The 144179-nt window shown below is 45.0% G+C and overlaps 1 protein-coding gene across 1 annotated transcript; it reads right to left on the bottom strand.

The window, feature by feature from the left end:
• Positions 1–86987: 86987 nt before the first annotated feature.
• Positions 86988–140574, bottom strand: PAN3 (poly(A) specific ribonuclease subunit PAN3). The gene is made up of 18 exons (XM_073662477.1): positions 139916–140574; positions 130490–130608; positions 127578–127644; positions 114216–114286; positions 112376–112526; positions 106201–106448; positions 105998–106102; positions 105317–105374; positions 104866–105027; positions 104211–104327; positions 102218–102319; positions 101429–101594; positions 101067–101154; positions 99333–99472; positions 92086–92215; positions 91883–91947; positions 90815–90953; positions 86988–90147 (listed from the first exon to the last, which is right to left on the bottom strand). Exons 1-18 carry the CDS (start codon positions 140187–140189, stop codon positions 90007–90009), a joined length of 2343 nt encoding a protein of 780 aa, XP_073518578.1. The 5' UTR covers positions 140190–140574; the 3' UTR covers positions 86988–90006.
• Positions 140575–144179: the final 3605 nt, after the last annotated feature.

The following is a 144179-nucleotide window of genomic DNA, read 5'->3' as shown; positions in this document are numbered from 1 at the left end:
GGCACAGCTTCTCTCTATAGATGAACAGCCAGCTTCTCTCATTCCACAGTTGCTTGGCTTATGGAGAAGCGTCCTTCTCCAGGGAGGAACCTTCCTGGGTTATCAGTTCTTTGATACGGCTGACAACTGGGTCGCTGTCCTGGGTCTCCTTCCAACTGTGGTGAGGTAAAGGGTTTAGTGTCTTACCACGATACCTCCTAGAGGTGCGCTGCTCGTGGACAATCCCATTTCTGTGGAAGGCAGGTAGCTCAATCTCCTCCAGGTCATCCACTTCTTCTTCAGTATCCGACTGGTGAGGCATTCTGGATAGGGCATCGGCGTTGGCGTTCTTGTGGCCTGCCCGGTACTTGATGGTGAACTGATAGTTTGACAGTCGGGCCATCCAACGCTGTTCCATGGCTCCCATCTTGGCTGTCTCTAGATGTGTCAGGGGGTTGTTGTCAGTATAGGCTGTGAACTTTGTGGAGGCCAGGTAGTGCTTGAATCGTTCAGTGATGGCCCAGACCAAGGCCAGGAGCTCCAACTTGAAGGAGCTATAGTTTTCTGGATTCCTCTCGGTAGGACGAAGCTTCCTGCTGGCATAGGCAATCACCTTCTCTTTGCCATACTGCTTCTGACTCAACACAGCTCCTAGTCCCTTGTTGCTGGCATCAGTGTACAGCAGGAAAGGTTGGCTGTAGTCAGGGTAGGCCAGGATTTCTTCGCCAGTCATGATCTCTTTCATCACTGCAAAGGACTCAGCCTGCTCTTTACCCCACTGGAAGGAGGGGGTTTTGCCTCTGTTGGACTGCCCTACCAGGAGATCTTGCAAAGGCGCTGCCTTCTTGGTGTAGTCCTTTACAAATCTCCGGTAATACCCGACCAGTCCCAGGAACTGACGTACCTCCTTGAGATTCTTCGGTTCCGGCCATTTCTGGATGGCAGTGACCTTCTCCGGGTCTGGTGCTACTCCTTCTGGACTTACGATGTGCCCCAGGTACTGGACCTTCTGTTTGAGCAGGTGGCACTTGGAAGGCTTCAATTTCATCCCATACCGGGACAATGCTTCAAATACCTCCGCCAGGTGCTTCAAATCGTCCTCATACGTCTTGGAGTACACTATCACGTCATCCAGGTATAGCAGCATGGTCTCAAAGTTACGGTGTCCCAAACAGCACTCCATCAATCTCTGGAAAGTTCCAGGGGCGTTGCAGAGTCCGAACGGCAGACTGTTGAACTCGCAGAGTCCCATCGGGGTAGTGAAGGCCGTCTTCTCCCGGTCCTCCTCAGCAACTGCTACTTGCCAGTACCCACTAGTGAGGTCAAGGGTAGAAAAGTAATTTGCAGACTTTAGTGCAGCCAGGGATTCCTCTATATGGGGCAAAAGGTATGCATCTTTATGTGTTATGCGGTTTACCTGTCTGTAATCTACACACATCCTCATGCTTCCATCCTTTTTCCTGACCAGGACCAGGGGAGCTGCCCAGGGGCTACAGCTATCTCTTATTACCCCTGCTTTCTTCATGTCATGCAACAATTCCTTCGCTTTCTGGTAGTGTGCTGGTGGTATGGGCCTGTAACGTTCTTTGATGGGTGGATGGTCACCTGTGGGTATATGGTGTTGTACCCCTTTAATCCTCCCAAAATCAAGTGGGTGTTTGCAGAATACCTGTTCGTATTCCTGGACCACCCTGTGTACACCTTGTTTTTGATGGACAGGAGTGGCATCAGTCCCAACATGGAGCTGTTGACACCAATCCTCCAGCTGATCTTCGGAGCCATTATCCTCCACTGGATCCGGTGGGGTCAAGGATTCCACTGTGTGTATGGCATCATCATTCACAGTATACAACCTGGCAACAGTGGCGTATCTTGGTAATTTAACTTCATCCTCCCCACAATTTAGGAGACGTATGGGTACCCTCCCATTGCATACATCAACTACCCCTCTAGCAGTTAAGAGTGTAGGTCTGTGCTCTGAGCTAATGGGCTCCACTACCGCCTGGTAGTTCTGTCCCTTGAGACCTATTGCTGCCCTACACCAAATCAGCATCTCACTCATTGGGGGAATCACAATGGGTATCGGGTCTGTCACCCGTACATTACCAATCTCACCACCTGTTAGCTTTACCTGTTGCTGGTACAGGAGGGCTTGTATTTCTCTCTGGAGCACTTTCCTCTGCCCTGGTTTGGCAGTGTCAACAATCTGTTGGAGCAAAAACAACACTTCTCCCAAACAGTTACGAACAATATTTGTACCAAGTATCATAATCAAGTCTGTATCACCAGGGTTAGACTCCACTACAATCAGTCCTTGGTCCTTTAGTTCCGCTCTCCCCACCTTCACTGTCACGTCCTTAACCCCTACTAGGTTAAGAGGAAGGCCGTTGGAGGCATACACAGAGAGGTTCGGGGCTGGCGGCCGGAGTTCCAGTACCTTTTGTAGAGGACATCAGGTATGATGGTTACCTGTGAGCCGGTGTCCAGTAATGCAGGTGTGGCTATACCGTCCAGCACGATGGACAGGAAAGGCCTTCCTCCTACAAACCGATGGTACCAGCTTGATGGGCCTGGCTGATTTACTCCTGGGTGTCGGCCCTCGGCCCCAGGGTTTACTTGTTTAAAGGACAGTTCCGCGCTGTGTGGCCTGCCTGGTGGCAGCGGTAGCAGATGAAGTCTCCTGGAGGGCGACGTTGGTCGTTGGTCCTCCCATGGGGTGGCATTGTCCTCCTACGGGGTGGCGTTGTCCTCCTACGGGGTGGCATTGTCCTCCTTCTTCTCCTCACCCAGGGGACATCCTCAGGATTGTCGGCGAATAGGATCCTTCCTTCCGGCTCAGGCTCCGTCTGTAGCTGCAGGGTGCTCAGGACAGTGGCCAGGGTTTTACTTAGCTGGCGCACTTCAGAGCGCAGGCTGTCCAGCTCGCTAGGGGGCACTGTTTGCGTCTTTGTTTCAGCCGTTAATGAAGGAGCAGTGGGTGCTGCGGGCACTGTGGTGGCCCCACCCTGGTAACGCTGGATAGCAGTCCCTGATGTTTCCAGGGGCTGTAGACCCTTAATAGCCGTGTCCTTCAGGGTGTCAAAGGTGGCGTCTGGATGATCTAAAGCCCACCACTGTACAGTTTTGCTCTCCTCCTGGGACCTTGACCCCCAGATGAACTGTTCCATCAGCATTTTATTCTCATCTTGTATGCTGGCTGGACTAACCTGTTTCAGGGCCCGCAGGGCTTCCTGCAAGTGCCAGGCGTAGTCCCGGATACTGTCCTCAGGTTTCTGGACACAGTGATAGAACCTCATCCGGAGATCTGTCTCAGTGCGGTTTTCAAACACAGTTTGCAGTCTCTTAAAGATAATGGATACTGATTCCTGGTCTGCGGCTGGCCAGGTTTCAACTTCCCGCTCTGCGCACCAGTCAATTGTCCCAGAACAACAGCGGCTCTCTGCTTACCAGTCATAGAATACATGTCCAGTACACCGCATATTTTCCTCTTGAATCCAGACAGGGTGTCTGGTTTGCCATCATACTGGGGAAGCCATTTCGCTCCAGGGATATACGGCAGGGCCATGGGTATCAACGGGGTCACAACCCCTGCTGGCGGGGCGGCCGCTCCGGCCTGTGCCGCGCCGGGCGCAAGTTGGACATCAGGAGCGTTAACCGGTGCTCCGGCGGCTTGCTGGTCGTCGGCCATGGATGCACCCCCCCTAGTAAACCGTAGCCTACCTTCTTCACTTCTTATCAGGTAGGTCGCAGCTCTGCGGGTGATGGTCTTCTTCCAGGACCTTGCGTCGCTCGCGTCTGACGTCAGAGCGTCCTCTGGACTCCTTCCGGGACCTGACGCTTCCTGGGCTTCATGCGCTTCCAGCGGTTACGCCTCTCCGATTCCCGCAGTTACGCCCCTCTTCTTCCTGCGCAGCGACAGGAAAATGGCGGACAATGGCAGGAAACAGCGGCAATTGGCGGGAAAACTTCACCACAGTGAGTATTACAGTCTTTTAAGGCGCACAGTACCCGGTGGCAACGGGCACGGAATCCTGTTCGTCACGCCAGAGAGATGGCTCGCCCCCAGGGCCGTGAGGTACTCAGCAGCCGGGCCTCTGGATGCCGGTGGGGGATATCACGGTGGCTGGCCCGGTCCATGGCCCAGGGCGGTCACCCAAAAGGGGAATTATTTATAGGGGATTTGTAAAGTGCTCGTGACGCCACCTGTGGAATGCGGCTAAAGGGAGCCGCCCCTGCGGAGCAGTCCTCTGAGGCGGGTGGTGGGGCAGCTTGTGATGGAACGGCTCCCCACAGGTGGAGCGGGCCTCAGGGCAGCGTGGGGTAATGGATGGTGGTACAGGAGAGAGACGGCCAGGAAGGTTCAGGAGGAAATGACGGACACTCACGCGGGGGTTCGCTTCGGTACCTTTACTGGTGATGATGCAGGTATGGTCCAGGGTACTCGGTAGGCAGGGTGCACTTCTGGACTCTCCCCAGTGAGCGGGTATAGGGCCTCCTGATCCGTTGCTTCCACTTGCTAAGCTTCTGACCTGCCTGGAGCTAGGCCTGGCTTAATTACTGTCTCTCTCTTGCACCTGCTGACCTGGTGGTAGGGCCTTCTCTTGGAGATCACTCTCCCTGGATGCTGGGGCCTCCGTGACTCCTAGCCCTGGTACAGTAGTCAGCGTTGGTCGACCTGGGACTTGTAGTCCTCCAGGTGTCCGGTGGTCCCTACTGGGTGTAAAGGACCCTGTAGGCGCGGACCCGGTGTCTGGTGTATATTTCGGGATGAGCCTGGTACGCTCCTCTGCCCCCTCAACTCCTCTCTCCTTTCCTCCTTGCCGTCGGCCACACTCAGGGCCCTCACTACGGCAGCCGCAGATGAGCTGCGTCTTCGTTGCTCTCAGCGTCAGCACGCTCTCTACTCAACTAACCTCTGACTAAACACTCAACTAACTGACAGACTAAACTGAGCTGCCTTGCTCGACCCTCACTATATATATCCCCAATGGGCTCCCTCTGCTGGTCTGAGGTGGTAGGGTGGAGGTGTGTGAATGTAATAAGGGCCTCTTGTGGAGAAGTCCATCCATGCACCCTACTGGGTTCTGTGGCACCTGTGCGTAGCAGGGCGCCACAATAGCACACAGCCTAGTAAGTAATACATCACTGGAATTAGGGTCTCAGCCCCTACATCATACTACCCTCAGTTTACATAGCAAAAATCTGCTGACAGATTCCCTTTAAATGCCACCGACCTGTCCAGATTAATGTCATGTGTACGGGTTAATTCACACGTCAGTGATTTTTAACAGACTCAAAAACTGCCCAATTTTCTTCAGTGTTTTGGTTCAGATTTTCATCAGCGTTTTCTCCATGCGTTAGTTTTTACCATCAGAGTTTCATCAGTTTTTTAAATATTAAAAAAAATAAAAACTGACAGAGGTTTCTCAAGTTTCTCCTATCAGTCGTTGAAAAACAGACAAGCTCATGGATGGAACAAGGATGGCATCCGAGTGCTGTCTGATTTTTTCACTGACCCATAGTCTTGCATTGAAATGTTGATTCATAAATCTGATGAAAAATCACACGTTTCCGTGCAAACCACTTGGTGATAACGGACGTGTGAACAGTTCCACAGACTATAATAGGTGCGAGTCCTATCCTTAAAACACAAGGATCAAACTTGTATCTGAAAAACTGGCATCGGAATGAGGCCTAATTCATTTTTAGTGGGTGGTTCCACTTCATAAGTTTTGCTCCAGCACTGTAGGTGTTGGAACTTTCTTTCGCTCACTTCCCAACATGCATTGCTCCTGTCATTATCCAATGGTATGCCTGTACTGACCCGAAGATGAATTTCTCTTATGTCGATTGAGAGAAGGGAGAGAGACAGACATAAAAGGGAACCTATCATAACAATTACCCTACTAAACTGTGGGGCGTGAAGTGGGGGGCAGAATAAATCACAGGTTCAATTTAAGACCCAACCCAACTCCCTGGGTGTTTCAGCTGCTAGAGACGGATTACACTTGAGAATAGTCAGTGGACGGCAAGTTACACTAAAGCGAGACACCTAGTAGAAGGGCCGGCTTCAGGTTTTTGTGGGCCCTGGGCGAAAGAGTCTCAGTGGGCCCCTATAACACATACCATGATTCATAATACACAGATACCGTAGAGAAATATATATATAGTACAAGGCCAAAGATTTCACTTCTTACATTACATGAGTGATATCTATTGTAAATTCCACAATAGCTCAGAAACCGGCGAATCCTCTCAGCCTAGAGTACTGTCCTGGGGGCTTCAAAAGTTTTCATTTTAGACAGTATAGTCTTTATACAGTATTATGGACATCACATAGTCCTCTATACAGAATAATGGCCCCCGTATAATGCTCCATACAGAATAATGAACCCCATATAATGCTCCATACAGAATAATGGGCCCCATATAATGCTCCATACAGAATAATGGACCCCATATATTGCTCCATACAGTATAATGGTCCCCATATATTGCTCCATACAGTATAATGGGCCCCATATAATGCTCTATACAGAATAATGGACCCCATATAATGCTCCATACAGAATAATGGGCCCCATATAATGGTCCTTACAGTATGGACCTTATACAGTTATATGAAAAAGTTTGGGCACCCCTATTAATCTTAAGCTTATTGTTTTATAAAAATTGGTGTTTTTGCAACAGCTATTTCAGTTTGATATATGTAATAACTGTTGGACACAGTAATGTTTCTGCCTTGAAATGAGGTTTATTGTACTAACAGAAAATGTGCAATCTGCATTCAAACAAAATTTGACAGGTGCATAAGTATGGGCACCTCACCAGAAAAGTGATATTAATATTTAGTAGATCCTCCTTTTGCAAAAATAACAGCCTCTAGTCGCTTCCTGTAGCTTTTAATGAGTTCCTGGATCCTGGATGAAGGTATTTTTGACCATTCCTCTTTACAAAACAATTCCAGTTCAGTTAAGTTTGATGGTCGCCGAGCATGGACAGCCCAAACAACATGATTTTTAAATAAAGCAGCTTATTTATCACATTATGTATTAAATGAGATCAATATGCCTAATATTTTGGTTTTGATAATTTCTGTAAAAGTAGCCAGGGAGAATATTTCCCTTCTGACTTGGCTTCTCTGTAACTTGTCACATCAAACTTTGGCTGCTGCTGTGACTTTTGATTTGGGTGAGTAATACGTTTTCTATGGAAATCCTCTTACGTGCCACCATACACTGCACAGCTCTAACGCTGATTATATCAATAATATATATAGAAGCTATAATAGGTATTAAAGTGTTTTCATAAGTTAACTCAGACAATGGTTAATATTTTGCCTTTTCCATTAGTAAAACATAAGCTCTTCATTGTCTGACCACGAAAACTACGTCTGAAGAACACTCCCATTAGATTGTATTATTCACACATTCATTCAGCCAGTCACTCAGCATGGCACTAAGACATAGCACTTTCCTCTTTTGTTACATCTGTACGTGCTGCTATATCAGCAAACAATGGGGGCATGAATGGTTCAGTGTTCTAGACATCCAAAAATGGATCAGTTGACATCAGTAGTGCGACAGCCATCGTATGCGTACGTGACTTGTATAAGGTAGGCCGTTCGTTAGATGGAATAATCTACATTAATATTAGAGTAATTAGAGGCAGGACAAGCTCTCATGGGGCCCAAGGTGGGGTGTTCATAATGCACCCCCTTACATCACTGAAGGCTGCAGGTCATATCTGAGCATTGCTCTTTCCTAATAATCCAAAATTGTAATTTTACTTTCTCCAATATCCTCAAAGCTGTTACTTCATTTACTCTCATTAATATGGTCCTGTCGCTCATATTCCAGTTGAGGTTGTCATCTTTCATAAATCAATTTAAATGTTTAAATTGTGCCCCCACTCTTACAAAAGACCACCTTCCCGCCGGGATCTGTGTGCTTATTAGACTTTCTATTGTACCCCAGAAAGTTAAAATTAATTTTCTAAGTGCAGAATATTTATGGCCTATCTAAATAGTGAGGGTCTGACTTGGTGAGCCCAGATTGCACTTCCGGTCTGTTACCTCCCTGCTGTATGTATAGTAACTGTGGATGTTGCAGGATTGAGCTCTCGCCAAGTGCTTGCCAGGCACTGAGCCCCATTCAGACAACTGATTGGTTGGTGTTGCTTAAAGTCATATCCACAGCAAAGTTGGCTACACTATTCAAACCCCTGTTTTGATAGAAAAGTCTCCCAAAAATAAGATGATCTCCAATGATTCCACTGTCCTCCAGGAAATATTGGGTCCTGTTGCATGACGCATGTTAGGTGGGCTGCACTGCTGGAGTAAATCAATTCTTCAACAATGATGATAATAAGGTTTTTTATTCATAACACATTTCAACGCTGTATTGACATCTTTATCAAGTGAAAAAAACTAGATCATTTGGTTTGTGAAACGCTTTGTGAATAAAAAACCTTATTCTCATCATCATTCTCTCCTGGTTCTCCTTCTATCTCTCCGGCTGCTCCTTCACGGTATCTTTTGCTGGCTCTTCTTCCTCTAATCTTCCCCTTACTATCGGGGTTCCACAAGGCTCAGTCCTAGGTCCCCTCCTCTTCTCCTTGTATACTGCCCCTATTGGTCAAACCTATTGGTCAAACCATCAGCAGATTTGGTTTCCAGTATCATCTCTATGCGGATGACAAACAACTATACACCTCTTCACCTGACATCACACCCACTCTAATACAAAATACACCGCGTGCAGAATTATTAGGCAAATGAGTATTTTGATCACACGAAACTTTTTATACATGTTGTCCTACTCCAAGCTGCATAGGCTTGAGAGCCAACTACCAATTAAGTAAATCTGGTGATGTGCATCTCTGTAATGAGGAGGGGTGTTGTCTAATGACATTAACACCCTATATAAGGTGTGCTTAATTATTAGGCAACTTCCTTTCCGTTGGCAAAATGGGTCAGAAGAGAGATTTGACGGGCTCTGAAAAGTCCAAAATTGTGAGATGTCTTGCAGAGGGATGCAGCAGTCTTGAAATTTCCAAACTTTTGAAGCGTGATCACCGAACAATCAAGCGTTTCATGGCAAATAGCCAATAGGGTCGCAAGAAGCGTGTTGGCCAAAAAAGGCGCAAAATAACTGCCCATGATTTGAGGAAAATCAAGCATGAAGCTGCCAAGATGGCATTCGCCACCAGTTTTGCCATATTTCAGAGCTGCAACGTTACTGGAGTATCAAAAGGACAAGGTGTGCGATACTCAGGGACATGGCCAAGGTAAGGAAGGCTGAAAAACGACCACCTTTGAACAAGAAACATAAGATAAAACGTCAAGAATGGGCCAAGAAATATCTTAAGACTGATTTTTCAAAGGTTTTATGGACTGATGAAATGAGAGTGACTCTTGATGGGCCAGATGGATGGGCCAGAGGCTGGATCTGTAAAGGGCAGAAAGCTCCACTCCGACTCAGACGCCAGCAAGGTGGAGGTGGGGTACTGGTATGGGCTGGTATCATCAAAGATGAACTTGTGGGACCTTTTCGGGTTGAGGATGGAGTGAAGCTCAACTCCCAGACCTACTGCCAGTTTCTTGAAGACAACTTCTTCAAGCAGTGGTACAGGAAGAAGTCGGTATCGTTCAAGAAAAACATGATTTTCATGCAGGACAATGCTCCATCACATGCATCCAACTACTCCACAGCGTGGCTGGCCAGTAAAGGTCTAAAAGAAGAAAAAATAATGACATGGCCCCCTTGTTCACTTGATCTGAACCCCATAGAGACCTGTGGTCCATCATAAAATGTGAGATCTACAGGGAGGGAAAACAGTACACCTCTCGGAACAGTGTCTGGGAGGCTGTGGTGGCTGCTGCACGCAATGGTGATCGAAAACAGATCAAGCAACTGACAGACTCTATGGATGAAAGGCTGTTGAGTGTCATCATAAAGAAAGGTGGCTATATTGATCACAAATTTTTTTGTTTTTTGTTTTAGCATGTCAGAAATGTTTATTTATAAATTTTGTGCACTGATATTGGTTTACCTGGTGAAAATAAACAAGTGAGATGGGATTATATTTGGTTTTTATTAAGTTGCCTAATAATTCTGCACAGTAATAGTTACCTGCACAAACAGATATCCTCCTAAGATAGCCAAATCTAAAAAAAAAACTTCCAAAAATATTAAGCTTGGATATTTATGAGTCTTTTGGGTTGATTGAGAACATAGTTGTTGATCAATAATAAAAATAGTCCTCTAAAATGCAACTTGCCTAATAATTCTGCACACAGTGTACCAGTCTGTCCGCTGTCTCTAACATTATGTCCTCTCTCTATCTAAAACTAAATCTCTCCTAAACTGAACTCCTTGTTTTTCCTCCCTCTACTAACCTACCTATACCTGACTTTTCGATTTCCTTGGGTTGTGCCACCATAATTCCCAAGCAGCAAGCTCGCTGTCTTGGAGTCATATTTGACACACAACTTTCCTTTATTCCCCATATACAATCACTCATGTCACCTGCATCTTAAAAACATCTCCAAAAATCCGACCTTTTCTCACCTTTGATACTGCAAAAACTCTAACTGTCGCTCTTATACACTCTAGTCTGGACTACTGCAACTCTCTTCTAATCTTTCTTCCTCTAAACAAACTGTCTCCTCTCCAATCCATTCTGAATGCAGCAGCCAGGGTCGTATTTCTATTTAGCCGCTTCACCGACGCCTCTACCCTGTGCCAGTCATTGCACTGGTTACCCATTCACCACAGAATACAATACAAACTCATCTCTCTCACCCACAAAGCTCTCCACAATTCTGCACCGCCCTATATCTCATCCCTCATTTCTATCACCCCTCCCGCGCCCTCCGTTCTGCAACTGATCTAAGACTAACATTCTCCATAATCTGATCCTTACACCTCCTCTCGAGACTTCTCTCGTGCCACGCCAGTTTTCTGGAATCCACTACCCCAGACGATCCAACTAATATCTAGCCCCCATGTTTTTAAGTGTGCTATAAAAACACATCTGTTTTGACAAGCCTATCACCTTAACTCACCAACCTAACTCTCCCTTGTTCCCTCCTAAATATTAATCTTAATCTGGTCCCTCCTATTCATCTGTCTCCACATCCTCCATGCACCAAATACAGTGGTGGCCAAAAGTATTGCCACCCTTGCAATTCTGTCAGATAATACTCAGTTTCTTCCTGAAAATGATTGCAATCACAAATTCTTTGGCATTATTATCTTCATTTAATTTGCTTGCAAGGAAGAAACACAAAAAGAATTGTCCTAAAGCCAAATTGGATATAATTCCACACCAAACCTAAAAAAGGGGGTGGACAAAAGTATTGGCACTGTTTGAAAAATCATGTGATGCTTCTCTAAGTCGTGTAATCAACAGCACCTGTAACTTACCTGTTGGATCTAACAGGTGTTGGCAATAACTAAATCACACTTGCAGCCAGTTAACATGGATTAAAGTTGACTCAACCTCTGTCCTGTGTCCTTGTGTGTACCACATTGAGCATGGAGAAAAGAAAGAAGACCAAAGAACTGTCTGAGGACTTGAGAAACCAAATTGTTCGGAAGCATGAGCAATCTCAAGGCTACAAGTCCATCTCCAAAGACCTGAATGTTCCTGTGTCTTCAGTGCGCAGAGTCATCAAGAAGTTTAAAGCCCATGGCACTGTGGCTAACCCTACCTAGTTGTGGACGAAAAAGAAAAATTGACGAGAGATTTCAACGCAAGATTGTGCGGATCGTGGATAAAGAACCTCGACTAACATCCGAACAAGTTCAAGCTGCCCTGCAGTCCGAGGGTACAACAGTGTCAACCCGTACTATCCATCGGCGTCTGAATAAAAAGGGACTGTATGGTAGGATACCCAGGAAGACCCTACTTATTACCCCGAGACATAAAAAAGCCAGGCTGGAGTTTGCCAAAATGTACCTGAGAAAGCCTAAAATGTTTTGAAGAATGTTCTCTGATAAGATGAGTCAAAAGTCATGCTTTTTGGGAAAAAGCATCAACATAGAGTGTACCAGAAAAAAAATGAGGCATTCAAAGAAAAGAACACGGTCCCTACAGTCAAACATGGCGGAGGTTCCCTGATGTTTTGGGGTTGCTTTGCTGCCTCTGGCACTGGACTGCTTGACCGTGTGCATAGCATTATGAAGTCTGCAGACTACCAACAAATTTTGCAGCATAATGTAGGGCCCAGTGTGAGAAAGCTGGGTCTCCCTCAGAGGTCATGGGTCTTCCAGCAGGACAATGGCCCAAAACACACTTCCAAAAGCACTATAAAATGGTTTGAGAGAAAGCACTGGAGACTTCTAAGATGGCCATCAATGAGTCCAGACCTGAATCCCATAGAACACCTGTAGAGAGATCTCAAAATGGCAGTTTGGAGAAGGCACCATTCAAATATCAGGGACCTGGAGCAGTATGCCAAAGAAGAATGGTCTACAATTCCAGCAGTGCATTGTAAGAGACTCATTGATGGTTACCGGAAGCGGTTGTTCGCAGTTATTTTGGTAAAGGTTGTGCAACCATGTATTAGGCTGAGGGTGCCAATACTTTTGTCTGGCCCATTTTTTGAGTTTTGCGTGAAATGATCAATGATTTGATTTTTGCTTCATTCTATTTTGTGTTTTTTCCTTGCAAGCAAATTAAATAAAGATAATAATAGCAAAGAATTTGTGATTGCAATAATTTTCAGGAAGAAACTGAGCATTATCTGACAGAATTGCAGGGGTGCCAATACTTTTGGCCACCACTGTAGCACACGGTGACTGCACTTAGACAGATACTGGCTGATGACCATGTTCTACCTATTGTGTTCCCCCATTTCTAAATAGATTGTAAGCTTGTGAGCCCTCACTCCTCCTGTAACTGTTGAAATGTGATACATTGTATTGTTTTTATTGTCTGTACATGTCCCTACTTAATTGGAAAGTGCTGCGGAATATGTTGGCGCTATATAAATAAAAAATATTATTATCATTGTTGAGGTCATTGTTGGGGTCATACTTGATTCAGATCTTTCCTTCTCTCCCCAGATCCAATCACTCGCCCGCTCATGTCATCTACACCTCAAAAACATTTCCAGAATTCGACTTTTTCTTACCTTTGACTCTGCAAAAACTCTTACTGTAGCTCTTCTTCCTTCTCGTCTGGACTACTGCAACTTTCTACTAATCGGTCTCCCTCTTACTAAACTCTCCCCTCTCCAATCTGTCCTGAATGCAGCAGCCAGGATCATATTCCTCACCAACTAATACACTCCCTGACAGAAGTTATGTCGCTTATCCATGTTATGTAAATAAAAGCTTATAACCTGACGTTAAATTCATCCATTGGTTTTATAAATTACTCTTTTAAAAGCTGAAACCCTCCCAAGTTTGGTTTAGGTTAAGAAAATAAATTGGCATCAATGCTGAAATATTGATCATTTAATGAACACAGAATGGTCAGATTTTGGCAAGACAAAAGTTTTGTCGCCTGGTCATATAATGCACCCAATCCTAGTTTACATCCTCACCAGTGCTCAGTAAATGATCGGTTAATTAGTGGGTGTGTATAAAAAGAAACCCAACACCCCAGACCTTCACTTGAACTCAGGGGCGGAACTACCGCCTGTGCAGCCGGTTCATTGAACGGGGGCCCCGAGGGAGAGGGGGCCCCTCCAGGAGGGCCGCCATCAGGGCATGACTGCCCTGACTCCAGTATGGGGCCCGGCAGGTAGGGGCCCCCCTCAGAGCCCCGTTGGGGGCCCCCCTCTTGTGCGTCTCTCTCCTCATGGGGCCCTCGGCCCCATGCTAAGCGCCAGGTCCGGGACATCTCAGCTCTGCGCTGCGCTCCTGCAGCAGCGCCTTCATGATTCCCCTGACTTCCGGTCATGTGACGGCGCCGTCACATGGCCGGAAGTCAGGAGAACCTGGTGTCAGCGATTTGGACGAGCGCCAGGATTCTGCAGGGATCGCATGGGGGTAAGTATAACAAGTTTTATTTTTTTTTAAAATACAATTAACTAGGAGTGGGGGGAATGGGAGATGCACATGTGGTGGAGGGGGATGAGAGAGGTGCACATGTGGGGGAGGGGGATGAGAGAGGTGCACATGTGGGGGAGGGGGATGAGATATGTGCACATGTGGTGGAAGGGGATGAGAGAGGTGCACATGTGGGGGAGGGGGATGAGAGCGGTGCACATGTGGGGGAGGGGGATGAGAGAGGTGCACATGTGGTGGAGGGGGATGAGAGAGGTGCACATGTGGTGGAGGGGGATGAGAGAGGTGCACATGTGGTGGAGGGGGATGAGAGAGGTGCACATGTTGGGGAGGGGGATGAGAGATGTGCACATGGTAGTGATGAGAGAGGGGCACATGTGGGGGAGGGGGATGAGAGATGTGCACATGGGGGGTGGTGAGAGCTGCACATGGGGGGGTGAGAGATGCACATGGGGGGGTGAGAGATGCACATGGGGGGGTGGGAGATGCACATGGGGGGGATGAGAGATGCACATGGGGGGGATGAGAGATGCACATGGGGGGGATGAGAGATGCACGGGGGGGTGAGCTGCACGGAGGGGGATGAGCTGCACATGGGGGGATGAGAGCTGCACATGGGGGGATGAGAGATGCACGGGGGGTGAGCTGCACATGGGGGGTGAGAGATGCACATGGGGGGGTTATGTTTACATAACTTTGTTGCCTTATGAAGGGCAGGGGGGGGCCCCAAAAATTTCTTGCACAGGGGCCCACTACAGTCTGTGTCCGCCCCTGCTTGAACTGCACCTTGAGCTCTGACAACATGCCAAAATTCCACCCTGCGACCAAAGCCTTGATTATCAAGAGGCTGAAGACCAGATCCACTGCAGAGGTGGCTGGCACTTTTAATGTGTCTCAGCGTCAAGTACAAATAATTAAAAAAAGATTTGAAGAGACTGGAGATGTGTTTGACAAGCCTAGGTCCAGCAGACCCCACAAGACAACTGCTCAGGAGGAACGTTTGTTGGTTAGAAAATCCAAAGCAAGCCCCTCTTCCACTACAGCAGAGCTCCAACAGGCCTGGTCACCTTAAGTCCCTGTGTCAACTAGAACAGTTTGTAGGATTCTGTCTCGAAATGGCCTCCATGGTCGAATCAGTGCCCAGAAGCCAGCACTAAACAAAAGGCAAATAAAAATCTCTGTGGCATTAGCAAAGTCCCACAGACTACTAAACAGATGGACACTGGAAAAGTGGCAGAAGGTGGATTTCTCTGACGAATCTTCAGTAGAATTACACCACAGCCGCCGCAAATACTGCAGGAGACCTACTGGTGCCTGTATGGATCCAAAATACACAGAGATTATGGTTTGGGGTTACACTCAGTATGGGGGTGTGCGAAACATTTGCAAGGTGGAAGGCAATATCAATAGCCTAAAATATCAAGAAGTATTAGCTACCTCTTACATTCCAAATCATAAAAGGGTAAAAGGGGTCAAATTCTGCAGCAGGATGGTGCTCCATCTCATACATCCATCTCTACAACAAAGTTCCTCCAGGCAAAAAAGATGAAGGTGCTCAAGGACTGGCCAGCCCAGTCACCAGACATGAACATCACTGAGCATGTTTGGGGTAGAATGAAAGAGGAAGCTTGGAAGACAAAACCAAAGAATCTAGATGAACTCTGGGAGACATGTAAGACTGCATTCTTTGCTATTCCTGATGACTTCATTAATAAATTGTATGAATAATTGTTGAACCGCATGGATGCAGTCCTTCAAGCTCATGGAAGTCACACAAAATATTAAATATGACTCTAATAGCACCACAACTTCATTCACCAATGTTATGCAACATATAATTGTATTTTAAGATAATTATTTGTTTGAGCATCACATTACTTTCTGTGGGCGACAAAACTTTTGTCTAGGCAAAATCTGACCATTCTGTGTTCATTAAATGATCAATATTTCAGCATTGATGCCAATTTATTTTCTTAACCTAAACCTAAACCAAATTTGGGAGGGTCAAAAGAGTAATTTATAAAACCAATGGATGAATTTAACGTCAGGTTAGAAGCTTTTATTTACATAACATGGATAAGCGACATAACTTCTGTCAGGGAGTGTACACTGATGCCTCCACCCTGTGCTAGTCGATGCACTAGTTACCATCCGCTATAGAGTTCAACATAAACTCAACACTCTCACCCACACAGCGCTCCATGCTTCAGCACCGCCCTACATCTCCTCTCTCGTCTCAGTCTACCACCCTACTCGTGCCCTCCGTTCCGCTAATGACCTAAGATTAACATCCTCAATAATCCGGATGTCCCATTCCAGTCTTCAAAACTTCTCACGTGCTGCGCCAGTTCTTTGGAATGCACTACCCAGGACTCTTCAATTAATCACCAATACTCACAGTTTTAAGCGTGCCCTAAAAACGCATTTCTTTAGACTGGCCTATAGCCTCATCTCACTTATCTAACTACCCCTTTTTTTTTCCCTCCACATACAAAATTTCCTTCCAAATCAGGATCCTCATATCATTTATTCACACACCCCCATGTACTTAATACACCTCTGTGTCTGTACTTGTTCACATACCGGCTGGTGACTGGTTCATTCAGCATTATGTGATTACACTATTTATTACATTGATGGTTGACTGTACAATACAAACCATTGTTAGGCTGTGTGCCCACGATGCGTATTTTAAGCGTTTGCGCAGAGGCAAAGACGCTGCAGAAACGCTTAAAAAACGCTTGGTAGAAGGCCTGCCATGGTCCCCAATAATAATCCGCATGTGCTGTGCACATGCTGTGGAAATTTCCGCTGCGGGTTATCATTGCGGAAAAAAACGCAGCACTACCAGTTATTTTGCGGAAGCGCTGCGTTTTTGCCGCCATTGACTTTCATTGGAACACATGTAATCCGCATCACTGCATCTGTACATGTAGAATCCATGCGTTTCAATGTGCGGATGGTACCCGGGTGTGGAGGACAGGAGACTCTCCTCTGGACCCGGGTACCATAGAACCTGTAAAAAAAGAAAAAAAGAAAAAATAAATATTATATTTACCTTCTGATGGCCCGCGGTGTGCTTGTCTCCGCTTGCTGGCAGATCGCGGTGGACTGAAGGACCTGCGCTGATGTCATAGTCATGTGACGGCAGGTCCTTCAGTGTAGTGTACCGCGAGCTGCCAGCAAGCCAGGATGGATCGAATAAAGACTGCGGGGGCCATCGGAAGGTAAGTATACAGTACAGACCAAAAGTTTGGACACACCTTCTCATTTAAAGATTTTTCTGTATTTTTATGACTATGAAAATTGTACATTCACACTGAAGGCATCAAAACTATGAATTAACACATGTGGAATTATATACATAACAAAAAAGTGTGAAACAACTGAAAATATGTCTTATATTCTAGGTTCTTCAAAGTAGCCACCATTTGCTTTGATGACTGCTTTGCACACTCTTGGCATTCTCTTGATGAGCTTCAAGAGGTAGTCACCGGAAATGGTCTTCCAACAATCTTGAAGAAGTTCCCAGACATGCTTAGTACTTGTTGGCCCTTTTGCCTTCACTCTGCGGTCCAGCTCACCCCAAACCATCTCGATTGGGTTCAGGTCTGGTGACTGTGGAGGCCAGGTCATCTGGCTTAGCACCCCATCACTCTCCTTCTTGGTCAAATAGCCCTTACACAGCCTGGAGGTGTGCTTGGGGTCATTGCTCTGTTGAAAAATAAAAGGATGGTCCAACTAAACGCAAACCGGATGGAATAGCATGCCGCTGCAAGATGCTGTGGTAGCCATGCTGGTTCAGTATGCCTTCAATTTTTAATAAATCCCCAACAGTGTCACCAGCAAAGCACCCTCACACCATCACACCTCCTCCTCCATGCTTCACGGTGGGAACCATTCATGTAGAGTCCATCCGTTCACCTTTTCTGAGTCGCACAAAGACTTGGTGGTTGGAACCAAAGATCTCAAATTTGGACTCATCAGACCAAAGCACAGATTTCCACTGGTCTAAAGTCCATTCCTTGTGTTCTTTAGCCCAAACAAGTCTCTTCTGCTTGTTGCCTGTCCTTAGCAGTGGTTTCCTAGCTGATATTTTATCATGAAGGCCTGCTGCACAAAGTCTCCTCTTAACAGTTGTTGAAGAGATGTGTCTGCTGCTAGAACTTTGTGTGGCATTGACCTGGTCTCTAATCTGAGCTGCTGTTAACCTGCGATTTCTGAGGCTGGTGACTCGGATAAACTTATCCTCAGAAGCAGAGGTGACTCTTGGTCTTCCTTTCCTGGGGCGGTCCTCATGTGAGCCAGTTTCTTTGTAGCGCTTGATGGTTTTTGAAACTGCACTTGGGGACACTTTCAAAGTTTGCCTAATTTTTCGGACTGACTGACTTCATTTCTTAAAGTAATGATGGCCACTCGTTTTTCTTTACTTATCTGCTTTTTTCTTGCCATAATACAAATTCTAACAGTCTATTCAGTAGGACTATCAGCTGTGTATCCACCTGACTTCAGCACAACACAACTGATGGTCCCAACCCCATTTATAAGGCAAGAAATCCCACTTATTAAACCTGACAGGGCACACCTGTGAAGTGAAAACCATTTCCGGTGACTACCTCTTGAAGCTCATCAAGAGAATGCCAAGAGTGTGCAAAGCAGTCATCAAAGCAAAAGGTGGCTACTTTGAAGAACCTAGAATATAAGACATATTTTCAGTTGTTTCACACTTTTTTGCTAAGTATATAATTCCACATGTGTTAATTCATAGTTTTGATGCCTTCAGTGTGAATGTACAATTTTCAAAGTCATGAAAATACAGAAAAAATCTTTAAATGAGAAGGTGTGTCCAAACTTTTGGTCTGTACTGTATATGTATTTTTTATTTTTTGACATTCTCTCGGGTCACACTATATAAATCCATGCCGGTTGCATGGGTTTATATAGTGTGACCAAGTTGTCAAGCATTTTCCAAGTGATGCTAAAATCGCTTGGAAAGCGCTTGTCAACCCGCATGCAGAAATGCATGTGAAGAACGCTTCACTTCCGCATGTCCCTGGCAGGAAAACGCATGTACAATCCGCATGTACAATCCGCATGCGTTTTTTCTGCCAGGGAGATGCAGAAACGCTCAGGAAAAAATCCGGAGCATTTCTGCATCGTGGGCACATAGCCTTACCATCCACCTTTCATGTCTCTCCCATTTCCTCATAGATTGTAAGCTTGCGAGCAGGGTCCTCTCTGCTCCTGGTATCTGTTGATTTATGTGATTATTGTTATTCTGTAATGTCTTTTATTGTCTGTACAAGTCCCCTCTGAATTGTAAAGTGCTGCGGAATATGTTGGCGCTATAGAAATAAAAAATACTTATTATTGTTGAAGAATTGATGTACTCCAGCAGCGCAGCCCACCTTACGTGTTCATCCAACTGGATCCAAGAATAAATTTGGTGCATTTTTTTACACTCACCAAATCCATGCTCCCTTTTCCAGATCATTTGAAAAGTGACTAGTAAGGTGCTAAAATCTTTTCTTTTTGGCACAAATGATTAATAAATTGATTTGCACCAAAAGAAAGTGCAATTTATTCCGGATTACTGGCACAACACTAATAGTAAATGTGGGCCAGTGTTCTTGGATAGATTGTAATATAATTCACCATGAAATGTTGACCACAAATCTGTCAGATTCTTATTATTATTGTACATAAATAGACATGTGCAGGCTGCAAAATGGGCTACCTCTAGTGGTCAAAAATAATAAGACTGCACAGAAATTCTAAAGAACCCCCTGAAGGAGAACAGGCTCAAACCTGACATATATTAAATACATTTTATTATGTTATCTTCTTTCAATGAATAACTGTGCTATGACACTGAGATGTGCCCAATCAATGCGAATAGTTGAGTTATGTTCATGTTCCAATGAGAGACTAATTTGGGCTTGATAAGGAAGTGACCAGAAGAGTCAATGTTAATCTGGTTGTGTACTGTTCTTACTTTGGGTTCACACTGTATGCTGTATTTATGCTGTGTTCCCATGCACCTGGTGTAGTATTAACTGTGGACACTAGGTGTCACTGTTAGGGCTCATTCAGACATCCGTGATTTTTCTCGGATGCAAAAACCATCAGTTTCATCGGTGCTTTTTTTCAGATTGTCATCAGTCAGTGTCAGTTTTTGCCATAAGAAGTTGGTCAGAGTTTTATTTTATCAGTTTTTCAAGCTCCTCATATCTACATAGCATCCGAGTGCTGTCCGATTTTTTCTCGGAATCATTGACTTGCATTTGGGAGTTTGATCCGAACCTCGGATCAATGTCAGAAAAGTCTCAGTGCTTTTGTGTGGAGCACTCGGTCCAAAGAAAAAAAAAATCGGCACTTAAAAAACCCCATAGACTATCATAGGTATAAGTGCTATATGTGAAAAGCATGGATAGTGCTCCAACGAAAAAAACTGATGTCTGGATAAGGCCATGTGGAAGTTAGAACTGACTTGCAGCAGGCAGTGAAGGAATGTGGCTGATGGAAGTGCATCATTGCAGAGTCAGCAGCTGCTTGGAGATCGGCTTAAGGAATGTGAGGTTGGCTGTCAGAAACAGCAGGACTACCCTCATAGAAGGCAGAGATGGTTTATTACCAACTCTGCCTTTCCTGATCGCTGAATACAGAATGCTGATATACAGCTAAGCAAGAACTAGACGTTTCCTTTCCTCCTCCTATCCTAATAATTATGTGATTGTTGGGTGTCAGGAGGGAGTAAGGGCTGCTGGGTCTTAGAAATAATTCTGCCCCCTGCCTGCACGGTAGAGCTGATTTGGGTTTATTATGGGGGCTAAAATGTCATCTCCGGCTACAAGGAAAATCAGCAGTATAAAAAAAAAAACTGTATTTCAATGTTGAAAACCTGCACAAAGGTCTTTCATGACCTAATAAGATGTTGAAAACCTGCACAAAGGGTGAAATAAATTACAAAAAAAATAAAGCAGGAATAAATACAAAAAAAATCAAGTCACTGGCACTGCCAGTCTGAATCACTGTTAAAAAGGCCCATCCCTGATGAACGCCCCCCTTCTCCCATATGTCTGATATATAAAAATAATTGTTAGTGCACCTTTCGGAACTTAAAGCACCATTGTAGCATTTTTTTATTTTATTTTACAGCTGAAGTCAAAAGGTTTGGTCACAAGATGGTGGATCAGGACCGGAGCGGCGCTGATAATGACTCGCCCAGAGGTATGGGGACGACTCGGTACCCGGGCTTTTGCCTGGCCTTGAGGATGTCGCGGTGGTCGGCTCCCGGGCCCGTACCCTGGGGTCAGCTTTTAAAAGCGGATTATTTGTTAACTCTATGAAAGTTCGTGACGCCACCTGTGGTTTCTGGTGAGAATCACCAGCGCTGCGGAAGTCCACTGAGGCCGGTGATAAGGCAGCTCGATGGTATAGCTCCCCACAGGTGGAGCTAGGCCTCAGGGCAGCGTACGGAGAGGGGGATGCAGGACAGGCGAGACCCAGCCAGGTCAGAGCAAGAACGGGGACGGACACGGTAGTCACTTCGGTACCTTTTACTGGTGGTAATTCAGGCACATCCCGGAGCACTGTAGGGTGAAAGTTGTATATCAGGATCCTCCCCAATGAGCGGGTGTAGGGCCTCCTGTTTCTTGCCTCTGCGTAGTAAGTTTCTGACCTGCCTGAAGCTAGGCCTAACTTTATCTCTGTCCTGCACCGGCTGATATTGTGGTAGGGCCTTCTCTTGGAGTGCACGCTCCCAGCTTACGGGGCCTATGTGTCTCCTGGCTCTGTTACGTATCAGCTCTCTGGTGAACCTGGGACCTGTAGTTCTCCAGGGATTCCGGCTATGCCTTACTGGGTCATAGAGATCCCGGTAAGCTCGGACCCGCTGTCCGGTATATGTTTCGGGGTGAGCTGGGTAAGCTCCTCTGCCCCCACTGCTACTCACTTTCCACTCGCCTTCGGCCACGCTCGGGCCCTCACTAGGCTACTCACACTAACGGCAGCTTGCCGCTCTTATAGGCGTCGGCACACCTTGGGCTCACTTACTTGAGCTGCTTGACTCTAGCTTGGCCTACCTCTGCAGACAGACTTCTGCAGGAACCAAACTGAGAACTCTGTCCCTCTCTGGCTGTGAGCAGGAACTCTGTTCTGGCTAGACTGACTTGCCTAGCTCCACCTTCCCTATTTATATCCCTAACGGGCTCCCTCTGCTGGTCTGAGGTGGAAGGTGGAGATGTGTGAATGTTTATGGGGGCCTCTTGTGGAGGATTCCAGTAATACACCCTTCTAGGATCTGTGGCTCCAAGCGTAGCTGGGCGCCACATTCCCCCCTAGCAAAGCTCAGCACTCCCGGGCAGAAGTACATTTTAAAACAACAATAGTAAACATTAACAATGCAATAACTCTTCCCTTTATGGGAGGCACATTTCTTAAACGTTGCATAACAACATAAACAGGTACAAAGCATCCTCAGAATTCAAGTCTCTTATGGTGAGGTTCCCAGACAGGATGTCCATCTCACAGGGTAGAGTACTTGGTGGTTTGAGGGACCTGTCCCAAACCCTCAACGTAGGCCCTGGGGTGGCTGCAGGGCATGGAGATCCTGAGTTGGACTTCCGTTAGAGCCACTCCAGACAGGTTTTACTTCTGAGGTCACCTAAAAGGGGCACTCCAGGGAGCGCAATTATATACAATAAATAGTTTTTGGGCTGCACACAGTCCTCAGCCACGGAGTTCTTAGATAAATAAGGAAGTCATTAGGCAAAGTGTCCATATAACTTGAACTGTTCATCAATAAGGCAAAACACAAAGTAATATACATATGCATGAAAACACATAGTAATACAGTTTAATACCCGAGGGGTAACTATCTACACTTGTCAGAGTTTAGCTATCTTACTGATTATACCTGACAGGGGGTTGACCTTTAGTACTACGCGTGGACCTGCGTGGTACTGGAATGCGTGAGGCACTAATAGGTGCTCTACCTCCCAATGTGTCAGTACTAGGTGTGGAGGGGCTACAAGGCTGCATTGACCTCTCTACAGGACTGACAAGTTCGCTATTGGCTGGGCCTTCTTGCTCTTCTTCTACCGGGGATCCTTCGTCCGGGGATTCTTCTTGAGCTGGCTCCTCTTCAGCACTTACAGGCTCTTCTTGCTTTGGGTAGAAGGTGATTACAGGGATGATTACTGCTCCTCCTAGTTGGGGCCAATCTGCCGGGAAATCTGCTAAGTCAGTGTGTATTACTGCTTCTTTAGGCTCCTCCGGGATAATGAAAGGCACTTCCTCTTGGGGTTTTAGCAGATCTGGACACAACTTTAGGTGATCCCTGGATACTGTTGCAGTTGTCCTTCCTCCGTCTCTACTAATTATGCAGGTCTTCTTATTATCAAATCTTGAATTCAACACAGTGTAGGGTTCCCTCTCCCACTGGTCATCAAGTTTGTGGTTCCTTCTTTTCCTTTTTAGTACCACTTCACCAGGTGTGAAGGGTTCTGCTTGGGCACTTCTGTTGTATTGAGCTTCCTGCTTGTCCCTCACTCGAGTGAGACTATCTTCAACACAGGCTTGTACTCTTCTATACTGCTCCTGTCTGGCCGTGTCCCAGTCCTCAGTGGTCACATCCGCTTCTGGTTCTACAACACCAAGCTCCAGGTCCATGGGCAGCTTTCCTGGCCTTGTTCGCATGAGATATGCTGGAGTGCAATTGGTGGAACTTACTGGTATGTGATTGTACAGATCTACTAGGTCAGGTAGTAGGTCTGGCCACTGATTTCTCTCCTCAAGTGGTATGGTCTTTAGCAGGTCGATGATGATGTTATTCATCTTCTCACAGAGACCATTGGTTTGTGGGTGGTACGGTGTAGTTCTTATCTTCTTACACCCGTAGAGATGACAGAACTCCTTGAACAACTCAGCCTCAAAGGCCGGGCCTTGGTCCGTCAGCACCTGCTCAGGATAACCATGGGGTCTACAGAAATACGCTTGGAACGTCTTTGCTGCTGTCTCTGCCGTCAGGTCTTTGACGGGGGGCTACCACCAGGAAACGTGAGTAGTGATCCACCATGGTCAGAGCATAAGAGTACCCTGACCTGCTGGGGGACAGCTTGACATGGTCCAGGACCACGATCTCCAGGGGTCGAGTCGTCTTGATGGGTTGCAGGGGTGCCTTCTGGCTGCTGTAGTCTTTTCTTCTGTGGCCACAGGGTCCACAGTCCTGGCACCACCGCTCAATGGAGCTGCGCATTCCTACCCAGTAGAATCGACATTTCAGCAGGGTCTCTAGCTTTTTCCAGCCAAAGTGCCCCGCCTGATCGTGGTAGGCCTCCAACACCATTTGGATGTCTGTCTTGGGGACCACTATCTGCCATACCATCTCATGAGTTTTTGGATTGACGTACCTTCGGCACAGCTTCTCACGGTAGATAAACAGCCAGCTTCTCTCGTTCCACAGCTGCTTTGCTTGCAGAGACACTTCTTTTTCCAGGGAGGAACCTTCTTGGGTTATCAGCTCCTTAATGCGGCTTACAACAAGGTCACTGTCCTGGGTCTCTTTCCAGCTGTGGTGAGGCAGGGGGTTTAACGTCTTCCCACGCTGTCTCCTGGAGGCTCGTTGCTCGTGGATCATCCCATTCCGGTGAAAGGCAGGTAGCTCAATCTCTTCCAGGTCATCCACTTCTTCTTCTGTGTTTGACTGGTGAGGCATCCTGGACAGGGCATCGGCGTTGGCGTTATTGCGGCCCGCCCGGTATTTAATTGTGAATTGATAATTTGACAGCCGAGCCATCCATCGTTGTTCCAGTGCTCCTAGCTTAGCTGTTTCAAGATGGGTCAAGGGGTTGTTATCAGTGAAGGCAGTGAACTTACTGGAGGCTAGGTAGTGCTTGAACCTTTCAGTGATGGCCCAGACCAAGGCCAGGAACTCTAACCTAAAGCTGCTATAGTTCTCTGGGTTCCTCTCGGTCGGGCGGAGCTTCCTGCTTGCGTATGCGATCACTTTCTCTTGGCCATTTTGCTTCTGACTTAGGACAGCTCCCAGTCCTTCATTGCTGGCATCAGTATACAGCAGGAATGGTTGGCTGTAGTCAGAGTAGGCTAGGATCTCATCGCCTGTCAGGATCTCCTTCATCTCCTGAAATGACTCGGCTTGCTCCTTACCCCAGTGGAATGGGGGATTTCTGCCTTTGGGGGACTGTCCTACCAGGAGGTCTTGCAGAGGGGCTGCTTTCTTAGTGTAGTCTTTTACAAACCTCCGGTAGTATCCTACTAGTCCCAAGAACTGACGCACCTCTTTGAGGTTCTTCGGCTCCGGCCACTTCTGGATGGCAGTGACCTTCTCCCGGTCTGGTGCTACCCCTTCCGGACTGACAATGTGCCCCAGGTACTGTACCTTTCTCTTGAGCAGGTGGCACTTTGAGGGCTTCAATTTCATCCCGTACCGGAACAGTGACTCAAATACCTCTGCCAGGTGCTTCAAGTGGTCCTCATACGTTTTGGAGTACACTATCACGTCATCCAGGTATAGTAACAGTCTCGAAGTTGCGGTGTCCCAGGCAGCACTCCATCAATCTCTGGAATGTTCCAGGTGCATTGCAGAGTCCAAAAGGCATACTGTTGAACTCGCAGAGTCCCATCGGGGTAGTGAAGGCCGTCTTCTCCCGATCCTCCTCAGCCACAGCTACTTGCTAGTACCCGCTAGTGAGGTCAAGGGTGGAAAAGTAATTTGCAGACTTTAAGGCAGCTAGCGACTCCTCTATGCGTGGTAAAGTGTATGCATCTTTATGTGTAATACGATTTACTTGTTGGTAATCTACACACATTCTCATGCTCCCGTCCTTTTTCCTAACTAGCACTAGGGGAGCTGCCCAGGGACTACAACTATCCCTTACTACCCCTGCCTTTCTCATGTCGTGCAACATTTCCTTAGCCTTCTGGTAGTGTGCTGGTGGTATAGGCCTGTAACGTTCTTTGATGGGTGGATGGTCACCTGTGGGGATATGGTGTTGAACCCCCTTAATCCTCCCGAAGTCAAGTGGATGTTTACTGAACACCTGTGTGTATTGTTGAACTACCCGTTGTACACCCTGTTTCTGATGGGCAGGAGTGGTGTCTGTCCCAACATGGAGCTGTTGACACCAATCCTCCACCTGGGTTGCAGGGTCATCATCCTCCACTTCGTCTGGTGAGGTTAAGGACTCCGCCTTGTGAATGCAGTTGTTATTTACAGCATGTAATTTGGCAACAGTGGCATAACGTAGCAATCTGACCTCATCTTCCCCACAGTTGAGAAGACGGACGGGCACCCTCCCATTGCGTACATCCACCACTCCTCTGGCGGTTAAGAGCGTGGGTCTGTGCTCGGAGCAAAGGGGTTCTACTACCGCCTGGTAGCTCTGTCCTCTAAGACCTATGGCAGCTCTACACCAGATAAGCATTTCACTCATTGGGGGGATCACAATGGGTATGGGGTCTGTCACCCGCACATTACCGATTTCACCGTCTGTTAACCTTACTTGCTGTTGGTACATCAGGACTCGGATCTCCTTCTGCAGCGCCCTCCTCTGTCCTGGTCTGGCAGTGTCAGCTATCTGTTGGAGCAAGAACACAACTTCTCCCAAACAGTTACCAACAATGTTAGTGCCTAGTACCATATACGAATTGGTATCATCAGGATTAGTCTCTACTACAATTAGTCCCTGGTCCTTCAGCTCCACTCTCCCCACTTTTACTGTCACATTCTTAACCCCGATTAGGTTAAGGGGGAGTCCATTTGAGGCATAAACAGAAAGATTTGGAGCTGGCAGGCTTAGGTCGTCCATGGACCAGAACCTCTTGTAGAGGACATCAGGCATTATGGTTACCTGAGATCCTGTGTCCAGCAGAGCGTGCATCGGGATGCCGTCCAGCACAATGGACAGGAAAGGTCTTCCTCCGACGAACCTGTTGTACCAGTCTGAAGGGCCTGGGGAGTTTACTCCTGGGTGTCGGCCCTCGGCCCCAGGGTTTTCTCATTTAAAGGACAATTCTGGGCGGTGTGTCCGGTCTTGCGGCAGCGGTAGCAGGTAGGGTCCTTCTGTGGACGGCGCTGGTCACTGATCCTCATAGAGGGTGGTGTTGTCCTCCTCCTCCTTCGCATCCAGGGGACATCCTCAGGGCTATCGGCTAACAGGATTTTCCCTCCTTCCTCGGGCTCCGTCCGCAGCTGCAGAGCACTCAGTACAGTGGTCAGGGTTTTACTCAACTGGCGCACTTCAGAGCGCAGACTGTCCAGCTCTCTAGGGGACGTTGCTGGAACCTTGGCTTCAGCAGCCACTGGAGAAAAGGTGGGTGTAGCAGGCACTGGGCTAGCCCCACCCTGGTAACATTGGATGGCATTTGTTTTCAGGGGCTACAGTCCTTTTATAGCCATGTCCTTAAGATTGTCAAAAGTAGCATCTGGATGATCTAAGGACCACCAACGCACAGTCCTGCTCTCCTCTGGAGACCTCAGTCCCCGGACAAACTGTTCCTTCAGCATTTTGTTTTCATTTTCGATGCTGGTCGGACTAACCTGTTTCAGAGCCCGCAGGGCCCCTTGTAGATGCCAGGCATAGTCCCTAACATTGTCCTCCGGCTGTTGAGAACTGTTGTAGAACCTCATCCGGAGGTCCGCCTCAGTATGATCCTCAAAAACAGTCTGTAGCTTTTTAAAGATTGCGGACACTGACTCCTGGTCTGCGGCTGACCATGTTTCCACTTCCCGTTCCGCAGCACCAGTCAGTTGTCCTAATACAACAGCGGCCCTCTGCTTGCCTGTCATAGAGTACATGTCCAAGATACCGCATATCTTCCGTTTGAATCCAGACAGGGTATCTGGTTTGCCGTTGTACTGGGGGAGCCACTTTGCTCCAGGAATGTACTGTAGAGTTATGGGGATGACGAGAGTTACAGGCGCTGCTGGTAGAGCGGCCGCCTCGGCCTGCCCGGCGTCGGGTGCGGGTTGAACATCAGGGCCGTTAACCAGTATTCCGGCGTCGTGCTGTTCCTCGGACATTCTGGCGCACCCCTAGCGAACCGTGGCCTACCTTCTTTTCTTCCGGTAGGCCGTAGCTCCGCAGGTGATGGTCTTCTTCAGGACCTTGCGTCGCTTGCATCCTACGTCAGAGCGTTCAGCGACGCTCCTTCCAGGACCTGGCGCTTCCTGGTTTGACGTCGAGGCGTGGGGCGTGTCCGGCTTTTGCAGGTACGCCCCTCAGTTTCCCGCGGTTACGCCCTTCTTCTCGCTCGGCGGCCCAACAATGGCGGCAATCTTCACCACAGGTTAACGTACACAGTTTTTAATTAAAGGCGCACAGTACCCTGTGGCAACGGGCATAACACTCCGTCGTTGCAGCGGGCACGCGATCCTGTTCGTGACGCCAGGAAAGATGACACGCCCAGAGGGATGGGGACGGCTCGGTACCTGGGCCTTTGCCTGGCCTTGAGGATGTCGCGGTGGTCGGTTCCCGGGCCCGTACCCTGGGGTCAGCTTTTAAAAAGGGATTATTTGTTATCTCTATGAAAGTTCGTGACGCCACCTATGGTTTCTGGTGAGAATCACCAGCGCTGCGGCAGTCCACTGAGGCCGGTGATAAGGCAGCTCGATGGTATAGCTCCCCACAGGTGGAGCTAGGCCTCAGGGCAGCGTATGGAGAGGGGGATGCAGGACAGGCGAGACCCAGCCGGGTCAGAGCAAGAACGGGGATGGACACGGTAGTCACTTCGGTACCTTTTACTGGTGGTAATTCAGGCACATCCCGGAGCACTGTAGGGTGAAGGGTGCATATCAGGATCCTCCCCAATGAGCGGGTGTAGGGCCTCCTGTTTCTTGCCTCCGCGTAGTAAATTTGTGAACTGCCTGAAGCTAGGCCTAACTCTATCTCTGTCCTGCACCGGCTGACGTTGTGGTAGGGCCTTCTCTTGGAGTGCACGCTCCCAGCTTACGGGGCCTATGTGTCTCCTGGCTCTGTTACGTATCAGCTCTCTGGTAAATCTGGGACCTGTAGTTCTCCAGGGATTCCAGTTATGCCTTACTGGGTCATAGAGATCCCGGTAAGCTCGGACCCGGTGTCCGGTATATGTTTCGGAGTGAGCTGGGTAAGCTCCTCTGCCCCCACTGCTACTCACTTTCCACTCGCCTTCAGCCACGCTTGGGCCCTCACTAGGCTACTCACACTAACGGCAGCTTGCCGCTCTTCACCGCTCTTACAGGCGTCGGCACACCTTGGGCTCACTTACTTGAGCTGCTTGAGTCTAGCTTGGCCTACCTCTGCAGACAGACTTCTGCAGGAACCGAACTGGCTGTGAGCAGGAACTCTGTTCTGGCTAGACTGACTTGCCTAGCTCCACCTTCCCTATTTATATCCCTAACGGGCTCCCTCTGCTGGTCTGAGGTGGAAGGTGGAGATGTGTGAATGTTTATGGGGGCCTCTTGTGGAGGATTCCAGTAATACACCCTTCTAAGATCTGTGGCACCAAGCGCAGCTGGGCACCACAATAACAGATGAAGATGGCGGCTTGTAAGTATAGTACTAAGGATAGGGAACTTACATTAGTGGCACTACTCCAGTGCTGAAATAATAAAAAGGCTGGAGTGGTGCTTTAAAAAAACAAATAAACATTAGTGATGAGTGCAACTGCTTGTTACTCCAGTTTTCCTAGGGTGCTCGGGTATGCACCGAATATCGTGGGTGCTTGAGTGACATGTTCGCATCCCTGACAACCACAAAACATGCGGGGATTGCTTGACAATCACGGGTAACTCCTGCATGTTTTGTGGGTGTCTAACAGCCACAAAACATGCGAACAGAAAAAAATGACCGGCACATCCAAAATAAGAAATAGGTGTACAGGAGCTTACTAGGAACAGCTCCCTCCATATACAACTAACAATTAAAGCAGCACTCTGCAACGCTAAGTATGCGAACATGAAATATATGAAATCTGAATAGCATTACTGCTCTAGAAAATAGAAATAACTGAGAAATCTTAGGGCATAAATTGGCCAATTCATGTGTATCTGGTAGCAACAGTAAGGCATTTTTCGTCATACCAGGACCCTGCCAATGTGAACTCCTCTCTAAGAGACAAAAGTCTGAAAGTGTATGGGTAAGTAAGATCCTGCTGCAATTAAAACCGCCTCTGGCCTAGAGTCGCAGTGCTCAGTCAAAGCCTATACATATGAACAGAAAAAAAAAAGGTACACATGAATTGGCCAATTTATGCGCTAAGATTTCTCATTTATTTATATTTTTTAGAGCAGTAATGCTATTCAGATTTCATATATTTTATGTCCACATACTTAGCGTTGCAGAGTGCTGCTATATTTGTTAGTTGTATATGGAGGTAGCTGCTCCTAGTAAGCACCTGTACACACCTATTTCTTGTTTTGGATGTGTTGGCATATGCAACAGATTAGGACTTATTATAAGTGAAAGTAGGACTTATACTAACCAGACAGCAGATGGCGATAGTGTGTAAAGTTATATGCTTGCTGTAATGTGGGGAGGGAAGCTCTCAATTGTTGGTTGTTTTTACTTCCTGTGTGTTTTTTTTCACTGTATGTGTTAAGTCAGCAGCACACGGACTGTGTGACACTGAATTGCATCTCATGTTTATCCAGTATGAAGTAAATACTGTTTACTCAAGATATCTTGCTGATTGAAGCTCTCGTAAGTACAGCGGTGACTGTAAGAAGATGCACTCTGCGACAGGTTATGGGCCCAGACACTACAGGCCCGCACTACAAGCCCAGGCAGCAGGATCCCGGTTTATAACCCCAGATAATGGAGCACACAGATAAGCTCTGTAAACAGAAGGAAATAAATCCAGATACAGAGTGACAAAGGAATTCAGGATCCCAGGAGCTGGATATAATAACAGAGAATTCAACACAGGCAGGACATACAGGGACTATCAGCAAGAAAAAAAACAGGAGAATATCTTCAGTACAACTCTCTAAACAATTAAGACTATATAAAGATGATGAGTAACACAGAACTGAAATTCACAGTAGCTAAACTGAATAGTGAAAATTATCAGTTATGGAAATTCAAAGTAGAGCTGTTGTTATCTAAGGATGATTTATGGGAAGTAATTGTTACAGAAAGACCAGATCAAGATAATCAGACATGGGATAAGAAGAATAGACAAGCGAGAGCCACCATTAGCTTATTAGTGGATGATGCTCAATTAATACATATAAGAAATGAAGAAACGAAGAAACAGCGAAAGGAATGTGGGAAGCATTAAGAAAACTGTATGAAAGACCTAGCTTGAATCACAAGTTATTTTTATTAAGAAAGCTTTACAGTATGAGATTGAGTGCAAATGACGACATGCAGAAGCATATATTCTCAATGATGGAAGTGATATCACAGCTGAAAGATACCGAGCAAGACTCGTAGCTAAAGGGTATTCTCAAAAATATGGAGAAGACTATGATGAGACATTTGCTCCAGTTGTCAAACACATTACAATAAGAACTTTACTTACAGTTGCAGCAATGAAACAGATGGAACTGAGACATCTGGATGTAAAGACAGCTTTTTGAATGGAGACTTAACAGAAGACATTTACATGGAACAACCTCCAGGATTCAAAGATGAAAGAAATCCAAACAAAGTTTGCAAACTACAGAAAAGCATATATGGTTTAAAGCAAGCAGCTAAAGCGTGGAATGACAAAATCACGGAAGTACTTACAAATGAAAAATTTCAAAGAAGCAAAGCTGATCCATGCTTGTACACAAAAAGGCTGATTAATAGATGGATTTATGTACTCATATATGTAGACGACATTTTGATTTGTTTTAAACAAGAAAGGGATAAAGAAAACATTCTAAAAATCCTGAAGCAACATTTCAAAATCAAAGACTTGGGAAATGTGAAACAGTACCTAGGAATACAGGTAGAAAGAGAAGAAGACGGAAGTTTCCTACTGAATCAAAATCACATGATTCAAGCCATAACAGAAGAATTTGGATTAAAGGATGCAAAACAGTAAAGTCTCCAATGGAAACTAATTATCTCAAAGAGATGAACACTGAAAAAAATATGCTACCAAATAATGAAGAATACAGAACAGCAATAGGAAAACTACTGTATCTAGCGACCGTTACAAGACCAGATATCGCAGCAGCAGTAGGAATCCTGAGTAGAATGGTATCAAAACCAAATAAAGCTGATTGGAATGTCGTGAAGAGAGTAATGCGTTATTTGAAAGGAACTAGCAATGTTAAGCTGAAATTAACCACAAGTGATAATTGCATTTTAACAGGATATGTTGATGCAGATTGGGCTGGAGATCCAACTGACAGAAGATCTACCAGTGGACATATTTTTTTTCTCTCAGGTGGACCAATAAGTTGGACAAGTTAGAAACAGTCAATTGTGATACTGTCTTCAACAGAAGCAGAATATGTTGCCGCAGCACATGCGAGTCAAGAAGTACTGTGGTTAAGACAATTGTTGACAGAATTAGGACAACCACAGTTGGAACCAACAAAACTGAAAGAGGACAATCAAGGATGTCTTGTTCTTGCTCAGATGGAAAGAGTCAATCCAAGAACCAAGCATATTGATGTGAAATATAATTTCTTGAGAGATCATCAGGAACAAGGAGTCTTGAAGTTAGAGTATTGTCCTACTGAAGAAATGACAGCAGACATCTTCACGAAGGCGTTGAATGCTGATAAACACCAGAGACTAGTAAAAAAGTTGGGTTTGATTGAATAAGTCCTTACTGTTGAGAAAGGGTGTTGGCATATGCAACAGAGTAGAGGTAGCTGCTCCTAGTAAGCACCTGTACACACATATTTCTTGTTTTGGATGTGTTGGCATATGCAACAGATTAGGACTTATTATAAGTGAAAGGAGGACTTTATACTAACCAGACAGCAGATAGCGATAGTGTGTAAAGTTATATGCTTGCTGTAATGTGGGGAGGGAAGCTCTCAATTGTTGGTTGTTTTTACTTCTGTGTGTTTTTTTTCTCTGTATGTGTTATGTCAGCAGCACACGGACTGTGTGACACTGAATTGTATCTCATTTTTATCCAGTATGAAGTAAATACTGTTTACTCAAGATATCTTGCTGATTGAAGCTCTCATAAGTACAGCGGTGACTGTAAGAAGATGCACTCTGCGACAGGATGTGCCGGTCTTTTTTATCTGTTCATATATATAGGCTTTGACTGAGCACTCTGCCTCTAGGCCACAGGCAATTTTAATTGTAGCAGGATCTTGCTTTCCCACACACAGGCAGACTTTTGTCTCTTAGAGAGGCGTTCACATTGGCAGTGTCTTAGTATATCGTGGCTACCAGGTACCCATGAATTGGCCAATTTATGCGCTAAGCTTTCTCATTTATTCAGATTTCATATATTTCATGTTCACATACTTAGCGTTGCAGAGTGCTGCTTTATTTGTTAGCAACGAAACATGCAGCCGCGGGGACTCGGACATGTCACTCGAGCACCCGCGATACTCTGTGCATACCCAAGCAATGAGCACTTGCGCTCATCACTAATAAACATGTGAAAAACAAAAAAGTATTTCCTTTACCTCTTCAAATTTTCCCCTAATATTGGCAAAAAAAGAAAAAATACTAGTGTGAAAATTACATAAAAATTAAGTCCTATGTATCACATACAAAAAATAATTTGAATACCTGAAAGAAAAAATAACTTTGGAGCTCGTTAAATTGAAAATGCAAAAATGTGAAGAATGGGGCAAAATGACCTGGTCTTAAACTGGATGAATGCACAGTGGGCAGGAGTCTTCATGAAATCACATTTACTTGGCTTGAACTTGGCCTCGTTCAGACATCCGCCCTTGACATGTGATGTTTTCTTTAACTGTTTTCATATATAGAACGTGTACCAATTATAGTCTATTGGGATGTTCATATTTTAGTGTTTTTTTCGTTGACACGGTGTCCGCAACTAAACAAAAAACAGAGAACAGTCCATATTTGATCACCCACTCATGTCTATAGCTAGGTCAATACCTTGGACCCATGTTTTCAGGATTTCCTTAGTATTGATCAAGTGATTGAATTATTATTAAGGCATCAGACATTGCCCCAGGGGAAATCCTGAAAACATAATGTGTTGGGGGCCATGAGCATGGGGTTTGGAAAACACTGTTACAAAATTGGATGCCACACTAATGGTGAAAACAGACAAACCAAATAAAAACATCTAAAAAAACTGATCAAAATCTGCAAAATCCTGAAGCATGAAAGGGATCCAGCAACGAGTGCAACACTGACAGCAGAGGAGGTGAAGCACAGAGTGTGTTGCATTTCCTCTCAGTTGTGATATTTGTGCAGCTGCCAGTCTTTACTTACTATAAGGGAAGAGTCAGATGGCTGTCGGCTCTCCCGACTTAAAAGTGACAGCTGCATAGAAATACATGATGTCACGCTCAGGTCGGGAGAGTCAACCGCAAGTCCGTGCATTGCGTTGAAATCCTCGTCCGAGTTAGAAGGTCATTTGACCCTTCCCTAATAGTGCATTGATATATTCAGGCAGGTTTATCATATTTTTATAAATATGGTAAAAACGTGTCGTGACGAATGCCATGACTACGAAAAAGCTTTGGAAAAATTAAGCAAAGCATTTGAGTTGCACCAAGATCGATGCATTTATCAGTTTCCTGCTTTCATATTATTTCTTACAATGGTTGTTTCATCATTAGGTTATACAACAAGTTTTGCATATGACTCGCCCAGGGGGATATGGGAGACTCGGTACCCAGGCCTTTACCTTCTTGGGATGTCACGGCGGTCGGCTCCCAGGCCCGTACCCTGGGGTCACTCTTAAAAGGGGGTTGTTGCTCGAAGGGATGAATAACAGTTTTGTCTCGTGACGCCACCTGTGGTTCCTGGTAATGAGTACCAGCGCTGCTGCAGACCTCTGGAGCAGATGTTAGGGCAGCTGGGTTGGTGCGGCTCCCCACAGGCAGAGCTCAGCTCCAGGGCAGTGTAAGTGCAGATGGTGATGCTGGGCGTTGTAGTGCAGGAGCGGTAACGTAGCAGCAATAACCGACAGACAGTGGGGTGCAGTCGTCCGAGTTTACTCACAGTTATCAAGTTCCTCAGGTTGCCTGAACAGGTGACAGCCTCCCACGTCGCGCTGCGTTTATCAGGCAGGGGTTCAGTACTCCCTCCAGTATCTCAAGAGCACTTAGCGGGACCCCCTTTCTGTATGTTCCTTTCTTAGCCAACTTCCCGCGCTGGGTCTCTCCCTCCTGCCCTGCGCCCCGCCACACAAAGTCCCGATCAGGTACCTTGGGATCCCTCTGGGCAACTTGGAGTTCCCGGACCTTACTTGGTGCCCTTTTCGGCGACTTAGGCGCGGATGTGGCAACTGCACCCTGAAAGTGCAGAAGCCTCCGGTTTTCTAGCTGAGACTTAAAGTAACTCGGCCAGTCCAGGGACCAGTTCTCTTCTTGCGGCCTGATCCCTCTACCGCCTGGCAGATTCGGGCGTACGGGTGCCGTCCTGCACTCACCGTACCCTCTGGGACCCCTTTAGTTCCTGGAGCCTTCCTCCTGCTCCCACTCCTCTCTCAGTCCTGGGTATGACAGGCCAAGCCTGCCTCCCGAGAGGAGCTCCTGAAGAGACTCCGCTCCCTACGTCCTCACACTCTCTCTCTCTCCGTTCGACTCCCTAAAAAAGATGGCTTCCCTATATATATATGTATCTTCTTCAAGTGCTCCTCTGGTCTGCGTCCTCCACCCACACCCACTACATGGTTCCCCCTTACTTTGGTTCCCCCCACTCTAGCCAGGGACGGGGCAGCATAAAGCAGTGCATATTGCCCTTCCAGCCGGCCTGGAGTAGTGTTGTGTTGGGTGCAGGTGTTAGGGTCCTGGGCAGCACTCCATCCTTACCTGAGATGAGATGCCACACCTCTGTGGCGACTGAACCCTCAGGGGCGCCACATATACAGTGGGTACGGAAAGTATTCAGACCCCTTTAAATTTTTTACTCTGTTTCATTGCATCCATTTGGTAAATTCTAAAAAGTTATTTTTTGTTCTCATTAAAGTACACTCTGCACCCCATCTTGACTGAAAAAAACAGAAATGTACAGTGGTGGCCAGAAGTATTGGCACCCCTGCAATTCTGTCAGATAATACTCAGTTTCTTCCTGAAAATGATTGCAATCACAAATTCTTTGGTATTATTATCTTCATTTAATTTGCTTGCAAGGAAAAAACACAAAACAGAATGAAGCAAAAATCAAATCATTGATCATTTCACACAAAACTCCAAAAATGGGCCAGACAAAAGTATTGGCACCCTCAGCCTAATACTTGGTTGCACAACCTTCAGCCAAAATAACTGCGAACAACCGCTTCCGCTAACCATCAATGAGTTTCTTACAATGCTCTGCTGGAATTGTAGACCATTCTTCTTTGGCAAACTGCTCCAGGTCCCTGATATTTGAAGGGTGCCTTCTCCAAACTGCCATTTTGAGATCTCTCCACAGGTGTTCTATGGGATTCAGGTCTGGACTCATTGCTGGCCACCTTAGAAGTCTCCAGTGCTTTCTCTCAAACCATTTTATAGTGCTTTTGGAAGTGTGTTTTGGGTCATTGTCCTGCTGGAAGACCCATGACCTCTGAGGGAGACCCAGCTTTCTCACACTGGGCCCTACATTATGCTGCAAAATTTGTTGGTAGTCTTCAGACTTCAAAATGCCATGCACACGGTCAAGCAGTCCAGTGCCAGAGGCAGCAAAGCAACCCCAAAACATCAGGGAACCTCTGCCATGTTTGACTGTAGGGACCGTGTTCTTTTCTTTGAATGCCTCTTTTTTTTTCCTGTACACTCTATGTTGATGCTTTTTCCCAAAAAGCTCTACTTTTGTCTCATCTGACCAGAGAACATTGTTCCAAAACGTTTTAGGCTTTCTCAGGTAAGTTTTGGCAAACTCCAGCCTGGCATTTTATGTCTCGGGGTAAGAAGTGGGGTCTTCCTGGGTATCCTACCATACAGTCCCTTTTCATTCAGACGCCGACGGATAGTACGGGTTGACACTGTTGTACCCTCGGACTGCAGGGCAGCTTGAACTTGTTTGGATGTTAGTCGAGGTTCTTTATCCACCATCCGCACAATCTTGCATTGAAATCTCTCAATTTTTCTTTTCCGTCCACATCTAGGGAGGTTAGCCACAGTGCCATGGGCTTTAAACTTCTTGATGACACTGCGCACGGAAGACACAGGAACATTCAGGTCTTTGGAGATGGACTTGTAGCCTTGAGATTGCTCATGCTTCCTCACAATTTGGTTTCTCAAGTCCTCAGACAGTTCTTTGGTCTTCTTTCTTTTCTCCATGCTCAATGTGGTACACACAAGGACACAGGACAGAGGTTGAGTCAACTTTAATCCATGTTAACTGGCTGCAAGTGTGATTTAGTTATTGCCAACACCTGTTAGGTGCCACAGGTAAGTTACAGGTGCTGTTAATTACATGAATTAGAGAAGCATCACATGATTTTTCAAACAATGCCAATACTTTTGTCCACCCCCTTTTTTAGGTTTGGTGTGGAATTATATCCAATTTGGCTTTAGGACAATTATTTTTGTGTTTTTTCATTGAAGACAAATTAAATGAAGATAATAATACCAAAGAATTTGTGATTGCAATCATTTGAGTATTATCTGACAGAATTGCAGGGGTGCCAATACTTTTGGCCACCACTGTAGAAATTTTTGCAAATTTTTAAAAAAAGAAAAACTGAAATATCACATGGTCATAAGTATTCAGACCCTCTGCTCAGACACTCATATTTAAGTCACATGCTGTCCATTTCCTTGTGATCCTCCTTGAGATGGTTCTACTCCTTCATTGGAGTCCAGCTGTGTCCAGCTGATAGGACTTGATTTGGAAAGGCACACACCTGTCTATATAAGACCTCACAGCTCACAGTGCATGTCAGACCAAATGAGAATCATGAGCTCAAAGGAACTTCCCAAGGAGCTCAGAGACAGAATTGCGGCAAGGCACAGATCTGGTCAAGGTTCTAAAAGAATTTCTGCATTACTCAAGGTTCCTAAGAGCACAGTGGCCTCCATAATCCTTAAATGGAAGAAGTTTGGAGCCACCAGAAGTCTTCCTAGACCTGGCCGTCCAGCCAAACTGAGCAATCGTGGGAGAAGAGCATTGGTGAGAGAGGTAAAGAAGAACCCCAAGATCATTGTGGCTGAGCTCCAGAGATGCAGTAGGGAGATGGGACAAAGTTCCACCATGTCAACTATCACTGCAGCCCTCCACCAGTCGGGCCTTTATGGCAGAGTGGCAAGACATATGAAAGGCCGCATAGAGTTTGCTCAAAAACACATGGACTCCTAGACTATGAGAAATAAGATTCTCTGGTCTGATGAGACGAAGATAGAACTTTTTGGTGATAATTCTAAGCTGTATGTGTGGAGAAAACCAAGCATTGCTCATCACCTGCCCAATACAATCCCAACAGGGAAGCATGGCGGTGGCAACATCATGTTATGGGGGTGTTTTTCAGCTGCGGGGACAGGACAACTGGTTGCAATTGAAGGAAACATGAATGCGGCCAAGTACAGAGATATCCTGGGTAAAAACCTCTTAGAGAGTGCTCTGGACCTCCGACTTGGCCGATGGTTCACCTTCCAATAAGACAATGACCCTAAGCACACAGCTAAAATAACAAAGGAGTGGCTTCAGAACAACTCTGTGACCATTCTTGATTGGCCCAGCTAGAGCCCTGACCTAAACCCAATTGAGCATCTCTGGAGAGACCTGAAATTGGCTGTCCACCAACGTTCACCATCCAAACTGACGGAACTGGAGAGGATCTGCAAGGAAGAATGGCAGAGGATCCCCAAATCCAGGTGTGAAAAACTTGTTGCATCATTCCCAAGAAGACTCATGGCTGTACTAGCTCAAAAGGGTGCTTCTACTCAATACTAAGCAAAGGGTCTGAATACTTATGACCATGTGATAGTTCAGTTTTTCTTTAATAAATTTGCAAAAATTTCTACATTTTTTTGTTTTTTTTTAGTCAAGATGAGGTGCAGAGTGTACTTTAATGAGAAAAAAAATGAACTTTTTAGAATTTACCAAATGGCTGCAATGAAACAAAGAGTGAAAAATTTAAAAGGGGTCTGAATACTTTCCATACCCATATAGCTTTTCACGGGCAGGTGTCTGAACTGTCAGGACCCAGGTCCTACTCTGCCCTTATCTATTATGACGTCTGCTGACACACAGTGAGGTGAACTACAAAAGTTATAGTTGAAACCAGAAGTTTACATACACTTTATAAAAAGACATATATGCACGTTTTCTCAATATCTGACATGAAATCAGAATAAACCTTTCTCGTTTTAGGTCAATTAGGATTACCATAATTTTTAATATTTGCCAAATGCCAGAATAATGAGAGAGAGAGAATGTTTTAAGGCATTTTTGTTACTTACTGCAAAGTCAAAAGTTTACATACATTTCATTGGTATTTGGTACCATTGCCCTTAAACTGAATGACTTGGGTCAAACGTTTAGGATATCCTTCCACAAGCTTCTCACAATAGTTGGTCGGAATTTGGGCCCATTCCTCCTGACAAAACCGGTGTAACTGATCCAGGTTTGTAGGTCGCCTTGCTCGCACCTGCCTTTTCAGCTTTGTCCATAAATTTTCAATAGGACTGAGATCAGGGCTTTGTGATGGCCACTCCGAAACATTGACTTTGTTATCCGTAAGCCACTTTGTTACCACCTTGGCAGTATGCTTTGGGTCATTGTCTATTTGGAAGACCCATTTCTGCCCAAGCTTTAACTTCCTGGCTGATGTCTTTAGATATTGCTTCAGTATAGCCATATAATCTCCTTTTCTCATGATGTCATCTATGTTGTGAAGTACACCAGTCCCTCCTGCAGCGAAACAACCCCACATGATGCTGCCACCCCCGTGTTTCACAGCTGGGGTGGTGTTCTTAGGCTTCCAAGCTTCTCCATTTTTCCCCCCCAAGCATAATGATGGTCATTATGCCCAAAAAGTTACATTTTAGTTTCATCAGACCACCGGACATGTTTCCAAAAATTAAGGTCTTTGTTCCTGTGTGCATTTGCAAACATTAATCTGGCTTTTTTGTTTATTTTGGAGTAATGGCTTCTTCTTGCAGAGTGGCCTTTCAGCCCATGTTGATACAGTACTCGTTTCACTGTGGTTATTGACACAATCTTACCAGCTTCCGGTATCATCTTCACAAGGTCTTTAGCTTTTGTCCTTGGGTTGATATGCACATGTCGGACCAAAGCACATTCATCTCTGGGACACAGAACCCGTCTCCTTGCTGAGCGGTATGATGGCTGGACATTTCCATCTTGTTTGTACTTGCGTATAATTGTTTGTACAGATGAACAAGATACCTTCAGGTATCTTGAAATTATACCCAAGGATGAGCCAGACTTGTGCAAGTACAAAATTCTCTTCCTGATATCTTGGCTGATTTCTTTAGACTTTCCCATGATGCTACACAAAGAAGCAGTGTGTTTCAGGTGTGCATTAAAATACATCCACAGGTGTGTCTCTCATTAACTCAGATGTTGCCAAAAGACCTAACAGAAGCTTCCATACACATTACATCATCATATGGGCAGTCCAGAATTGACATAGTAATCTTAGTGTATGTAAACTTTTGACTTTGCAGTAAGTAATAAAAATGCCTTAAAACATTCTCTCCCTCACATTATTCTGGCATTTGGCAAATATTAAAAATTATGGTAATCCTAAGTGACCTAAAACGGGAAAGGTCAGATATTGAGAAAAACATGCATATGTCTTTTTATATAGTGTATGTAAACTTCTTGTTTCAACTGTAGGTACCGTCCCGATTGGTGTACACCTTGTCGTGGTGGGATGGATTTTACACTTTTTGATCAAGGCAGTGTTAACTAGGTATCCTATGTAATTTACTTTACTGTTCTTATTTATTCATTTACTTACTACAGAGTTTTTGATCACTTTGTTTTTGTCTTGGATTCGGTCTTTTGGATGGCCACAGTGTCAATGCACACTTAAGAATTGCACTATACGAACATATGATTCTGGCCAATTTTTGGGGTTTTGTTTTAATTACAATCAACTAATGCCACCACAAAAAGTCAGAAGGTAGCCCAGACCCTAATCTGGTGCATGTTCCTACTGAGAAAAGACTATAGATGTTCCACAAGTATTAAGCAGGAAAGCTGGTGAGCCAAAAGCGCAAATAGGGTGCTATCCAACACATTTGATTTGTTTAAAAAAAAGGATGTGCTCACTTGATGTAGTGGAAAGATGGATTTTGGTAAGAACTTACCTGTAAAATCCTTTTCAGCGAAGGAAGGAAGGGAGACACAGATTCTCTACTTCGTGGGTAGGCGGAGCCCCATAGGATAGTCACCTCAGATTGGAAAATGACGACCGGCCCCTCCAGTATATAGGCTCCTCCTACTCCCATGTTCATCAGTCCGTACACAAGCTAAGGAAGAGCAGACCAACCAGCAGAACAACATATCCCCTTCTGAAATTTCAGAAATGAGAGAAAACAGGTTATGTAATAGAAACACACAGTCTTAGGCATACCCCATTGGACCTGACAACTGTGTAGAGCTGGCGAAACTGGAAGGAGAGCCGTAGAGCGCTAAACCCAGTCCAGAAGATCGACATCAGGAAGGAGACGCGCTGCATCTAGAAACACAACACACTTCTGCCCTGGGAGGGTGCTGTGTCTCCCTTCCTTCCTTCGCTGAAAAGGATTTTACAGGTAAGTTCTTACCAAAATCCGTCTTTCAGCAGCAGAAGGGAAGGAAGGGAGACACAGATTCTCTACTTCGTGGGACGTCCTAAAGCAGTACCTACTTAAGGGTGGGAAATAGAGGCAGAAGCTTCCATACCCCAAAACTTAGGCAAGAGCGCAAACCGCGCTAAATAAATGGAAAACTAAATAAAGGGATAACTTAAATTACCGCCGCCTGCAGGACCCTGCGTCCCAGGGCCACATCGGCTGAAGCACTTACGTCCACCTTATAAAACTTAGTAAAGGTGTGAACGGAGCACCAGGTGGCCGCCCGGCAGAGCTGCGCTGCCGAGGCTCCCTGACGAAAAGCCCACGATGAGCCAATGGCTCTCGTGGAATGAGCTTTAACTTTAACCGGACAAGGCTCGCCCTTGAGCCGGTACGCTTCCAGGATAGCTGAACGGATCCACCGAGCTATCGTGTCTTTGGAAGCACGTTGACCACGCCGACGACCTTCCGGAATTACAAAAAGAGAGTCCGACTTCCGAAAACCTTGAGTGATCGTAAGATAGAACTTCAATGCCCGCACTAAGTCCAACGAGTGCAAGGCCCGCTCCCTTGGATTCTTAGGTCCTGGACAAAGCGAAGGCAACACAATGTCCTGATTAATGTGGAATTGTGACACTACCTTAGGCAAAAAATCTTCACGAGTACGAAGCACCACGCGATCCGGAAAAAATTCCAGAAAAGGAGGTAAGCAAGAAAGTGCTGCCAATTCCGATACCCTTCTCAAAGAGGTGACTGCCACCAAGAAGGCCACCTTCCAAGAAAGTAGTAGAAGTTTAGCAGAATCCATAGGCTCAAAAGGCCTATGCTGAAGGGCTTCCAGGACTAGATTAAGCCGCCATGGAGCCACAACTGCCCTCCGTGGCGGAAACTGACGTGCGACTCCGCGAAAAAAAGAACAAACATCCCTGCGAGAGGCAATAGCCTTCCTAAAAAGTGCGGAAAGAGCAGAAGCCTGTCCCCGCACTGTACTTACTGCCAAACCCCTGGCCAGACTAGATTGCAGAAAGGCCAAGAAGTTGGGGATGGAAAAAACCCTCGGGTTTCTTGAGGATCCAGAACACCATGAATAGAAAGACTCCCAAGTTCTGTGATAAATCCTGGACGTAGCTGGACTCCGGGACGCCCGCAAGGCAGCAATGACCTCGGGCGAAAAACCGCGACGGGTCAAGATCTCGGTCTCAAGAGCCACGCCGTCAAACGAAGAGACCTCAGGTCCGGATGACGAATGGGCCCCTGAGTGAGCAAGTCCAGGCGAAGGGGCAGCGGAAACGGAGGTGCCGCCTGAAGAGACACCAGCGTCGAATACCATGTCCTCCGCGGCCAGTCTGGTGCTATCAGAATTATTGATACCCCTTCGAGTTTGATCCGTCGGATCACCAGAGGCAGTAAGGATATCGGTGGAAACGCATAGATCAGCTTGAACTGACCCCACGGGGCCACTAAAGCATCCACCGCCACCGCCTCCGGGTCTCTGTACCTGGACATGAACGTCGGAACCCTGGCGTTCAGCCTGGATGCCATCAAGTCCACCTGAGGAGTCCCCCAACGGGAACACAGCAGAGAAAACACTTCTGGATGGAGACTCCATTCCCCAGGGTCCACTTGCTCGCGACTGAGGAAGTCCGCCGAGATATTCAACACCCCTGGAATGTGAATTGCAGAAATTGCTGGAACTTTGGACTCGGCCCAGACCAGGATCCGAGAGACCTCCGACATGAGACTGGAACTCCTCGTCCCGCCTTGGTGGTTGATGTACAGTATAGACCAAAAGTTTGGACACACCTTCTCATTTAAAGATTTTTCCGTATTTTCATGACTTTGAAAATTGTACATTCACACTGAAGGCATCAAAACTATGAATTAACACATGTGGAATTATATACTTAACAAAAAAGTGTGAAACAACTGAAAATATGTCTTATATTTTAGGTTCTTCAAAGTAGCCACCTTTTGCTTTGATGACTGCTTTGCACACTCTTGGCATTCTCTTGATGAGGTAGTCACCGGAAATGGTCTTCCAACAATCTTGAAGGAGTTCCCAGAGATGTTTAGCACTTGTTGGCCCTTTTGCCTTCACTCTGCGGTCTAGCTCACCCCAAACCATCTTGATTGGGTTCAGATCTGGTGACTGGGGAGGCCAGGTCATCTGGCGTAGCACCCCATCACTCTCCTTCTTGGTCAAATAGCCCTTACACAGCCTAGAGGTGTGTTTGGGGTCATTGTCCTGTTGAAAAATAAATGATGGTCCAACTGAACGCAAACCGGATGGAATAGCATGCCGCTGCAAGATGCTGTGGTAGCCATGCTGGTTCAGTATGCCTTCAATTTGGAATAAATCCCAACAGTGTCACCAGCAAAGCACCCCCACACCATCACACCTCCTCCTCCATGCTTCACTGTGGGAACCAGGCATGTAGAGTCCATCCGTTCACCTTTTCTGCGGCGCACAAGGACACGGTGGTTGGAACCAAAGATCTCAAATTTGGACTCATCAGACCAAAGCATAGATTTCCACTGGTCTAATGTCCATTCCTTGTGTTCTTTAGCCCAAACAAGTCTCTTCTGCTTGTTGCCTTACTTAGCAGTGGTTTCCTAGCAGCTATTTTACCATGAAGGCCTGCTGCACAAAGTCTCCTCTTAACAGTTGTTGAAGAGATGTGTCTGCTGCTAGAACTTTGTGTGGCAATGACCTGGTCTCTAATCTGAGCTGCTGTTAACCTGCGATTTCTGAGGCTGGTGACTCAGAAACTAATCCTCAGAAGCAGAGGTGACTCTTGGTCTTCCTTTCCTGGGGCGGTCCTCATGTGATCCAGTTTCTTTGTAGCGCACAGTGATGGTTTTTGCAACTGCACTTGGGGACACTTTCAAAGTTTTCCCAATTTTTCGCACTGACTGACCTTCATTTCTTAAATTAATGATGGCCACTTGTTTTTCTTTACTTAGAATTTGTATTATGGCAAGAAAAAAGCAGCTAACAGTCTATTCAGTAGGACTATCAGCTGTGTATCCACCTGACTTCTGCACAACACAAGTGATGGTCCCAACCCCATTTACAAGGCAAGAAATCCCACTTATTAAACCTGACAGGGCACACCTGTGAAGTGAAAACCATTTCTGATGACTACCTCTTGAAGCTCATCAAGAGAATGCCAAGAGTGTGCAAAGCAGTCATCAAAGCAAAAGGTGGCTACTTTGAAGAACCTAGAATATAAGACATATTTTCAGTTGTTTCACACTTTTTTGTTAAGTATATAATTCCACATGTGTTAATTCATAGTTTTGATGCCTTCAGTGTGAATGTACAATTTTCATAGTCGTGAAAATACAGAAAAATCTTTAAATGAGAAGGTGTGTCCAAACTTTTGGTCTGTACTGTACGCGACAGCCGTAGCGTTGTCCGACTGGATCCGGACCGGTAGACCGCTTAATAAGACCGTCCAATGTTGGAGGCAGAGAAATATTGCTCTCAACTCCAAAATGTTGATCGGGAGAGACGACTCCTTTGGCGACCAGACCCCCTGAATCCAGAGGTCGTTCCAAACTCCCCCCCAGCCTGTCCGGATGGCATCGGTTGTCACCACCGACCATCTCGGGGGAAGGAAGGATTTCCCCACGGATAGAGTCTCCGGACGTAACCACCATCCAAGAGACTCTCGCACCCTGCGGGAGATAATGACCGAGCGATCCAGAGAAGTTAGCGATCGATCCCAATGGGTCAGAATAAGGTTTTGGAGATCCCGGGAATGAAATTGTGCAAACGGTACTGCTCCCATAGTTGCCACCATTTGACCCAGAAGGCGCATGCATTCCCGAAGGGACATTGACAGCGCCGATCTCATAGCCTGGACCAGAAGACGAAGGTTCGTCTGTTTGACAGGAGGCAGGGACACAACTGCCCGAACTGTATCGAACTGCATCCCCAGGAAATGAATGGACTGTGCTGGCTCCAATGACGATTTCTTCCAATTGATCAGCCACCCGAAGTCCATCAGGTACTGAAGGGAGAGATCGCGAGCCGTTATTGCCTCCTCTGCTGTGGGTGACACTATGAACAGGTCATCCAGGTAGGGGAGGATCGTAACCCCCTGTCTTCGAAGAAGCGCCATGAGAGGAGCCAGAATTTTTGTAAAAACCCTGGGAGCTGAGGCCAACCCGAAGGGTAGGGCCACAAACTGGTAATAGGCTTGACCTATAGCGAAACGCAAGAAATGCTGGTGAGCCCTGCCAATAGGGATATGCAAATAGGCGTCGAGGATGTCTATTGACACCAAGAAATCGTACTGCGACAGGGTCGCTATCACCGATCGGAGAGACTCCATGCGGAACTTCCGTGTCTGGACGTAAATATTCAAATCCCTGAGATCCAGCACCGGACGAAACTTGTCCTCCTTTTTGGGGACCACAAAAAGGTTGGAATAAAAACCCTTTCCCTGGTCTTCCGGAGGAACCTGAACCACCACACCCTGCTGTAGGAGAGAGTCGACCTCCTGAAACAGTGCGGCAGCCAGTCTTGGCACGGACGGAATGCCCGTCAGACGAAACCTGTCTGGAGGTAGAGAATGAAACTCTATGAAATAGCCTGCCGACATAACCCGTGTCACCCAGGCATCTGCTATGTGGGATGCCCAGATCGACCCGAATTGTAGCAGACGACCTCCCACCCGAGAGCCCTCGGGGGGATCCCTGGCGTCAGTCAGCCTTAGCGGACTTTATCAACCTCCCGTCTGTCCTGACGGGACCGTTGCTTCCAGGGAGTACGAGATTTCTGGGCGGATCTGCCGGAGGATGAGGGACGACCCAATCTCCAAGAAGGCTGACTGAATCGTCCCCTGGCCCGAAAGGACCGAAGACCTCTGCCGGGCGCTGTCCTGCTGGCTGTGGATGCCACTGCCTTTTTCCCAGGCAGAGTAACATCCTTAGCTTTAGCTTTGGCAATTAGTTCCGAAAGATCTGAACCAAAGAGCAGACCGCCCTTATATACCAGACTAAGCAATCCCTGTTTAGATACCGCATCTCCGGTCCACTGTTTAAGCCACAGAGCTCTTCTAATAGTGACTGCCGAAGCCTGAGCCCTGGATAGAATTGAAGCAGTGTCCAGTACTGCATCTCTGCCATAACACATAGCTTCTTCCATTCGCTGAAAAAGCTTTTCCATTTCTGAACGCGAAATCCCATCCTGCCACGCCGCACGCAGCTGATCCAACCACCGCAGAGAGGCCTCACCGGCCCACATGGCCCCCAAGGCCGCTTGGAAACCATGACCTGCGGCTTCATAGATGGATTTCGCCGCTGACTCCAATCTTCTGTCCAAAGGATCCTGAAGATTGGCTCTCCCTTTAACAGGAAGCAGGGAAGACTTGGTCAGCTGAGACAGAGATATATCCACCTCAGGAGAGGGAACCCAATTAATAACCATCTCCTTGGCACAGGGATATAGGGCATCAAAAAAACGCGTTCCTCGGAAGCGTTTATCCGGACACTGACGCTCCTTCTCCACCGCTTCGTTAAGTTCCTCATGCGCAGGTAATGTAGAACGAACACGGCGCGTCTTCTGATACAGACGGGCCGACCTAGACGGTCTTGTCGGCTCTTCAGACAGCTCTAATACTTCCCGCATGTCCTTAATAAGCCCATCTACACGACCCGAAAGAGAAACAGAGCGATCCTGTTGATCCTCCTCTTCGGACTCAGAAATTTCATCAACCGAATCTGTTGGTGAATCCGAAGCCTCTGATGCGCTCTGCGAGGGAGACAACGCCACCATAGTCTTGTGGTGCTTTTTACCTCGTGGCATTGGGTGTGATCTAGCTGACACCCACTGTCCCAGGAGACTAGAGAGACCATCAATGGAGCGAGTGAGCGCCTCCACTTTAACATCACTGAGCGTTGAACTTGATGTAGTAGAAGGCCTGAGTGTATCAGAGGCGTGCGACTGAACCTGAAACGGATCAGGAGACCGATCCGCACTCCCAGGCCCCTGATCCGACATGCCACCCACACCAGATGCCAGGATGTACAACAAGGATGGCAAAAAAAAGTGTAAAAGCTGCACAGCCTGTTTTCAAAACTCACTCTTTTTTTTTTTTTTTTTATATATGCGTCAGGCTCTGAGGGGTTAAAGCTCACCCTTAGAAAAGAGCTACCCCAGAAAGCCGAGCAAAAATCAATAGGGGGAAACTCCCTTAAACACCATGTGTTTCCCCTAAAGTTCCACTTTTTCAGAAGGGGTTAACATCACAGCAACTATAATACTACGCTGCCTAAAAGGTCAGTGAAGTAAATAGCTTTAGGAGAGAAAGCGGCAGTGCTCACGAGGACTCCTAATAGGTAGCCGAAGTGACAGCACTGACAAAGAACCCCTGCCAGAGGCAGAGGGGGTACTGCGGCGACCGCTCCTCCTGAGTGTGTCGCTTCACTTTTTTTTTTTTTTTTTTTTTTATATATATATATATGCGTCAGGCTCTGAAGGGTTAAAGCTCACTCTTAGAAAAGAGCTACCCCAGAAATGCCGAGCAAAAAATCAAAGGGAGAAATTCCCTTAAACACCATGTGTTTCCCCTAAAGCTCCACTTGTTCAGAAGGGGTTAACATCACAGCAACTATAATACTACGCTGCCTAAAAAGGTCAGTGGAGTAAATAGCTTTAGGAGGGAAAGCGGCAGTGCTCACGAGGACTCCTAATAGGTAGCCGAAGTGACAGCACTGACAACGAACCTCTGCCAGAGGCAGAGGGGACTCACCGGTACTGCGGCGACCGCTCCTCCTGAGTGTGTGGACGCACGGACGGGGAGCAGAGAGCAGGAGATGCCGCTGGACGCCGGAGGGAGAAGCAGGGACTGCCAGCACGTGCTCAACCAAGCACTTCCTGTCTAAGTAATGACGGCAGGAAGCCAGGAGACGCTAAGCCACGCCCCACTAGGCCACACCCTCGCTAGGCCACACACCTTGCCAAAGCCCGCGCTTATTCAAAAAACGAGGGCAGAAAACTTCCTACCTCTATGAAGGCAGGAAGCAAGTCAATAAAAGCAAGGAAACGCACGCAAATACAGGGAGCTTCCTGCCTAAATGAAGGCAGGAAGCAAAAACGAAAAAGCATGCGCAAATAAAAAATAAAAAATTACTGGCTTCCGTCTCTGCTCCCCAGTCAAGGCAGCGTCTGAAATAGACAAGAAACACACAGGCAGTACACTTGCCGTAGCCGTCAAAGATACTCTTTAGACCAAAGAGCACTTACCCGGCTGAACGCCACAGGGATGTGTGGCGCCATGGCCCTTTGCTCCCCCCTATGGCGGAGCACGCAGGGACCCTCTCAGATGTGTGGTGTGTGCCTCCGCCAGGGAGCGCCCTGTATCCCCCGGGGCCGGCAGGCATAAGTGGGAACCTCCTGAAGGGGTACACAGAGCTGCCAGGGGAGGGTCAGGGGTCTCAGCAGCGCCGAGACCCCTAGAGACCTCTAGACCACGGGGGGTCCAGGACTCGCTGGATATAAAATAAACTCTTCTGAGGAGCTGCCGAAGCAGCGACTATCCTCTGAGACCTCAGATAAAAAGACTGATGAACATGGGAGTAGGAGGAGCCTATATACTGGAGGGGCCGGTCATCATTTTCCAATCTGAGGTGACTATCCTATGGGGCTCCGCCTACCCACGAAGTAGAGAATCTGTGTCTCCCTTCCTTCCCTTCTGCTGCTGAAAACATGCATTTAAATATGTATTCAGCTGCTGCAGATCCACAGGTCACCAGACCAATTGCAGATTGAGAAGAAAAAGTTTGTGGAATTTTTTTGCGCTGCTGAAGATTGAAGAAAATCCGGTGCCAAGAGATTGTATTAATGCGCTTTTTATTAACGCATTTCGAAGTATATCACACTTCCTCTTCAGAAAATAACCACATAAGGACACGTTGACATAGAGGGGTCCTTATGTGGTTACTTCCTGAAGAAGAAGTGTGATATATTTCAAAATGCGTTGAATAAAAACCAAATTAATACAAACTTTTGACAAAGGATTTTCTTCATTCTTTAGCAGCCCGAAAAAACTCCACAAAATTTTCCTTCTCAATCCGCAAGTATTAAGGAAGATGGACACCTTTGGGGACATTTTTTTTTTTTTTTTTTTTTTTTTTTTTTTTACTGTCTCTTGGGCTAAACTAATTTTTGCAATTGGGTTTAATTACAAATTTTAAACAATTGCATTTTATAGCCTCTGTATTGCACGTATTTTTGCTGACTGCAGAAAAAGCTTTTCAAGAATCTGTCAGCGTATTCTGACATTCTAACAGAAAGAATTTGCAACAATTACTTGTCTTTTAGGCTATGTCTCCGCTAAGAGTTTTTGGTGATTTCTTGGTGCTGCATATATTTGCTGAGTAAAAAACGCAGCATCTTACAGTTAGACCAAAGTTACATGTAAAAAAACACACTCAAATACACAATGAAAAAAACACAAGTAACCTAATTAACATAATAGGTGCAGAAATGATGCAACATCAAAAACAAAAAGCTCATGGTGAGAACGTAGCCTTATTCAGTGCTTCTGTGTGAACTTATGATCATATCAAAGTTTAGCTCTCTATTTATTATTATTTATATTTCAAGCACCATTGATTCCAAGGTGCTGCACATGAGAAAGGATTACATACAAAATACAACTAGGAGAAGGTGCTGCCCTTGCGGGCTTACATTCTGTAGGATAATGGGGACGGTTGGAGGGTTGCAGTGTGGCCATTGCTGGCTCTAAGCTTTCTCGAAAAGATGGGCTTTCAAGTTCTGTCTGAAAGTTCGGAATGTGGCAGGTAATCAAACATGTTGGGGTACAGAATTCCAGAGGATGGGGGATAATCTAGATAAGTCTTGGAGGTGATTGGGTGAGGAGCATATAAGTATGGAGGAGAGAAGGAGGTGTTGGGAGGACTGGAGGTTACATGTTGGAAGGTAACAGGATATTAGTTCACAGATATATGGAGGAGACAGATTATGAATGGCTTTGTAGGTCAATGTTAGTAGTCTGAACTGGATGTTAGGGAATTAGGAGCCAATAAAGGGATTTGCAGTGGAGTAGCGAGAAAAAAAGTGGATTAGATGGGCAACCCAGTTGAGGACGGACTGGAGAGATGCGAGAGTGTTAGCAGGGAAGCCACAGAGGAGGATATTGCAGTAGTCGAGACTGGAGATGATGAGGTCATGCACTAACATTTTAGTAGTTTTAAGTTTAAAGAAAGGACAGATTCTGGAAATATTTTTGAGTTGGAGGCAGCAAGAGGTGGCGAGAGCTTGGAAGTGCGGTTTGAAGGACGAGGGTTACTCCAAGGCAGCGGACTTCTGGTACTGTGGAAAGCATGATGTCATTTATTTGGGTAGGGGAGTTAGGTGAGATGGAGGAAAGATGATGAGTTCAGTTTTATCCACATTGACCTTAAGGAAGCATGAGGAGAAGAAGGAGGATATGGCTGATAGACATACTGGATTCTGGACAGCAGAGAGGTAGCATCAGAACCACAGAGATAGTTCTGAGTGTCATCAGTGTATAGCTGGTACTGGAAACCATGGAACTTTGAGTTGTCCCAGGCGAAAGGTATAGGTTGAGAAGACTAGGGGTCCCAGGACAGAGCCTTGAGCGAAACCAACAGGGAAGAGGCAAGATGAGGAGGTAGTGTGGGATTGGGAGACGTAAATGTGTGGTTGGAAAGGTATGAGGAGATTCAAGAGAGGGCAGGGTCTTTGACGACAAGAGAAGATCTGTGGTAGTAGGGATTGGTTGACTGAGTCAAAGGCAGAGGACAGGTTTAGAAGTCGGAGTATAGAGAATTGTCTGTTAGCTTTGGCAATAAGTCATTAGTAATTTTGGTGAAGGAAGTTTTGGTGGAATCGTGGGGATGGAAGCTTGGTTGTAGGTTCTCAAAGAGTTAGTTAGATGAGAGATGGGATGAAAGTTCAGCATGAACAAGCTGTTTGAGGAGTTCAGAGACGAACGGGAGCAGCGATATGGGGCGATAGCTGGACGCAGAGGTCGGGTCAAGAAATGGCTTTTTCAGGGTAGGGGTGATCGTGGTACGTTTGAAAGCAGAAGGAAAAGTACCAGAAGTTAACAATAGACAAACTGAACATGAAGAGGAATCCAGAGCAGCAGCTGATCCTGGACTTCCTTTTCATGTTCAGTTTGTCTGAAGGCGGAGACAGGGACGCCAGCCCTGATTGGGCAGCGGGCATCACTTGTCATTCCACCGCATCACAGACCTGGAACTGTGAGTGCTGACACCGCTGGAACGGAGCCAACACGGGAGGTGATTTTAGGTTTTTTTATTTTACCGGGGGCCGAACATTTAGTTTAAGAAGGGGTTGTCCTCGTAGTGGACAACCCGATAATTCTGTAGCCTGCAATGTGCAAGGAAACAAGCAGCCCTAAAAGCTAAATGTTCCAAAATTTTAATACAACTTAATAAAAATATATTTTTAGCCCACATCATCTGTACAAAAAAAATTCTGTGAATTGATTTTTTACCTAATTGCAGTAAAGTACAAAAAAGGGAGAGTGAGGAGCTGAAATGCTGCAGGGTCATCAGTAGTAGGTTTATGATGTGTGCTCCTCCTTCTGTCCCAGTGTAAAACTAGGTTTTATGTGTATCACACAAAAAAATAAAAATGTGAAGAAAAATAATAAATCATGCAAAAAAATGCATCTTTTTACAGTTATTTATTTGTGGGGAGAAAAAACATGCAATGACAAATAACTATACATTTGTAAATCATAAACAGTGAACCGAACTATATGGTATAACATTAGTAGCATATTAAATGCTAAGGATACTCCCAACTAGACATATCCTACAAATAAATGGAGTATAAATCCCACAGAACAACATGACTATTAAAATATCAAATTTTATTAAATTCCAATATAAAAGACACACACAATTTGCTTAAGACAGTAAATAGGTCCCTTGGGGTAGGAATCACACAACATCAGTTTGGCAAATAAGTCTAGGTTCAGATGGTGTCATTCAGAGAATATGGAAAGTATAAAGACTGGCACTTAAAATATATATCGAGTCATCAGTCCACAGCAACAGAATCTATGAGTATAGGAATGCCAAGATCCAAACATGTGAGTCTTAGTCTACATAATTGAACTAGGTAAAAGTAAACCACAATGTGCTAGTTCTATAGTCAGAGACACAATATAAATATACATGGCTAAAAAAACATCATCCTTCAGACGAAATAAGAGATAATGTTAGCTGTATGTATTGGACTAACCCATTAAGTTATGTGCCATAAAATTGATACAAGTCATATAATGCAAGCTCCCAAATGACTCACCCATCTGTGCAGTAACCCCTATGCCGCGCTGAAGCCCCACATATTTGTAAATGCCACGTCCGTAACAAGCTGAACTATAAAACTAGCATATGACTTACAGTGCCTTGAAAAAATATTATGCAAACTTAAATGTATTTTATTGGGATTTTAAGTGATATACCAACACACAGTAGCATGTATTCATGAAATGTAAAGAAATTATACATGATTTTCTAAATACCGTATTTTTCGGATTATAAGATGCACCCCCATTTCCCCCCCCAAATTTGGGCAAAAAAAAAGTGCGTCTTATAATCTGAATGTAGCTTGCCAGCTTTGTGGAGGTCCCTGGTTCGCTGCTGCAGGAAGCTTCTGGCAGCAGCGGCAGCAGTGGGGCAGTGGTGTGGAACCCAGGCTGGTAGGAAGAAGGGGGGCTCTGCGACATTTGGTGAAAGCCCGGAGCCCCCGTACTTTCAATGATTTTCAATGCGGTGGACTCCAGGAAAATGACTGCCAGAGGTGGCGCATGCATAGATTGAGATCTCAGCACAGTCTTGTTTTATCTCCCAAGATTCTAAGACGCATCACCTTTTTATTAAAAAAATGTAACTATTTTAAAGGGACATGTGCCTCTGTAGCAGAGACACTTGAAATAGAGATTGGAAAGAGACTTTACAAGGAGAATCAAAGATCAGAGACTCTCTCAGACCATCAGCTTGGAAGCATGGCTTTAACCAAAGACACAGATTTGAATTCTATATGATTCCGGCCTAAGGGTATATGGCCCTAACTGGAAAAATAGGAATCTGCTCCATTGACCATCAGAGAGCCCATGGATACATTTAGGGAGACCAGGTTGGGACGATGAAGTCACCTGGGTTCATGGATATGTTGTTTGGGGTTGCCAGGTGGCACCCTCTGGTTGCCTGGAACCCATGGAAACATTCGGAGAAGCCAGATTGGGACCAGCCGGTCATCTGGCCCCATGGAAACTCGGAGAGGCCAGGGTGGGACCCTTGGGTCTCCTGGCCTTGTACCTCGATAGACTGCTAGCTTCCTAAGCTTGCTGCTAGCTCCTCTCTGTGGGGGCCCGCCAGAAGCGGGGGACCACTGGTTGAGGTAGTTGACTCTGGAAGCCCCAAAGTCACAGTTGTTCTATCCCAGGCGGGCCAGCGGAAGGGTGAGGACTGTGTAATGTTGTACCATGTTGGGTATTTGTTGGGACTGTTCTTTGTGTTTACTGCCTGTTTTGTGGGTCAATAAAGTATTGCCATGCTGTTTTACCCTCACCTTGTGTTGTCTGAGTGGTATTACGCCCACGGAAGACCCCGGGTCTTCACTGCCATCATACAATCCAGTCCCCGTAAAAATTTAAAAAAGCTATGGCTCTTAGAATACAGCTACACAGTTTTCTTTTAAATGGGATTTTATTGTGAGAAAGTAATGAAGTACAAATGAACTATATATATTTGGTATTGCGGTGTCCATAGCAACCCAAGCTATAAAATGAGAATGTTATTTATCATACCCAGTAAACACAATAAAAAACAAAGCTAGAATTACAGTTTTATGATCATTTCACAGAAAAAAATAAAACATAAGAATAAAAGGCTACGTGCCCACGATGCAGAAATGAAGCAGAAAATTTCTGCAGCATTTCTGCATCTCCCTGGCAGAAAAAACGCATGCGGATTCACATGTGTACCCACATGCGTTAACGCATGTGTTTCCGCATGCGGACTGACAAGCACTTTCCAGGCGATCGCATCACTTGGAAAGTGCTTGACAACTAGGTCACACTGTATAAATCCATGCAACCGGCATGGATTTATATAGTGTGACCGTAAAAATAAAAAAATAAAGCTATACTTACCCCGATGCCGCCGCATGTGCTGTCGCGCTCGTCCTGGCTTCTTTCTGGCTTGCCGGCATCTCGCGAGACAGCCTGCGGTCACATGACCACGACGTCATCTCAGGTCCTGGAAGATAAGCGCTGCAGGGGCCGCCGGACAGGAGAATATAAACTTTTTTATTATTTTATTCTTTTTTCAACAGGTACAATTGTACCCAGGTCTGGATGAGAGTCTCCTCTCCTTCAGACTTGGGTACCATCCGCACATTGAATTGCATATAATCCGCATGTACAAATATACAGACACGGATTCTATGCGTCTCAATGCAAGTCAATGGCGGCGCTTCCGCTGCGCTTCTGCAAAATTAATGAACATGCTGCGGATTTATGAGCGCTGCAGAAACGCTGCGGAAAAATCCGCAGCATGTGCATTGACATTGCGGAATGCCATTGGTGACCATGGGGTGCGGATTACCATGCGTTTTTGATGCGTTTCCGCTGCGGAAATTCCGCAGCGGAAACGCATGAAAAACGCATCGTGGGCATGCAGCCTAAAGCTATAAAAAAAAAATCTCATGAACCCTGATGTTGGTACCAATAAATACTACAGCTTGTCATGCAAAAAGTAAGCCCTCTCAGAGCTCTGCATATGAAAAATTATAAAAGTAACTGCTTTTACAAGTCAGCATAATATAAAATTACTTTTTTTTACAATAAAATCCAATTTTTCAAAAAATGTACAAAGAAATTATACAAAGAAATTATATAGATTTGGCATCACAGTGTCCATGATGACCCAAACTATAAGACGAGCATGTTATTTATCCTGCCCAGTCAACACTATGAAAAAAAAAAACAATGCCAGAATCGCTATTTTTATGTCATCTTGTCTCTCATAATATTTTATTTATTAACGGCCTTTAGCTCGATCTTGAGCCATGGCGACTTGATGGATAAACGCTCTGTAAGAAGATCGATCTTGTGCAAGCCTAGATAGGTCCACCAGAGTATTCTCCACTGTTACCTTGATTCATTCAAACCATCGGGTTGCTGGTCTTCCTCTTCTCCTCGTTCCTTCTATTCTTCAGACAATGATGTCCTTCTCCAGTTGATTGCTCTCTTCATATGATGTGTCCAAAGTAGGCAGGTTGTAGCTTGGTGATCCTTGCTTCGAGTGACATGTCTGGCTTGATTTGTCATGGTCTTGATAGCATCCTTCTCCAGCACCACATTTCAAAGGCATTGATTTTTCTTCTGTCTAAAAAAATACACTTTATCCTGCCAATTATAAGTCCCCTCTGTAACACCGCTGCCAGTGTCCCCGCATAGCTCCCCTTTACCCTCCATACAGGGACGCTGACAGGCTCACCGCCGCGGCCGTATTGTTACCTCCCTGTCACTTGGCATGTTCCTCGGCGTGCTCCCTCCTTCCAGGTCTAGTTCCTGGCAGTGTACCTAGAGCTCACGCCGAACTGGTCTTAAAGGGCCAGCATGCGTACCTGCAAGATGGCCCCCAGCCAATAGCTGGGGGGCATCCTGTATAAAAGTCACCCTCCCCAATAGGGAGGTGCTGAAGCAACAAGCTTTATTAGTGTGCTAGTGGTGCAACGAGTGAGTTGTTAGGTCCCTTGGTCCTGGTGTGGCCAGTGTCCTGAACCAGAGTCCCTGGTGCTTGAGTGGCCAGTCCTTAACCCAAAGTCCCTGGTCCTTGTATGGGCAGTCCTGAACCTGTAGTCCCTGGTCCTAGTGTGGCCAGTGCCTGAACCTCATACCCTGGTCTGTGTGCAGCCAGTGCCTAAAAACCGAACCATTGGTCCCTGTACGGTCAGCGCCTGCACCTTATCCCCCGGTCCGAGTGTGGCCAATACCTGAATCAGTATCTGAGACCCGTGTATCCAGACTGTCCTATCAGTTTCCGAATCAGCTGTCTGAGACTTTGTCAGTAACCGTTCTAAACATGGATCCTGAACCTAGTAGTCTGAAAAGAGCTTGTGTCCTTTCTGTGTTTAAGTACTTCAGCAGCTGCAGTACCGAGGATTGCCTGGGCGTGGTACCTGGCGGCTACCTGCATTTCAAGACTGACTCCACCATCAGGAGCTCCAGTGAACACCAGGTAGTCGCTTAGCTATGCCACTCCTAGGTAAACCCAGCCCCGTGGCACAGTGGGTCCACGAACCACATACGCCAACTGCGTGCGTAAAATCCTCATATTGATCCATCAAGAGAAAAAAAATGTTCATGCCTCCCAAAATTTGAAGATGCAAAAATATTTTGGTTTTCAAATAGTAAAACAAACAAAATTATATAAATTTGGTATCTTGAACCACGGAAAAAAGTTAATATATCACTTATACCAGAAAAAAATAAGTCCTCATTGGGAAAAAATATTGAAATTTTCACATATTTTCCCTCTGCCGCACATTAACTTCTTAAAGGGGTTGTCCAGTACTATTAATAATGTGCCAATCTATTTTTATGAATAATAGAAGTTTCTTTGTAATTACCTTACGTTGCCGTTACTGCCTGTGAGCACGCCATCCTTGGCTGCTCACAGGCATCACGTGACCCCCGGCTGCAGCCAGCTCTGACATCCACTGATGTCACGTCATAGTTCTGGATGCAGCCGGGGGTGACTCACTTCTGCGTTCCACGGTGGATGCTGCGCTGTGGGCGGGGTTTCCCCGCACGTCATACTCAGCATCCACAGTGCGCTCTCCCTCTCCCCATTCATTGGGAAAGCGCACAGTGGATGCTGGGTGTGACGCGCAGGGTAACCCCGCCCACAGCCCAGCATCCACCGCGGGGACCGCGTCACTGATGTCACGCCTCACGTGGTAGCGCCGCTCACAGGCAGTAACGGCAACATAAAAGGTAATTACAAAGAAGCTTCTTTTCACCATAAAAATAGATTGGCACATTATTAATAGTAATGGACAACACCTTTAACCCCTTACCAACATATGACCTACAGTTACTTCATATGTCGGCTCCCTCACTTTGGTACTGAGCCCGCCTTTTTGTTTGCAGATGATGGCCGTGTTATTCAACAATCATTTGCCTCTAACAGCTGCATGTAGAGCGGAGTTCCCCCCACAGCTGTTAACCTATTAAATGCTGGGATAAATCTCTGACAGCGGCATTTACAGCTCTCGTACCGGGGGTGCACTATTTTAACTGCCCATGGGCACAGTCATGACGGTATCGTGGTGTTCTGATGAGTTGCCATGACAGACATGGGACTGCTGAAGACGCCCATTCTGGTCATCACAGTATGTGTTTATAGGAAACCGTGATTTTTGATATATACAGCAATACTTCTCCTGGTCCATCTTCAATTCGGGGTTCGTGACGATATGTCCTTAAGTGGGTGAGGATTCTGGAAACAGGCCAATGGACCCAGATTTCTCTTGGAAGAGGAATTCTCTCCAGACCTTCTCCAGGTCCATTTTCAATTTAGTGTCCAAGATGATACATGCTTGAGGAGGTGAGAATCCCAGAAGCAGGTCAATAGAATCAACATACGATGTGTGCGGAGGCAACAACTCCACCTCCTTCTCATTGTAGATCTGTTTAAAGAAAATAATTGAAGATACCTTTTCTTGGTCCATCTTCAATTCGGTGTCGAGGATCCCGGAGGCAGGTCAATGGAACCATCGTGCGGTCTGTGTGGAGGCAACATCTTCACTTCCTAACCATTAAAGACATTGGCACATGACCAACAAGCGGATGGCAGACCTGGCGGAGAAGTTGGCATCACCAGCGGCCGGACTGGACATACAGTGACCAGACATCTCTCTTGACTGTCCCCAATGAAGCAACTCACTGGATCTCCAGTCTAGGACGGGCTCATGAGTACGCAGCCACGGAAGACCCAGGAGTAGTAGGCGCAACAGCGAGGCAGCTCATAAAAAGCAATCTTTTCTATATGCAGTATTCCTACCCGAAGCTTCACCTGCTCAGTAACAACTCAAACAACTTCGGATAGGGCCTTTCCCTTGACGGAGGACACCATTAAAAGACTTTGGAGGCATCGGACAGGAATCTGATACCGATCCACTGCGGTTTGCTGCAACAAATTTCCCGCCAAACCGGGGTCAAGGTAAGCCGTTTCAACGAAAAAGGGTGCCGCCAAAGGATACATTCAGAGTCAAAAGTGGAGAGGTATTACTCTCACCCAGGGTAGACTCTCCTATAGACCCTAGGCTTTGGAGTTTCTCCGACTTCTCAGCACAAGAATGGATAATATGTTCAATGCAACCACAGTAATAGCACAATTCCTTGATAGGACTGTGTTCCTGCTGCTGCTTAGCCAGCTTTACATGGTCGGCTTGCATAGGTTCAGAGAAGACTGCTGTCTCAGAAGGCTGGAGAACGAGAGGAAGGACTGAGCCAGATGCGACGGTTTCCTTTCACATGTCACCTTTCTGGACTGTTCCTGAAACCTGAGGTCGATCTGGGTTGCCAGGGAAATCAGGTCATCTAGGGCAGCAGGGATGTCTCATTCAGCCAGTTCATCCTTAATCCTTCTGGCAATCTCTCCCAGAAGGCGGGTATTAGAGCCTAGTTTGTAAGACAAGGTGCGGAACCGGACAGCATACTGGCTTACAGACAGACCACCCTGATTCAGTCTGAGAAGGGAAGATGCAGCAGAAGACATACGACCCAGCTCAGCCAAGACCTTTCGGAAGGCCACTAGGATGGCCTGCATAACTGAGGTCACAGAATTTCCTTTCTCCCACAAGGGGTTGAGCCACTCTAGGGCCTCTCCTGTTAGGTGGGACATCAGAAATCCCACTATATCCTGATCAAAAGGAAATTGATGGGCCAACATTTCATAGCGTAGCGTGCACTGATTTAGGAACCCATGGCACCTGCTGGGGGTCCCTGTCGTAACGTGTCGGAGCAGACAGATGAGGATTAGCTTCAGATGCATAAGGTGCAGGCTGAGTATTCACTGCCAAAGTTGCTGCAACTTGGGTTGGAGCGGATGAAGCAGCTGTCATCAGGGCTTCCAAATGGGTATTCATAGTCCGCAGATAGAACAACATTTTATTCTGCTGATCTCACTGACGGATCAACTCTTAGTACAACTCCAAGGACGGAGGGGTCTTGGAATCAGCGGGGTGCATGGTTAGTACAAACTGCCACGCACGCGGATCATGGACCCACTGCGCCAAGGACCGGATTACCTTTGGAGGGGTGTGGCTAAACGGCCATCTGGTTTTTGCTAGAGCTCCTGATGGTGGAGTTAGGCTTGCTTGAGCAGCAAGTGGCCGCAAGGTACCACTACAAGGGCAGTCACTGGTACTCTGGCAGCTGACTCCAAGGGTCAGGATCGCAGACTTGAACTCGGAGTCAAGGCAGGACTGGATATACATGCAGGTTCAGACAGTGCGGATCCTGGAACACTTGACAGGACAGACACTGGTACTGGTTCAGGTACCGCCAGAGCAGCTGCAGGCTCAGGTACTGCCAGAGCGGTTTCATGTTTGGCTACCAACAGGGCGGTTTCAGGCTAGAAAATTGGCTATATTTTCCTTTTTTTAAAATTTCAATGCTCTAAAAGTGATCAGTTACCTTAATAGGAAATGTAATAAATGAGAATACACATAATCAGGTGGAAAAAAAATGTTTACTAACCAGAAAAGTAACACTAACCAGACAAACCACTGAAAAAAGAGAAATGAAACTAAGTGAGCTGCGCCTGTCAGATCAGTTGCCCCTGACGGAGGGTTAAGGACATTACATCAAAGTTGGATCAGCCTGTAGTATGTTTTTCCACTTTAATTTTGGGGGCGACTCCAAATCCAGGCCTCCATTGGTTAATAAATTTGATTTCCATTGATGATTTTTGTGTGATTTTGTTAAATATTTTTACTTTTTTTTTTTTTTTACTTAGTCCCTCTATGGGACTTTCACTTTCAGCAGTCTGATCGCAGTTCTAATGCATTAGAACTGACAGTCTGCTCTCACACAAACTTGTTAAATCATGTACTGCGCATGATCGAACAAGTTTGCTAGTCTGGTGACCCGGATGTCGTCATGATGACATCGAGTTACAATGGCAACGATCAAGCCCCCGTGATGATGTCACGTGGACGCTGATCGGAGGGCAAAGGGGGCTCTCTCCCTCTGCCTGCCTTCTAAATGCTGCGATCACTAGCAATCCCAGCATTTAGGGGGTTAAACTGCCAGGTGCGGTGCTGTCACCGCTCCTGGCAGTGAGTGCTGGGTGTCAACTGTCAGATCAGCCCCTGTGCACGCAAAATCGCTTGGTTGTATCCATACGTCCAAGATCGGTAAGTACTTAACAAGTTTTAGGCTCTGTACACATTGTATTTTAGCCTTCCATTTGCAGAATACTTTGTGCTACTCACCTGTCCTGGTTCCAGCGCAGAGTGCTGCATTGCGCCTCTCTTCTATCCCATTTTTTCCCATGCATGTCAAGTTGCCATGTTCGATGATATCATGCTTTTCAGGTCATTTAAACTGTTCCTGCCAGATCTCAACTACTCAAATTCTGCTCCATCCAAGTCTGTTACTCCAACTCTGCTCCTTCAGATATTAAATCCAGGTCACCACCACTCCAGATCAGCTGCTGAATTCTGTTACATCCAGGTCTCTACTCAACATCCATTACATCCGGGTTGCTACTTACTCCAGTTCTGCTGCTCAGCTCTTGTTTATCCCAGCTCTGTCATATCCAGGACCACCTACTCCAGTTTCACTGCTCAACTTTGCTACATGTGTTCGTCTTCGCTGCACCAACTCAGCTATATATCCAGTATCGCTGCATTACTCACTTTTCTGCACTGCTGCACCAGCGCCAATTGCCAATGCTGCACCAGCCCAACTTGTCCATGTTGATTAAGACCTGCTCTTCTGGTCCAGCAGCTTTCAGGATCCATCTCATCAAGTGAGACATAGCACTTTGAGAGTATTTCCCAACATATTCCACTGTATAGGTATATAGTAGAATATATAGACTAATTGTAAATAAAAAAATAAAAAAACATACTGCCTCATAAGTTCTTTGCTGAGGATCAATGCATAGGATGAAGCACTTGTTATACATTTCTATATAGCTTTAAAAAAAAATTGCTGACACGTAGCACCCCGAAAAAAACAGCAGGATACTCTTTTTGTGAATGGATGCCTATGAGATCTTTGACATATACAGAAAATGGAAGGTCAGAAGCAGGGTGCACAGAGATAACCCAGTTGGTGGGAAATGTGAACATGCATAACTTTTTGCACAACTAGAGTTGCTCTAGGAGTTTCTCACCATTTGCTGAAAATGGAAAAAGTGAATCCCGTCCCAATGGTTGTCACATACAACCCACATCTAGTTAGCTATGGCACGTCGAGAAAGAACTACGGCCTCTCTAACAAGGGGATGAAACACTGTTATCGTAGACGTGCAGATAAATGGTGAATAGCAATCCAATGAAATCATTGATAAAAATGCTTAAGAGCAACAAACCGCACTCCTGACCTGAACTGGATGACTTCATAAGGCTCAATTATAACTTGCTGATAACGGAAATGTAAAGAAGTAAAATATTGTAGTTATATATAGTCAATTCCTGCCTTAAGATCTCCTAGGGTTGCTGCATTTTCTGGATCACGGCGTGGGATCGGAAGCTTTATGAAGTCATGAGAAATCCTTGCAATGTAGAATTCATGCTGAGGCAGGAAGGTTCATTCACAGTTGGATGCATGTGATGCTCCTCACGCAGGGCTTTGTTTTCTATATGTGCCTAATGTAACATTGCACTGGATCTAACATCCAGCCTATGCAGGACACAAGGTAGCGATACATGTATGTGCAGAGTCCAGCTCCTCCACACACGAGCTCTAACAATACCATCTTACTGTTGTGGTAGAACAGTCGGCAATAATTTGTCCTTCAGAAGTCATTACAAAATGTTTATCTCTCTTTGTGGTTTCTGTCCTCTTCCTTCTTCTTTGCTTGTTCTGCTCCTGGATGTGGTTTGGCTCTCAAATCATGAGCATCTGATATCTGACCTCAACATCTGAGGTAGCTTGCTTCTACTCCTGAGGCTTTATTCACATGCGCTTACGAAGGCTCCATATGCGAGCCATATGTTTGTTATTAAAATTTCATACAAGAAAGGAAATACATCTTAAAATTAAGGCTATGGACATTTATTTTTACCTGTAGCACCACTGTGGCTTTTATTTTGCCGCTGGAGTGGAGTCACTAATGTAAGTTCCCTGCCCCTAGTACTATACTTGTCAGCCGCCGTCTTCTTCTGTTCTCAGTGCTGCGGTTGTTACCTGCCAAATCACTCCAGTGCTTTCTGGGCAATCCTGGAGTCACAATTCAATGCAAGTCTATGAGATTTAGGCCAGAAGAAGACTCTCAGACTTACATTGAGAGCTTGTGACCATTACCGCTGACTTTTGGTTAGTCAGATGTTGTGGTCAGAAGATGGTGGATCAGGATCAGAGCAGCTCTGGGAAGAGCTAAAGACAGCAGCTAGTAAGTATAAGACTAGGTCAGGGAAATAAGATTAGCGGCACTACTCCAGGGATGAAAAAAAAAATAGCATTTCATTAAGAATGCTGGACATTTGGCTTCTACAGCCTCCATGTATACACTACATAGCACAATGCAGGAGTTATCAGAATCAGTCATTGAACGCATTCTGACAGAAGAATCTGTAACCCTGAGTCCTCAAGGATATGGACATAAATCTGATGAGCATATTACATGGACATGTGCTGTCCATGTAAAAGTCGGACATCATATACAATATGAACACATAGCTGAAAAATATGCTGGTCGATATTTCAATTGCTCATCTGACCCCGGCCTTAAAAGATTATAGACACCTTTGACATGTTTCAGTCTGCAATCTTCATTCCTTTTGAGACCCCCAAATGTTCTGTTTGCAGCACGATCGGAAGTGTGGAAGTATCTCTCTTAGTAAGCCCACGTTCACATGGCAGTATTGGTCAGTATTTCACATCAGTATTTGTAAGCCAAAACAAAGAGTGGGTCAAAATGCATAATTGGTGACATGTTTCCATTATACTTTTCATCTGTTTGTTCCACTCCTGGTTTTGGCTTATAAATACTGATGTGAAATACTGACCAAATTCTGAACGTGTGAACGCGGCCTAACATAGGCTGGATGTGAGATGTCTTGTCTTCACTACCTTTTTTATAACATGTTTTCTCTCCACTCTATTCTGTGCAGATCTGTTTACACCACCCTAACTGATGATTTTTCTAAATACAAATGTGTCACCCCAGGCCTGGATGCCACAAATATTAAAGGCTGTGTCTGAGAGCAGGAGGGAGGTTCCCTGGTCAGGGACAATTAGCATACAGCACCTCCTGTCCCAGGCCAGTAGGGGGAGCAGGCTGCCCCTATAAAAGCTGGTACTGAGGGCAGGGTTAGAGAGAACTGGACGACCTAGCTCAGGACTGAAACTAGTCCCAGAAAAGGAGGGACAGTTTAGCTGTAGCCAAGGAGTCCGTGAGGCAGTGGAGAAGCTGCGAGCCAGGGCAGAGGCGACGAGAGCCGGTCCTGGCTGAGAGAATCACCACCGGACATTGGGGTCCGAGGCTGTCAGGGTTGCAAGCCCTGCAGCAGATAACCAACCCGCAAGGGATTTCAGGTTCCTTGGCCTAAGAAGCCTGGAGGCTCCGCCACACAGAGGGACCAGTACAGCACGGAGAAGTAACAGGTACCTAAGGACCGAGTCGCAAGCCATACAGACGAAGTACACGGCCAGCTCAGGGACGTGGGCTATCATACCACGAAAAGGGGGATAGTCAGCAAGGGCAGAGAGAGAACGGTAGGCCTTCACACTCACCCTGACCAGTGGGGCTCGCCCGAATGTTCTCAGACACCCAGGCCCATTCCTACCCAGTACTCCTGTTGGGTCATTAGAAATACCTGCAATAAAGACCCTGGACTGTTTGAAGCGGTCTCTGAACTCTGATTATTGCGGCCTACACCATCACCCCCAGCATCCACCTACATTGCCCTGAGGCTACACTCTTCCCGTGGGGAGTTATCCTATCCCTGTGCTGCACACCAACACCAGCCTCAGCGGTCTGCCTTGCAGCGGCGGTCATCCCTGACCGCAATCCACGGGTGGCGTAGTCAGACATTCAGAACCCTACAAATAGACTGCCACAGCATTTGGTCTGACCACCCTGAGCCACGGGATCGGGTTGCCACTACTACCCCCATCATTGCACTGAAGCCCGGTTCCGGGTGCCCCACGGCCCAGGGGGCAAGTCAGCTTTTGGCGTAGTCGGCAGGATTGTGACCAACCCGCCACAAACGGGTATTGCGTGTCTGAAAAAGACTGTATACGTACCTTAAAAAGAGGTTTCCCGCCATCCGAAGCCGTTTCCCGCCATCTTCAGCCGTTTCCCCGCCATCAGGCGCCATCTTCAGGACGCCGCGCGGGAAGAAGAGGGGCGTGGCCGTCCAAACCGTGCGAGACCTAAAGCCCCGCCCTACGCACTGACACTGCGCAAGGTCCTGGAAGGAGAGAGAGCGATGCCGACGTCACCAGGACGCGACGCAAGGTCCTCGCCCGGAGCAGCACCAGCGGAGCCGCGGCCTACGGAAGAGGATCAACGGAAGGTAGGCCACGGTTAACTAGGGGGGAGGAAGATGTCGGAAGCGGAGGCCCCCTCTACCACCAGCGTGGCTGCAGCAGCGGTGATGCAGTTATCCATGCCCTACATCCCCGGAGCAGCCTGGCTGCCCCAATACCCATACATTAACTGACTTTAAGGAAAGGCTGCACTATTTAAAGTTTCTCCCCTGACAGAAGAACAGAAAGTGAGCATTCTGACGGGGCAGCTAATTGGTGCAGCCCAGTGGGAAGTGAAATCATGGTCAGATGAGGAGAAAAGTACTGTAAAGGACATTCTGACCTGGCTGCGGGGTACCTTTGACACCCGTACGTCAGCAGAGATCAAAATGCGGTTCTATGGCTGTAAGCAGCGAGCCCAAGATAGTATCAGAGACTATGCCTTAAACCTGCAAGAAGCCCTGGGAGCAATCAAACAAGCTGACCCTGGCAGCGTGCAGGACACCGATAAACTGTTGACTGACCAGTTCATAGAAGGTCTGCTGTCTAGCGCCCACAGAACCCAGCTGCACCTCATGGCCCTACAGAACCCCGATTTGACTTTTGCGCAGTTCAAAGATAGGGCCATCCGGGTGCTCCGAGAACCCGCACCAGGTGGTGCTGTAGTTTCCCGGCGCCCTGCCATCACTTACCACCAGGAGGCGGCGCCCTACCCCGTAGACCTTGTGGGGGCTGATGCGCAGGCCCTAAATCCATCCCAGCCTGCCAACCTGCACCATCAGGTCCAAGAATTAACAAAGAGTGTGGCTGCACTGACCAGGACCGTACAGTCGTTGCAGGTGGAACCGTCAAGACCAATCAAGTTGGCTTCCAGTCCGGAGGATGTCCCATGGCGTCGACAGAGGAGGATCCGGTCGTTCAGAGGGAGGCCCGCCGACCGTTACACCGAGGATGGACAGCCAATTTGCCGCCGTTGCAGCCAGCCAGGACACATAGCCAGGTACTGTACTTTAAATGGGTCCGACCTGGGGTAGAGGGCCAACCCCCAGGCATAAGGTCATCAGGCCCGTCTAATTGGCGCGATAAGTACGTGGGGGGACGCCCGGTCTTACCCGTAGTGCTGGACGGTATCCCCATGAGTGCACTACTGGACACCGGGTCTCAAGTGACTACCATCCCCTACGTACTTTTCAAGCAGTACTGGAGTGACACTGATATAACACGTTATCCAGACGATGACTTAAGCATCATCGCCAGCAATGGCCAACCCGTGCCGCAGGTGGGGTTCAGAGAGATGACTATCAAGATTGGTAAGGTTGAACTGCCGGCACAGGGAGTGATCATTGTGGACATTGACCGTCGAGAAAGTTACCCTAAAATAACCTTGGGTACTAACGTGATTGAAAATGGTCTTTCAGAAGTGATTGTAATTTTGCAGCAGGTGGCGATGAATGCGAGCTCCAGCCAACAGAGGGTCCTCCAGAAGGAGATAAGAGCCCTGATGAGACGGCAACAGGTAGAACTGTCTGGTGGTGAGATCGGTAGCGTGAGGATGAGGGACCCGTTCCCCATTGCCATGTCTCCCAAAAGTGAAATGATGATCTGGTGTCGGACTGCAATCGAGTTAAGAGGGAGAGACTACCAAGCCATGGTAGAACCCGTGTACTCAGACAGCAGGCCCACCATTTTGACAGCCCGGGGGTTGGTTGATGTCCACCATGGAAGGGTGCCCGTCCGGATCTTAAACATCGGGGAAAGGGAAGTACACTTGCCCCGGTACGCTACACTAGCCAAATTGTTTTCCGTCGAACACAATGCTCTCAGGGTCGTGGAACCCTTAGCTCCATCTCCCCCGGTGGAGGGTAATGGCTCCCAGAAACCTAAGGAGGACTGGTGCCAGAAATTCCATGTGGGTGCTGACTCTACTCCCCAGCACCAAAAACAAGGAGTCTACCGGGTGGTTCAGGAGTACGAGAGAATCTTTAGTAAGCACCCGCTAGACTTCGGCAGGGTGAAAGGGGTAGAACACCACATCCCCACGGGAAGCCACCCACCAATAAAAGAGAGACACAGACCTGTACCCCCTGCACATTATCAGAACGCAAAGGGCATGCTGAGAGACATGAAAGAAGCTGGGGTCATTAGAGATAGCTGTAGCCCCTGGGCAGCTCCCTTAGTTTTGGTAAAAAAGAAAGACGGTACCATGAGAATGTGCGTGGACTATAGACAAATCAATCGTATCACCCATAAAGACGCGTACCCGTTACCTAGGATGGAGGAGTCTTTAGCCGCACTAAAATCAGCTAATTTCTTCTGTACTTTGGACCTTACTAGCGGGTACTGGCAGGTTCCTGTGGCAGAGGCTGACAAGGAGAAGACCGCCTTCACCACCCCGATGGGACTAAGTGAATTCAACTGTATGCCATTCGGGCTCTGCAACGCACTCGGGACCTTCCAGAGGTTGATGGAATGCTGTCTAGGGCACCGAAACTTCGAGACGGTCCTACTTTACCTGGACGACGTGATCGTCTATTAGAAGACCTACGAGGACCATCTAAAACACCTGGCAGAGGTGTTCGAAGACCTGGCAGGCTATGGCATGAAGGTGAAACCCTACAAGTGCCATCTATTAAAGCCGAAGGTACAGTACCTGGGGCACGTGGTGAGTGCAGAAGGAGTAGCCCCCGACCAGGTCACAGTAATCAAGAGCTGGCCAAGCCCCTCAAACATCAAAGAAGTGAGGCAGTTCCTCGGGTTAGTAGGCTACTACCGAAGGTTCATCCCCGGGTTCACTAAGATGGCGGCTCCAATGCAGGACCTCCTGATAGGTCAGTCTAAATCCAGAAGTCAAAAGCCACCCTTCAAGTGGGACAAGCCGGAAGAGGAGTCCTTCCGCCATTTGAAGGTGGCCCTCACGGGGGATGAGATCCTGGCCTACCCAGATTATGGCCAGCCTTTTATCCTCCACACAGACGCCAGTAATATGGGGCTGGGAGCCGTACTGTCACAAAATCAACAGGGCAGAGAAAGGGTGATCGCGTACGCCAGCCGGAAGCTGAGGCCAACCGAGAGAAACCCGGAGAATTACAGCTCCTTCAAGCTAGAATTCTTGGCAGTGGTGTGGGCCGTCACAGAACGGTTTAAGCATTACCTGGCCTCCGCAAAGTTCACCGTGTACATACACGGACAACAACCAGTTGACACACCTGGACAATGCAAGACTAGGTGCCCTAGAACAGCGGTGGATGGCCCGGCTATCCAATTATGACTTCACAATCAAATACCGGGCAGGCAGGACCAAAGCCAACGCAGATGCCCTATCAAGAATGCCCCACCTACCTGAAGGAGAAGAAGACTCAGAAGAGCTGGAGGAAGTAGAGCTCCCTGCGTGCCACTGGTATGGGGCCACTCAGTGTTCTCACCAGGTAAGAGACAAAGACCTAACCACCGTCATGTTCAATCCCTTACCCCACCACGGCTGGGCTGAAACGCAAGATAGTGACCCTGCAGTTCGCCTGGTGAAAGACCTGTTAACCCAGGCAGATGCTAGCCCTGGCCCGGACGCTTCAGAGGAAGCCAAGCAGTTATGGAAGGAGAAAAGCAGGCTATTCCTCTACGAAGGTAAGCTGTGCAGAAGGCTTGTCAACCACCGGACGCACGAGCTGACCTGGCAGGTAGTGGTCCCGAGACGGGATGCAGCAATGGTCCTGGAGGCCTACCATGACAGAGCGGGACACTTCGGGTGGAAGAAACTGGAGTTCCTACTGAGAGAGAGGTTCTACTGGATCGGTATGAGAGGGGCCATAGAGAAGTGGAGCAGGGACTGCGGCCCATGTCACCTCAGAAGGAAGGACCGTACCAGCCAGAAGACACCCTTGAGGCCCATCGTCACCAGGCTGCCTCTTGAGCTGGTAGCTCTGGACCATGTGAAGTTGGCTCCAAGCTGGTCCGGTTACATCTATGCCCTCACGATTGTGGACCATTACTCCCGGTTCTTGGTGGTGGTCCCGGTTAAAGACTTAAGACAGCCCAAACAGCGGCCAGAGCCTTCCAACAACACTTCTACCGTCCACACGGGTATCCGGAACAGGTCTTGACAGATCAAGGTCCAGCGTTTGAGGCTGAAGTATTCCAGGAGTTCTGCAACCTCTACGGCTGTAGGAAGATTCGGACAACGCCTTACCACCCGCAAACTAACGGGCTGTGTGAGAAAATGAACAATATCATCATTGATCTCAAGACGTTGCCCCTGGAAGAACGCAGCCTGTGGCCGGAGAAGCTGCCAGACCTAATAGACTTGTACAACCATATCCCGGTGAATGCTACCAACTGCACCCCGGCTTACCTGATGCGAGCAAGACCAGGTAAGCTGCCCATGGACCTGGAGATGGGAGTCCTGGCACCCGAGGACACCTCCCCAGATGTGTACTGGGATACGGAACGGCGGCTACAGTACAAGAAGGTACAGGAGAGTGTGGAGAGGAGTCTGGCTCAAGCGAGAGAAAAGCAGGAGAGGCTCTTCAACCAACACGCCCCTGCTGGTCCCCTGGAACCTGGAGAGCAGGTCCTGAAGCGGAAGAGAAGGCTTCACAAGCTGGACGACCAGTGGGAGAGAGACCCGTACACAGTACTGCAGTCCGACCACAACAACCCGAAGGTATGTGTGATTACCAAGGATGGAGGAGAAACCACTAGCACAGTCTCCAGAGACCACGTAAAACGGTGCCCCGAGCAACTACAGAATGCAAGAGAAGATCAAGATGACCTTGAACCCGCAGAGAACAAGGAAGAAATGGTCAGCACCGTTCTCGGAGAGTTCCCCCGGTCCTGGACTCGGATAAACGATGCAATAGTGGTATCCCTCCTACACTTCCTTCAACCTACCCAGCAGGAGCCTACAGGAGAGCAGGAAGAACAAGAAGAACAAGCAGCCCCAGAGGCAGAAGAACCCTTGCCAGCAGCCCAGGAGAGTCAACCCTCTGCTGACAGTGAGCCTGCCATGCCTGCGGTAAACCAAAGAACCCGCAGACAGCTGCCTGCCCTGCCTGTAAACCCAGCTAGTAGCAATACCCTAAATACTAGTGGGGAAAGCCAAGTTAGACCACCACCACCCAGTGGGTTACGGAGGTCAACCTGGAGCACTAGGAGTCAAATACCAGCTCGCTGGAAGATCTAACATGCACAGTGTATATATTTAATGTTTTATGTTTGTACCCTGGTTATTAATACTGTTTTTCCCAGTTTTTCTAGATATATGGACTAACAGGTTATGAACTTTGAGTAACTGGGACTTCCTTGTCAATATGTTCGGAGCCTAACCAAAGGAATGAATAAAGACTGTCAAGGACTCGGGGCAAGGACAGACCCCCACCTGGTTAAGGCTCCCGTTGTGTTGGTGATATGGACACCCGGTCACAGACCACACTGTGACCTAAAGAACTCAATATGTGATGTTGTTCGTTATTTCCTTCCCTGCTGTGTTTATGGTCATGCATTTATACCCTGTATTTGTGTTTCCTGTTTAGTCCCGGAGTACTAAATTTTACTAGGGGGGAATGTGTCACCCCAGGCCTGGATGCCACAAATATTAAAGGCTGTGTCTGACAGCAGGAGGGAGGTTCCCTGGTCAGGGACAATTAGCATACAGCACCTCCTGTCCCAGGCCAGTAGGGGGAGCAGGCTGCCCCTATAAAAGCTGGTACTGAGGGCAGGGTTAGAGAGAACTGGACGACCTAGCTCAGGACTGAGACTAGTCCCAGAGAAGGAGGGACAGTTGAGCTGTAGCCAAGGAGTCCATGAGGCAGTGGAGAAGCTGCGAGCCAGGGACAGAGGCGACGAGAGCCGGTCCTGGCTGAGAGAATCACCACCGGACATTGGGGTCCGAGGCTGTCAGGGTTGCAAGCCCTGCAGCAGATAACCAACCCGCAAGGGATTTCAGGTTCCTTGGCCTAAGAAGCCTGGAGGCTCCGCCACACAGAGGGACCAGTACAGCACGGAGAAGTAACAGGTACCTAAGGCCCGAGTCGCAAGCCATACAGGCGAAGTACACGGCCAGCTCAGGGACATGGGCTATCATACCACGAAAAGGGGGATAGTCAGCAAGGGCAGAGAGAGAACGGTAGGCCTTCACACTCACCCTGACCAGTGGGGCTCGCCCGAATGTTCTCAGACACCCAGGCCCATTCCTACCCAGTACTCCTGTTGGGTCATTAGAAATACCTGCAATAAAGACCCTGGACTGTTTGAAGCGGTCTCTGAACCCTGATTATTGCGGCCTACACCATCACCCCCAGCATCCACCTACATTGCCCTGAGGCTACACTCTTCCCGTGGGGAGTTATCCTATCCCTGTGCTGCACACCAACACCAGCCTCAGCGGTCTGCCTTGCAGCGGAGGTCATCCCTGACCGCAATCCACGGGTGGCGTAGTCAGACATTCAGAACCCTACAAATAGACTGCCACAGCATTTGGTCTGACCACCCTGAGCCACGGGATTGGGTTGCCACTACTACCCCCACTGAAGCCCAGTTCCGGGTGCCCCACGGCCCAGGGGACGAGTCACAAAGAAGAGGAAGGAGAGCAAAGAATGTCAGAACTGAGCAGATTTGTAAGATAGGTGAAGGACTTCCAGACACTCTTCAGAAGTAAAATTGAAGTAAATTTTAACGAAGACTATTTAGAAAGTTGCTTGACTTTGCATTTAGGAAGCAAATACAGTTGCAATCAAAATTAGGCAACCCCTGTTGCAAATTAGGTTTTTAAGCAAAATTTACAAACTTTACAGTAAATCAAAGAAGAACAATTTAAATAGCTCAATAATGCTATAAATGGTTTCTTAATTTAATGGCCTTTGGCTCAATCTAAAGCCATGGCGACTTGATGGATGAACGCTCTGTAGAAAGAGCGATCTTATACAAGCCTAGGTCCACCAGGGTCTTCTCTGCCAATATCTTGATAGTTTCAAGGCATTGGGTTGCTTGTCTTCCTCTTTCCCTTATTCCTTCTATTCTTCTGGCCTTGATGTCCTTCTCCAGTGATTGCTCTCTTAGTATAATGTTTCCAAAGTAGGACACATTATACGAAGAGAGCAATTGAAAACCTAGCTGACTAGTTATCAGACAATGACATGTTAGCTTAAACTATCATTTGTTAGTGAATATAAATTTGTTGTGAAAATCAACAGTTTTGTTAGACTTTAGACTATGGTGTCTCAACCTGTTGAGAAAATCAGATACAACATGGGGCCTAATTATTAGAACAATCTTAGGACTAGACAGTCTCTAAATGCATTTTATCAAAGTACTTCATGCAGTTTTATAAATATGGCACATCTTCAGACTGCCTAGTCGAAGATTAGACCAACTTAAGTTGGCTTATTTAGTGCAACAAATCAGTGCCAATATTTTTGACACACTGTTGCATGCAAGGCCACGCCATCTTTCCTATAAGTCATGGCATTTTCAATGAAGCCACACATTGTCAGACAAGACAAAGTATTTTGACAAAATAAATATGAAACACAGTTATCAAGTTAAAACCTATAGGATTATGTTATAGTTTGTAACAAAAAAATAAAATCTCACCTTACAGTGGTACAAAGTTTTTGAACCCTTCAGAATTTTCCATATTTTTGCATGAATAGGACCTAAAACAACATCAGATTTTAACACTAGTTCTAAAAGTAGATAAAGAGAACCAAAATCAAATGAGTCAAAAATATTGGATCTGTGAATAGTAAAAGTATGTGAACTTTTGTTTTACATATCTGGTGTGACTCCCTTATGCAGTAATGACTGCATCTAACCATTTATGGCAATAGTTGTTTAGTCCTGCACATTGACTTAAAGGAATTTTAGCTCATTTCTCCCTACAAAACAGCTTCAATGATGTTATGTAGCTGGATTTTCCCCTATGGACTTCTCGCTTCAGGTCCTTCCACAACATTTCTATAGGGTTAAAAGGTTAGGACTTTGGCTTGACCATTCAGAAACTTTATTCTTCCTTAATCATTCTTTTGTAGAACGACTTGTGTGCTTTGGGTCTTTGTCTTGCTGCATGACGAACATTCTCTTAAGATTCAACTTATTGCAGAAGACCTGACATTTTCCTTTAGAATTTGCCCAGATGCATCAAACCGTCCTATAAAATTATAATACCACCACTGGGTTTCACATGACATGATGTTTTTATAGTGTAATGCAGCATTTAAATGAGAAGTGTTGCTTGGAAAAAGATTAAGCAATAAAACTGTAGATTGGTCTTATTGAGCCACAAAAACATTGTTGCAAGAGCCTCTTGACTTGTACAGGTGATAATAAAACTACATAATAGCAATTTTTGACAAGCAACCCTTTTCTCCTTGAAAACGTGCCATGGACACTATTACTATTCTTGTTCAGTGTTCTCCTAATTATTAACTTCTATATGAGAAGCCTTTTGTTGCCTAGAGGCCTCCTTGGGTTCCTTTGTAACATCTATAATATGCCTTGCTCTTGGATTGATCCCTGTTGGTCTGTCACTCTTGGAGTGTGCAATAATGGTCTTGAATTTCCTCCATGTGAATTGATTGCGTCCAATCTCTTCAGAGACTGTTTTACAACCTTTTTGAACCTGATGAACATCAACAACTCTTCATCGGAGGGCCTCAGAAATCTCCTTTGTTTGTGCTATTATACAACACCTCTGTTATTTTTTAATACACTTCCAGAAATGGAGATTGTCCTTTATTAAAATAAAACGTTGTCCACTCACACCTGATTTCAATCACTACTATAACAAACACTAGACTCTTATTTGATCTTTAATCCATCTGCCAGGTCTAAGGGGTCAAATACTTCTGCCTCTCGCCCATTTTATATTGTATAATTTCTCCCCCCACCCTCAAAAATAACAGTAACATTTTTCTTTTCGATCGCTTTTTGGACGTGTGAAAATGTTGTCACTTACGCACCGATTTCGATGTGGGGGGGGCTATATAACAAAACAAAACTGGTTTTCCAATTCAGTTGGGGACGAGGGACACATGCATGAGAATGCGGAAGTTCAGCTTTTCAGGTACTGTGAACAGCTTTTAATTTGCGTGCAAAAAAAAAATCTGCATGTGAACATACCCTTATTGTCTTTACAGCAAGTCTGTTTACATGCAGTGCTTTTTGCTACGTTTATTCAAATTAAAAGCACTTTTTACAGGATCAGAAAAACAGAGTTTAGAAACATCATGCACAGGCTTGTTTTTAATCCTCCTGAGTGAATTTGAGAACTCCCCCATTTTGGAAAACTAAAAAGACCTCAACATGGTGTATGGTGAGTAAAACTCAGTTTATTAAACATTTATTGTAGACAAAATGCAAAGAATCCACCCAAAAAATTAAGCCCCCCAATAGCCAAAACATTTTCTTTTTGTGATATGGGTTATTAAGGTACAATGTGTAGATTTGATTGACACCATTCTTTTAACCATAATCTACTGACAAGACGAGGGCGTTGGATGAAATGGTGAATAAGTGGCGGTGTTGTTTTTACGGTGTTTGTCGTATGGTAAAAATGACCTGGAAATAGGATTTAGATTAAGGCAATACTAAACTTAAATTTTAGACTTCCATACAAAAAAAACAAACAAACCAAACAGTATTCTTGATTTCATCCAAACTTACCGCCCCACAATTTTTCAGTATATTAGAATGGTGTCAATGAAAACTACAAACAGAAGATAATGACATAAATCTGTTCTGTTTATACGCAAACACTAGTAGAGGGCAACCATAACGGTAAATTAATTACCCAGGTCTGCAAGGGTAAAATTGTTTGAGAAGAGGTGATTTTTATATACTTTCAATTGCTTAACTCGGTAAAAAGATTGAAAAAAATTCCAGCACAAACACTGACTCCATAGGTGTTTCCTTGCACCATACTTGACCCCTTTGCGTGACCTTTGGTGGATGATTTGGGGTCATTAGATTAATTTTTAAGCAATGGACACTGTTGCGATTGTCAGCCGTGGGCAGAGATGATTTTCTTCACCACACTCTTTGGAAGCTGAGTTGTGTCCATAGCAGATCTTTCATTTTACTTAATCATCATAAGAAATGATAGCTGGTTGTCATGGGAAGTAAAGACTTTAGTCATGGTTCATAAGTGTGGTGGTGTCCACAGCAACCAATCAGAGCACAGCTTTCATTTTATTTCAGCAGTACAAAAACTGAAAGCTGCACTGTGATTGGTTGCTATGAGAAGAAAAGGCAGATTTTCTTTTAAACAGAGTTCCTTAGAGTGTGGTGGTGCGCTGCTTACCACAGTTCTCTTCAGTATCTAGTGGTTGTGGTGGATTAAGTTTCTGTTTCTAGCAATGACCAAAATGGCTAGAAGGGGATGTTGTAATTCACCCAGCAACTTTTGCTTTTTTTTTTTTTTGTACATAATGAAGAAACATTGCAGACTTCATTAGAAAGATCCTAGTTACTTACCGGTAACGGGATTTTACAGAGCCCATGACAGCACCACCTGAGAGAGGGTATCCGCCCACCAAGGACAGGAACCTACTGAATAAAAAGGCGGTACCTCTCCTCCGCATCAGTTTTGTTTCAGAGCATGAGAGGGCCTCCGAAGACAGGTTAATACATAACCACCACCTCAACATTTGTACTAAACACCTTAAAAAGTGCACACCACAGTGATAAAGGGGAGGGAATTAATAGGGTGCTGTCATGGGCTCTGTAAAATCCCGTTACCGGTAAGTAACTAGGATCTTTTCCCCTTCTCCCATGACAGCACCACCTGAGAGATTTATAGAGATCAAATACCAGAGGGAGGGATCACCGCTTGTAACACCCTTCTACCAAAGGACAGATCAGTAGAAGAGGAAAGGTCAAGACGGTAATGTTTGTAAAATGTAGCGGGGGATGACCAAGTTGCCACCTTACATATGATGTCGATGGGCACATCCGCCTTCTCAGCCCAGGAAGCAGCTACCGCTCTGGTGGAATGGGCCTTCAGGTTCTTTGGAACCGGCAGATTGCTAGAAGAGTAGGCTAAGGTAATAGTATCCCTGACCCATCTAGCTATGGTCCCCCTTGTAATCTTAAGTCCTTTCCTAGCCCCCTGAAAGGATATAAATAAAGCGTCACTCTTTCTCCAGGCTTTTGTCACTTCCAAATACTGGACTAACACCCTCCTAACATCTAAGGTGTGAAGCTTATGTTCCTCAGAATCCCTAGGATTAGGATAGAAGGAAGGGAGAGTGATTACTTGCGTCCTATGGAACTTGGAGGCTACCTTTGGAAGATAGGCCGGGTCTGGTCTTAAGATTACTCTATCCATACATACTTGAGTGAATGGATGGTTAACGGATAGTGCGTGTAAGTCACTGACTCTACGAGCTGATGTCAGGGCCACCAGTAGAGCAGTCTTTAAAGTTAAGATTTTTTCTGAAACCTTCTCTAAGGGCTCGAAGGGCGGTTTGGTTAATGCTTCCAGAACTAAATTAAGGTCCCAAGGAGGCATTCTTGGAACAGGAATAGGTCTGGATCTATGACAGGCTTTAATAAATCTAATGATCCATCTATTTGCTGCCAAGTCATAATTATACAGTGCCCCCAGAGCTGATACCTGTACCTTAAGAGTACTGGTGGCTAGTTCCATGTTTAACCCCTTCTGGAGGAATTCTAGTATGGCCTCAATAGGAATCCTCCCTTTGGCGGACTGACCCGAGGTAGACAAGAACTTAGCCCAGGTTCTACCATAGATTCTAGTTGTTATCGGTTTTCTACTTGCTAGAAGGGTAGTAACAAGATCCGGAGAAAACCCCCTTTGCGTCAACAGCGACCTCTCAAAATCCAAGCTGTCAAATGCAGGCCCGCTCTTTGGGGATGACAGACTGGGCCCTGCCTGAGGAGATCCGGGATGTCCGGAAGAACCCATGGATCTGCTTGGGACATTCTCTTCATCCAAGTGAACCATGGTCTCTTGGGCCAGAACGGGGCGATCAATATAACCCTCGCCCGTTCCTCTCGGATCTTCCTCAGGATAGTAGGGATCAGTACTAAAGGGGGAAAGGCATAAGCTAGAGTGAAATCCCACGGAATCTGCAGCGAGTCCACCGCAAACGCCCCCTCTTTTGGATTCAGGGAGCAAAAGGTTTCGGTCTTCCGATTGTGTCTGTTTGCAAATAGATCTATCTGGGGCTGTCCCCACCGATCCACAATCTGCTGAAAAACGGCTGGATTCAACTCTCACTCTCCTTGTTTCAGGATGTGACGACTCAAGAAATCGGCCTTTATGTTCTCTTCCTCTTTGATATGCAGTGCCAAGAGCGTAACCAGCCGACTCTCGGCAAACCTGAAGATCTGATCCGCTATTAACATCAGAGGGAGAGACCTGGTACCCCCCTGATGATTGATGTAGGCGACTGTTGATCTGTTGTCTGACATTATCCTGACGTGAGGACCCTGAAGAACAGAACTGAATTCTTTTTAGAGCGTTTCTGGCTGCAAACAGCTCTTTCATGTTGGAAGAGAGACTCGTCTCGCTGTCCGACCAGAGGCCTTGTACAGAACGATCCCTTAGGTGAGCTCCCCAACCTTCCGCACTTGCGTCTGTTGTAATTGTATCCGACACCTGGGAGGTCCAAGGAACCCCCAAAGATAGGTTGACCGGAGATGTCCACCAGTCCAGGGAGTTGATCACGACATCTGGAAGAGATATTTTCCCATTCAGGCGACCTTTGAGCCGCCTGTCCGCTGCCAGAATCTCCTGTTGAAGACATCTGGAATGGTGCTGGGCCCACTGAACCGCCGGGATGCAAGATGTCATTGTACTCAGAGACATTGCACTCCTCAGGGTCATGGTCGGATTGCTGACAACCTGAGATATTAGGGATCTGATCTTCAGCTTCTTTTCCTCTGGCAGAAGACAGGTTTGGTTTTCTGAGTCCAGAATGAGACCCAGGAAAGACTGAACCCTCTTTGGTTCCAGCCTTGACTTCTCCAGATTTAACAGCCAACCTAGGCGTCTTAGACTGGCCATGACGTCCGCCAGGGCTAGAGCACAGAGTTGACTTGATCTGCCCACTACTAAGAAGTCGTCCAGATAAGGGATGACCAGAATATCTCTTTCCCTCAAGTGCGCTGTGACCTCCAGAATAATTTTTGTGAAGACTCTCGGCGCCATGGAAATGCCAAAGGGAAGAGCTGCGAACTGAAAATGCCTTACGTGCCTGCCGAATTGTACAGCTACTCTTAGAAACTGTTGATGATCTGGCAAAATCGGGACGTGGTAGTAGGCCTCCTTCAGATCGAGGACGCACATAAAACAGTCCGGAAATAACATCTTTATGGCCGATTTTATTGTTTCCAACTTGAACGGCCTGTAGATTAAATGGTCGTTCAGCCTCTAAGTTCGCAATGGTCCTGAAGGAGCCGTCCGGCTTCTTTATTAGGAAGAGAGTCGAATAGAATCCTCTTCCTTGCTCGGGTGCAGGTGTTTCCACCAGAACTCCTTTCATGAGCAGAGAGAGAACTTCCTGCTGTAAGGCTATCTGTTCCGCTAAACCTCTGGGGGCTGATATTTTGACTGTTCTTGTGCCTGCTTTTGAACTCTAATGTGAGCCCCCTCCTGATTATCCCTAAGATCCAAGAATTGGATGAAATTTCCTTCCAGACAGGCAGGAAGTGGGACAATCTTCCTCCCACCTGGGGGGAACTGTCACTTAGGGGCTTTCTTATTCTCGGAGGAGGAACCCCCGAACATGAAGCCTCTGTTATACGGCTTTTGGTCTTTCCAGTTACCTTGGTCTCTGGGAGCTTAACTGCGGCTGTATTTTCTCTTCCGAAAGGAACTGCTAAATCGGGAACCAGACACCGTGGGAAATCCATGTTTTTTGTCTGCGGCTTTATCTAGGATGTCATCTAGACCTTTGCCGAACAAGAAGTCCCCCTCACAAGGGATTGAGCACAGTTTAGACTTTGACTGCACATCCCCTGGCCAGCTCTTGAGCCATAGCGCCCTACGGGCTGCATTAGAGAGGTTTGCAGACCGGGCAGCCAGCCTAACTGAATCTGCCGATGCATCTGCCAGGAATGCAGCCGCTCCCTGCACAATAGGAAGGTCTGAGAATTTTCTCCCTGGACACATTCCCCCTGATCTGGTCTTCCAATTGTTGAAGCCAGATCATCAGATCTAGCTGTGCAGGTCGCTGCTACTGCCGGTTTAAGGGCCCCTGCTGACGACTCCCAGGCTTGTTTAAGGAAGGACTCCGCTTTTTTATCCAGCGGGTCTTTTAAGGCTCCTAAATCCTCAAAGGGCAGAGTGGATTTTTTGAAGATTTTGAAATGGCCACGTCAATCTTAGGGGTTTTGTCCCATTTAGCCGCATCCTCATTCTCAAAAGGGGTACCTCCGCTTGGAGGATGACGGCAGCTGACCCTTCCTCTCCGGTTTCTTCCATTCCCTTTCTATCAGAGATTTAATCCTGTCATTGACCGGGAATGAGCGTCTCCTCCTTTGGTCTAAGCCCCCGAACATAACATCCTGGACTGTTCTGGGCACCTTGGTATCGGTAATACCCATAGTTCCTCTGACGGCTTTAACTAGTTTCTTCGTATTATCAACCGAAAAACAAGGTCTGCCCCCCCCCCCCCCATCATCCGAAGACTCCGATGACGATGAGGAGTGATTAGAGGAGGAAGGCAGTTCTCTCGTAAAACGGGACTCCACTGATTCCTCTGATTCTGAAGAAACTAGTTTTTGCTTCTTTTTGAGTGATGTTAAGCCTCTTAAAGACTCTCGGACCTCTGGATTAGATCCTTTAATTCTAAAGAAAACCTGGGGGACTCTTCTGCAATGGTTTTCTGAATACAGTCCGAGAAAAGGTTTTTGGCATAGGAGGTGGGAAGACAGATTTTGCATAAAGCACACTCCCTGTTTTTACTTTTAGCACTACACTTCTTCGCCTCCTGCCCCAAGAAATGAAAGGAGAAGGAGGAAAAGAGAGAAGAGCACATTATTCAGGGTGAGACTTTCACGAAGATCACTCACCACACTGCTGTTCAGACTAGGGTATCGGAGGCGGTGGTTGCCGTTCACATGAGGGCTCCCATCTGGCGGAGGTGGACTGACGAAGTCTTTTCTGACCAGTCTTGCCGGAACTTGTACGCCCTCCACTGCTGTGACTTTGTCGATGGGAAGATTCTCGTTCCATTTGTTTAAGCTGCTTGCGCTTCTTTGATGGCTGTGGCTGCTGCTGTACTTCCTGTGGCGGTGACAGCTGCTGCCCAGGTGACTGCAGCTTCTCATCCATCATGGTGGGGATGCAGACACCGCCATCCTGATTGCTCCCCATTCTTAAAAAGCAGTAGGGCTCCACCTCCTTTAGGCTCCTCCCCTTCCGGCAGCGTGCTCATTTCAATCTCTCTTTTTTTTTTTGAATTTTAGCCAGCTGGCGCGCTACCCGCAGATCCACTCGCTTCTGCGCGTGCGCAGCCCAGCGGTACCCGGCGCGATTGCAGCGAGATGACAGCTTCCCACCCGCGCATGCGCAGACCCAGTTCCGGCACACTCCGTGATAGGGCGCGTCAGCACCCCGTGCGTGCGCAGCCCGGACTTCCGGCGCGCTCCGTCACAGGGTGCGACGCGACCCCCACGTGCGCAGCACGGAAGACCTGCCGGCCGGCGCGCTCAGTTTGTCTTTGTGAGGCGCAGACCCGGCCGCAGGCCCCGGCGCACGCGGGGAGGAATCCAAAAAAGCAGCACCTCCTCCCCACACGCAGACCCGGGCAGCAGCCAGACGGGCTGGGAACAGGGACCATCTGCTGCTTCCACGGCCTCCAGGCCGCACCGTCCATAATCCAGGTACGTGAGGTACCACCTGGTGAGGCTCCTCCCATCAGGGACAGGAACCAAAAACTGATGATGCGGAGGAGAGGTACCGCCTTTTTATTCAGTAGGTTCCTGTCCTTGGTGGGCGGATACCCTCTCTCAGGTGGTGCTGTCATGGGAGAAGGGGAAAAAGTGTATTGTGCGTACTTTGAGTGTAAAAGTAGATAATCAGGACAAGTCGTGGGCTCCACATATAGTGTCTTGCTTGTGTAGAAGAACAGTGGTCTAAAAGAAGAAAGCTTTTGTTTTGGCGTGCCTATGATCAGGAGGGAACTGCGAAATGAGTGATGACTACTACTTTTGTACATGCAGGGACTCAACCTTAAAAAATAAGGAAATTGAATACCAGGACCTCCCGTCAGCGCTTCACCCGGAGCCTCAGGGTCCAGGTCTTTTCACCTCTGGAACTTGAAGATACACCCGATTCAGAACTTCAAGAGCAGGATTTTGACAGACTTTCCCGCTCGTCCCAACAAGGCAGATCCCCCCCCCCCCCCCCCACAGCTCAAATTAATGACCGAGACTTGGACCTTCCTAAACTAAAGGAAAAGAACTTGCCAGCTCCTGGTACAGAAACAGAGAAAAGTAATGCCTTCCATACTTTTCTCAAGACGGTGCTCTAGTGCAGTGATTTTCAGCCTTTTTTGAGCCGCGGCACACTTTTTATACTTAGAAAATCCTGGGGCACACCACCAACCAAAATAGCACAAAATGACACTAAAACAGTCATATTATACATATAGTTAATAATATAGATTCTAAATTTATTTTACACACTCAGTGTGAAACCTGGGCCTGTTTCGATAAACACAAAAAGAGATATCCTGGCAGGAATGGTGGAAAGACACACACGAAGCTCTTCCTCAACAGTTCTCAGTTTCTCCGTTTTTAGTTTTTATCGCAGTCAAGCTTGAGAAGCCCAGCTCACAGATATGTGGTTGAAAATGGGAGCAATGTCAAAATAGCTTTGTTGGCCAGAATGGGGAACTCCTTGGCAACAGATAGCCAAAAACTGTCCAAAGGAAGATCAGCAAACTTTAGCTTTAAACCGCGATCTTGCTTCAGTTCAACGAGTTCCTCTTGCTCCTTTAAAGTCATGTCCTTTCCAGCAACAGATAATGAGCTGTATGGGTCCCTAACCCAGTCAAAGCATTCTGTGAAGGCTGAAGAGAAATAGAACGATAACTTCTCCTCAAGAGTTTTCAAATGTCTGCCAATTGCTTCGCACATTGCAGCAGTATTGTCATCATGCAATTTCTCGGTGAGTGGGAACATCTGAAGGTTGCCACCCTGCACATGTTGTTGCCAGAGCTGCACCTTTAAACGGAATCCGTTCACTTCATCAGTGCTTGTAAGCAGGTTTTCATTTCGACCTTGCATCCGTGTGTTTAGTTCATTCAGATATTGAAATATATCAGCCAGGTATGCCAGCTTTGCACACCACTCATCACTTGCAAGCAGCTTCGAATAATCGGACCTCTCGTTTGTAAGAAATATTTTAAGTTCCTCTCGCAACTCATACACACGGGCCAGCACTTTGCAGCGTGACAGCCACCTGACCTCCGTGTGGAGCAATAAGATTTTATGTTCCGCTCCCATTTCTGTACACAAAGACGCAAATAAGCGACATCTCAAAGGTCGCGTCTTCACAAAGTTCACTATGCGCACAACATCATCCAACACAGGAGCTAGATCTGCTGGTAAGGTCTTTGCAATGAGGGCCTCACGGTGCAAGAAACAGTGGGTAGCAAGAACATCTGGGTTTCTTTCTTTAACCCTACTTAGGCTGTGTGCCCACGTAGCGTTTTTCAAGCGTATATGCTGCGGAATTTCCGCAGCGTAAACGCTTGAAAAACGCATGTAGATCCGCACCCCATGGTCCCCAATGGCATTCCGCAATGTCAATGCCCATGCTGCGGATTTTTCCGCAGCGTATATGCTGCAGTCAAAAATCCGCAGCATGTTCATTAATTTTGCGGAAGCGCTGCGGAATCAATGTGCGGATGGTACCCAAGTCTGGAGGAGAGGAGACTCTCATCCAGACCTGAGTACCAAAGAACCTGTAAAAAAAAGAATAAAATAAAGTTTATACTTATCTTCTGATGTTTTCCCTCCGTCGCGCTGTTGTCTGAAGGACCTGCCACGTCATTGAGTCATGTGACCCACCACATGACTCAATGACGTCACCGCAGGTCCTGCACACAACAGCGTGAGCCGCTCAAGCCTCCGGACGGGGCAGAGAATGCATCAGAAGGTGAGTATAAAGTTTATTTTTTTATTTTTTACCTTTCTGAACAAGTTGTCAAGCACTTTTCCAAGTGATGCTTGGAGAAGTGCTTGATAACCCGCATGCGGAAATGCATGCAAAGACGCCTCACAAACGCTTCTACCTGGCGGGAAAACCGCATGTAATATCCGCATGCGATTTTCCCGCCAGGGAGAAGCGTAAAAAATATGCTTCAGGTCCGCAACGTGGGCACATAGCCTTACAAAGCCTTTGATGCGCCCGACCATGGCTGCGGCTCCATCAGTGCAGACACCTGTGCAGTTTTCCCATGCAAGTCCACTTTTATCAAGATATTCCGATGTGACTTGGAATATTGCCTCTCCTGTTGATTTTTCTGTCAGCGCCTTGCAAAATAGGAAGTTTTCTCTAATGGCTTCACCATCCACAAAACGCACATTGGAAAACAACTGACAATGTCCACTGATATCCGTCGACTCATCAAGTTGCAAGGCAAATTTCTTACTGATGCGCACCTTTTCCAAAACAACTGTTTCAATGTCCGCAGACAAGTCATCAATTCGTCTGGCAATTGTGTTATCAGAGAGAGGCACTTTAGCTATCTCTTTAGCTGCTTCAGGGCCAAGCATCTCATTTACAATAGCTTTGCAAGCTGGTAGTATTAATGTTTCTGCCACAGTGTGGGACTTTTTTGATTTAGCTATGAGTTCAGCAACAAGGTAGCTAGCTTTGAGGGCTCTCATTTACCTTTGTGCTTTTTCTCAAAAAAGTTGCCCCTTTCTCATTGTTTGTACGTAAGCGTACAAAATACTCCATCGGTTTATTTTGAACGGAAGGGTGTTTCGTTTGGAGATGGCGTTTAAGTTTGCTTGGCACCATAGCGCTATTGGAAAGCTTCTCACCACACACCAAGCACAGTGATGTTGGTGCTGTCGCATCCCCAGTGAAAGTAAATCCAAATGAAAGATAGCCTTCACTGTATTGCCTTGAGCTCACCGTCTTGTCTTTTTTCTTTTGTCGAACTCTCATACTAGGGCCTTCATTTGGGTTAGAATTGTGTCCAGGGTCCTGTTCGGCATTTGCCTTTTCCATTCTCAAATACTTCTCCATCACTGCTGAGATAGTGTGCGCAGCCACACACTAAAATAGAAGAGTATTACATTATCTGCCACACTTAAAGGACCTCTGCTAGGCATATTTCATTCCTGAGGGCTTAAAAAGCAGCTCTCGTGGTGACAAGAAGCTGATTTAAACCCCCCAAGAGTGAACTTTGCGAGAGCTGTGTGTGTGATAACTTATATTACTACGGTCTGCATTTCCTGCTTGAATTGACACTAGTGACGTAGCACTCCGCTTTCTCTATAAGTAGAATAGAGCCGGCTGCCAAGTGCTACGCCACTAGAGTCAATTCAAGCAGGACATGACTGCTGAAGAACGGTACTAATATCATTTATTATTCCATACATACAACTCTCACGGAGTTCACTCTTGAGGGTTTTAAATCAGCTTCTTACCACCACAAGAGCTACTTTTTTAGCCCTCAAGAGTGAAATATGCCTGGCAGAGGTCCTTTCAATAAATTATTTATTTTAAAAAAGTGAAATAAAAAAGGATAACCCCCTCATATATTCAATCCCATGTAACCTCATAAATACAGTCCCACGTATATGAGCACATGATTATCAGCATCATATACTGTGGTGATGTGCACTGTACAGCGCCACAGTATATGGTGCTGATTATTATGTGGCTCATATACTGCAATATAAAGGGGTACAATGAGAAGTACTATGGCCATGAGGCCAGAGTACAAGTGCCAGCTCATATACTCAGCATATGAGCTGGTACTTGTAGTACTCCAGCCTCATGACTATAGTATTTCTCATTTTACATTTATCATTGTTATATGCAGTATACTGCTGGAGTACTAAAAGTACCAGCTCATATGCTGAGTATTCTGCCAACAGTTCATATACTCAGGCAAAAGCTCATATAGTCAGCATTATTGGCGGGCATTACCTTGGCGGCGGGCAAATGCGAGAGTCTCTCCGCTCTCAGGATGACGCGCCGGCCTCGGTGACGTCATTAAGTCGCACGAGGTTCAAAGCTTGCGCATGTGTTATTGTACACGTCTCCTACATTGTAAGAAGGCGTGACTGCGCATCGAGCGCATTGCCGGGAAACAAAACACAGGGGGCACCATAGTTTGGGGAACTTTCCCTGCGGCACACCCGACCATGTGTCGCAGCACACTAGTGTGCCGCGGAACACTGGTTGAAAATCACTGCTCTAGTGTATTGCGGTGATGTTCCTAGGCTGATGGAAAAATTTAACAGAGTACAAAGGGAGCCAGTGGAAACTAATGATTGATCCAAAAACGTCTGAAAGCTGTGTTACTGCACAATGGCAGCAAGTATGCTTTAGTGTTTGTAGGGCATTCTGCGCCCTTGAAGAAAAGCTATGAGAACTATAAAGGATCAAGAATGGTTAATATGTGGTGATCTGAAAGTTCTTTGCTCCTTGAAGTACCGATGCTGTTTGTGTGTGAATGATACAGCTGGAATAGGATGCATTACTGAAGCCAAAAAAGTTGGCCAACAAGAACATCTTCACAACCTGGACTCAAGAACATAGTTGATCCCACTAAAGTTCTCCTGCCACCACTCCACATTAAGCTTGGACCGATGAAGCAGTTTGTGAAAGCTCTACCAAAAGAAGGAGAGACTTAAGTACCTGTGTACCAAGTTTCAGGCACTGTGAGAAGTAAAGTATTTTTTGTTGATCCACATATTCAGAAACTCATGAAGGACAACATGTTTGAAACACACAAATGAAAGCTGTTGAGAAAAGGGCTTGGGATTCTTATAAAGAAGTGGTGAAGAGGTTTGTAGGTAACAAAGACCCAAAAATTTAAGTCATCGTGGAGAACATACGGAAATGTTTCAAAGCCTTGGGTTGTCTGATGAATTTGAAGTTACATTTTTAATCTTCCTGAAAACCTTGGTGCTATTCATGAAGAACAAGGAGAAAAAATGTAGGATATCAAGGAGATAGAACGACGATACCAAATTGGAGTGAACGTGAACATGATCCAAAGTAAAAAAAAAAAAAAAAAAAAGTGCAGAAGCAATAATGAAAATCTGTCTTAGCCCTGTATCTAAACATTCACATGTCGGCTATGCACGCCCGTGTTTGAAGTGGTCAACATGGACACAGGCAATGAAGGGGAAACAGATTGTATCATTAAAAATAACAAAACAAGTCTTATTTCTTGTATCCTTTATTAAAAAATACTGCTGTACATGTGAACCAAAAAAGAAAAAAAAAAAATTAAACAAAAAAAGTGAAGCATTTGGGGGATCATGACAACGGAACATAACATACAGAAACATTTTTTATGAGGAGTCTGACAATACAGGATTCACTTTAGGGTAAATAAAAATATGTACCATTCCATTATATTTACACATCAGAACGAAAAATGTTACAAGTGTACAAAAACTGTAGAAGAAAAAACTTACGCGACTGGTTTTCTGTGTGCTTTTATTTCTGCAAAAAGAATGAGCATCTTGTACCCCCATCACCAGGTGTGTGTTTGGGAAGCATGCCAGGGATTTTTATTTAGTTTTTTTTTTCTTTTTAATTAAAATCCAAAAGTATATATACGTCCATACAATACCTGTACATGGCCATAGACTAGCGTTTGAAAAAGTCTCTGCAACTTAAAAGTGCATGCGTTACTGGACCACCATTTTTCTTATCATAATTTTTTTTTGTCAGTTTTTCTTTAGCATTTTATTATCAAATCCTGAGCTTGAGTGACCCAATTGTATGGAGGGTAGAAAGAAAAAAATAGTAGGACCCTAAAGTTGCATATCCCCCACCCTCCACAATATTGCAAGTGGTCTGCTGGTCTACTAAGGTTGATATGGCCTACCTAAAAAGAAGCCCCACACATTGGTCCCCAGGGGAGAACATAAAAACAGAATTAAGTTACATAGACATGATCCCCTCATCCTATGCAATGCTAGAAACATGTATTTTTCACATCTTCCTGTATTGATAAAAAAAAACGTACTCTGATGAGGAAGGAGGGGCTGGAGCCCTGTATGTTTGTACATGCATGGCCATCAATTCAATGCAAGGAAAAAAATAAAATAGATTCGCTTATAAATTAAGCATATTTTCCTAGAATACAAGTTCTTTGTTTTGTACAAAAAATTGCAATATGATTTGTCAAAAAACATAAAAAAAAGACAGCTGCTTCTTTTCTTCATATACACAAGCTAATGATAAAGACAGTTCTTGCTTAAATCCCCCCTCCCAACAATGGCAATGGGTTATTCATCCTTAGAAAAGTTACAGAACTGTGGCATGTGGCAACTATTGTCTCATGGCAGCAATAGAGGAAATGAAAAATATAGTATGTCTCATATGTGTCAATAAATGTGCATGATTCTGTATGTATATATGGATACATGTGTATGTACGAATGCTTGCAAGACTGTATGTATAGATAAGTGTGTATATACACGTCTGCTAGCAAGCATATGTCTGCTTGTATGAAAGTATATGGGTGAAGGTGTGTATATATGAATGCATTCTTGTACAATAAACATTCATATATACACGTCTGCTTTTACATCTACAATTATGGATGCATGTATGCCAACAAGCCACTAAACTTGTAGTTATATATGGTTAGGAAAACTTGCACGGAAGCGCGCCCTAGCCTGCCTCTCCTTGCACGGAAGCGCGCCCTAGCCTGCCTCTCCTTGCACGGAAGCGCGCCCTAGCCTGCCTCTCCTTGCACGGAAGCGCGCCCTAGCATGAAAGTGTTTTAAGTAAATGTGCACATATGCATAGTTGTATGGACGTACGTGTGTGCGCGCATTTATGTATGTCTGCATGTATCAACTTTGGATGATGAAGTTAAGCGAGTAGATTTTTAATTTTAGGTAGGTGTACAAATATTGAACGCTATTTAAGTTGCATGTTTTTCTCCAAATGCAAGATCCTATAAGGGGTTTTTAAAGCTTAAAAAAACAAACAAAAAAAAAAAAAACACAGCTGAGAAGCAGTAAAGGCTCAAAAAGACTTCTCTAAATAATACACATAATGAGAATCATTAAAACTGAAGTCAACGCATATACTGAAACATCATAAGTCTTTCCGATAGTTCTGGAACTTCTCGTACGCCATTCTGTATCGTATGACGTAGCATTTTGGATCATTAAAATATATCCATATTAAGTGCCCAAAAACATGTTTACAGTCAGTTCTCCTAAATATTTGGCAGTCTTTTTAAAAAAAAAAAAAAAAAAAGTATAACAATAGGTTTATTTTTTCTTAATTCATGGAATTGGTGCCACAGCTTTTAGTTAAGAAAACGAGGACGGGAGAGAGAAGATGGAGTCATTTAAAACAATACTTTCAAATAAAGATTCTCAATGAAGCGCCAAATATCCTGGCCCCAGTTTTTACTCAGTTATTCTTAACAGTGTCTCCATATCCAGTGTAACATACCCTAGTGAAGAGGAGGTTTTTGACATGACGAAGAAAAAGTTTGGTAGATATTCCTGAAGTTTGTGGCAATTACTACAAAAACAAAAAATTATAGGAAACATTTTGCATAAGCAGAAAATTGTCTATATAACAGGTGGCGGCTGGTTGTGTTTTTTTTACAGGTTACAAAAATAAACTGGAGCTCCATGAAGTGTTGTAATCATGCGCACTGACCGAGATTAACACCTCTTGGTACATGGATGGTTCCCATCTGCCTCCACAAGCCAAAGCTGGCATCCAACAAAATTCTCTCAAAGGTTAAAGTCGAGAAAAAAAAAAAAAATATGCGGGTTCTAAAGAGCAGAACAACCAGGACACAAGTGGTTCACGACTTTGGTATTGCCGAAGGTGAAACTGTGTCCTGGGAGAAAAAAGTTCTAAGTAAAAAAAAAAAAAAAATTCCCTTAAGTGTCAAAGTCTTCAAATGAAAAAGTAGTGCATACAAAGTGGAGAAAAATAAAAGGGGAACATCATGCGTGTTCCAAGATTTAAAGACAAAAAAAAAAAAAAAAAAAAAGGATTCGTCACAGATAAAGCCTCCAGGTAACTGAAACGACACATTGTGTTTTCCCTTCAAGTAACAGTGTACCTGACTGAAGTGCAAGCAGCTTTGCTCATCTCCGGTTTTGATTCCCAATAGTGAAATGAGATGACAATGACAACTCAGCTGTAGTGCAATTTGCAATTGGTTTAGTTCCTCAGCAATGTCCTGCATGCTTTCAGCAAATACTACAACTGACCATTCGCTGCCGCTACCAGTTCTTGAAACGTGTTCTCAAAGCAGCGTTTTAGATCACTGTAAGTTACCACAAGTACGCTCTTCTCATCCCTGGATACGAGGCCGATCTTCTCCGGCACGCCAGCGTCTAACTGCAAAGAAAAGAAAAAAATTCCAAATAGCAGGATATACAACGCACTCATACACCAATTACTAAACGGTCCTGATCTTCAGATATTAGCATTTGATCTCAAAGCTGATGTGACACTGAAACCATATATGAAAGGGGCTGATTGACTCATTTCAATAGCCAAGCCAGCCCCCTTCTCTGCTTATTTCAATAGCTTCACCACAGATGATGCATGGACAGTCAGCAAGGCCTGTTCTCACAGCACCGATTACATGCCACCACAAGAGACCGTGTCCTGTGTGGAACTCAAGCTGGAAGTGGAATTGCTAGGACTGACTAATATCTGAAGATCAGTTCACCCTTGTTAAACTGGAATATGGGTGCAAGATGTTTGTCTATCTTGCTATATTCAGCAACTCAGCTGTTAAGATAGTGAGACAGTGGAGAGTACGACTTCAGCTTCCCTCTTAGAGAGCCAGACCTTTTATACTAAATTAGTGAGGAAACTTACTTTTCCTTATTAGAAATGAGAAGGTGTTGCATCTTGGCCTTACCAGAAAGTGTTTTTTTTTTTTAAGGGGTTGGAGAATAAACTTTGTTCAAGTCAGCGCTCTTCTCCTATGAATCTCCCTGCACCAGTTTGCAGTCTACATTAGATACAGTAGCACAAACCACTCTCCATACATTACCTTGTTAAGACAAGATACAATATGACTGAGGTCAATCCAGGGAGTGCCCGCTTCTGTCACCTGATGGAAAAGATGATCCCGAAAGAGTTTCAGCAAATACCTGTCCCCCGTTTCTGACCAGGCTGGGTCTTTTTGAAATCTGATAAAAGGTAGAACATTTTGCAAGTATTATGGAATTATTGGTTTCTTATAAGGAATGCAATTTATCTGCATCAAGCCCCTTTTATGGAGTCGAAAAACAATCTGTATAGAGACCGAACAGTTGTGGATGAGCAGCTTTATATCATGGCAGCTTTGTGCTCGGTATAGTCATAAGGATCCTAGATTACCACATGTAGAATTTCAGCAAAACCAGTGACTGATTTGTATTCTGTGGGAATATTCATACTTCTAACACACTAACACACACACACACACACACACACACACACTATATTAGTAATTTTTAAGTCCCCTTAGGGGATTTGAACCATCGAACCTGTCTGATTGCTTGTACTATATACACAGAGCAATACCACAGTATTGGCTTATATAGTTTCAATGGAGCTTCGTGATGACTGGCACAGGTCTTCAATAGACGCACGGCTTTCATAGTAACCCATTGGCATCCTATGACCACGCCCTGGAGCAGCATAGAACGACACGCTCATGCGCAGGCTGTTAGAGGCAGTTTCTGGCTCACCCCATACACCTGTTCCCAACTTGTACGGCATATGTAGTTAAGGGGTTAAAGGGCAATGTTTATACATCAAACATTTATGAATTAGCTACAAGAAATGTAATTGGTGAAGTTCAGCCAAATGTGATGATGATCAGATTACTGGCAATATGTTAACACTGAGTAGGTTGTTCATGACCTTTCATTCTTCTCTATGGGAAAAGTCAAAATAGGCGAATGAATTAACTTTACCTGTTACTCTATGGGAGATGATATATTAACCATTTTATCATTTACCAGTGCCATATATTTCCTTGTCTGATTGCTTTGTCGGTCGAAACAAAAGAAGAATTAGCTTTGAGTTGTAGCACGTCAAAAATGTTCAAACAAACCGCAATCGCACAACTTACTCTGGTCTCTCATTTATTGTTCCCAATTTGGCCAAGAGTCTGAACAATCGACCGTTCTGTACCTCCTGCAGAGACGTAATGACAACCCGAAGTAAATAATGTGCAAATTACAACGATCAGAGGCCAAAATTTACAAAAATAGAACAGCAAAATACACGTGAAGTCCCCGAACTTGCAGAGGACGTCTGGAGCAGGGGGCTTACCTTTGCCAGGTCCTCCTCTATGATGTCATTCCGCATCTGCGCTGCGTCCAACTGAGTATAAAATCTAGCACCAATCATTGGCATGATATCATTTACACTACGCAGCCGGTTTTGGTCTGTCAGCAAATATCTGTAGACATAATGAACACAATTACAGGTACGGCCATCCTACATGATAAAATAGTGGCGCTTTTGTATAACTTCTAAGATCAAGAGCTTATTTTTTTTATGCAGTTTTGAGGTTTTGTTTAAAACACAAGTGGCAAATTCGAGAGGTCGCGCTGCAGAGCATTGCAATTTAAAAAAAAAAGTAAAGAGTCCATTTAGTGACAGCAGTCAACTATATAATTTTTAGACACATCTGGTGCTTGGGGCTAACACAAGCATCATTAAAAAAGGCAAAATCTGTCCAAGACAGGAGTACTTTAGTCATGAAATAAATAATTAAACGTTATTGATATTAGGTTAGAATATAAGACACTACAAATAAAAAGGGTAAGGAAGGTGTACTCAAAAAGGTTCCAAGAAAGAATTCTGGGAGAAATAGTTATTTTACAGCTAACGTTTCTATACGATCTACAAGTAATCAGGAAAGGAAAGATCCAAAAGAACGTTAAACAAAAAAAAAACAAAAAACATGTGCTCCCTCACAATATATGGCAAGGTAATGTATAGTTTAAACACCTAAACAAAATATCACATGAGGGGCCTAATAAATAGAGACAACCAGCAGACACATAGCCCCCCTAAAAAATAACTTTTATTAATAATCTCTAAAAAGGACCTAAAAGTCCATAGACAAACAACAATAATACTCTAAATGATAGGACATATAGAATCAGGTAATACACCGACCGGGAGGGAATACAGATTCAAGCTGTCCCTGTTATGTCCCTAAATCCTGTCCCTACCTGACAGCGGAGGTTGGCACCCTAATTTGTACTTCGTGGCGCCCCCGCTCAAAGTCGGTATCCCTAATGTCCCTACAAGGACCCTTGTCTTAAATTAAACAAAACCACAATAGTGAGAAAGGGTAGAAAAAGTGAACGTATAAATACAGAAGCCGATAATAGGTCAATGATTATAGATGGCCAAATTCATTTGGTCGGGTAAACATAAATGCTCTAGGGTAGAGGAGCACAGTGCTTGTTTCTCCATAGCCAAAACAAATCAAATAGCAGCCAGAGCAATCAAATATGGACACATGCTACACTTTGATAGTCCAGCTATATACCTCAAAAGGGGGCTCAGAAAGCAAAATCCCACCCAGGTAGATGTCTCCCCATACATCAAATGGAATTTAAGTATTGGTATTTGAAAAAGCATAATATCTATATCAAAGTATCAGGTCCAGACTCTGTCTGTCATAGATGTACATAATAGTAGACAGAAAGAAGGACACTTATCATTATTAGTCCCTATACCTTTTCAAAGAGAGACACTCATCATTATTAGTCCCTATTCCTTTTCAAAAGACCAGAAAATGGCAATCAGAATATACATTTTCATTAGTAAAAAAACAATAACACTAAAACCTTAATGGTCCCCAATTCCAGCAGTCAGAAAGTAGATATCATTAGTAAGTAAAAAAAAAAAATGACACTTATCCTTAGTAGTCCCAACGCGTTTCCCCCTAGTTTCCACCAGGGTTCATCAGGGGATCTGGGGAAGACCTCAATCCCTCACCCCAGATTGCCAGACAATGCTGCATGTGTAGGAAATTCTTGCACATATACCTCCCTTATAAACTCAGCTCAGCCCCATAATTAGTGATAATTGCAAACGCCTGTGTACTGCTGTCATCGTACACATGCCCGGCGTCCACCGCCAAATGTAAGTCCGTGGACCGCACATGGAACGCACGCACCCGGAAATGACGATATGCTAATGACGCCCACCGGAAATGACGTCACCAGACTGCATCAGAGTATCTGAAGCGCATCTGGAACGCACACACCCGGAAGTAACGGTGTCTAACTAGCGTCCATCGGGATATGATGTCATCCAAATGTGGCGGTACATGGTTAGGAGGCAAAGTCTACACCCATCCCCATATACGTTTGTCAGTAATTGTCATGGCAGCCAGCAATGCAAACACCGGCCAGACGGACATACCTCCCACCAACATACCCCATATATTTAAAGTGCCATAGACGGACAGGTCGGCACCAGGGCTAAGATGTCCAAAAGTTATTCAGCGCAAAATAAATGTACACGCTGTACACCGGAGGACAAAGGCATTCAGTATATAATAAATAGGAAGGTTGGAGTCTGACTATTATATAATTGAAGTATTATCCACATATTACAATGTTGTTTATCATCCACAGAGTATTTAACGCTGTTAGAGTAGGAGAAAAATAAGTCCCAAACATATAAATACATATTTAGCCACAATGGGTATATACATATGGTGATCATTAGACCAATACCATATAGGCTGGTTCTATTCGGCCCCTAATATCACATTCTTGGAATCAGATAAAACTCGAGAAGCTCAACTGTTCATTAATGCCCCCAGGGGCCATTGACTCCATCCAAAAGATCCAACAGGCCTCCCGTTGGAGTATTTTTTTATTCCAGTCACCCTGCCTGATTGACCGTGCCACAACCTCCAAAACCCTAAATGAAATGCATCTCACATCACCCCCATGTTTAGATATTATATGTCTGGCGAGTGGTGTATCCCTGCCATGCCTAACGTCTCCAAGGTGCTCGCCTATCCGGACGCGTAATTCACGTTTCGTTTTCCCGATATATATATAGGTAATGTATAGTAACAGTGTCGGCACTAATCTCAACATAATCACAGGTACATGAATAACCTGGTGAACAATGGAGTGGACTCCCCTTGATGAAGCACATGAGAAACGCGCGTTAGAGGCTATTCCTGGGACCTTGCACTGGCACTTTGTCGTCATGGGTAAGCTGCTCATTTACTTGCGGTTTGGCTTTCTTACCTCTAAGCTTATTAGGATTCCTCCCTAATCTTTGGGTATCTAATGTAATCTTCATGGACAGGCTGTCCACATAATCCATCACTGCCAATCTACAGGAGCCCATTGTGCACCATGTAATTGATGTACCTGATTAGTGCTGACACTGTCACTATACATTACTCTTCCATATTTTGGGTGGGCGCACACATTTATGACATTTTGGATTTTATTTGCTGGTCACATGAGCCCCATAATTGTGTAGAAACTTTAGGATGTATAATAACAATTCCTCCCAGGATTTTTTCTTGGAGCCTTTTTGGGTACATCTTCCTTAGCCTTTATTTGTATTCTTATATTTTAATTGAATATAAATCAATACATTTGCATTTTTCATTTGATGAATATAGTATTCCTGCCTTATTGGACATATTTTGGCTTAATTGGAGTTTATTCTTGACTGATTGTTTAAGGGAGGAGGGGAGGGGCAGACCAGGTATCTCTCCAGATAACATGCTCCTAACCAAGTTACTTTATACACTAGTGTTCAAAAACATAAGTATTTATATTTTAACTACTTTACAGAAAACAAAGACAATATGGGGCCGTTCTAAAAAAAATAGCAGTGTCTGCATTTGTCTTTACACTCTCACAATACGTACTCTTCGGGGATTTAACATTCCTGAGAATTATTAACCTAATATTTAGTTATATACCCACAGTTTTTTAGAACTGCTTCACATCTATGTTGCATAGAGTCAACCAACTTCTGGCGCTTGTCAACTGTTATTCCAGCCCAGGATGCTTTGACTACATCCCACATTTTTTGGCTTTGCCTCAAACAGCATTTTTCATGTCACCCCACAAGTTTTCTATCGGATTAAGGTCCGGGGATTGGGCTGGCCACTCCATAACCTCAATTTTGTTGGACTTGAACCAAGATTTTGCTTGTTTACTGGTGTTTAGGCTCATTGTCTTGTTGAAACACCCATTACAAGATCATATCCTCTTCAGAGTAAGGCAACATGACCTCTAAGTATTTTAATATATGCAAACTGGTCCATGATCCCTGGTATGCAGTAAATAGGTCCGACACCATAGCAAGACAAACATGCCCATATCATGATGCTGGCACCACCATGCTTCACTGTCTTCAGAGTGTACGGTGGCTTGTATGCAGAGTTTGGGGGTCGTCTGACGAACTGTGGCCCTTGGACGCAAAAAGCACAATTTTACTTTCATCAGTCCACAAAAGATTTCTCCATTTCTCTTTAGGCCAGTAGATGTGTTCTTTGGCAAATTGCATCCGCTTCAGTACGTTTTTTTAACAGTGGGACTTTGCGGGGGACTTCTTGCTAAGAGAGATTAGCTTCACACAGGCGTCTAACTGTCCAGTCCTCACAGGTAACTTGAAACTGTCTTTGATCATCCTGGAGCTAATCATTGGCTGAGCCTTTGCCGTTCTGGCTATTCTTCGATCCATTCGAATGGTAGTCTTCAGTTTTCTTCCATGTCTTTCTGGTTTTGCTTTCCATTTTAGCTGAGCAGCCTATCATTGTCTGCACTTCTTTATAAGTTTTACCTTCGGCAATCAACTTTTTAATCAAAAGTACGCTTTTCTTCTGGACAATGTCTGGAACGACCCATATTTCTCAGGCTTTCAAGGAGAAATGCATGTACAACATGTGCTGGCTTCACCTTTAAATAAGGGCCACCTTATTCACCCCTGTTTCTTCACAGAATGATTGACCTCACTAATTGAACTCCACACTGCTATTTTGACCACACCTCCTTTCAATTAATTATTCAAACACAGACTCAAACATGCTGATCATGAATGTCTGGTGGTTTTCTTAGAATCTACTGCACCAATTGGTAAATTGTTTGTGGTAATATAATTTATATCAAAAACAGTGATTAATCTGGTTACTCATATCAGACTGCTATTATTTTGAACACTACTGTACATGTCCGAATTATACCATATACATTAAAAAGGGTGTTCGGCTGCTAATGAAGCACTCCTAATAACTAGTTCCCTTTAAAGGGTGAGCAGCACAATGTAGGGACAGACCCAGATTTCAGCAATATAACAATGTTGTATTTTTTTTTATAAAATCACTGTTTGCTCTATGATTTAGCAGGAGACCACCACTAAAGGACAAGTACCTGCTGCCAGGAAGTCCTCCATGTTGATGAGCTCTGTATAACCCCACCACCAAGTAGAAGATTTCTGTATACACTGTGCATAGACAGAAAGCTGACAATCAGTGGTTTGAGTTAGTTATACAGAGCTCATGAATATGGAGGACTACCTGGCAGCAGGTTTACTAGTCTTCTAGTGATAATCTCCTGCTAATACAACAGTGATTTTATAAGACCTCAGCAAGCGATATACATCACAGGCAACAGTTTGTCTCTACATTATGATGTTCTCAGATTAAGTGGCAAAAACCTGGTGACAGATACCCTCCCTTTAAATACTAGTCCTTGTTCTCCGTCACAGCACTGAAACCAAGTGATCTGGGGAAACAGGATGGCTTCAGAGAACATGGGCAAGTATTGGGTCCTTCTTCGCAGCCAGGGTATAAGTCTGTGCCAACTACTTCTATCACAATAGGGCACAGCGTTTTTCAGGATAGGTAGTAATTATGTGGTAGGCTGACAAAACTTAAAAAAGGCAACACAAGAACCTGTTAAGCTGATGGCTAAGAAATAATCCAACAAGGGTGTATTGTAATTGTTATCAGCTACTGGGATAAGAATTACTAATACAAGTCATGAAACACTTTGTTAATTGAGCAATGTTAGGTTTTCATATACAAGTAATACAGGGTTTAGAACTTTGGTTTAGCTGCAAAAAGAAGAAGAGTGGTCTTATGTAATAGGTTGTCCCCCCACTCACTGAAACTGGAGGGTTTCTATACTGTTAGAAATGGAGAACTTACAAGAAGTTCTACTTCCCTTTTGAAGTTTCCATACAGAAGGCATCATTTACACGTATGAAATAATTTATGGCGGCCTGATTAGATCTAATCTCCTGTGTAGTGCCTTATAGAATATGCACACGGTGCTGCTGTACACTATAAATAGGCAGTAGTCAGTCATAATACAGAGACTGAAAAAAAATGAGTATACTGGCATAAATAAGCTTTATTATTTAAAAATCATCTTAAACAGTATCAAAAATGTAAAGACAATATGTAGACTTGCGGATCATGAATCCCACCATATCCTTAAACCCATAAAAAGGTAAAGGACTAGGTACCTAAGCAGTACATCACAGACTTGAGATGAAAAAATGGGTACAAAAAGAAATGGCTATAAATAGGCATTGGTCCCCTAAGGAATGGAGTCCTAGGGGGAACCATGAAGATACATTGACATCATAGGATGGGCTCAGGTCAGTGACTCATGAAGGTATAGAAAGTTGCTCGTAAGGGGGACAGAGGAGGGCTGGTTGCTCCAGTCAGAACGAGGCCCGTTCTGACGGGAGCAACCAGCAACTTTCTATACCTTCATGGGTGAGTCATTTTGGTCATGTTGGTGATCTATTATATGATGAATTCAATGATACATTGTTTACCTAATTGACCTGACCCCCATTTTACTGTCTAGTACTTTCAATGTTTGCTTGTACCACCTTTCCCGCCTTCTCCTTTCTTTTACCCACTCTCTATCCAGTTTTTTTTTTGGATGGTATCTCTAGGTGAAGTGTCATACAATAGTCACTGACCTGAGCCCATCCTATGATGTCAATGTATCTTCATGGTTCCCCCTAGGACTCCATTCCTTAGGGGACCAATGCCTATTTATAGCCATTTCTTTTTGTACCCATTTTTTCATCTCAAGTCTGTGATGTACTGCTTAGGTACCTAGTCCTTTACCTTTTTATGGGTTTAAGGATATGGTGGGATTCATGATCCGCAAGTCTACATATTGTCTTTACATTTTTGATACTGTTTAAGATAATTTTTAAATAATAAAGCTTATTTATGCCAGTATACTCATTTGCCCTCTTCGTTTTTTTCATCGATTTTTTGAGAAGCCGTTATTTTGCGGTTATGGGGTGTGAGTGGTATCCCCTCCACACCACCTATCCGCTGTTTTCAACATGCTGGTCAATGTGTTTTCTATAATACAGAGACTGCTACTAGACATCCAGCGCCATGGATTACAGTGTAAGAACTACAGACGAAATGCTGCACATTCACTGTCAGTTGTGAAAAGGACACATGGTAAATCACCAAAAACCTGACAACTGCTAACCACTGACATGAACGTTACAATGTTATGAGGTGTCAGCCTTACAGGATTAGATTTTTCAGGTCAGAGGAATAGTTGATGTTCACAAGTTCTATCGCTTTTTGCAGGTTTTCCCGTTGGATTCCAGCCAAAGAATTGCAAGATAACGCCAACACAACCTTCCCGAGGGAGATCAGATCTGCTTGCTGAAAGCAAGAAATAAGTGATAAAAAGCAGTTCAGACAGGCAATACAAAGTCTTACATTGGGGTCATTCATTCATATGATTGGGAGTGAGTAGGAGACGCTCTCGTGACCGTACTCTGCTTGTTATTAAAAAGGAGACAGTCACATCTACTGCCATATTTTCTATATATCTGAATGAAACTACCCTTTAGGGTAATCCCATTATACAGATATCACCTGTCCACAGGGTAGTGGAATACAAGTAATGGGGGGCCGAAGCACTCACTGATATCAGGAAAGGGCCCCAAAGTTCCCTGTGTGAATTAACTTGTATGGCTTCATTAAAGGGAACCTGTCACAAGTTGTCATATCAACTTAAACTACCACCTTATTCAGCACCTGTGCTGCACTCCATAAGTTATTTAACCCCCTGATTACCTCTGTATACCCCTCTAAAACCTTTTGAAGTTCTCCCGTGCTGTATGTAAATCCTGTCCGACAGGCATCCTTTCTGTGCCCTCTAGGCGCAAGAGTTTACCCGGCAATGTGGATGACGCAGGAGAAGTCATCCACGTCAATCAAAGCAGGAGGATGGCGAGCGGCAGCCGGGAGGAGGGATAGACAGCACAGAAAGGACGCCTATCGGACCAGACCAACAGGGGGTATATAATTTTTTTTTATGGCATGCAGCACAGGCGCTGAATAAAGCGATTGTTTTAGTGGATATATGACAAAGCTGGCGACAGGTTCCTTTAAAAGCCTATAGGAATTTTAGACCTCGACTGTAGCAGGGTTGCATATGCTCAGCAAAGCTTCATTCACACAGGAACTGTTGAGTCTCCTTTCTTGAGATCACTGAGGGCTTTAGCAGCAGACCCCCAGTGATCATACATCTATCCTGTGATTAGGTGAAAACTGCTGTTTATGGGCAATCTTTTTAATGTTGAGGGGGACAGTATTTCTGCAAGGGTCCCAGCTGTTTTATAGCCTAATTAGTTAATATTCTTAAATGGAAAAAACCCTTTCATACAAACACTGACTTGCTATATGGATACTAAAGGCATATATCTTTAGTAAACTGAATAGTTTAATTAGGTGTCAGCCCACTATAGGGTACCGAAATCCAAAAATACTTAAACGGGGCGACATTACAAAAGAGGCAATGCAGACTGCAAGATGCTGGACAACGCCATTACAACCACCTTGCCAGAGTTTCAATGTTGAGAAATTTGCCATTAACTGATCATGTTGATTTGTCCAAGACACAGGATTACTGGCCAAGGGTTGATCAGATACTAAATGAGCAGGCTTTTCATGCATGTCTTGAGTCTGTAGTGATGGTTGGGCAGAGCCGTGGTTATAAAGGCAGAATCACACCTAGTGTACGAGGAGTAATCCCAGGTTCATTAGAAGGTAGTCGCAAGAACTGCTTTTAGTAAAAAAGCAAAAATATACAGCAAAACGGTGCATGTGAATTCAGCTTTATTCATCTAGTCACTGGGATAACCGGGTAAGGTGTATTGGGCCATATAGGAATATAGATCTATAGAGCGAGGCGAGGTGTACAAATAGGAGAGAAGTACTACCAGACATTCATGGTGTAGAATGGACTCACCTGGTATTGGGGCATTAGCGCTACAGGATTACTCTGACTGCCATCGTAGGTTAAAACATCAAAAATTCCAACACAGTTGACATGCAGCCTAAAAATAAATAAAATGCACAAAAAAAAGTGATTTCCACTTTATACCAGTGAATCCACTCTAGGATACGGAGTTGTTGTTAACGTTCTATTGATTGAGGGACTTATCAGAACACACCGCTTGTCTGAGAGGTAGCTGGGATTCCCACACACAAGTACTTGTGGGATCCACATTTACTACACATTTATGGGGCGTCATGTGACTGACAAATGTGCAAGTTGTGATTACCCCTTATAATCCAAGGATTTGGAACTAATGTGAAGATTAGAGATACCTGGTTTTCCCTGTGATCAGGATCTTGGTTGGATCCATTACACGACACGCTAGGCCTGCGGTGTGGATGGTTCGCAGTGCTGAGCTTAGCTGGACGATGTAAGCCCAAATGAGGGACTCTGGTAGCAACCCAGCATGTTGGCGGGGTAAAGGACCGTCATGCTGGCCTACAACAAAAATATAAAAAGAACCATCTTATTTTCTAAAAACAAAGCAAAGTTTAATTGAGATGTGAAAGTTTCACTATAAAGTTAATTTAGTGTAGTGACGCATGGAATGAAATGGTCTACAAGTCTGCAGTTTACAGGGGAAAGATTGAAACAAAGCAGAGTAGCTCGTGTCTGAGGACGTCCTCTAATTTCACCACATTTTCTACAGCTCCTGATGGATAATAGTTTGACTCAAACTGAACATATTTTGCACCAAGAGCTGTCGCACTGCAGACTCCCTGTAAAGTCAAAACCAAAATCACAGAGAAAACCTAAGTGACACTTCATGCACTTTCCCCTTGTATCACCATCAACAAGGAAATGTTATACATGATCCACATCTTATTACAATGATGATCAGTGTGGTGGAGAAAAGCAACATTAGTTTACACTCCCTCAAGGTTTTCTGAGACTACAGCTTGCACCTAGACACTAAGCATTTTCCTCTGAGCATCCAAATTAAAAAATATAAATTTTTACATATTTATATATTAACCAGGAACTGATGTGAGTGATCATCTGTACGACGCTATGGAATAGGTCAACCCAAATGTAAAGAACTGGCTGCAAGTCATCCTTACCCCATTTTCTCTTTGTAAAATAACCATCCGAACTGGGGTCGTTAAAATGTCGGCTCATCATGGTCTCTGCTCCAGCGTGGAAGTCATAGGCAAAAACCAAGGCTGAAAGGAAAGGCAATAAAAAGAATGATGTCACCTGTGATTAAAAGGTCAAGGAATTGTAGAGAACTGAATTAAATTCAGGCAAACACAAAGTATGCACGATCAGTGTTACTAGCATTCTGGTGTATTTATGCTGCGTCCAAAACGCCGTGTCGTACAGTACATGCACAGTGGATGGGATTAATAGAAATCTACTGCCCACTGTGTTTTACGCTGCGTAAACTGACCTGCGGTGCGTTTTTCCAAGACGCAGCATGTCAATTTCTCTTGCGGGTATGCTGAAGTCTTCTGGGCAGATTCCTGATGTCACCGCTCAGTCCCCGGGTCTCGTGTGAGCACGGAGAGGCCGCTGATCAAAGCCTAGGGAGCCTCGAGTATCTACAGCCTTTGATCTAGGTAATCGAGGACCGGTGGACTGTCCGAGCTGGGAACTTTGCTTTTTTAATTTGTGAGAACAAGGGACTGTATTTCTCTTTTAATGTCTTTCAGGTTTTTATTTGTGGATGACAGACCCACATGCCTTTTTTTAAATTTTTTTATTTATTTTTTATACTTCCTGCATTAGTAATGGGGGTGTCTGATCGCCTCCTCTCCATTACTAATCCCTGGGCCTGATGCCAGCGGACATTACAAAGCTGACAAACTCCAAAAACCATTACTCCGATTGCCAACACACCAGGGCATCGGTAACAGCCTAGGCTAAGCACCCGAATTGGCGCATCTAAGCCCCAGCTGTCTGCTTTACCTTGGCTGGTTATCCAAGAGGGGACCCCACAACGTTTTTTTTTTGTTGTTTTTTTTTTTAATTTATTAGGTTAAACAAGGCTAAACACCCTTTATTAGTGGCACATGAAAAGCACTAAAGGGTGCAAGTTTATAACATGTAGGGGGATTGGGAAGTTCGATATCTGCGGGATATCCCTTTATTCTGTCTAATATTTTTATCATCTATAGCTTTATATATTTTTTTTTTGTGTCTCTACGTGTTTAAGTGTTAAACTTTGCTTTTGGCAGCTTCCCCTTTGCTCTGCTGCCTGTGTTTCAACCAGCTTTATTGAGACAAACGCATGCGTCAAAAGAAAAATAATAATACGCATATAAAAAACGCAAATAAACCAAGCTGAAGAATGGTTGCACAAATTCTGTAGCATCAAAAAAACAAACATTAATCATGGGAACGTACCCTAAGGCCACTGATGACAGCTGTGAATAGAGCATAGAGACTACGCCAAGTAATGTCTTACAAAATACTGATACAAAACCCTACCATGTATGTGGCCAAATTAAGTTTTTTTTTTGTTGTTTTTTTTTTTTTTTACAAAGTTGCTTTATGGGGGTGTTCCAGAATTGTCTGTCCCTATATTGAGGGTCTAGCGCCTCCCGTTGACTGAAGGGGGGCAGCAGTGCTCCAGTAAAAATGGCATCATCTTAGTTTATAAGGTCCAGCTCCTTACTTTTGGTAATACCCACAATTCCTGGTAAAACCAAGTGCCATTCTCATAAATAACCCCTTCCAGCTCCATGAAGATCTATTACGTGGCGTCATACAGCAGGTATATACGCGGGTTCAGGTGCCCAGCCCGCTTCACAAAGACGCAGGCGGCAGGACAGCTGGCTCCTGCCTGCCCATGCAGCAACAATCGGGGTGGTGAATTAAGATCAGCATTTAAGTGGCGCAAGCATGGCGAAGAGTCCAGCCATAAAGAGGTTAAAAGGTTTTTTTTTTGTTTTTTTTTTAAATGCCTCTTCATTGTTTACCAAGTATGGATCCATATTTTTTTGGGCAATTCCTGCTTTGAACACAATTAAAAACACACACCATCCATATCCCCCCATTTATACAGCTTCATGCCTCCGCCATGCATGTAAAAACGTCTACCATGTAACTTACAATGCTCTCCAAACGCTTTGGTCGTAAACATTTCGCGTAAGCTGACGATATTGGAGTGCTGGACTTTTTTCCACGTGTCAACCAAAGACATGCATTTTGTGTTCACCAGACGAAAGCCTGCAATATGAAGGAAAACATGTAGCTCAGTGACACCGAAACACTAACTAAGTGATTTATGTCTTGATTATAAGTCTTTCCCCATAAACCTGATGCAAATACTTATGCCCAAAAATCACAAAAGTATTCTCGGAGCGATACATATTTTTTCTGGTTGGCCAATAAAGGTAAGCAAGCTTTCAGAGGACAGAGGTTCCTTCTTCAGGTGGGATTACAAATCCTTTGTAATCCTTCCTGCCTGAAGGGGTCTCTGTGCTCTGAAAGCTTGCTTCCATATTTGTTCTGGTTAGCCAATAAAGGTATCACTTAGAGAATACTTTTGTCATTTTTGGCCATAAAAAAGTATTTACATAGATTTTTCTGGCTAATATGGTACCACGATATAACTTTTTATCATACATCACCCATAAGCCTGAAGATTTTTTTTTCTCCTTGATGTTTGCTATGACAATACCTGTGGCTGCCAAACCACAGTCATGGCTTCTACCCATGACAAACACTGGACCCATTCATAGTAGTGCCATCTAATCGGGCTCACCATGGACTCTTTTCAGACAGTACGTCAGGTCATCTTTGCCATTTACAGCTTTGTAGCACGAAGTGATATATCCAAAGTTACTGGACTTGTGGATTCTGTTGGGAGGAGGAAGTGGTTCCAGGGGAAAAAGGCTGTGGTAGCTATCAACCTCTGCAGGTACGGCTAAAGAAAGGTGGAGGAAACAAGAAAAAAAAAGTGCTGCAACTTAATCCACCAGCAGGTTACAGATGCACCGAGTCAAATAAAGATGACGAGTTAGGGGGCAACTTCACATGGGAATATTCTAACAAGAATTGAATCTCAAATTTTCTATCACTAAGGAAGAACCTGCTGCAAAAATATAAAAAAAGACACCAAAAGTAAATAGAAAAGGAGATAAGATTGTGTTGGGGGCAAATTCTGCACGGCAGAGGAGTATAAGAGGAAGCTTGAAATAAAGCAGGACACTTACAAGGCATATCTGCTTGGTCGATCTGTGCCATCGTTATCAAATGTCGGTTGATCAGTTCCTAGTAGTCACAGGAAAAACAAGAAAAGCTGTAAACATATTAGATACTATGTAAAATATATCCTCCAAAACACAATTAACGTAATAGTCTTTGAGTAGTAGCGGTTTCATAGTTGTGCCGCCATTGTGGTGGCTGTAGCCATGTGGTTTCACCTACTGCCTTATTAATCTTGCTTATAAGTTGTGCTGCAATGTGGTACGTGCCAGCCATAAACTATGGCATCTGCAGATTAACAATCCCACAACAGGACTTGTAGCAGTCTGGGAAACATGGGTCATAGTGTATGACACTGCAGAATTACTATGGAGATCCTGACAACTTGTCTTAAACAGTCTGCATACTTATCCCAATACACTGTGTTACAGCTTCAGAATTTAACATTAAGGAGTTGCGCAGACTACGGTATTCATGCCACAAAACTGACTAATGTAAATGGAGCCTAAAGAAATGACTGGAGACTGCCCTGGAAAATGGCTGATGTGCTGTGAGCAATGGACTACAAATGGATAAATTGTAGCCTGTCAGTCAATGCAGGAGGGATGGAGGGGAATCTGGTCCACTTCACAAGTCACAATTTCTTGGGTGGAATTGGTGCGGCATTCTCCTTCTGAAGCAGCCGGTACCTGTCTGAGTTCATCCGCCATGAAGAAGGAAGGTGCATTTGCTTTGGGCTGCATGTAAGCAACATGAGGAGCAGTTGGAGGATAGAGGTGATAATTTGGAAAAACCTTTTAGAAAAAATAAAAATAAACACATTAAAAACGGGTATAGATTTACTCTCCATGACGACTTCGGTTTCCTACATCCCTTGGGTGACTGCATTTACCATTCCGGTGGGCGGCACAGGCGTGGTGTCCGTGTAGAAGTACGTGGTTCCACCAACAGTTTCTTTCTGGATAACCTGTCCTGCAGATGGGGGCTGAGAAACGGAGTTTGTCACTGGTGTTGAGGCACTGGTGGGCACCATGTAGGTGGCTGGGTTGGGTGTGTGGCTTCGCCGTCTTGGAGACGGGGATGTGTGGGGTGTGATTTTAGGAGAATGAAGTGGGGAAGACCCAGCTGACAGAGACATCCCTTGGGAAGAGAAGGAGAAAAAAAAAAATATGTGATGTCAAAAAACCTAAAATCTTTATTATAGACAGATGCAATAAAATTATTAGTTATACACCAAGGTTATAGAGTTAGTTTTGAGTATTCCTGAGCACTTGTTTTCACCAGTCAACCCCTTTATCACCAGTCTGTAGCCTAGCTTGTGTTGGCCATCACAATAGGCCGTCCATGTAGCACCACCGGGTCATTCTGGGCAAACACACCCATGGATCTGAAGTGGTGTGATATTAATGAGAAGCCACATGAACACCAGAGGAAAGCCCACAGGCTACGCTGGATGATCACAACCAAACCATGCCTCAGATACAGACAGCAGAGCCAGATTGACAGCTCCATGGGTTTGTTTTGATGAGAGTGGAAACTTTCAATGACATGTTTGCACTTTCTGTTCCATCTAATGATTAGCAGTGGTAGTTTTAGGGCATACAGAAACTACATCAAGTACACAGCAGATGGTGCGGTGATATTAGCCCCGGGGGATTGCAGCACAGCTGTAGCAGCGCAGGGAACACTGAACTGACAACTAACCTGGAGATTTAAGGGTTTTAAAGCCAATAAAATCATTTCCTGATAGACACTCTGTATTAATATATTCGGGGGGATTACCCCTTTGCTAGATGGTTTTACAAGTTAGAGCAGCATTGATATGGGAATGCAATGGCTGTGCAAACAGTGATGGTACTCTGCTGACCTCTACAGGTTATAAATGAGCACTACACAATCTGTAAAGTTTTCAACACTTACTGGAGCATTTCGGTAGCTAGAAGCCATCCCCTAGCCACAGGATAGGTGATAACTTTTAGAGCGGTGGTAAGCTGACCACAAGGACCCACAATGATTGCCATAATGGGGTCCTATCCTCCATGGAGTTGCTGGAAAAAGTAAAATTCAGCGCTCCAGCATAACAGAAGCGAGCAAGGGCACTGCAGAACTCCAATATGGCAATCAAGGTGGTAGCTTGGGTTGGGTCCAACTATTAGGATCACCAATCCTATGGATGGCTTAACTTCTCCCATCCATTAGGCATCAGATGACTGAACAATGGGAGACACAGCTAGCGGGGCATTGGATGTGGCCTCTATTAGACAAGCGGCAGCAGACCATGCAATGCACTGGGTATAATTCTGCTGGGAAACCTTAGGTCCTGGCATGTGGATGCAACATGTAGCAGCTGCCCACATATTGTACAGACCAAACTCTCCCCCCCCCCCCCCTTGCATTGTAGTAATTCCCTAATGTCAGTGCGCCTACAGCTGGAGAACATGCCCGGCCACACTGCAGGAATACGATAGAGACCAAGGGTGTCCAGATTTAGAGATCTTGATCTGATTGATTATATCTGTGGGATGTGCTGGGAAAAAAATAAAATAAAAAGCCCAATCTATGGAGGCCACAGCTCGTAACTTACAGGATCTGCTGCTCGATAGCACAAGACAACAGCCATCATCTGTGGAGTCCATGTCTTCGTGGGTCACAGCGGTTATGGCCGCACAAGGGGAAGCCACCTTATATCAGGCAGATGTATGATGTTATGGCTGTTCAGTGAACCCTCCAGCTGAGGGACTGACAGCTGCTGTATACCTTGTTGAAAGCAATTTCTAGCATGATATAGTGGACAGTATGAGTTTGGGCCCAGTTCTACAAGAAAAGCAATTGGGGCAACTTTTTTTTTTTTTTTTGTTTAAAATGCCCCTTATTTCCATGTAGGCCTCACTACTGTATAAATGACAGGCCCTCTGTGCAAACCAACAGGCAAGTCACTGGACCTAATATCTTGGGCGTTATACTTGCATGTCACAAAGATTACCTCTCATGTACACCTGGGACATGTGTTGTATAGAAGTTGTGGGTCACAGCTGAAAGCCCCCGATACAAGGGAGAAGAGAACTCCCCTCAGATTCTAGCAACCCCCTACAGGCATCTGCCTGGGTGGGGGCACTGAAAAAGTCCAACTTTCAGTTCTGAAATAGGAATATGAAAACTATCATGATGAGGGTCAAAAAGGAGAAGTGAAGAGATAAAGCCTCAAAAGAAGACAAAATGTTCTGCAGCAGAGAAAGTTATTTTGAGATCTGAAGATAAGACTCGAAGAAGATTGGGGCGGCATTCTCCAAGGCAACAACTTGTGTACAAGCCAGCGGCTCAGAACGAGAGTCCTTGCACCCAGCGTGCACCTAACGGAGCAAGAACTTGGAAGGGTGACATTGTGGAGCAAGGGGTAGGAGGGCTTCTGCAATGGATGAGGTTTAACCCCTTAGTGACCAGATTTTTTTTTTTTTTTTTTTTTTTAAATTTGACCAGTGTCACCATGTAGTAAAAGCCCTGGAACGCTTCAACATCTTATTGATTGAGATTTTTTTCGTGACACATTACTTTATAATAGTAAATTTAGGTTTTTGTTTTTTTTTATAAACAAAAAAAAAAAAAAAACAAGAAATTTGCCAAATGTATAAAAAAAATAAAAAATAAAATAGCAATTTCAAACTTTACCTGGATTAAAGGGATAATCATTTAGCCATACCACAAACATTAATAAATCACATTTCCCTCATGTCTGCTTTAAATCAGCGCCATTTCTAAAATGCTTTTTTATTTTGATAGTATCTTAGAAGGTTTAAAAAAAAAAAAAAAAGGAGCAGCAATTTCTTTTACTAGAAAATTTTCAAAACTTATTTTTTATAGGGACCTGTTCCATTTTGAAGTGACTTTGAGGGGCTTCTATATTGGAAACCACCCAAAAGTGATGCCATTTTAAAAACTGCACACCTCAACGTATCCAAAATTACATTCAAGTAGTTCATAAACTCCTGAAGGGTTATTTAGGAATTAATGCAAAAAATTCTTTTTTTTTACCACCTAAATTTTGATGACTTCTGTACAGGCTGCTATAGCTGGCAGACTCTAAGGGAATGAACTGCCATGGCAAACATCAGGACCACACAATCAAGATCAAAGGGTGCTAATGGAGTTAAAGCAGGAGCACCCCTGCATTTAAGGGGTTAAACAGTCATGGTTGATGCCAACACTGATCGTAGCTGATGCAGCAGGGTGTCAGCTACAGTATGGTCACCAGTCAGGGGATACTAGTCTATATCAAAGGTCAGTAAAAAGATATATGTGGTCACTAAGGGGTTAAAAAAAAAGAAAGAAGAGAGAATATGTCAGCAGGTTTTTGCTATGTAATCTGAGAGCAGCATGATGTAGGGGCAGAGACCCCGATTCCAGTGATGTGTCACTTACTGGGCTGCTTAATGTAGTTCTGATAAAATCTCTGTTGTAGATGTAGTAGAGCAATGAATGCTGAACTGATCAACACCTTTGACTGGCAGCTTTCTTTATATACTGCCAATAGTCAGTAAGCTGCCAATCAGTAGTTAGACTAGCTGGACTGCCTTGCACAAGACCCCTAATACTGCAATGATCATCTCCTACTGATAAAACACTGATTGTATTCAAACTACAGCAAGCGACATCCCTGGAATCAGTGTCCCTGCCCCTACATCATGCTGCTCTCAGATTACGTAGCAAAAATCTGATGATGGCTTCCCTTTAACTTGCTAGGGTAAAGTAGAAAAAAAATATGAACGTGGTGCGCTGCACTTCTCCATAGCCACCATTCCATATGAGATTTTCAGTAGTCATAGGACAGCTCAGCTTCTGCCACCACATGTAGGCACGCATCATCTTCTATTTAAGACATTGTGCCAGTCACTTGTCATTGAAGGTAATTAAATATCCATGACACCACAACAATATCAAACATACTATTAGTATTCCCAAATAATGGAGATCAGCAACATACTGGTATAAACACATCTCAGTATATACTACACCAGCAAGGATAATGGACAAGATCATCCTCATGTGCCTGCCCCATCCATCAGGCATTGTGTATATAAGCACTACATGGACACTCGGTCCTGAGGAAGCTATAAATGCGAAACGTGTGCTGAGGGCGGTGGCAGGTATGGCAATGTTCATACTCCGCTTTTCTGTAGAAGAAAAACAGCAACATAATGCTATGAGATTTCAGAAGAAATCTGATTCACACGCTCTGACAGACCTGCAGAACGGCAGCAGCTTTAGTCTGCAGCATGTCAATTCTTTCACTCCTCGGCCATAGAAAGCAATTGGAAAGTGCAAAAAACCCACAGAACAGTTTTTTGGTGAATAAAACATGTGATTTGTTTACAGTACAAGTGTAATCTGCAGCAAAACCGGTGTTTTGAATGCGGCATTTTTACTGCAGAGAAGATGCTGCATGTGAACATAGCCCAACTATGAATCATTGCAACTTTAACTAGTAAATGTATACCACTGTACTATAACCTCAAGTGTTGGTCTCACAAAGGTGTACTGCCTACTTCGTCCTCCTATGCCACCTTTTGCTGGAAGCCATATTTTGAACTGCACACATCTTAACTGTTTTTAAATAAAATGCAAAATTTTTACAGGCCATTCTCAGATTGAAAGGCCCAACCCGACCGCCGGGTCTCCGGTTCAGAGCTATACCGCGGTTCGCTTTGGTTGGAAGACTCCGTGGTTGGACTGGGCTTTCCAATGTGAGAACGGTCCATGATTCATGGATGTGTGGAACTGGAAAGAAGCTACATAAAAAAGGAGATTTTCTTTTTAATCAAGAAAATCACACATGACTGATCGTGTAACTTTACGCTTTCTTGTAATTCTAGACAGTAATTGTGAGACGCTCCTGGCTGCATCCTATAATACATTACCCTTGACGTATTGTCAGTTTTAGCAGATCATAGCTATGATCAGTCCCTGCGGCTTATCTTTATGGTCTTTATAGAGTATGAAGTAGTCAGAAATCCAGCTCCTGACCTCAGAGGAGCAGCTCTCCCTCTACACCATTCTTTACACTGCAGCACCAGTTGACTGTATTAGGTCTGAACAATTAATCCAAAAATGATCTAATCCATTATTAAGAAAGATTAAGCAGCTGCTGAGTATATGGTAACCAGAACTACATCAGCATAATTTACACTTAGGCCCCAATCACAGGGAGTTTATGCAGTCAGTAAGGGGCTTCTGTCTGAATTGCAGGGTGACATCTTTTATTTTTAATTTAAATTATACATTTTTTTCAGGTAAAAACCCTGATTAAACCATAGACTGTAAGGACACAGACTGCACTTGTGCTTTCATCTGGTGAAAAGTGTCAGCCAAATACAAAGTATAATGCTAGTGCGGCAAATTCAGAAATAATTAGGAAATAAAAGCTGCGTACAGAAAACAGACAAGGATCTGACCCCAGGGGACGTCATGAGAACAGACCTCTGACGTTAACGAAGGTCGGCTCTTACACTACATGTCAGATGTGGCCAGCATAAGACTAGAGGGCACAGCCAGTGACTATGCTGGTGCACAATGGTAAACTTGGCACACTCCTGCTGGACGTGTTCGGCACTTACGTATGCCACCTCTCCGTTAGCTTAGTTTGCCATTTAATGGGTTTCTGCAACAGATATTTAATCACCTTACCTATCCTGTGGATAGAAGTCCCCAGCAATCACCTGAGCCCCCCCATTGCTCCCACTGCGCAAACAAAAAAAAAAAAAAAAAAAAGACCGTGAAGGATGTGCAGGGCCGCTCCATTCCAGATCTATGGGATTAGAGAAGCAGCACAGCGCTCTGCTCAGTCCTGCTCAGTCCTGACCACTGCTGCTGCTCATGGTTGTGCAGTGCAGCCATCACTGGGATCAGGACCATGTGCTAGGGACCCGTGGGAGTCCCAGTAGTCAGAGTCAGACAATACCACCTGGGGACTGTGGTATTGTCTGACTGTGGTATTATATAATTTTTTAGCAATCTGAGCTACTCCAGAGGCATCTTTGCTTAGTAATTCCCCCAAACCCTTTAGAAATAGTTACCTGGAGCTAGACCAGCTGCAGCAGGACCTGCCATAGATGGGTTGGAGAACAATGCTTGGGAGAAGGCAGATATGTTGGATTGAGACATATTACTCAACCGGGACGTGGATCCTCCTTTGGGGATAAACTCACTGGCAGTGGGGTTGGGTGTCTAACAAAAAACAGAACACGTATTAGAAAACCCAACCTTACATAACAGATTTAAGGCTGAGAGAGAAAATATAATATAGTCAGTACGAGTCCATGAAGAGAGGAACCATTGACCGGTTATAAGAGCAGGATGCGCTATGGCACGAGATCTGCTGAGTTAGGGTCCAACATGGACTAACCTGCGGCATGATACGACCAATCATTAAACCTTTACTGATTGTATAAACAGGCAACTAAACGACAGACAGTAAAGTACATAATGGACACAGAGGGATCTGGTACAGACACTAGATCGCTCGGTGCCATAGTCCTCTCCGGTGTGAGTCCGGTTTACACAGCGCAATGCAGAACCAAGAAAAATGATCTTTCATGCTGCACAAACGAGCATTGATTGGCAGCCTGCAAGACCATTGTGAAATGAGCGTTTAACACTCGTACAATTATCTTGCAGCGTAAATGCAGCTTTACACCAAGATCCCGTCCTGCTGCAGTGCTAGGTGGTTTACCATTCAGGAGCATTGGAAAGCAGGGACACTACACACAAGGATGTAGTTACAGCCACATCTGCTACTCAATTCACAGAAATAGACTGTCTTTTACTTGAAGGGGGGGTGGACTGGTGGCTGGTATTGTAGAGAACATTTAGGATACGTTCACGCTGAGTGTTTTGGACCATGCAGATTTTGAAGACATTCAATGATGAAAAGCTAGCTTGCTGGAAAAACCATCCACAAAGAAACCCAACATATTTAATAATTAATCCACCTCGCTGCTCATACGGCTCGGGATGTTTTCAAAGTGGATTTGAAAACCGCTTCAATAAGTGACAAACGCACGCAGATCAGCGAATGCGAACCCACAGCCCACAGTGCAAATCTGCAGCAGAAGTCCGAACGTGCCCATCTGCAGCTAAATGCCATCATTTTTTTCAATGTTAAAGGGGATATCTCGGATTTTACATCAATGGTCTATCCCTATCCAGTACGAATCTCCTTACATTTATGAGCAAAAACCTGCTGAGATTGCCGCTACATCATACTGCCGCTCTCAAAGGGGATCAACAGATTCCAGCGATGGATCACTTACTGGGTGAAGCAAGTGAGGAATAAAACTTGTTTTATCTACTGCAGATCTCAGGATGCTGAGCTGTGTGTAACCCTGTCCTCATCACCGATTTGCTGCTTTCTGTCTATGCACAGTATACACTGAAAGCTGCCAATCTGGTGTAGGTACATTGACTACCTGGCGGCAGGTTTACTAGTCTTCTAGAGATAATCTACTGCTGATAGAAATAATGATTGTATGAAAACTGCACCAAGCAGCCCAGTGAGTGACATTGCTGGAATCAGGGTCTGCATCATGGCAAAAACATGGTGACAGATTCCCTTTTCCATCTATACTTGTATCCTTTATGAATTAGCATGTGTTTCATGTCACAATAAACTAAAGCATCAGGACTGGGAAAAAGGGAGAGCAATACAAAAAAATAAAGTCAATGAATTGGACAATTTTTTTTTTGTAAAAGAACTGAAGTCACAAAATGGATGAAAATTGGCACTGAACAAACTTGTATATGCATGTGGAAAATAAAAACAAATCCTGTCTGAATGAGGTCTAAGAGGATCTTGAAAAACCTGTTCCTTTAGATGTCAAAATAGAAAACAAACATGGAAATGAGCCCGTCACCTACCTTTCTTCTTTGAGAAATGCTGAGACCACCAAAGTCATTAAAGAGAGCGGAAGCTGGAGAGACTAGGGGATCTACATGGGAGAAGAAAAAATGATAATTGCTCCTGCAATATTGTACCAGAGTTAATTTGCATATTTGAAGACATTGCAATATACTTGGCCCTGACTCACAGCCTTTACATCCAATAAGTGGACTAACAGCTTTGAAGAGTCACAGACTTGCGTCAAAATTTGGAGCTTTAACGTTAAATTTAAACGGAGCTAGAAAAAATTATGGAGCTTGGGAGGGCTGGTGGCGTAACACCACAGCGAGTCTAATTCAATACAAGCTGTTGCGTTCCCATGCCAGAAATCTCACTCCAGTCCCTGGACAGAGCAAGATTTCTGGCATGGCGCACACCACCGCTGGTCTTAGACTATTAACTTACAACATTGCCAATGAGTACACCATAAGGGACACGTCACTCCTAACATCAACAGGAAAGGACTACTGTGGTGTGAGAGGAGACTGTAGGGGGGGCAGCAGCTCTGATGGTGACATGACAGGCGAGAGTGGGTACAGGAGCCTGCTGAACTACACAGAACTACTATCACATCATCTAGGACAGAATGCAGACAGCACAGAGGCAGATCTCTGGGTTCAAACATTTATTAATGTAACCTGGTTATTCAGATCCATGCCCTGCACTATAGACACTTGACACATGCATTAAACCCCTTCACATCAAGGCAATTTTACAGTTTTTTCCTCCCATCAACATAACTAAATGGAGAGTATTTTTGGGGGGATGCGTTGTGTTTTTCAATGGCACCATTCATTTTACTGCATCATGTACTGAATAAAGTTGGGTGATGAGGGGAAAAAAAATCATGCAGTTCCAACTTTCTGGATTTTTTTTCTTAATTATTTTTAACAGTGTTCATAGTGTAGTAAAAATGAACTGAAAACCTTATTACATCAGAACAATGAAGTAAAAAAAAAAATGTAAGAATTTGAGACCAAAAATGATTGGAACATTGTTTGATCACTTTCTATTCAGTTTTTTGGGAGGCAGAATGAACAAAAGTAGGCATTAGACTTACCGGTAATAGGTTTTCCAGGAGTCCCTCATGACAGCACCCTCAGGAGGACGTCCTTCATATCTCCGATAGGGACAGGAAACACAGAAGAGTTTAAAAGCCCCCTCTCCACCTATACCTTCAGTGATTTTCCAAGTACCACATCAGAATGGATGCAACTCTATTTTATTTAGCCTCCTTCTATCCATGTTAACATCACACAGCAGAATGGAATATAAGGGGGGGAATATAATAGGTGCTGTCATGAGGGACTCCTGGAAAACCCATTACTGGTGGGTCTAATGCCTACTTTCCAGGACGTCCCTCCTGACAGCACCCTCAGGAGATTACCAGAGTATATATTCAGGGAGGGATTATAGCTTAGAGGACCTTCCTTCCGAAAGTCATTTTCTGGTTAGACAGAATGTCCAGCTTATAGTGTCTGCAAAAGGTGTTTAAACTTGTCTATGTTACAGCCCTACATATTTGGTCCATAGATGCACCTGCTCGTTCTGCCCAAGATGTGGCCACTGGACGGGTAGAATTGGCTCTGATATTACCTGGAGGGGTTTTTCCCTTCTGAAGAATAGGCTAGATGTATCACAGATGTGACCCACCTTACCAGTCATTTTTTAAGCCTTTTTCCCTTGGTTTTTACCTGCAAACTGTACAAAACAGGTTAGAGTCAATTCGCCAGTCTTTTGTGGTTTCTAAATACTGAAGAACAACCCTCCTGACATCTAGGGAATGAAAGGCTAGCTCTTGCTCATTTCTATGGTCCTGGCAGAACGAGGGTATTTCTTGATTCATGTGAAAAGGTGTTACCACTTTTGGCAAGAATGCTGGATCAAGTCTGAGGATGATACAGTCGTCCAGAATCCTTAGGTAGGGATCTTTTATTGAGAATGCTTGTATCTCCCCAATGCGTCTCGCCGTTGTTATAGCCACTAGAAAAGCTGTTTTGAAAGAATTTTCTCACTTGCCTCTCCGAGGGGTTCATAAGGATGTTTGCACAATTACTTAAGACTGCATTCAAATCCCAAGGGGGGATATGAGTTTTTAACTCTTGGTCTCATTCTCATTGTGGCTTTCATGAACCCCTCGATCCAAGGATGATGTGCTAGGGGGAAATTCATGAAAGTACTTAGAGCTGCAATCTGCACCTTTAGAGTGCTAGGTCTTAGACCTTTGTCAAAACCAGCCTGCAGAAATGCTAATGCCTCTGGGATGTTAGGACTAGAATCTTCCATTGCCAATTCCCCATATAGCGTACAAAACTTCTTCCATATTTTTGTGTAGATTGCTGATCTTACAGGTTTTCTACTATTTTTCATTGTTGAGATTACAGCGTCTGAGAGTCCTTTGGACCTTAGGATTTTCCCTTCAGGATCCAGGCTGAAAGTTGTAGAAATTTTACCTTGGGATAGTATAATGGTCCTTGGAAGAGTAGATTCTGTCTTTCTGGCAGAATTGGATCCTCCAGGGCCATCTTCAGTAAAGGAAACCAGCTCCTCTTGGGCCCGAATAGGTATTACCCTGGACCGATCTTCCTGTATCTTTCTTAACACTAGTGGAATGAAGGGTAGAGGAGGAAATGCATAAGCCAGGTCCATGTCCCATTTCTGGGACAGAGCATCTACTCCGGTTGGTCTATCTCTTGGGTTGAGGGAGAAAAAATTTTTTTGTTTCTGCGTTTTTCCAGGTGGCAAATAGATCGACTTGAGGGGAACCCTATCCGAGTTCTATGTGACGGAACTCCTCCCAATTCAGCTCCCATTCTGTTTGTTGTATGGTTTTTCGACTGAGGAAGTCGGCCACCGAGTTCTGAGACCTTTTCAGATGTATCGATGTTATTGAGAGTAAAGTTTTCAGCCCACTGAAAGACCTTGTTCGATAAGGCTTGCAGTTGGTGATGCCTTGACCCCCCTGATGCTTGAGAATGGCCACGGTTGTCATTGTCTGACAGGACTGACATGTTGATGTTTCAGATCCGTCTGACATGTTTTCAAGGTTTTCCAGAAAGCTAGGAGTTTTTAGGTTTGATGATCCAGGAAGGTATTGTGTGAGCCAGGTACCTTGTAGGTACTGATATTCCACATGTGCTCTCCAGCCTCTGCTGCTTGCGTCGGTGGTAAGGGTGATGAAGAGGATCAACTTCCACATAACTTCCTTTTCCAGGTTGGTTCTTGAAGTCCACCACTTCAGAGATTTCTTTGCCGTTCCTGACAAGGTTATCTTCTTGTCCAGACCCTCCATCTTCCTGTTCCAGGATCCTAGGATCTGATGTTGAAGAGGCCTTGAATGAAATTGGCTCCACCGAACTGCAGGTATGGAGGCTGTCATCAGACCCAGAATCTTCATGTATTCTCTGCCACCTTTGATTTCTTTCCGAAAGCGATGATTCTGTTCGTGTTTGTTCTGGAAGGAAACACATCTGTCGTTCTGAGTACAGAAGAATCCCTAGAAAGATCTGATTTTTCCCAGTTTATAATCCAACCTAGATTCTTTAGAACTAAGGCAGTTGAGGATAAACTGGCTCTTAATTGCTGAGGAGAGTCTGCAATTAGTAGGAAATCGTCCAGGTATTGGACAGTTAGAATTCCTTGTTCTCTAAAAAAAAAAAAAAAAAAAAAAAGATAACCTCGGCTACTAGTTTGGTGAAAATGCGTGGGGCCGAGGAGAGACCAAAAGGGAGGCTGGATTTCTGGCTGTGAGGGTGAATGGGTACATGATAGTATGCCTCTGAGGTCTAATGTGCACATCACCATGTTCTCTCTGATCAGGGGAATAGTGGATCTGATGGATTCCATTTTGAATTTTTTTTTGTACACCACTGACCTGTTTAATGACTTTATGTTTATAATTGTGCGGTAGTCGCCTCCTGGCTTTTTTTTTTTTTTCTTCTTTAAATCGAGAACAGGTTTGAATAGTATCCCGAAAACAGTTCGGCCACTGGCACCGGTATTACTACGCTTGAAAGTAACTGCTTTCCGACATCAGCCTAATCTTTGCTGGACTAGTGGAGACTGAGTAGTAGTTAGATGGAATCTCTCTTGGGGAACCTTTACCATCTCCATCTTGTACCCACCTGCAATTAACTGGAGTATCCATGGATCCACTCGACCATGCTCCCAGAAAATGTTAGAGTCTCCCTCCTACTCATGGCGTCATTGTCTACGTGAGCCATTTCCCGTACTAGAAAAGGTATTTCGGCTCTTACCCCTTTTTTGGTAGCTCCATCTACCAGATTTTCCCTTTCCAGTGTATTCTGGTCTCTGTTGAGGACGTGGTCTCCGAAAGGATGTTTAATTTCCTGGGTTTTTACTCTGGAAATCCCCTCTTTTCGTCCAAGGCCTTTTCTAGCATATCATCTAGAACTGGGCCGAACACTCAGAGGCCAGAAAAGGGGGATGAGCACAATTTGTTTTTGGGCTGGTTATCTCCAGACCAGGTCTTTAGCCATACTGCTCGCCTGGCCGCAGTAGATAATGCGTCATTTCTTGCAGCAAACCTAATTGATTCGGCTGAGGCGTCGGCCATAAACTCTGTTGCCATTCTTAGCAGAGGGATGGAGTCTGATCTCCTCTGGAAGTTTTGTTCCTCAGATGGTCTTCCAACTGTTCCAACCAAATGATCATGGATCTTGCTACTGAGGTTGCTGCGATGTTCTTTTTGATTACTGCATCTGCAGTTTCCCAAGTGTTTTTTTTTTTTTTTTTTTTTTAAGGAGGTTGTCTGCCTTTCTGTCCATAGGGTCTTTTAAGCATGACAAATCCTCAAAGGGGATCAATGCCTCTAGCTATTGGAATATCAATTTTTGGGATTTCCTCCCACAGCTTGATTTCCTCTGGCTCAAAAGGCAAACAGGATCTGAAACTTCTGGGAATTACTAATTTTTTCTCTACCTCCTCCCATTCCTCTAAAATCATGGCGTTAATGTGATTGACAGGGAATACTCTGTTGATACGGGTTCTCAACCCTCCGAACATTTCATCTTGTACTGATGAGGGCTGGAGGGTGTCTTCCACTTTCATAGTGTTCCTGACTGCCAATAGAAGTGGTTCAGTGTTTTCCCCAAGCAAAAAGATATTTTTTACCTTTCGTCTGGGGGAACTGAAATAGATCCCTCCCTTTTATCCAGTTCAGAATTGGAGTAAACTGATCGTTCTTCCTCCTCCTCCTCTGAGCTAGATTCCATCTCTCACTGGAGTCTTTTGCCTAGGTCCAGGTTGGGAAGTTTGTGTGGGGATTATATCTGCGACTGAACTTTGGACCTCCTCTCTTATTATGGATCTTAGGTCAGACATAAAGGAGGTATGTTCATCCCTGAGCACTCAGGCAATACAGTCGGTGCATAATTGCTTCCCATATGAGTCCGGTAGCTTCAGGTTACAGATGGTGCATCTTAGCCCTTTTTTCTTAGGGGTTGATGACGTTGTGGATTTTTTAGAGCCCTCCTTGTCCTACAACAACAAGGGATCATATAGTAATATCCTACTGGGGACAGATGGTAGAAGGTAAACTTAGACCAGGAAACCTGCATTAAACTCACATGTACCGGGGGTTCTGCTGGCATATCAGAGCGACCAGTGGTTAATCCTTCCATGGCTGGTGACCAAGACAATGATACCTCAGATCCAGCCCCACAGTTAAATCACCAGTCTTCCATCTGCTTCATCAAAATTAGGTGTTTCCCCCTTAAATTGCAGGTCTGGCGCCCTTTTTTTTCAAATGTAGACCGGAACCGAAGTGCGTTCCAGCGTGCAACGCACACCGGTTGCTAGAGGCAGACATTCCACTGCCCCTGTAACCGGAAATGCCGCCCACTCCTTCTCCCTTGCGCACATAGGATCGCACGCAGGGCTGCAGCGGCATGGACCCAGAGCCCCCTTTGCAGGGGAGAACAGTCCACCTCAGGAGCCACCTGCTCAACTGGCCAGGCTGAGGGACCCCTTGTCTGGTGGGGTGTCAGCCTCTGGACCGTAGCAGAAGGAAGGGGAGGAGTGCGAGGACCCCATCCCGATCCTCCTGCATCTGGCCTCAGGAGCTCCTGCTCACTGGAGGCGAGTTCTTCTGCATCCAGTCTCCGATAGGGACAGGAAAAACACTGAAGGTATGGGTGGAGGGGGGGGGGCTTTTAAACTCTGTTTCCTGTCCCTATCAGAGATACGAAGGACGTCCTCCTGAGGGTGCTGTCAGGAGGGACGTCCTGGAAAAACAGCATTTCAGGAATTTTGAGTTTTTTTGTGGTAAAATTGATAAGGCAGCTTTATTCTTCTGGTCAGTACGATTACAGCGATACCACATTTATATAGTTTATGTTTTGTCGCTTTTACACAATAAAAACTTATGGAAAGAATTGTTTTTGCATCGCTTTATTCTGCGAGCTATAACTTATTTTTCCACTGAGCTGTATGGTGGCTTCCTTTTTGCGGGACAAGATGACATTTTTTAGTGGTACCATTTTTATTTTTATTTGGCTTTTTGATTGTATTTTATTCCACTTTGTTTGGCGGTATGATGAAAAAGCATAGTTTATTGCTCTTTTTTACGGTGTGCTCAGAAGGGGTTAATTAGCGTGACAGTCAGATTGGGTTGTTCTGGAAACAGATACCAAATGTGTACTTTTGCATAAATATATGGACTTATTGGCTTCATTTATTTTATGTTTAATAATTTGAAAAACACTTATACTTTTTTTTTTCTCTCTACTTAGTCCATGTATGGGACTTCAATTTTTCCGATTACTGATCTCATGCAATAGAAATGTATTGTATGAGACCTGACAGTTTTACACCGTCAGATCTCCTTTTAGACTCAGCTGCTGGCTGAGCCTAGCAGGCCACCATACATGGTGGACCCAGAGGTCATCATGTGACCTCCGGCTGCCATGACAACGCCAGATCTTATCACAGGAGCCATTGGAAAGGCGAGTGGACAACCCCCTCTCCCCATCTTCTAAATGCCATGATCGCTATGGATTATGGCATCTAGAAGATAACAAATGGCTATCATTGGGACCTGATCCAATTAGGTCCCGATGACGTTACCTGTCAGAGCTTTCGCTCTGCACAGGAATCGCAGCGCTTGCACCTGAGCGCTGCGAGACCATTCATAAACGTCAGCGCAGCACAGAGCCCAGCAAGTGCCGACATTTATGTAGTGCGGGTGGTCGGGAAGCAGTTAAATATAGCCAGAATTAGCCATGTGGGAGGAGCACAGTTGCAGAGCCCTGGCTACATGTTACCACAATGCATGCATACAGTTATGTCCATAAGGGTGAAGGGGTTAGGAAAAGTCCCTGATATTTAAGTCAAACATCTACAGTACACATGTCAAACTCTGGTCCGCAGTGAGAGTACGTGGACCACGACACTTGGCATTGCACTTTCAACTGTATTGACATCCTGGATTAAAAAAATAAATACAATCCTGTATGCAATCCCTGTATTATCAGTACATTATATATACAGGGCTCAGTATAAGTGAGTACACCCCTGTATTATACAGTGTGATTGCATTAAGCTCCAGACAGGAAGAGGAAGAGGAGGAGCCTGTTGGTGCTGGGAGTTTGTGCTGCTGTAGGAGCTGGGAAGGAGGGAAAAACATCTCCAGGACTTTTTCATCTGACCCCTTCCCAGCTACAGAGAGCACGTGACCGTAAGTGAGAGCGCGCGCGGGGTGTGAGCACGTGGGCTGTGGTGTGGCTGTGGTGAGCGGTGAGGTCCGACTCGGCTCGCAGCCCTCCGGCGAGGGAGCCAGGCGGAGGTGACCGGGTGGACCGGTAGGAGGCGACCGGAGGGACGAGCGCAAGAGAGCGCTGTGATAGCGTGCAGCGCCGGCCGGCGGAGGGCGCCAGGTGGTGGTGACCAGGAGGTGACTAGGAGGACCGGTAAGAGGCAACCGGAGGGGTGAGCGCGCTGTGATAGCGTGCAGTGTCCCTAGAGGAGGTGAGTGAGGGGCAGGAGGCCGCGATAAGAAGCCCTACTGAACCTGAGTGTGTACTGTACTGTATTGTATTTGTATTATATTTAAGTGTTCCCCCCCAGCCTTATTTAAATTAATCCCCTGTCCATACTTGATCGATCTCCCCCCTATCCATATTTAATACAACTCCCCCGGCCATCTTTAGTGATCCCCCAGTCCATATTTAATTGATCACCCCCCGTCCATATTTAAATTGATCCCCTGATCACCCCCCGTCCATATTTAACTGATCCCCCTGACCACATTTAAATTGACCCCCCCGTCCTCATTTAATTGATCCCCCAACCACCCCCGTCCATATTAAATTGATCCCCCCCGACCACATTTAACTGATCGATCCCCCCCGTCCACTTTTACTGATCCCCAGTCCCTATTTATTTGCCTTATCCCCATCCATATTTAATTAACCCCCTGTCCATAATTAATTGATTGATTCCCCAGTCCACAATTATTTCCCCAGTCCATAGTTAATTGACGCACCGTCCATACTTAAGTAGGTCAGGTGGATTAATTGATCCCCCGCCGATATCTAATTGATACACTTGCACATCCCTAATTGATCCTCGTCCATACACCTATATATAAATAATTGTGTTTTGTACATACACACATACACACTGACTGTATCCCCATATTTAGAATGACGTCCATGTTGGCCGCAGCCGTGCAGTGTACATCTTGCGCAATGTATGCATTCCGTGAGCAACCGCTCGAGGATCCATACTGCTGCGAGAGATGTGAGCATATCGTGCACTTGGAAGCCCAAATTCTGGATCTAAGTGCTCAGATAGCGATACTGAGGAGCATCGACAACATGGAACGGAGTTTGCTGCTCACCGAGCAGACACTCAATGGGTCAATACTGGGGGTGGAGCATAGAGGGGAAGTGCAGGCTGAACAGGCAGGGAGCTGGATAACAGTAAGGAGGGATAGAGGGAAGAAGTATAGGAAGGCTGGTTCAGAACCGGCATTATTGGAGCACGACAGATCCTCTGCTGACCGCCGGGGGAGTGTATGCTCCAGTAATGAGGGGGAGGGGGGGGGGGGGGGGGTGTAGGGCAGGCAAGACAGGTCCTGGTAGTGGGTGACTATTAGGGGGACAGACAGGGCAATCTGTCACAAAGACCGGGATCGCCGAACGGTGTGCTGCTTCCCTGGCGCTCGAGTCCGGCACATCGCATATCGGGTTGACAGGTTACTGGGTGGGGCTGGCGAATACCCAGCGGTCATGGTCCACATCGGCACCAATGACAAAGTGAGTGGTAGATGGAGGGTCCTTAAAAATGATTTCAGGGACCTAGGTAGGAAGCTTAGGGCAAGGACCTCCAAGGTAGTTTTCTCAGAAATACTACCAATCCCACAAGCCACACAGGAGCGCCAACGGGAAGTTAGGGAGGTGAATAAGTTTCTAAAGAGTTGGTGCAAGGCAGAAGGGTTTGGGTTCATGGAGAACTGGGCCGACTTCACGGTCGGCTACAGGCTCTACCGTAAGGACGGGCTGCACCTCAATGGGGAGGGTGCAGCGGTGCTGGGGAAGAAGATGGCTAATAGGTTGGAGGAGTTTTTAAACTAGAGACGGGGGGGGAACCAAGGAAATAAGTGGGATGTGAGGCAAGCAAGGGGGAAGGGGAGAAGTGAATATAATGAGGGTGGAGAGGGGGGTGGGGATAGTACAGTTAGATCATTAGAGAAGAATAGGATGCTAAATAACCCCAAAGTTTTATCTTGCATGCTGACCAACGCAAGAAGCCTGACCAATAAGGCGGATGAGCTGCGGGCACTTATATATCGGAGGAGAGGTATGACATCGTAGGTATAACAGAGACTTGGCTAGACGATAGCTACGACTGGGCGGTAAATTTATTAGATTATAGTTTATTTAGAAGGGAACGGAAACAGGGGAAAGGCGGAGGAGTCTGCTTATATGTAATGTCATGTCTAAAACCCAGACTAAGGGAAGATATAGGAGAGGGAGAAGAGGGGGTCGAGTCCATGTGGGTAGAGATAGAGGGGGCAAAAAATAATAAAATATTACTGGGGGTCTGCTATAAGCCACCAGAGGAGAATGAGAATCTGCTATTAGAACAAATAGACAAAATAGCAAAACATAATGAAGTGATTGTAATGGGGGATTTCAACTACCCGGATATTGACTGGGAAACAGAAACCTGTAGATCTCAGAAAGGAAAAAGGTTCTTGACAAATATTAAGGATAATTATCTCTCCCAACTAGTGCAGGAACCAACGAGAGGGAAGGCCGTGTTGGACTTAATATTGACTAATAGGCCTGATAGGGTGGCACCTAGGTAATAGCGACCATAATATTATCGACTTCAAAATGCCCTTCAGTAGGGTTATCAATAAGGGAACAACAAAAACATTAAACTTTAGGAGGGCGAAATTTGATCAGCTGATAGAAAACCTTCAACTTATTGACTGGGACAAAGTACTTAATCAAAGGAATACGAATAGTAAATGGGAAACCTTCAAAAGAATTCTGAATACTCAGTGCGAGAGATATATACCGTATGGGAATAAAAGGGCCAGAAATAAGAGGAAACCAATATGGTTAAACAAGAACGTAAAAGGGGCGTTAAATAGCAAAAAAGAGGCATTCAAGAGATTAAAACAGGAAAACAGTGAGGAGGCACTAATGTGTTACAAGGAAAAAACGAGAACCTGCAAAAAACAAATAAAAATAGCGAAGGAGGAAACAGAAACGTATTGCTAGGGAAAGTAGATCAAATCCCAAACTGTTCTTTACGTATATAAATAGTAAAAGGATTAAATCGGATAATATTGGACCGATAAAAAGTGAGGAAGGCAAAATCATAGAGAAAGATGAGGATAAAGCTAATCTATTAAATAATTTTTTTTCGACAACTTTCAAAGGAAATAGAACTAACAGGAGAAATGAGAAGTGACAAGCTTAATCCTCCACCAAGTATGACAAATCTAACCCAAGCTGGGGTACAGAAACGCCTCAGTAACATTAAAATAAACAAATCACCAGGACCTGATGGCATACACCCACAGGTACTAAGGGAACTAAGTAATGTGATAGACAGACCGTTATATCTTATATTTAAGGACTCTGTTGAGAATGGGTCTGTGCCACTTGATTGGCGACAGGCGAATGTAGTGCCAATATTCAAAAAGGGAGCGAAAAGTGACGCCGGAAACTATCGGCCGGTGAGTCTGACGTCCGTTGTGGGCAAAATTTTTGAAAGCTTCATTAAAGAGGCAATTACGGAGCATCTTGTTGCTAATAATCTTTTAATCCCGAACCAACATGGATTCACGAGGAATCGCTCCTGCCAAACAAACCTGATTGACTTCTACGAGGAGGTTAGCTCTCGAGTAGATCAGGGGGAACCAGTGGATGTCGTGTATCTCGACTTCTCAAAAGCGTTCGATAGCGTGCCACATAATAGGTTGGTATACAAAATGAGAATGATGGGGCTGGGGGAAAATGTCTGCAAGTGGGTAGCTAACTGGCTAAAGGATAGAAGGCAGAGGGTGGTTATAAATGGAATATACTCAGATTGGGTAAGCGTCACTAGTGGGGTACCACAGGGGTCTGTACTAGGCCCAATGTTATTTAATATCTTTATTAACGACATAGTCAACGGGATAAATAGTAAAATATCAATATTTGCAGATGACAAAGTTATGTAAAACAATTAATAGAAAAGAGGACAGTGCAGACCTACAGAGGGATTTGGATAAGCTGGGTAGGTGGAGCATTAAATGGCAAATGAGGTTTAATGAGGAGAAATGTAAGGTCATACATATGGGAAGGAAAAATGGAAGTCACCAGTACTCACTGAATGGGAAATCATTGGGGAATTCAGAGATGGAGAAGGACTTGGGCATCTTGATTGATAGCAAACTAAATTGGAGTGCCCAAAGTCAGGCTGCTGCTGTAAGGGCAAACAGGGTAATGGGATGTATCAGAAGAGGTATAGCTGCAAAGGATGAGAACATTGTTCTTCCACTGTACAAAGCACTGGTCAGACCACACTTGGAATACTGTGCTCAGTTATGGGCCCCAATATATAGAAAGGATATAAACGAGCTTGAAAGGGTACAAAGGAGGGCAACAAAATTAATAAAGGGAATGGAGGGACTGCAATACCCAGAGAGGTTGGCAAAACTAGGACTATTCAGCCTGGAAAAGAGAAGGTTTGAGGGGGGGACATAATAAATGTGTACAAATATGTTAGGGGACAGTATAGAGACCTTGCCCGGGATTTGTTCAAAAGGAGGGATATTACGGTAACAAGAGGGCATTCACTAAGACTGGAAGAGAAAAGGTTTCAGCACCAGCATAGGAAGGGGTTCTTTACGGTAAGAGCAGTGAGAATATGGAATTCACTGAGTGAGGAGACGGTAATGTGATTCACTACACCAGTTCAAGCGGGGTCTGGATGCATTTCTAGATACCAGGCAGATTTCAGCATATACTTAAAAATAAAATAGTAGGTTGATACAGGGATTTATTCTCACTGCTGGTTTCAGAGTCGGGAGGGAATTTTTCCTCAGGTGAAGATTGGCCAAATCATTTGGGGTTTTTGCCCTCCGCTGGAGCTGCTCCTCACTGCTCACCCCTGTCTGGGACATTACAGCTGTGTGGAGCTCCATGCTGTTATCAGCCAGTCTAATAGCCAATTCTCAGCAGTGAACAGGAGGTGTGGCCACATCCCTCTTCAGGCTGGCTGTTATTTACAGGCAGGAGCTGCACACTGCTGTGTGACCCAAGGTTCCAGACAGGAGGGGTGAGCAGTCAAGAGCAGATCCTGCCACACAGAATTAAAAGGGTTATAAAGATAATTAAAGTGCACTGGCCATCACATTTATAGTTTATGAGGGCAGGGACAGTACAACACTTTATCTTCCCAGAGTACCCCTTTAAGGTCTAACCCTCAAAGTCATCTGTCTCAACAATGCTCTATCAGCAGATGTTAGGGGGATGGATTGGGTTGTGTTTGATTTTGTACAATTTCCTGACTGGTAGAACAGAGCTGTCATTAATCACCAGCCCTCTAATGATAAAGAGAGAACTCTGCAAGCACTCATCCAGGTTATACAGCAAAGCTGACAAGTGAGCTGCAGGAAAGACTAGCCCATTGTAACGTCTCCCTATCCCCTCCACTTGCAGTGATCTAGAATTCACGGACCTTATTTAGAAGAAAAAGTTTTGAGGCGAGATAAACCACCCCCCCCTTCTCAAGAGTTAGCGTGGAAAACCCTCCAGTCTTGCATAGTGGATCACAATTAGGCATTATACATTTCATTACATCGCAATTGTCCTTACCATGGCCGGCATATTGCTTGGCACTGTCATTGAGAAGGCTGGGAGAACTGCTGCTGTTTGTCATCCGCTACAAAACACAAAAATTCTGTAAAAATTGCACAGATGTGTAAAAGAAACACAGGACATCAGTTACTCCAATGCCCATAACAAGGTTTATATGGCAGTAGGTGAACATATAAAAACCAGACTGAAAATGGCCCAATTAATGTAACCTTTGCAAAACATCAGACCTGTAACTGCTCCTAGCACCACTGAGGTGACTAGTTTTCATTTACTCTAAAGTAGAAAAATAAACCAAACACTAGACAGACATTAAAGGGGCTGTCCGGTCTAGAGATATTGAAGACGTGTCTGCAGGATAGGAGATCGGTGGACATCATCCAGATGTAAGCAGACTGAACGGAGCTGCAATGCCGATGCTGGACACTGCAGAACGGCTCCTAATGAGCTCCGGCTGACGTGATATGTGCCCATTTACTATAACAATGTTAAAAAGAGGTGATCAGTGAAGTGCAAGGTGTTGTACCCAAACACAGATCTGGTATTGATCACCTATACTGAGCATCTAGACTAGACATCTCCTTTATTAGGTTCTTGTATTTGACAATTAAAATTAGTGCTGTGGGGCACCTTATTCTTGCTTTTCAAAAATGCAAAAAAGTCAAAAGGGATCCAGATCCTGTAGAGCAAATTTAAAGTTTAGACTTGGGACTATAATGTCATGATTAAATTATGGTTAAAGTTCTTATGGCAAATACATGGTGTGGAAGATGATGCAGCAGAGCCTCTACTACAGCACCATAAAGGAGAGAGAATGCATGTGTGCTACGATCACACCATTACCATAGTTTTGCAAGGATACCCGCTAATCCTGAACGGCTCACGGTCATTCATATATTGAACAGGGCACGGAGTCTGAGCTAGAATAGCACGATGAGGTTCTGGAAAAGTAAGGTGCACAGCACTCCATCTATTGTGTAACTTTGGGAAGCAAACACCAGAGAGGAGCAACAATGTAGATGGATGTTTATATAATCACTATATAGAAGAGTGCAGTCTGAGGCGCGTACCAATAGAGTTAAAGGGGTTGACCCCAAACACTGCAATATTTTTTAAAGGGGTTGTCCAGATTAGAAAAACGTAGGCACTTCATTTGAACAGTCATTCTGTGCTGACACTCACTTTAAAGCAAGTACACGTGCTCTGTGCATCATGGCATGGCTAAACATTTAAAAAGGGGTATTCCCATCTCGAAGATCCTATCCAAATATGTAGTAGGTGTAATATTAGCAAATACCTCCAATTAGAAATTTAGTATAGTTCTTCTGATTCACCATGTTGCTTACCCTATGAGCCAGGCAATGCAGTAGCTTGGGTATCCACGGTTACAGCCACTAGCAACTAGCTATCTAAGTAACGGTCACAATACGAGTGGTCGTAACCATGGAAGTCTAAGCTACTGCAATGCCATGCACATAGGGTAAGCAACATCATGAATCAGAAGAACTATACTACATGTCTAATTGGAGGCATTTGCTATGTTATATTATACCTACCACATATGGAGATCGGATCTTTGATATGGAATACCCCTTAAAGTGCACAGCCTCACTTGTTTTCCCATCCATCTCTGCCCTGCTCTTATTCTGTCAAGCTGTCAAAGAGGGGGTAGAGTAAGATTAAAACCAAGCAGGTAGGAAGGTGTATAAGTTATTGGCCCTGCCATGTTGCACCAAGTGGCTGTATTTGATTTGAACAGTCATTCTATACTGACAAAGTCCCTATAAACAGCACCACACCTGACCATAGGTAGTGTCTGGTATTGCCACTCAGCCCCACTCAAGTGTGGCAATAGCAGACAACCCATGGTCAGTGGTGGCACCCTTTTTTTTTTTTTTTTTTTTTTTTTTTTTTAGACTTTCTAATCCTGGACAACCCCTTCAAAAGAACAGACATCTTCAGGAATGGGTGAATTTTTTTCATTCCCCTCTTAAAGTCATGTATTTGGGGCTAAAACGACTTTTGCAAAGGAGTTTAATAAAAAATTTGTACAGCTTGATTTTTACAAACTTGTTGTTTACCAGCTCAGTGCTAGCTGCAGTAGGAGTTAACAGAATTGTCAGTGTGAATGTGGCCCAGCGTTACACACTTGCCTGACATGTCAATGTGATCTCTATTTTCTCCAGAGACAGAACATGGGTAATTATACACCCCAGTTTTTAACATTTTTTACACATATATAAATATTCAAATAAAAAGTATTTGTCTGTGAGACTCTGCGCATGGCCTATTCTCATCAGTTCTACAGATCAGACTTCCATTAAAGTCTATGGGGATTTGTATTAAACAGTTGCCCTAAGTGTACGCACCGGACAGTGAGCACAGGGCGGAGCGAGCCCAAGAACTACATACACAGAATGAGCTGACTGAGGATTTCCCTGCTCATTGGTGCCTGCAGAATAAGTTACACATAATCAAAGCTTGCAAATGCCAAACTGTGCAACATTAATAAAACCCAATTGGCAAGTTATTCTTATCCCAAAACAAAAAAAAAAATGGACCAAGAGGCCCCTGAGCAGACCTGTTCTTTGTTTTTTTAATGTGGCAAGTTTAGAGACTTTCAGAAGATGGGACTTTGCGACTTCTCCTTCCAGTCGCATAGTTTTGAAAAAACTATACCCAAGTCATTAGGGTTAAAAAATCAGCAGCGGTCTGCCATTAGGCAGAGAGACTACAATAAATCTCACTGGAGGACCCACAGTATCGCTGATTACATAGACGGTCCATGTAGGGCTCCATTTGTCCGGTGGTGCCACAGAAGGGAAATGAAGACTTGTGGAGATATCAGAACATCTGATCGCCTAGCACAGAAACAGTGATCAAATGATAGAAAAAGGGCACGCTGTTCTTACCTGCATCCTAGGGTAGTTTGCCTCTGCAGGACTTCCAAAGCCATTCATTCCAATAAAGCTGGTACTGAAATAAGAATCGGTAAGGCTGGAGTCTGGTAACGCACCATCAATTCCAGGAACTGGAGGAGGAGACAAATGAGCAATTTATTCAAGAAAAAAAAAAAAAGTGTAAAATCACAAGCACACCAGACAGACCTGAAATTCACAGAAACATTACACTGAACTCATTTTACACATTATGTATAAGTAGTGTCACATCCACACATTAATGCAAACTTTTTGCTAGCAATAAACTATTATAATTACGTAAAGAAAAAAAAAAAAGGGTGCAAGTTCAGAAGGGTTTGTCCCAGTTTTCTGCTCAATATCCCAATAATAAATAATCTCCAATAATCCCAATAATAAATATCTCCAATGGCAATATTGGAGATTAGAGGGTTGTCCCTCTACGGCCAACCCGTTCTTAAATCCCCATGTTTTATTCCCCAGTAAAACACTTGGTCATCTCTGGTGCCGGCACAGTTCCAGCAGTGTTAGCACTGGCTCTCCCGGGGCTTGCGTTACATTATGTTATGGCATATCACGCAATCCCTGCGGCCAATCAGCGCTGGCTTCACTCTTTTGGAGAGCTTACGACATCCAGAGGAATTGACAGCAGCCGTAGCCCTCACTTCTTTCGAACGTCAATTACATCCATAGGGGGGAGTGAAACCAGCACTGATTGTTATGTCACGTGATCCCTGTGGTAATTGTCACAAGAGCCCCGGGTGAGCTGACACCGCTGGAATGGTGCCGAAGGAGAGTATACGTGTTATTTTACTGGGGGAAACAGGGCTCAGAATGGGTTGTCCAAGTAGTGAACGAACCCTTTTAAATATTTTTCAGCCTCATGTACAGGGGCTGTATGGGTGGCTCCAAGCAAAATCTCACCCTACACATATGTGGCGATAATCCAATATCCATAAAATTTCAAGAACAGAACTTGAATTTATTCAGACATGCAGAGGTCTTTTGCACCAATCCAAGAACCAAGAGGCCATGGTGTGCACCATCACAATGTATCACTGAGGACAATTATATGCACTACGTCCCATTGTGGTCAATAGGCCAACTAAAAGCAGAGCTGTGGAGTCGGTAAGCCAAACCTCTGACTCAGAATCCTCAATTTCCCTGACAGACTCCAACTCCACAGCCCTGACTAAAAGGTCCACACATAAATCTGTAAGACAATTGTGAATGAGTCACTAAAAACGCTCATTTCACAATTATCTTGCTGTGTAACTAATGAATTGTGTAAGGAAAGCTAGTATATGTGAGACTGAAGACCCTATAAGGATTAGGACTACGAGAGCAGACTGAGAAAAGGGGCAAATTGTGTCCCAATAATCCAGCCTTTACTTATGCCCCATGATAGCATACAGGGTGAGAGGTAGGAAGTTCCTCACTATGACAGACCCTGCGCCATAGAATATTATCTTATTCATTTAAACACTGGCAGACAAGGCTAAGTTACCCCTGCAGGGATCCAGTTTCTCTTGTTAATAACCACCAGTATGTAAAGTTTTTGTCATGAGAACCCTTCTGAAAAATCAAGGAGGACAGTGATCAGTGGGATCTCAATGATTTTGGTCACCCATAGCACAAAAACCAAATGTTTGAACTGGGCCTTACAAGCAAAATGGAAACCAAACCTGAAAAGTTTTGGAGATGTTTGGACCAAGAAGAAGAAATATGCATGAACATGACCAGATCCAGGTTACACTCAGACAGGCAGCGTTATAGGGCTGACTTCAGGTGAGAAATTTACACAGCACAAGGAAATCTAAGCAATGTATAGAAATGCCAACTCCTGTAGTCAGCGCTTTGTACAAGGTCACTATGTCGCCATCCTAACCAACTGCTTGATCTAGAAGGCCTGAATGGCTCCTTATCAAGTGAGCCCATGTGACCCTCCACCAGTAATGAGAACAGACAGATCATGGGTCCACATCTACTATATAATCGGCTTATCCCATCTGTCTGTCCAGGAAATCCCGCATCGCTGATTGGCCGCGGCCGGACCAATCAGCAACGCGGGATTTCAGAACAAGATGGCGGCCGTTAGCGGCTCATCTGCCGCACGGAGGTCAGCGGCAATGCAGCCAGGAGATGACAGGCGCTAGCCGGTCATCTCCCGGCTGCTCGCAGCAGAAGTACCCAACCGGCGGCCTAGGCGGCACCGCTCCCTGGTCCTCCCTTCACACTTGTCGTCGGGAGATCAGCGGCCCTAGCCGCTGATCTCCTGACGGTAGTCGCATGGAGGTCAGTGGCGATGCAGCCGGGAGATGACCGGCACTAGCCGGTCATCTCCTAGCTGCCCGCAGCGGAAGTACCCGCACAGGCAGCGCCGCTCCCCAGTCCTCACTAACATTGTTTGCTGTTTGGTCGCGCCCGGTCGGCCGCATACATATTCTAGAATACCTGATGCGTTAGAATCGGGCCACCATCTAGTTTGTATATAACAGGGAGACTTTAGTAAATGATTGCACAGTAGAAGTCATTAAAGCAACAAAAGGAGGGCCGGCACACCTGCTGGTACAAGTGTAATATATAGGTGCACAAACTGTGGCCATTAACAGATAGGACCAAGGAAAACATTGAGAGTCCTGCTGGCACATAGCGAGGTAAGATACTAGAGTTTGGGACCGTCTTGAAAGGGTACACCTTGTCATAGTGGGATGGCTTTTATGCTCTGTTGATCAAAATGGTGTTAACCAAGTACTACTATTTATTGTAGGTTCGTGTCCCCCCCACCTCCACTTGCGGGTGCATTCTAAGTTAGGATACAACTACATGGAGTTTAATTTGGATTTTTCTGCAGTTCTTTTGTTTTGTTTTTTTTAAATATACTTTCATTTAAGTGCCAAAAAAAATATATAATATAAATATATCATATGTGATTTTTTTTTATATTACTCACTTATTACAGAAGGATGTGAATGTTCTTCTTAAATGAGGATTGTGGTGCAAATTCCACTAAAGACCAAAAAAAAAAATCCTGTGTGAACGCACCCCAAGCTGTAAAGTCAGTTGGCTGATACTCGGCTATGTGCCCACGTTGCATTTATGAAGCAGAAAATTTCTGCTGCATAAATGCAAGTCCTCTCCCGGAAAAACGCATGCGGAATTCCGCACGCGTTTATCGCGCTTTTTTCGCGCGTTTATCACGCGTTTTCCACATGCGGAATTGCCTTGCGTTTTTTATGCATTGAACAAAGGCAATTCTGCTTGCGGAAACGCAAAATTAAATGACATGCTGCGGATTTTTGAACGCAGCATAAACGCTGCGGAAAAATCCGCAGCATGTGCATAGAACTTGCGGAATCCCATTGGGGACCATGGGGTGCGTGTTACCAAGCGTTTTTCAAGCGTTTACGCTGCGGAAATTCCGCATCAAAAACGCTTGAAAAATGCTACGTGGGCACACAGCCTTAGAAAGGAATTGTTTTACTACTGAAACTATTGTTATAATTGATTGTTGTACTAGGTGCTATACAACCATAAAGGTCTTGTAGTAAACCACTGCCCCACTGAGGAGATCAAGCCACATGCAAATTAGCTTGAAAGTGCATTAGGGCGTGTCAGTGTATGCAATATATGGACATGTCAATGATATATAGGACACCTCTAAGAGACGCATCATCCTGAGCAAGACTGACCACTCTGGAAAAGGCTTAAAGATACTGTATAGATGTCCCCCACTCTATTAATTTTATATATACCCTGTTAAATGGAATGTGTCAAAAATTAGCTATTAAAAAAGAGCCTGATTTAATAAGCGTTGGCATCTTTTTTGTTTTCCCCATAACAGTCTAATAAAAGTGTTGTAAGTTTCATGCTGGGGCCATTCTAAAAAACATCCCATTTCAGGACATCTATATGCACAGTAGCAGCAACAGTCATTCCGATTGTTAGTGTTGAGGCATCTAATGAGAGTGCAGAGGTCACTGATTGGAGGGGGAGCAGGGTCAGCTGTGACATCACCTATTGTGATTGGTGGATTCTGCATTACCATCTGTATACAAACTCAATGTAAACTGGTGACTGATCATAATGAGCCTGCTGAAAACTCCATGAAATGACAGGAAATAAGAGGCCTAAAATAACCCAGTGTAAAAGTTACAATATCATCTTTAAAACAAAGATTGTTGGGGGTGAAATGCACACAAGAACCCCATTTCAACAATAGCTAATTTTCTGATGACATTCCCTTTAAGAATATTTCAAGTCTTTGAAGGGAATCTCCAGTTTCAGAGTGTTTGGAAATTAAAGGGGTTGTCCAGATTTTTCACAAAAGTCTACAGTCACCATGAGACTGCAGACTTGCGAACCCTCAGCTAAGATTCTCCAATGCTGACCACAAGTATGCAATATATGCACTTAAAGCTACATCCCAACTCTACATGCTAGGCCTTGCTCCATTCACTTGTATAGAGGAGGTTGCACACGTCTAGTCAGAATATAGCAGAGTATGCATAGTGTATACCTGTGGTCACATGACCGTTCCACCACCAGACAACCCTCAATGTGCGATGTGAGGATTTACAAGTCTGCAGTCAGAATGCCTGCAGACCGTCAAGATAAACATGGACAGCTCCCTTAAGTTTAGCAAATAGAAATGGTTGTACATAAGCAGAACTGGAAAAGGTTCAGCTTTAAGCCTCAAGCAGCTGTCCATTATACAGAACACTGTCCGAGTGTCATTAGTGGATGGTCACTTTTTACCATCAGTGTTTTTAATGTATGGAAAATTAAATTGCAAACTTCTTATCCATTACAATGTGAATTATGGACAGCAAACACTGTGCACTGATGCCATCCGTGTGCCGTTTGATTTTCACGGACCCATAGACTTGTATGGGTGATTGGACATGTAAACAAGAAATCTCAATGAGGCTTTAAACTGATCTAGGTGCAATTTAAAGCAGTTTTGCACTTGTCCAGCTCAGGGCATCACCCGCTAATGTTAATATGGGGTGGAGAGTGTTCCTTAAATGAAGTTAAGGACATCTGCAATGTAAAACGAGGCAATAAAGACCTACAGAAACAGTGCCAAACCCCTGTCAGTGACCACCACACAGATACATAAATATACATCATCAAAATAGAGGAAAGCAGACATCTGGTTCATCCCTCCTCTTACTTCCCTACAGAGCATACATGTCAAACTCTGGCCCGCAACACCAGAACCACCACCCCTATATGGGCCCATCATTCTGCAGCGAGGACTGTGTGGGGCCCATTATACTGTATACTGGTTGGCCCGAAACTTTGTCCAAGTTTTTCATTTTGGCCCTCTGTGTTTGAGTTTGACATCCCTGCTCTAGAGGAAGCCATAAAGATAGTGATAGTCAGATGCCTGGTCAGACTGCATGGCCTGGAAACAACCAGTGCCTTCACCAGTCACCTGTGCATCCATGGAGACACCCGTCACTGGTAATAATGGGTGTAAATCTTGGAGTGTATCAGTGTTATGTGCTAGATATATTATCTATTGTAGAAAAATACCAGTGTAAGCGTGTGAGCAAACAAAAGGCATTCAGGAGACCTTTAAAAATTGGATCTACAGTTGTGCTCAAAAGTTTACATACCCCGGCAGAATTTTTCCTTTCTTGGCCTTGCTTCAGAGAATATGAATGAGAACAAATAACTTTCTCCACTCATGGTTATTGGTTGGATGAAGCCATTTGTCAAACTACTAGGTTTTCCCTTTTTAAATCTTAAAGACATCCAAAAACATCCAAATGACCCTGATCAAAAGTTCACATACCCCATTTCTTAATACAGTGTATTGCCCCCTCTAACATTAGTGACAGCTTGAGGTCTTTTGTGGATGAGGTTCTTTATTCTCTCAGATGGTAGAGCTGCCCATTCTTCTTGGCAAAAAGCCTCCAGTTCCTGTAAATTCCTGGGCTGTCTAGCATGAACTGCGCGCTTGATCTCCCCAGAGTAAAGCAATGATATTGAGGTCAGGAGACTGAGATGGCCACTCCAGGACCTTCACTTTGTTCTGCTGTAGCCAATGACAGGTCGACTTGGCCTTGTGCATTGGATCGTTGTCAGGTTGGAAAGTCCAAGTATGTCCCATGCGCAGCTTCTGAGCTGATGAGTGCAAATTTGCCTCCAGTATTTGCCGATAATGTGCTGCATTCATCTTTCCTTCAACTTTTACCAAGTTTCCTGTGCCTTTGTAGCTCACACATCCCAAAACATCAGTGATCCACCTTCATGCTTTACTGTAGGAATGGTGTTCCTTTCATCATAGGCCTTGTTGACCTCTCTCCAAATGTAACGTTTATGATTGTGGCCAAAAAGTTCAGTTTTGGTCTCATCACTCCAAATTACCTTGTTCCAGAAGTTTTGAGGCTTGTCTGTGGCGTTTGGCATATTGTAGGCGACATACTTTGTGGCATTTGCCCAGTAATGGCTTTCTTCTGGCGACTTGACCATGCAGCCCATTTTTCTTCAAGTGCATCTTGAAACAGCCACACCGCTAGTTATAAGAGAATCAGGAATTTCAGCTGATGTTATTTGTGGGTTTTTCTTCGCATCCCAAACAATTTTCCTGGCAGCTGTGGCCAAAATTTGTTGGTCTACCTGACCGTGGTTTGGTTTTAACAGAGCCCCTGATTTTCCATTTGTTAATCACAGTTTGAACACTGCTGACTGGCATTATCAATTCCTTGGATATCTTTTTGTATCTCTTTCCCGTGTTCTACAGTTCAACTACCCTTTCCCATAGATCCGTTGACAATTCTTTTGCTTTCCCCATGACTCACAATCCAGAAACATCATTGGGTGGATAAAAGATGCAAGAGTCTGTCTGGATACCAGAAACGCACTCAGCTTTTATGCACACACACTGATTACAAGCAAACAGGTCACAGGTGAGGAAGTTACCTTTAGTAGCCATTCAAACCCACGTGTGTCAAATTCTGTGCATGTTATCAGGCCAAAATCACCAGAGTATGTGAACTTTTGATCAGGGTCATTTGGATGTTTTTGGTTGTCATTAAGATTTAAAAAGAGAAAACACAGTAGTTTGACAATAAATGGCTTCACCCAATCAATAACCATGAGTGGAGAAAAAGTTATTTGTTTTCATTCATATTCTCTGAAACAAGGCCAAGAAAGCAAAAATTCTGCTAGGGTATGTAAACTTTTTAGCACAACTGTATCTTTGAAGTACATGTACAGTAGAAATTGATGCAAGGACTTGGTGGAAGGTTCGGGCGATTGAGCCCTTCAGGTAGAGGTCACAGCTCGATCAGTCACAATTGTGAGTGATCTTATGAAGCACCCTTTATGTAAAACTGTTGCCCATACAACACAGGACGGCTTCTACACGATGAACTTTCCATTGTGTCTCTTCACATGCAGTCACAGCTGCTTTTTAAATTTGTGGGTAAGGAAGAACAATAGAAAATAGGCGAGAAGCAAAGAATTGTGAAAAAAAAAAAAAATTTGATGTAGTTATCTAGACCAGGTTCTGACCCCACTACATTGAGGGTCTTCTCAAGAGAATGAGACATGTAAAGAAAGTCTAATGGAGGACTGATATATTTTGGATTCCTTGAACTCAAGTTATCTAGTTATCTAGTCTTTCAAGGATTCAGACCGAGGCCTCTGACAGCCATAAACAGGGGCACAGACGTGGCTTCAACCTAGCTTCATGGTGGCCATATTCAGTCACCCCAATGTCATCCCCCGCATGGAAGCTCAGCTGAACATGCTCAATGGGGAGTGGGCAGTAAGCCGCCCATAGCAACCAGCCACAGTGCAACTCATTTATTATAAGCTCCATAAGTAAAGTAATAAGGGCTGTGCTCCGATTGGTTGTTATGTGCAACAAAGCTTTCCTTTGGGTCATTTTTCATAAGTCATACAATCTGTGTGTTCTCATTCTTGCTCTGGGAGCTGAAAACAAAAAATGTAAAGTGATTGTCCGGAGCAAAAAAAAAAAAAAAAAGCCTGCTGCTTTTCCATAACAAGTGTTGTGTCTGACCATGGCTGGTACTACAGGTCATGCTCAGGGGAGATGGGATCTACCTGACCGGTGACTATTTAAAAGGAAGTTGTAAGTATCTGTACATATGGAATGAATGCAATGCTCCTTGTATGCAATGCTCCTTGTAGAGATCTAGATTTCTCATGACTGGAACATCAGTGTAGAACCCATATGCAGATCATGCAATAAGTGCACTGGGGGTGTGTCAATACACATACTGCTTCTACCATGTGCTTCGGCCCCCCCCCCCAGTGCACTCCAATCAGACAAGTATATTATGGCTTTTACACTAGATTTCTCATGATTAGCACATCAGATCTCTACAAGGTGTCATTTTTATTAGGGACCTAGACAACGGTACCAATAGTGCTACATGTAACATGCTGACAGGTGTCTTAAAGATAGTTACAATATTCAAGTGGTCTTGTGTTGCTGTGATGTGGACCCCACACACAGGTCAGGACCCACTAATGACTTAATTTGAGCAATTGCACTTTGCCATTATCAGAATCCCCATAAAGTCAGACAGGGCTGCCATCTGTACACTACAGCTGTGTTCACATGTCAGTGTATGAGCACCATCCACCTATAAGACTGCCGAGATCAGGACCTGTGGCCGCACAATACAGCACACGTGAATACAGCCTGTGCTTAGCACAAGACAGGGCTGCCATGTGTACGATAAGGCTGTGTTCACATGTCTGTATAATCGCCACCCCTGGAGCAGCCATATATACATACACACACACACACACACACACACCTATAAGGGTGCAGAGTACAGGACCCACGGCTGCTCCATACAGCACATGTGGATGCAGCCTGTGCGGCATGAGACGGGGCTACCATCTGCACGATAAGGCTGTGTTCACATGTCCGCGTAGGACAACCATTCCCGGATCAGCCATATATATACCCCTATAAGGCTGCAGAGTCCAGGACACGTGGATGCAGCCTGTGTGCGGCATAAGACGGGGCTGCCATCTGTACGATAAGGCTGCGTTCACATTGTGTATCACAGCCATCTATACACCTATAAGGGTGCAGGGTTCAGGACCCACAGCTGCTCCATACAGCACTTCTGGATGAAGCCTGTGCAGCATGAGAGGGGGCTGTCATCCTCAGGACAGACGCAGGTCTCCCCCCACCTGTAGGACACTTATGGGGTACCCTATGACAGTACAGGCCCCACATGTCACACACTCCTGCCCATTAGGCAGCAGGGCAGGGATCACCACATGGCTGAGGTCTGCTCATACAGACTGACAGCTGGCAGCCATGCTGGCTGTCACCCAGCGAGGAACTACAAGTCCCAGCATGCCCACACTCTACGTGCCGCTGACGTCAGTGCGACTCCGCACTAGGCCGCACACACTCACTGGTCAGCCGCGGTCCGTCCAGTCCTCCCAGCTCCACCTTCTTGCCCCCCGGAGTGACAGGCCCGGGCAGCGGGTACCCCGCCAGGCTGTTGCCATGGATGCCCAGCGGCTCTTCGTGCAGGAACTGGCACTCGTCCCCGTAGAAGCACGTCTTATCCTTCGCGTAGTAGCGGCAGAACTTCAGCTTCACCCCGGGTCCCCCCATAGGAGGCAGCTGGGGCGCCCCGGGGGCAGCCACCACCGCGGAGGGGGTCGGGGGCAGTCCGCTGTTCATGACCGCGGGTCAGAGCTGGCCGCCACCATGGAGGGAAATATAAAGGGGGAAGATTCCCACAGCTCAGAACAGCTGGGCTCGGTAATCACGGGGCGCTGCGGGATAACGAGGCCTCCCCGCCCCCTCCGCTCTTCTCTTGTTTTTCTCTCCGCTGTTTTCCTATTTTCCTCTTCCTGAGCTACGGGCGTTCTAGGCATGCGCGGCGCGGGGCATGCTGGGAGCCGCGGCCTCCTGGATCCTAGAGGCGCCTGCCTGTACGGCCGCGCGTAGGTCAGTTCTGTAGCAGGCAGCGGTGTGGTCGGAGCTGCTGCGGGACGGAGGCGAGCTCCACACCTGCATTCTGCTCCGTTGTGTGACGATTCCACACCGGAAACGTTACACTAAGCGTACTGCACTTCACAGGAGTTGTACAATGTCTTATAAATAAAGTTTATTCATAAAATTCAACCTGATACAAATATCTGTTTTTGTTGCCCCTAGCAACCAATCACAGTTCAGCTACTACTTTTTAAAAACTGCCCTGAGAAAGTGAAAGCTGCGCTGTGATTGGTTGCTGCGGGCAACAGTTTTTACTACCTGGTTTTAATAAATGAGGCCCAGAGGGATTTCTCATGGGAGCCATTTTTTTTTAACCCCTTAGGATCACACAATTTTTTTTTTTTTTTGTGCTAAAGTTTTTTTTCTTCTTAGGGCCATAGTTTTCTTATTTCTCCATCTCTGTAGCTATACGAGGGCTTGTTTTTTGTGGTACGAGTTTACGATCTGACACCATTAATTTTACCACGTAACGTATAAAAAGAAAACCGCAAATGAAAAAAAAAACACATTTTGGGGTTCATATGACTCCTTAATATTTTTTTTATTTAATTTTTTTAGTTTTTTTACTTATTGGTACAATATTTAAACATTTTTATTAGTTTGGATAATTATGCACAAGGCAATAGCAAATAGGATCTTTTTTTTTTAATTTAAGATTTTGCTATTTACATTTGCGGAAAAGAAAAGTTATTTAGTTCCTTAGTGACCAGGACAAATATCTCACATCTGACCAGTGTCATCTGTCAATAACTCAACTCAACTGTCATAACAACAATGTTTCATCATATCCCAGTGATTTTGAGAATGTTTTGTCGTGACACATTGTACTTTATGTTAAAGGGGTTGTCCGCTACTAGGATAACCCCTTCTCAATCTGAATGTTTGGCCCCCGTTAAAATAAAAACACTTATACTCCCCTCTGATGGCCGTGTCAGCACTCACGTTCCCGGGGCTCACGCGGCGGTGTTATGTCACGCGAGCCCTTTGCCCAAATCAGTGCTGGCGTCACTGTCCCCGCCTGCAGACGTATAACTAATCTAGAGGGAGTCAGGGCTGCGGCTGCTCTCTCACCACCTCTTGAATACTTATACGTCTGCAGGTGGGGACAGTGACGCCAGCGCTGATTTGAGCACAGGGCTCACAAGTCATAACACCGTCGCGTTAGCCCCAGGAACGTGAGTGCCGACACCGCTGGATCATCATCGCCGTCACGGGAAGTGAGTATAAGTGTTTTTATTTTAACGGGGCCAAACATTCAGATTGGGAAGGGGTTGTCCTAGTAGTTAACTTAAAAAAGAAACTCTGCACAACTGGACTGGTGCACGAGTAGGGTCCAAACCCAAATACTTGTGAAATAACCTCGGCACTCAAACTATGATGAATTTATATTGAATTTAATGCAGTCCAAAATCAAAACAAACGTTTCAGCCTAAACATAAGGTCTTCTTCATCAGTGTGGTCAGGCTGCTGAAAAACTCAAGTGTGGAGGGAGAGAATGGGCGATGTGCCTCAGGTGATGTGCATCACTGATCTGTGACGCTGTACAAAGTGGCCTGGGAGCTGGAACGCGGCATCCACCGCTGGTTCAGTGTGATTCCTAGTAGTTAATAACTCCTTTAATTGTAAATTTAGGTCGATATGTTTTGCGTTTATAAAAAATATAATAAATTTGATATAAATTTAAAAAAAATAGCAATTTTCAAACTTTTGAATGATTATCCCTTTAATCCAGATAGTTATGCCACACAAAATAGTTAATAAATAACCTTTCCCACATGTCTACCTTACATATATACCATTTGTCAAAGGTGCTTTTATTTTGTTAGGATGTTAGAAAGTTTAAACATTTATCAACAATTTTTTTCAAGGAAATTTACAAAACTTAATTTTTTAGAGACCTACTTAGTTTTGAAGTGACTTTAGGGACCTACGTATATATTGGACCCCCCCCAAGTGATAACATTTTAAAAACAGCACCCCAAAATATATTAAAAACTGCTGTCAGGTAGTTTATTAACCCTTCATGGGCTTTTCAGGAATTAATGCCAAGAGGCATGATGTAAAGAAATATTTTATCTTTGCCACCTAAATGTTGCTAACTTCTGAACAGGCCGCTATAGCCGGCAGACTCTACGCTGTTATTTGGCCATGAATTACCATGGCAAACATCAGGACCGCAAAATCATGACCTCAGGGTGCCAATGGAGTTAAAGAGGAAGCCCTCACACTCTGTTAACCATCTAGATGCCGTAGTCACTATTAGCATCTAAGGGGTTGAATGGCTATGGTCAGCACAAACACCGATCTTGGCTGATGCTGCAGGGCGTCCGCTATAGTGTGCAGCCGACAGCTGCTGCATTTTCACCCATCGGGGGGATGCTGCTCTCTTATATCTCAGATTAATAAAAAGACGTATTGGTGGTCACTAGGTGGTTAAACATTTATGTATATTTTTATTTAATTAGTTCCTTTAGGCTATGTGCACTTTTAAATGCCGGCGCACCTGCCGAGTTTTACTGGGTGATGCCACTTCAGGAAAACGCCGACAGTCGTTTTCCTGATGCATCTTCAATGGCGGTTTTGCTGTCGTTCTTGCGTTGACTCTTTTTCTTTGTACTTTCAAGGTAAAAATAGTAAAATCCGCTATACTTACAATCCGCTGGTCCAGCAATATCTCTCCCACCATGATTTCCGGTCTTGGATGACAAGCCACAGTGAGGCCATCACGGCTATAGTGGCATAATCGCTTGACTGGCTGCAGCGGACACGTGTGCCCTGAATATACTTAACCCACTGCTTTAGTTAGGACCGGCCAATGCTTGCCCAAACTTAATTGTGTTCTTAATAAGGAAGAGAGGAATATCATGCTGTCAAATTGTTATGCGTTTCAGAAAATGGCAACACAACCAACATTTTTTTTAGTTTCCAAATTTCTGATTTTTTTTTCACTGCTTAAAAAACGGAAAACAACTTTCCAAGTTTGGTCTCGCTTTAGTTGTACTGACCTGTAGAGTCATATCGACAGCTTATTTTTAGTACACAATTAACACCATAAAAATAAACCTCTATCATGTTAAAGGCAATGTGTTATCAGAATAGAACCCACTGTATAGAACATGTTTTTATGTTAAAGAGATAACGCTATTAACCTGCAGATATGGGGTTAAGGGTTCGCTCACATTAGTATATAAATCGGACGAGTGCAATGCGAAAAAAAAAAATCACATTTTTATAACCAGCAAAGGTAAAACAGACAGCTGGGGCCTGATATTATCAGGCTGGGAAGGTCCATGGTTATTGTGCCCTTCCCAGCATAAAAATACCACATTAGATGTGCAAACTATGGTGCTTTGCCTTCGCTCTTCCCTATTGCCCTGGTGCGGTGACAATCGGGGTAATGGTGTTTGGGGTTGATGTCAGCTGTGAATTGTCAAAAATTACAGCTGCCATCAAGCCCTGGGTGTAACGGGTCTGGGAGGCGGAACCTCTGAGCTACTATACAAGGGGGCGGTCCTTGTAAGGGAGCGGGTGGCGACCAGGCAGGCAGTCACAGCAGGTGACCGGGACAGTCTCTAGAAGAACGGGCAGGAGGTCACGGCAAGTGACCGGGGCAGTCTCTGGATGAACGGGCAGATGGTCACGGCAAGTGACCGGGGCAGTCTCTGGATGAAC

The sequence above is a fragment of the Phyllobates terribilis genome, unplaced genomic scaffold (genome assembly GCF_046119375.1).
Source record: "Phyllobates terribilis strain yellow unplaced genomic scaffold, ASM4611937v1 Scaffold_2__4_contigs__length_985480577, whole genome shotgun sequence".
In the NCBI taxonomy this organism is placed as follows: Eukaryota; Metazoa; Chordata; class Amphibia; order Anura; family Dendrobatidae; genus Phyllobates; species Phyllobates terribilis.
This window is presented reverse-complemented; position numbering and strand designations above follow the sequence as displayed.

Bases quoted from the DNA above. Each gene is read 5' to 3' on its own strand.
- PAN3 (XM_073662477.1), bottom strand. From the start codon at position 140,189: ATGAACAGCGGACTGCCCCCGACCCCCTCCGCGGTGGTGGCTGCCCCC. The intron at 114,287-127,577 runs GTAAGGACAATT...TCTCCCATGTAG, and splicing joins CAAGCAATATGCCGGCCATG to ATCCCCTAGTCTCTCCAGCT. The intron at 104,328-104,865 runs GTGAGCCCGATT...TTCATATTGCAG, and splicing joins CTGTCTGAAAAGAGTCCATG to GCTTTCGTCTGGTGAACACA.